This window comes from Oncorhynchus mykiss, chromosome 7 (assembly GCF_013265735.2).
Source record: "Oncorhynchus mykiss isolate Arlee chromosome 7, USDA_OmykA_1.1, whole genome shotgun sequence".
NCBI classification, from domain to species: domain Eukaryota; kingdom Metazoa; phylum Chordata; class Actinopteri; order Salmoniformes; family Salmonidae; genus Oncorhynchus; species Oncorhynchus mykiss.
The window spans coordinates 60,942,548-61,053,472 of record NC_048571.1 but is presented as its reverse complement, the minus strand read 5'-3'; the positions used below and the strand labels follow the sequence as shown (position 1 = coordinate 61,053,472).

Genomic DNA, 110,925 nt, shown 5'->3' with positions numbered 1-110,925 from the left:
CACTCTTAGGTAACTGTGTGTAACGGTTTTCTTCTGTGGACGAAGGATCGGACCAAAGCGCAGCGTGGTTAGAGTTCAACATGTTTAATAAAGACCATAAACGTGAACACTACAAAATACCAAAACAACAAATGTGAAAAACCGAAACAGTCCTATCTGGTGCATAGACACAAAGACGGAAGAAAACCACCCACAAAACCCAACACAAAACAGGCTACCTAAATATGGTTCCCAATCAGAGACAATGATTAACACCTGCCTCTGATTGAGAACCATATCAGGCCAAACATAGAAATGGGAAAACTAGACACACAACATAGAATGCCCACTCAGCTCACGTCCTGACCAACACTAAAACAAAGAAAACCCAAAAGAACTATGGTCAGAACGTGACAAAGCCTGAACCTATAGGGGAGGGTCTGGGTGGGCATCTGTCTGTGGTGGTGGCTCTGGCGCAGGACGTGGACCTCACTCCACCATAGTCTTTGTCCGCTTTAGTCTCCTCCTAGGAACGGCAGCCCTCACCGCCGACCTAGGATTAGCAACCCTACTAAAGGGCCCCACTGGACTAAACAAACTCCTCCGGACTGAGGGGCAGCTCAGGACCGAGGGGCAGCTCAGGACCGAGGGGCAGCTCAGGACCGAGGGGCAGCTCAGGACCGAGGGGCAGCTCAGGACCGAGAAGCAGCTCAGGACCGAGGGGTAGCTCAGAACCGAGAGGTAGCTCAGGCTGGTTGACAGCTCTGGCGGCTTCTGGCTGACTGACGGCTCTGGCGGCTCCTGGCTAAATGGCTACTCTGGCGGATCCTGGCTGACTGGCGGCTCTGGCGGATCCTGGCGGACTGGCGGCTCTGGAGGATCCTGGCGGACTGGCGGCTCTGGAGGATCCTGGCGGACCTGGAGGATCCTGGCGGACTGGCGGCTCCGGACAGGCGGGAGACTCTGGCGGCTCCGGACAGGCGGGAGACTCTGGCGGCTCCGGACAGGCGGGAGACTCTGGCGGCTCCGGACAGGCGGGAGACTCTGGCGGCTCCGGACAGGCGGGAGACTCTGGCGGCTCCGGACAGGCGGGAGACTCTGGCGGCTCCGGACAGGCGGGAGACTCTGGCGGCTCCGGACAGGCGGGAGACTCTGGCGGCTCCGGACAGGCGGGAGACTCTGGCGGCTCCGGACAGGCGGGAGACTCTGGCGGCAGAAGACGGAGAGACAGCCTGGTGCGGGGGGCTGCCACCGGAGGGCTGGTGCGTGGAGGTGGCACTGGATAGACTGGACCGTGCAGGCGGACTAAAGCTCTTGAGCACCGAGCCTGCCCAACCTTACCTGGTTGAATGCTCCCCGTAGCCCGACCAGTGCGGCGAGGTGGAATAGGCCGCACTGGGCTGTGCTGGCGAACCGGGGACACCATGCGTAAGGCTGGTGCCATGTACGCCGGCCCAAGGAGACGCACTGGAGACCAGATGCGTAGAGCCGGCTTCATGGCACCTGGCTCGATGCCCACTCTAGCCCAGCCGATACGAGGAGCTGGAATGTACCGCACCAGGCTATGCACCCGCACTGGGGACACCGTGCGCTCCACAGCATAACACGGTGCCTGCCCGGTCTCTCTTGCTTTCCGGTAAGCACAGGAAGTTGGCGCAGGTCTCCTACCTGGCTTCGCCACACTCCCTGTGTGCCCCCCCCCAAAACATTTTTGGGGCTGCCTCTCGTGCTTCCTACCGCGCCGCCGTGCTGATTCCATTCGCCGGTATCCCTCCTCACACTGCTCCAGAGAATCCCAGGTGGGCTCCAGCACTCTCCCTGGGTCGACCGCCCACCTGTCTATCTCTTCCCAAGTAGTGACACAGTCCAGATCTTGCTCCCATGTCCAGAAATCCTGACATTGCTGCTGCTGCCCATTACCAGGCCGCTTGGTATTTTTGTGGTGGGTGGTTCTCTAACGGTTTTCTTCTGTGGACGAAGGATCGGACCAAAGCGCAGCGTGGTTAGAGTTCAACATGTTTAATAAAGACCATAAACGTGAACACTACAAAATACCAAAACAACAAATGTGAAAACCCGAAACAGTCCTATCTGGTGCATAGACACAAAGACAGAAGACAAAACCCAACACAAAACAGGCTACCTAAATATGGTTCCCAATCAGAGACAATGATTAACACCTGCCTCTGATTGAGAACCATATGAGGCCAAACATAGAAATGGGAAAACTAGACACACAACATAGAATGCCCACTCAGCTCACGTCCTGACCAACACTAAACAAAGAAAACACAGAAGAACTATGGTCAGAACGTGACACTCTGCCCTTTCCAGTAACTTAATTGCAGTTGGCGACAGGAAGTTCCTGGTTTTTTTTCAATAAGTTACTGTCAGCTTGCTGTAACTAATTATTGTAAAATTCACAGTAACTTACTGTGGCTGATCTCTGTCACACACTGACTGATGGTGTGACAGAAAGGTCAGTTTGCTGTCAACCAAGAGGTTGAAGCCAAGTCTGGCAAAGAATGCTTAGTAGTTGTCAACTAATATTAAGCTATCTTGTAGGTTAGGTTAGATTAGTCTATAATTTTGATGTACAGCCTAAAGGATTTTTTTGGCATGTAGGCTATTGTAATACATGTTTGTTACTGTCAAATAGCTTTGGTTCCTTTCAGATGACACAAAGACAGTTTAATTTTAAACTTCACTTTTTGTTTCTACAGATTTGGATGGCAGGAAAACCATTCAATAAAAGTATAAGAGAGCTCTGTTGTAAAGCAATGAGCCATCATCAGACAGTGATAGATACAGTGCATTCACACCCCTTGACTTTTTCCAAATTTTGTTGCTACAGCCTGAATTTAAAAATGATTGCATTTAGATTTTATTGTCATTGGCCTACACACAATAAAAATGAAAATCTGAAATGCCTTGCCTGGAAGGGCAGCTATTGGTAGATGGGTAAAAAAAGAAAGCAGACTGAATATCCCTTTGAGCATGGTGAAGTTATTAATTACACTTTGGATGGTGTATCAATACACTAACTCGGTTGCCAGAGAGGAAGGAAACCGCTCAGGGATTTCACCATGAGGCCAATGGTGATTTTAAAACAGTTTACAGAGTTTAATGGCTGTGATTAGGAGAAAACTGAGCATGGATCAACAACAGTGTGGTTACTCCACTATATTAACCTAATTCACAGAGTGAAAAGAAGGAAGCCTGTACAGAATAAAAAATATTCCCAAACGTGCATCCTGTTCGCAAAAAGGCATTAAAGTAATACTGCAACAAATGTGGCAAATAAATTAACTTTTTGTCCTGAATACAAAGTGTTATGTTTGGGGCAAATCCAATACAACACATTGTTGAGTACCACTCTCCATAATTTCAAGCATAGTGGAGGCTGCATGTTATGGGTATGCTTGTAATCGTTAAGGACTGGGAAGTGTTTCAGGTTAAAATAAATAAATGGAATGGAGCTAAGCACAGGCAAAATCCTAGAGGAAACTCTGGTTCAGTCTACTTTACACCAGACACTGGGCGATTAAGTAACCTTTCAGCAGGACAATGACCTAAAACACAAGGCCAAATCTACACTGGATTTGCTTACCAAGAAGACAGTGAATGTTCCTGAGTGGCCGAGTTACAGTTATGGCAAGACCAGAAAATGTTTGTCTAGCAATGATCAACCACCAATTTGACAGAATTTGAACAATTTTGTAAAGAATAATGGGCAAATGTTGAGCCATCCTTAGAGACTTAGAAACATACACAGAAATACTCAGAAGTATTGACTCAGGACTGTGAATACTTACAGTGGGGCAAAAAAGTATTTAGTCAGCCACCAATTGTGCAAGTTCTCCCACTTAAAAAGATGAGAGAGGCCTGTAATTACAAAGTACACTTCAACTGTGACAGACAAAATGAGGAAAAAAATCCAGAAAATCACATTGTAGGATTTTTTTATGAATTTATTTGCAAATTATGGTGGAAAATAAGTATTTGGTCACAAACAAAAGTTTATCTCAATACTTTGTTATATACCCTTTGTTGGCAATGACAGAGGTCAACCGTTTTCTGTCAGTCTTCACGAGGTTTTCACACACTGTTGCTGGTATTTTGGCCGAATTCCTCCATGCAGATCTCCTCTAGAGCAGTGATGTTTTGGGGCTGTTGCTGGGCAACACAGACTTTCAACTCCCTTCAAAGATTTTCTATGCTGTTGAGATCTGGAGACTGGCTAGGCCACTCCAGGACCTTGAAATGCTTCTTACGAAGCCACTCCTTTGTTGCCCGGGCGGTGTGTTTGGGATCATTGTCATGCTGAAAGACCCAGCCACGTTTAATCTTCAATGCCCTTGCTGATGGAAAGAGGGTTTCACTCAAAATCTCACGATACATGGCCCCATTCATTCTTTCCTTTACACGCATCAGTCGTCCTGGTCCCTTTGCAGAAAAACAGCCCCAAAGCATGATGTTTCCACCCCCATGCTTCACAGTAGGTATGGTCTTCTTTGGATGCAACTCTGCATTCTTTGTCCTCCAAACACAACGAGTTGAGTTTTTACCAAAAAGTTATATTTTGGTTTCATCTGACCATATGACATTTTCCCAATCTTCTTCTGGATCATCCAAATCCTCTCTAGCAAACTTCAGACGGGCCTGGACATATACTGGCTTAAGCAGGGAGACACATCTGGCACTGCAGGATGTGAGTCCCTGGCGGCGTAGTGTGTTACTGATGGTAGGCTTTGTTACTTTGGTCCCAGCTCTCTGCAGGTCATTCACTAGGTCTCCCCGTGTGGTTCTGGGATTTTTGCTCACTGTTCTTGTGATCATTTTGACCCCACGGGGTGAGATCTTGCGTGGAGCCCCAGATCGAGGGAGATTATCAGTGGTCTTGTATGTCTTCCATTTCCTAATAATTGCTCCCACAGTTGATTTCTTCAAACCAAGCTGCTTACCTATTTCAGATTCAGTCTTCCCAGCCTGGTGCAGGTCTACAATTTTGTTTCTGGTGTCCTTTGACAGCTCTTTGGTCTTGGCCATAGTGGAGTTTGGAGTGTGACTGTTTGAGGTTGTGGACAGGTGTCTTTTATACTGATAACAAGTTCAAACAGGTGCCATTAATACAGGTAACGAGTGGAAGACAGAGGAGCCTCTTAAATAAGAAGTTACATGTCTGTGAGAGCCAGAAATCTTGCTTGTTTGTAGGTGACCAAATACTTTTTTCCACCATAATTTGCAAATAAATTCATTAAAAATCCTACAATGTGATTTTCTGGATTTTTTCCCCTCATTTTGTCTGTCATAGTTGAAGTGTACCTATGATGAAAATTACAGTGGGAGAACTTTAGGAGGCTGACTAAATACTTTTTTGCCTCACTGTATGTAAATGATATATTTCTGTACTTCATTTAAAATAAATTTGCCAACATGTTTTCAATTTGTCCTTACTTTATTGTGTGTAGATGGGCGAGAAATAAAATGGATGTAATCCATTTTGAATTCAGGCTGTAACACAACTAAATGTGGAATAAGTCAAGGGGTATGAATACATTCTGAAGGCACTGTAAATCTGCACAAGATATGTGTTTCCCTTATTCTGTCCAACTCTAATGCGTTCATTTCTATACTCCAGAAATGTTCAATACTGAAATGAAATTAACTTTGAAAAGGGGCCTTGGGGATTAATGAGTGTACGCTGCTGTGTTTAAGCTGACATGAAATGTCTGCTGACAACAAGCCAGCACAGGCATTTTGCCACCTCTGCTGAAGAGAGCTGATGAACTGTCATCTTTTGTCACTTCTAGGTTAGACTACTACAATGCTCTACTTTCCGGCTACCCAGTTAAAGCACTAAATAACCTTCAGTTAGTGCTAAACGCGACTGCTAGAATCTTGACTAGAACCCAAAAAATGTATCATATTACTCCAGTGCTAGCCTCTACACTGGCTTCCTGTTAAGGCAAGGACTGATTTCAAGGTTTTACTGCTAACCTACAAAGCATTACATGGGCTTGCTCCTACCTATCTTTCCGATTTGGTCTTTCCGTGCATACCTACACGTGCTCTACGGTCACAAGACGCAGGCCTCCTAACTGTCCCTAGAATTTCTAAGCAAACAGCTGGAGGCAGGGCTTTCTCCTATTGAGCTCAATTTTTTTGGAATGGTCTGCCTATCCATGTGAGAGACGCAGACTCGGTCTCAACCTTTAAGTCTTTATTGAAGACTCATCTCTTCAGTAGGTCCCATGATTGAGTGTAGTCTGGCCCAGGAGTATGAAGGTGAATGGAAAAGCATTGGAACAACGAACCGCCCTTGCTGTCTCTGCCTGACCGGTTCCCTCCTCTCCACTGGGATTCTCTGTCTCTAACCCTATTACAGGGGCTGTGTCACTGGCTTACTGGTGCTCTTCCATGCCGTCCCTAGGAGGGGTGCGTCACTTGAGTGGGTTGAGTCACTGATGTGATCTTCCTGTCCGGGTTGGCGCCACCCCTTGGGTTGTGCCATGGCGGAGATCTTTGTGGGCTATACTCGGCCTTGTCTCAGGATGGTAAGTTGGTGGTTGAAGATATCCCTCTAGTGGTGTGGGGGCTGTGCTTTGGCAAAGTGAGTGGGGTTATATCCTGCCTGTTTGGCCCTGTCCGGGGGTATCGTCGGATGGGGCCAGTGTCTCCCGACCCCTCCTGTCTCAACCTCCTAGGATCAGTCTGTTATATCTGCAGTATTTCTCCTGTCTTATCCGGTGTCCTGTGTGAATTTAAGAATGCCCTCTCTAATTCTCTCTCTCTCTCTTTCTTTCTCTCTCTCGGAGGACCTGAGCACTAGGACCATGCCTGATGACTCCTTGTTGTCCCCAGTCCACCTGGCCGTGCTACTGCTCCAGTTTCAACTGTTCTGCCTGCGGTTATGGAACCCTGACCTATTCACCGGACGTGCTACCTGTCCCAGACCTGCTGTTTTCAACTCTCTAGAGACAGCAGGAGCAGTAGAGATACTCTGAATGATCGGCTATGAAAAGCCAACTGACATTTACTCCTGAGGTGCTGACCTGCTGCACCCCCTAGAACCACTGTGATTATTATTATTTGACCTTGCTGGTCATCTATGAACATTTGAACATCTTGGCCATGTTCTGTTATAATCTCCACCCGGCACAGTCAGAAGAGGACTGGCCACCCCTCAGAGCCTGGTTCCTCTCTAGGTTTCTTCCTAGGTTCTGGCCTTTCTAAGGAGTTTTTCCTAGCCACCGTGCTTCTACACCTGCATTGCTTGCTGTTTGGGGTTTTAGGCTGGGTTTCTGTACAGCACTTTGTGACAACAGCTGATATGAGAAGGGCTTTATATATATTTTGATTTGATTTGATATTCCTTTTGTCAAAGATCTCAGTGTGCAGAAATATGTTTCACTCACTTTCAGATACAGTACCTGCCATATCAGTTAGCTAAGAGGAAATGGAGTCACCTGACCAGTAGGCATACACCAGTGTAGAATATAGCATCTAATTGATATGATCTTAATAGCTGACATTCAATTCAATGTCTTAAGGTTTTGAGTTCCGATTCACTGATTAAGGTCAATAATGCATCCTGAGCCAATTCATTTTTTTTTTATCAGTATCGTGTGCACAGCCAAGACCACAAGGGGAGACTCAAGAGCCATAAGTGGGTTGCTTATGCATACTCTGAATAAGAGCTTTGACAGTAAAGGAAATTATTCTTTCTCTACTTGCTTTTTATAAATGGTAAACAGTGAGAGCAATGTTGACAGGTCTCTTAACATGATGAGTTAGTCTTTAACAAGCTGAAAAGTATACTGAACAAAAATACTGTATGAACGCAACATGCAACAATTTCTAAGATTTTACGGAGTTACAGTTCATGTAAGGAAATCAGTCAATTGAAATACATTCATTAGGGCCTAATCTATGGATTTCACATGACTGGGAATATAGATATACATCTGTTGGTTACAGATACCTTTAAAAAACAAGGTTGGGGCATGGATCAGATAACCAGTCAGTATCTGGTGTGACCACCATTTGCCTCATGCAGCGTGACACATCTCCTTCGCATAGAGTTGATCAGGCTGTTGATTGTGGCCTGAGGAATGTTGTTCCACTCCACTTCAATGGCTGTGCAAAGTTGCTAGATATTGGCGGGAACTGGAACACGCTGTCATACACATTGATCCAGTGCATCCCAAACATGGTGACATGTCTGGTGAGTATGCAGGTTATGGAAGAACTTGGACATTTTCAGCTTCCAGGAATTTTGAACAGATCCTTGCAACATGGGGCTGTGCATTATCATGTTGAAACATCAGTTAATGGTGGCAGATGAATGGCAAAGAATCTCTGTGCATTCAAATCGCCATCGATAAAATGCAATTGTGTTCGTTGTTCATAGTTTATGCCTGCTGTCATGATCGTCGTATTGAGGAGACCGGCATGACAGGCGGCTCTGGCAGCTCCTGGTTGGCTGACGGCTCTGGCGGCTCCTGGCTGGCTGACGGCTCTGGCGGCTCCTGGCTAGGCTGACGGCTCTGGCGGCTCCTGGCTAGGCTGACGGCTCTGGCGGCTCCTGGCTAGGCTGACGGCTCTGGCGGGTCCTGGCTAGGCTGACGGCTCTGGCGGGTCCTGGCTAGGCTGACGGCTCTGGCGGGTCCTGGCTAGGCTGACGGATCTGGCGGGTCCTGGCTGACTGACGGCTCTGGCGGGTCCTGGCTGACTGACTGCTCAGGACAGACTGGCGGCTCCGAATGGCTCAGGACAGACTGGCGTCTCTGGCGGATCCGGACTGGAGGGAGACTCCGGCGGATCCGGACTGGAGGGAGACTCCGGCGGATCCGGACTGGAGGGAGACTCCGGCGGATCCGGACTGGAGGGAGACTCCGGCGGATCCGGACTGGAGGGAGACTCCGGCGGATCCGGACTGGAGGGAGACTCCGGCGGATCCGGACTGGAGGGAGACTCCGGCGGATCCGGACTGGAGGGAGACTCCGGCGGACCAGGACTGGAGGGAGACTCCGGCGGATCTGGACTGGTAGGTTCCGGACCGCGACCCGTCGTGGTAGGTTCCGGACTGCGACCCGTCGTAGGAGGTTCCGGTCTGTAGACTGTTGCTGGACGCTCTGGACTGGGTACTGTTGCCGGACGCTCTGGACTGGGTACTGTTGCCAGACGCTCTGGACTGGGTACTGTAGCCGGACGCTCTGGACTGGGTACTGTAGCCGGACGCTCTGGACTGGGTACTGTAGCAGGACGCTCTGGACTGGGTACTGTAGCAGGACGCTCTGGACTGGGTACTGTAGCAGGACGCTCTGGATTGGGTACTGTCGCCAAACGCTCTGGACTGGCGAGGCGCACTGTAGGCCTGGTGCATGGTGCCGGCACTGGTGATACTGGGCCGAGGACACACACCTCAGGGCGAGTGCGGGGAGGAGGAACAGGTTGTACTGAACTGCTGAGGCGCACTATAGACCTGGTGCGTGGTGTCGGCACTGGTGGTACCGGGCTGGGGTCACGCACCTCCGGGAGAGTGCGAGGAGCAGGAACAGGAAGTACTGGACACTGGAGGTGCACTGGTGGCCTGGTGCGTGGTGCCGGCACTGTTGGTACCGGGCTGGAGACACGCACCTCAGGGTGAGTGCGGGGAGGAGGAACAGGGCATACAAGGCTCTGGAGACGCACAGGAAGCCTGGTGCGTGGTGTTGGCACTGGTGGTAATGGGCCGAGGACACGCACCTCAGGGCGAGTGCGGTAGAAGGAACAGGGCGTACTGGACTGCCAAGGCGCACTATAGACCTGGTACGTGGTGCCGGCACTGGTGGTACTGGGCCGAGAACACGCACCTCAGGATGAGTGCGAGAAGCAGGAACAGGACACACCGGGTTGGGAAGGTGTACTGGAGACTTGGTGTGTATAGCCGGCATCAAATCTTCCGGAACTTTAACACAAGTTTCAGGATGAGTACGAGGAACTGACACAGGTGGCATCGGACAGCTAACACGCTCCTCAGGGCGAATGCCGTGCATACTACGCCAAACCAACAGCTCTCTCTCTTCACTCTCCTCCAATTTCGTCAACAACTCCTCGAATGTCTCATAATCTCCCCTCCGTTCACTCTCCTCCAATCTGTCCAATAACTCCTCGACAATCTCCGACTCAACCCTCAACTTCGCCGACTGCTCCAAGTGGCCCCCCCCCCCCAAGACATTTTTGGGGCTGCCTCTCGGGCTTCCAGCCGCGCTGCCATGCTGCCTCCTCATACCGGCGCCTCTCTGCTTTCGCTGCCTCCAACTCTGCCTTGGGGCGGCGATATTCCCCTGGTTGTGCCCAGGGTCCTCCCCCGTCCAGAATTTCCTCCCAAGTCCATGAGTCCTGCGATCGCTGCTGCTGCCTTTTACCACGCTGCTTGGTCCTTTTATGGTGTCACATTCGTCGAATGGAGGAGACCAAGGCACAACGTGATATGAATACATGTTCTATATTTAATGAAAAAGAACACTAAAGCAAACTTACAAAACAACAAACGAACGTGACGCTATATATATATAAACAGTGCAGACACAGGCAACTTGACATAGACAATAACCCACAAAATACCCAAAGAAGATGGATGCCTAAATAGGGTTCCCAATTAGAGGCAACGATGAACAGCTGCCTCTAATTGAGAACCAATCCAGGCAACCACAGACATACATAAACACCTAGATGGTAAACAACCCCATAAACCTACAAAAAACCCTAGACAGTACAAAACACATACATCACCCATGTCACACCCTGACCTAACCAAAATATGTAAAGAAAACAAAGAATACTCAGGTCAGGGCGTGACACATGCCCATGCCATAACCTCACAGTCACCATGGGGCACTCTGTTCATAAGGTTGACATAAGCAAACCGCTCGCCCACATGACGCCACACACGTGGTCTGCGGTTGTGAGGACGGTTGGACATACTGCCAAATTCTCTAAAAAGACATTGGCTTATGGTTGAGAAATAAACATTAAATTGTCTGGCAACAGCTCTGGTGGACATTCCTGCAGTCAGCATGCCAATTGCACGGTCCCTCAAAGCTTGAGACATCTGTGGCATTGTGTTGTGGCACAAAACTGCACATTTTAGAATGGTCTTTTATTGTCCCCAGCACAAGGTTCACCTGTGTCATGATCATGCTGCTTAATCAACTTCTTGATATGCCACACCTGTCAAGTGGATGGATTATCTTGGCAAAGGAGAAATGCTCACTAACAGGGATGTAAAGAAATGTGTGCACTAAAGTTGAGAGAAATAAGATTGTTGTGCGTATGGAACATTTCTGGGATCTTTTATTTCAGCTCATGAAACATGGGACCAACACCTTACTTGTTACATTTATATTTTATTTTAGTTTAAATACTCCACTGAAAAGACTTGTTAGGTAGACCTAACAATGTGTGTCTAAAGAGTCCATAAAATGTTTTTTTTTGTCATAAAGCCTTGAATCATTAGTTTAATTTGATTTCCCCTACAATAATGTATTATGTTTTCAAGACTAACTCAATCGATTTGTCCTTGTAGAAACTTTCACCCTAATGAAATTGGCCTTATACTATCCATTGACATGAGCAAAATGTAATTGGCAATAACGAATAGGCTGTGATAAATTAAATGAGATGAATGAGTAAATTAGGTATTGTATTAATCATGTTTTAAATGTATCACTGACGACAATTTCATGAAACACTACATTTCCCATGAAGCAAAGTAGGTGGGTGATTCGCACTGGGTCGTCACTAGTTAATACAGCCATAAAGTAATAAACCCCGCCTATTTCTACAATGTTTCTTCTTAAAATCTGATTTTAAACCTAACCCTAATTTTAACAGTAACCTTAATCACACTGCTAATTGTATGCCTATCCCTACATTTAAATTAAGACAAAAATCACATTTTTAGCATATACTTTGTGGCTGTGTTATCTATAGTGGAAACCCTGGCACTTTGCTGACTTGGGAGGTGACTGAACTGTCTTCGGTTTGTTGGGCAGAGAGGAACTTCACAGCTGCTACGGGTGTGGTTTTTAACGTGATAAATCTTAACGAAGAGAACAGTGCATAACATCACTCACACACTGAACGACTAAATTATAACTCAGAGGAAGAGGAGCAACATAGCTCAGCGTCACAGTGGTTTATTGAATTTTGGTTCATTGCAAATTGGCATCGGAAATCGATCTGCTCCGCGGTCTTCACAGCTGGAATACTTTTGCTGAGGTTCCGTGACCCTTTTTCTTGGTCTAAAACGTGAACTTAACTGATTTTATTGACGCGCCCTCAAAATAAATTGTTGTTACACAAAGTTTGTGTCCTCGTAATGACAAACAAATTACATTTTTTCTGTCGGCTTGGATAGAATGTTAAAAAATAGGCCTTAAACTTGGTTTACAAACGAGGAAACATCTGGAATAGAAAAGTGAATTCGGACTAAATTTAATCAATCATTTGGATGCTGGTTTGTGGGTGAGTCAAACTTATTTTCCAGTCGTATTTCTCAAAGAGGAAGTTGCATTTCTCAACCACACAACACTGGACTGGGAACTATTTAAAAAACATAAACACTCAGAAATAGAGCCCTAAATAGGCTACATCATTTTTGTGTGATATCGTTCCGATAAACAGCAGTCCTGAAGCGTGCACTTGGAACCATGGGGTGTACAGTGAGTCAGGAAGATAAAGCCGCGGCCGAGAGGTCCAAAATGATTGACAAAAACCTTCGAGAAGATGGAGAGAAGGCGGCGAGAGAAGTGAAACTGCTCCTTTTGGGTATGTACCACCAAACATTATATTCCTTGTCTAAATCGAAATCCATTCAATTAAGATTCGCAATCTAATTTGTTGCAATGTTGCGAGACATAGAGGAAATGATTCATGGTAAAAGCTTTGAGGTAGAGTGTGTGTGTGTGACGAGGAGTAGGCTAGGTAAACTCACTAATCTCCCTCATTAGCCATTTTGATGTAGTTACTTGCCCGAGATTTTTTTCCCATTTCAGTGGAGGTTCTCTAGCCTCCAGTGCACAACTGGAACAGATGAATCAGAACCAGTAAACATAAATCTGAGCCTGCGCTGCTGCTTCTGTTATAAATCAGAGGATTGCCTCTCGCCGCGGGAATTGTCTTAATTCTCCAAGTATTCAAAACAGAAAACTTGCTGTCAACGCACAATAGGCTACTTAGGCTATGTCAATGTTTAATTACACTAAAGTAGCAGGCTATACAATCTAGCCTATCATAAAATGCCTTCAAAAAAAAGTGTTTGCTGATTGATTCCCATAATGTAGCCTAAAGGTGTAATCAATCACTAGCCTACAACTAACAACTGGATCGTTCCATGTAATTTCAGCAAGCCATGACACCACCAACTCAGATTGTTCTGAAATCGTTTCTGTAGTTAGAAACAGATAAAATAAGCATTCTGGCAACATTATTTTGATGAAATATAATCTGATCTCTGAGAAATAAAATAAGCATTCTGGCAACATTATTTTGATGAAATGTAATCTGATCTCTGAGAAATTACGCTAATTGCTTGCACCCAAATTGGCCATTGTAATTTATAAAATGTATATAATATTCAGTAATTATAGTACCTTAAACCTTTTCTAACAATGAGTAAGAAATTAGGAATATATATCTATGGACATCCCACGCCAACAACGAGTATATAGTATCAATTATCTGTCTGACAACCCTCACGAAAAAAGATTGCATTATAACTGCAGTATGATGCAAATGTTGTGTCCAAAATAACTTTTTTTTTACTGCAGTAATTTTGCAGAATAACTGCAGTTCAAATGTAGTATGCAGCAGATATTTTGCAATTATTGCGTCCAAAATTCCACTGTCGACTGCAGGTACTGCACTTTTGGTTTGTTTGTAGGGAAGTAGAATGGGGCTGCGGCTCTGTGTATTTTTATTCATCCAATATAATGTATTCTCAGTGAATTTGTTAGTTTCTTTCCGTCTTGTTCAGAGAAATGATTAATTGAAGTTGTTAGGTACATCTTGTTATTACCAGGTTCTGACCACTAGGTGGTGCTTTTCCTGCTATTATGGTGATTCATAGGGATAGTTAACCAAAATTACAAAAATGCCATATTTCTTTTCTTACCCTGTAAGTATTTTATGGAGCAGGTATGATGGCAACCAATGCTTTGGTTTTGTTTACCTGGCCACAGTTTCAAATGCAATTTCTTTGTTGCAATTGTGGCACTAGTCATTTGTACCTATTTGAAGCCTTTTTGTGCTTCATATCCAAATAATCTATAAGTAAGATAATTGAGCTACACAATACATTTGTAGATACTTTAGGATGATTTGGACATGAAGAGTAAAAATTATAATATAGGTACCATTGAATTCCATTGGATTTGTGCCACAAATGCTAAAAACAATATACCCGTTCTTGGGGTGGTATTTTTGGGGATTTCACATGTATAACTCGTTGTTAGAAAAAAAAAAACGTTTGGTCCAAATCGGATGTTAGGTACTATGTTTATATGGGGTGGCAGGGTAGCCTAGTGGTTAGAGTGTTGGACTAGTAACCAGAAGGTTGCAAGTTCAAATCCCTTAGCTGACAAGGTACAAATCTTCAGGGGACTGCCCCTGAACAGCAGTTAACCCACTGTTCCTAGGCCGTCATTGAAAATAAGAATTAGTTCTTGGGCCTAGTTAAATAAAGGTTTCATCCAATAAATTAAAATGAAGAAAAATTGTGCAATCAATTAGCTTAATTTCTCAGATCAAATTATATTAAACAAAATGATGTTGCTAATCTGAGATGGTGGGTGTTGAAATACTCTTTCTCGTGCTTTTTGAAGTGGAACGACCCCATGAGGTCTGGCCTCCCCTCAACATTTTAAACTAATGAAGAGAATATTCTAAATTGCTTTCATAGCTCTCCGGCTGTGCCTATTAATGACGAAGCCATTACATCCATAATGAGGTTTTCAGACCTCTCCAAGCAATGGCAGATCATTCACCTTATGTTGTCTATGTTGGTCCTATTAATTAATGATTAATGGTAAGCAATAGACTCTGGCTTACAGTATTGCAGTCTGTAAAGTGCTCACTAAGTCAGAGAATTGAACCATTTATAAGTCACTTTAGTTTAGGCAAGATGTTGTAATGTTGTCTGTACCATTGTTCTGTTCAAGTTGCCTCTCTAACTCATAACACCACCACTTGTTGCAATCAATGTGAGCCGCATGGTCTTAAAGTTGTGTGTCAAAGCTTCTTGACAGTGACTTTGGTGGTTGTAGGTCAGGTGCTTCGGGAATTACAGAGTGAAATAAAGCTGTGGCCACCTTGGGGCACTGTAATAAAATATTTCATTAACGATAAGTGAGTGGGTGTGTTTGCTGGGTGTGTTTGCTGTTGAAAGGACTTGAACTCCTTTATCCCCTTCTTAGAGGACTTTCCTGAGCGTGACAGAGTAGGGACTGTCGTGGAAGACAGTCATTTGGATCCTCTTTTGAGTCAACTTTTGAATGACTCTGCTCTGAGAGGTTTTTGACAGAGGTCATATCATAGCCACCCTCACAACCCCCCATGCTCAACAGTGAAGTATTGCTTGCTGTGTACTTTGCTCCCTTTCTCTGTATTGCTTTGACAGAAACACAGGGCTCCTGTTGGGAATGTTTTGAATAAGCTGGAGCCCAAACAGCCGACCAAATCATGTGTTTGAGCCAAAACAAAATACTCTGTTAACGTGTTGGCGGATAGTGGCATGAGCCCCAGAAGATAAGCGTATAACTCAAAATGCTTCCTGGGAACTGAACACTGAAGTAAAAGGGCATCCTGGGATGTTATTTAGCAGTAAACTAGAAACAAGAGGTGGTCCCACTGTATTCTTCTTCAACTCCCATTTTCAACCAATCATAAAATCACATACTCTTTTTTTTTTTAAATTATTTTTTAAATATATTTTTTAAGAAAGCCATCTGACCAATGAGAATACATGACAATATGAAAAAATTAACATACATGCTATATTACAACACTCCCCTGTTCAGGTCATTGACATAGATATTATCATCCACATACACTTCAATAACGGTGCACACGTGCTTTAGCATAAATGCTATCTGGAATATCAACATGTCCACGCAGACTTAAGAAACTTCTGCTTTCCCGTACCCTGATTAACTATTTCGCTCTTGAACCCATCCCATTACCCGTCAATTCTCTGAACAGGAAATTAACAGACAACCCTCTACAATCAATGAGGAAATATCAGGTAATAATTGACCAAAAGGACATCGCTAACCCCACATTATACCATTAATAAATCTACACTACCGTTCAAAAGTTTGGGGTCACTTAGAAATGTCCTTGTTTTTGAAAGAAAAGCAAAAAAAAAGTCCATTAAAATAACATCAAATTGATCAGAAATACAGTGTAGACATTGTTAATGTTGTAAATGACTATTGTAGCTGGAAACGGCACATTTTTAATGGAATATCTACATAGGCGTACAGAAGGCCAGCATCACGGAGTCTTCTCTTCACTGTTGGTGTTGAGACGGGTACTATTTAATGAAGCTGCTAGTTGAGGACTTGTGTGGTGTCTGTTTCTCAAACTAGACACTTTGATGCACTTGTCCTCTTGCTCAGTTGTGCACCGGTGCCTCCCACTCCTCTTTCTATTCTGGTTAGCGCCAGTTTGCGCTGTTCTGTGAAGGGATTAGTACACAGCGTTGTGAGGTCTTCAGTTTCTTGGCAATTTCTCGCATGGAATAGCCTTCATTTCTCAGAACAAGAATAGACTGACGAGTTTCAGAAGAAAGGTATTTTGTTTCTTGCCATTTTGAGCCTGTAATCGAACCCACTAATGCTGATGCTCCAGATACTCAACTATTCTAAAGGTTTTATTGTTTCTTTAAATCAGCACAACAGTTTTCAGTTGTGCTAACATAATTGCAAAGGGGTTTTCTTATGATCAGTTAGCCTTTTAAAATGATAAACTTGGATTAGCTAACACAACATGCCATTGGAACACAGGTGGTTGCTGATAATGGGCCTCTGTACGCCTATGTAGATATTCCATAAAAAATCTGCCATTTCCAGCTACAATAGTCATATACATTAAACATTAACAATGTCTACACTGTATTTCTGATCAATTTGATGTTAATGGTCAAAAAATTTGCTTTTCTTTCGAAAACAACGACATTTCTAAGTGACCCCAAACTTTTGAACGGTAGTGTATGTGCTTATCATAAACATTAACTGTTTGCAATGTCTTATTATTGATATAAGACATGTCTTTAGATCATAGGACCATCATCACAGATGGGATCCCGCCCTCTGTGAATTCATAGATTTCAACAAATGTTTATAAATGACATATAATCTACATATGAACCTTAATCAGTCCATTGATGGTCGGTGGATGTGTGGCTAACTGCCACAGGGCATGGGCAACAGTGCTGTTGTATAAGACATGGCTGTGTGTGCCTGGATGATAATGACTGCCCTGATTATGACTGAGTGGGCTGCTGTTTGTACACTATTCCCAGCACTGACTGTAGCCCCAACACACGTGCAGACCCACAGACAGACACACACGTGCAGACCCACAGACACGTGCAGACCCACAGACAGACACACACGTGCAGACCCACAGACACGTGCAGACCCACAGACAGACACACACGTGCAGACCCACAGACACGTGCAGACCCACAGACAGACACACACGTGCAGACCCACAGACAGACACACACGTGCAGACCCACAGACAGACACACACGTGCAGACCCACAGACAGACACACACGTGCAGACCCACAGACACACACGTGCAGACCCACAGACAGACACACACGTGCACACCCACAGACAGACACACACGTGCACACCCACAGACAGACACACACGTGCACACCCACAGACAGACACACACGTGCAGACCCACAGACAGACACACGTGCAGACCCACAGACAGACACACGTGCAGACCCACAGACATGTGCAGACCCACAGACAGACACACACGTGCAGACCCCCAGACAGACACACACGTGCAGACCCACAGACAGACACACCCGCACACCTACAGACACACACGCAGACCTACAGACACACATGCAGACTGACCTACAGACACGCAGTTACGCACGCAGTTACGCACGCAGTCTCGCACGCACGCACACAGTCTCGCACGCACGCACACAGTCTCGCGGTCTCGCACGCACGCACGCACGCACGCAGTCTCGCACGCACGCAGTCTCGCACGCACACAGTCTCGTGGTCTTGCACGCACGCAGTCTCGCACACACGCAGTCTTGCACGCACGCAGTGACGCACGCACACAGTCTCGTGGTCTTGCACGCATGCAGTCTCGCACGCACGCAGTGACGCACGCACACAGTCTCGTGGTCTTGTATGCACGCAGTCTTGCACGCACGCAGTCTCGCACGCAGTCTCGCAGTCTCGCACGCACACAGTCTCGCACGCACACAGTCTCGTGGTCTTGCACGCACGCAGTCTTGCACGCATGCAGTCTCACACGCACGAAGTCTCGCAGTCTCGCACGCACGCAGTCTCGCACGCACACAGTCTCGTGGTCTTGCACGCACGCAGTCTTGCACGCACGCAGTCTCACACGCACGCAGTCTCGCACGCACACAGTCTCGCGGTCTCGCACACACGCAGTCTCGCAGTCTCACATGCACGCGGTCACGCACGCACACAGTATCGCGGTCTCGCACACTCGCAGTCGCACACACGCAGTCTCACACACACGCAGTCGCACGCACGCAGTCTCACACACACGCAGTCGCACGCACGCAGTCTCACACACACGCAGTCGTACGCACGCAGTGGTATATCATCTATTCAACTGTAGTATATGATATTCAATTTTCTAGCTCTGAGTCTGTATTTTTATCCAATGTAAAAATCTGTTGCACCGTGTGAGATTAGAGAGGTGAATATTTAGCAGATTTGAGATTGAATCACTTCAGGGGGATCATGGTCAAGGGCCCTGTCAATTGTATCATTAAACACACTACCTGTGTTCTTTGGATGAAAGCTTTTAACGAAGCAATGTTTACAATGTTTTAAAAAAATACTTGAATAAATGTTAATTTAAAAATCCATTCTAGCTGTAGAGGAAGAATGCTATATCTGACCTAATCCCAAATATGAGGTACTGGATCTGATCGAATAGAGTTCTAGGCTGGGGTTCGATCCAATTTTACTTTGTGGACAATGCAGCATTTAAAGATAATTTCTGATTGAGCTGACATATGCAACGTTTACCATGAATGCGATCTCTGTGTACGCGGGAACATTGCCTTTTTGAAAGGTGCATTGCTGACAAAGCGTGATCAGATTGAATCCCGGTCCTAAAGTATGTAAGGTTGCATTGTCTTTATTCAAGAGATATTGCTGGAGGAGTCTGCAGGATAAAGTGTGTCGGATCTTGACAGGTTACAATCACACATTCCCTCCTCGGCTTGGACTTGTAAATTAAAGGCAGTGTGCAGTTGGCCTGTCAGTGAGGAATATGTGTGGCATCCTCTGAAGTGCAACATCTCGTCTCCCTCCAAGAAGCCCTTTAGTTCCCAAATCTGCTTCCGTGGTAACTTGCAGAACAGCTGAGATAAGCCTGTTTGCTTGAAGACGCCAGGGAGAAACCTCTTCCGCCTGTCTGTCCGTGATATGTCTTCTGAACTACCCTCCCCCCGTCTATCCCATCCCTTCCCGTCCCCTAAAGCAAACTTTTTGAGATTAGGAGAGCTGTGGGGCTGGAGATGAAGGATGAAGCCAGCTGCTATTTTTGGATCTATGGCAGATAGAACAAAATTATGGATCTCTTTTCTCCTAGAACTGGGCATAAGGGCTGTGGAGGAAGCAGGGATCGCTAACCGGACACTACTACGTTACTAAAGAACCTCAGCTGTGACATGGGTGTTCGCATGCATGATTTAATGCAACAGAGGAGTTTATGCCTCTTCAAGGCTCCAGTGTTCATTAACAGGAAGCACACATTTAATGACTTCCCTTCAGATTTTGGACTTTGATCGACGTTCAATCTCCTCCCTCCAGCAACATGAGCCTCTGTGAATTCTGTCATTCTCTCTCTGTTTATTTTTCTTGTACTTCGATCTTTCTAACCTCACATTTTCAGTTCAACTGGGATGGACATTTCCCTTGACAGATTCTTCCTCTCCCTTAAATTGTGTGTGAGAGCGGCAGCTTGGTCTTCGTGAACATCTGTACAATTCACTGGCTTGACTGTAGACACAAATACGGTTCTCTCTCTCTCTCTCTCTTATTTATTTATTTATATATATATATATATAACACACATTGCTTATAGGCATGCTTAGCCATGAATTTATGTAAAAACACAGACACATGGTTGCATGCCCACACAATATGGGCAGGGCATAGTAAGTGATGTTATGTCATGTGTATTTAATGCTCAAGAATGTTTAAAAAGTGTGTGTTTGTGTACGTCAGAGAAAGATGCAGGTCTGAAGTTGTGTACTGTGTACATCCACGTTCCTCCCCAGCTGTCTGCTTTAACAGGGATGATCTGATAAATGAAACAGGGCAGAAACAAAGGATGGCTTCTTTACAGGAAATGACAAAAGTTGTTTTATTGGACTATGGACGAGGAATGCAGATCACGTTCTCGAGGCAGAAACCTTGTCTATTTAGAGTTGGGAATAAAACTGATATGGCAGCCCTGTTATTTTTTTCCATTGGTAATGAAAGGATTGTTACTTTTATGACATGATAGACGTTAACATGGCAGCTAATAGTAACAATGTAAGGTTGCTATACTGTATTGCCTCTGCAATGACACTACATGACTCAGTGCTCATTAGTTATAGTAAACCAAAAGGACTGAAACTAACTTGACCGGGCTTTTGTGCTTCTAGGCCAAATGTATCAGGCCTTCTGTTCTGTGTGCGAGTACTGTGGTGATGGGACTCAATTTAAAACCTGGACCCGTACAAATCAGCTGGGCTGGACAATCTGGACCCTCTATTCCTGAAACTATCCGCCGCCATTGTCGCAACCCCTATTACCAGCCTGTTCAACCTCTCTTTCATATCGTCTGAGATCCCCAAGGATTGGAAAGCTGCCGCAGTCATCCCCCTCTTCAAAGGGGGCGACACCCTGGACCCAAACTGTTACAGACCTATATCCATCCTGCCCTGCCTATCTAAGGTCTTCGAAAGCCAAGTCAACAAACAGGTCACTGACCATCTTGAATCCCACCGTACCTTCTCCGCTGTGCAATCTGGTTTCCGAGCCGGTCACGGGTGTACCTCAGCCACGCTCAAGGTACTAAACGATATCATAACCGCCATCGATAAAAGACAGTACTGTGCAGCCGTCTTCATAGACCTTGCCAAGGCTTTCGACTCTGTCAATCACCGTATTCTTATCGGCAGACTCAGTAGCCTCGGTTTTTCGGATGACTGCCTTGCCTGGTTCACCAATTACTTTGCAGACAGAGTTCAGTGTGTCAAATCGGAGGGCATGCTGTCCGGTCCTCTGGCAGTCTCTATGGGGGTGCCACAGGGTTCAATTCTCGGGCCGACTCTTTTCTCTGTATATATCAATGATGTTTCTCATGCTGCGGGCGATTCCCTGATCCACCTCTACGCAGACGACACCATTCTATATACTTCCGGCCCGTCCTTGGACACTGTGCTATCTAACCTCCAAACGAGCTTCAATGCCATACAGCACTCCTTCCGTGGCCTCCAACTGCTCTTAAACGCTAGTAAAACCAAATGCATGCTTTTCAACCGTTCGCTGCCTGCACCCGCACGCCTGACCAGCATCACCACCCTGGATGGTTCCGACCTTGAATATGTGGACATCTATAAGTACCTAGGTGTCTGGCTAGACTCTAAACTCTCCTTCCAGACCCATATCAAACATCTCCAATCGAAAATCAAATCAAGAGTCGGCTTTCTATTCCGCAACAAAGCCTCCTTCACTCACGCCGCCAAACTTACCCTAGTAAAACTGACTATCCTACCGATCCTCGACTTCGGCGACGTCATCTACAAAATTGCTTCCAACACTCTACTCAGCAAACTGGATGCAGTTTATCACAGTGCCATCCGTTTTGTCACTAAAGCACCTTATACCACCCACCACTGCGACTTGTATGCTCTAGTCGGCTGGCCCTCGCTACATATTCGTCGCCAGACCCACTGGCTCCAGGTCATCTACAAGTCCATGCTAGGTAAAGCTCCGCCTTATCTCAGTTCACTGGTTACGATGGCAACACCCATCCGTAGCACGCGCTCCAGCAGGTGTATCTCACTGATCATCCCTAAAGCCAACACCTCATTTGGCCGCCTTTCGTTCCAGTTCTCTGCTGCCTGTGACTGGAACGAATTGCAAAAATCGCTGAAGTTGGAGACTTTTATCTCCCTCACCAACTTCAAACATCTGCTATCTGAGCAGCTAACCGATCGCTGCAGCTGTACATAGTCTATTGGTAAATAGCCCACCCATTTTCACCTACCTCATCCCCATACTGTTTTTATTTATTTATTTTTATTTTTCTGCTCTTTTGCACACCAATATCTCTACCTGTACATAACCATCTGATCATTTATCACTCCAGTGTTAATCTGCATAATTGTAATTATTTGCCTACCTCATGCCTTTTGCACACAATGTATATATTGACTCCCCTTTTTTTTCTACTGTGTTATTGACTTGTTAATTGTTTACTCCATGTGTAACTCTGTGTTGTCTGTTCACACTGCTATGCCTTATCTTGGCCAGGTCGCAGTTGCAAATGAGAACTTGTTCTCAACTAGCCTACCTGGTTAAATAAAGGTGAAATAAAAAAAAAAAAAAAAAAAAAAAAAAAGGATGCAGCGCTGATCATCCATGTTTTAGAGATGTGCGTATGCACCGGTGCTGAGCTTTTTTTACAGACCACCGTTGCGGCTCAAGAAGGGGGGGACATCTGATGTAAGCTTGCTTCAAGCAGCAATTACTTCTCTCTTCCTCCCCAGCCCTGACTCTCCTGCCCACAGACAGGGAAAAAAACACATGACAAGTCAGCATTCATTCTCTCTTCCTATTTTCATCCAGCCTTTCACAATCCAGCCTTTCACATCTCTGGGTTTCTGAGGCTTTCTGATTGGGAAAGAAAACATGATAGTAGGCTAACGTTACATACATACCATTTCTATTTTATATTTATAGCTTTGCCTATTCGATCTGGTTACTAACATAGGCCTATGCTATTGCACCAAATTCTTGCCTCAAAACATCCAATCTGTGCTTCAGAACCAAAAAGGTGTGCGTCTTGACTTTAGACCAATGATGGGTTACCGGCATTGTCATGCAAAGGCCGGTGCGAATATCCCAATTAGTGACCAAAAAGCACTTGTTTCATTTTATCCAGTTTAGTAATCTGCAACGGACACATCTGTGCCAGAACAATAGGCTACCAGGCGATTTCATTGATACTTTTTCATATTTCAGATACGCCTAGTTTGGGTGGCTACTGGCTATTTCAAAAGATCGATATAACATCACACTGTGGCAGGTAGCCTAGCTGTTAGAGAGGTGAGCCATCAACTGGAGGGTTGTGTGTTTGAATCCCGGGTCTGATGTGAAAAACTCTGGTGTGAACTGAGCTGGCAACCGAAGGGTTGCTGATATCAAATCCTAGATGCCATTGTGCCCTTGAGCAAGGCACTTAACCCCTCACAACAGAACCTCCACTGGGTGCCCAATGTGGCACCTCTCCAAAAAAACAATGTTTATGTATGTGTGTCTTTGAAGGGTTTAGGTTAAAAGCAGAAGACAGATTTCAGTTGGCCCTCGTGTACAATTGACGAATAAAATGATCTTAATCTGATCTCTTAATCTCCTGCTTGCTCTGGACTCCAGAGATGTAGCATGATATCCCTAGTTGATATTGGCTGTTAACATGGATGGCTTCCTGCTAAAATGCAGGTGTAAAACACAGTTTATTTCTGTATCTTGCATTTTGAAAATGCATCACTATTTACGTCTGTAAAGACAGGCTACAGTTGTGTGTGCTTCCATTTGCTTGAGTAGGGGGTCACAAGCTTTGAACAATTCCTTTTTGGGGAGTTTTAAAAGTTTGAGAACCACTAAGTAATTGATTTCTAACGAAGCCTAATGATCCAGTTGGGGCTTTGAAATGGACTTATTATTAAATGCACTAACCCTGAGCAGTTGACCTGCAGCACTGTCTGACCTCACCAACCCATCAGGTAAACCTCTGTGCTGTAAACAATGTGGATTCATGGGCTCTCAATGGGCTCTTAAGAGGCCAGGGCATCTACGTTGAACAAAAATATACATGCAACATGTAAAGTGTTGGTCTCATGTTTCATGAGCTGAAATAAAAGATCCCAAAACTGTTCCATACACACAAAAAGCTTATTTTCAAAAATTGTGCACAAATTTGTTTACACCCCTGTTTTTGAACAATTTATTCTTTGGCATGATAATCCATCCACCTGACAGGTGTGGCATATCAAGAAGCTGATTAAACAGCATGATCATTACACAGGTGCACCTTATGCTGGGGACTATAAATGGCCACAGATGTCTCAAGTTATGAGGGAGCATGCAATTGGCAAGCTGACTGCAGGAATGTCCACCAAAGCTGTTGCCAGAGAACGTTGTTTTAGAGAATTTGGCCGTACGTCCAACCATCCTCACAACCGCAGACCATGTGTAACCACGCCAGCCCAGGACCTCCACATCTGGCTTCTTCACCTGCGGGATCGCCCTTTTGTGGGGAAAAAACTCATTCGGACTGGCTGGGCCTGGCTCCCCAGTGGGTGGGCCTGATAGTTTGGTGTTTTTCTAGATTGCAAGAACTGATATTTATAGAATGCAGAACGGTGTAAAACTAGCCTACATCTTGGAATTCCAGATCACTGATCAAAGTAATCTAAGGACAACCCTAGACAACCTAGAGGAGATCCCTCAAGCCTAATACCAGAAATAGTTGCCACTTTCCATGCCTCAGCAGGCATTGATTTCTGCCCTCAAACTGATTTACAGCTTGAGCTGACATTTGCATGTGGCTTATTTCCCTATCTATGACCAAGTCCGTGCACTCCCTTATCTATCGCTGTGAAAACACTACACCAGCCAAGTACCAAAGTTTGACGCACATACCTCTCCTTCTCTGGGAGTGCTTTCCCCCCCCCCAAGAATGTGACATTAATTGTTGTGGCCGTTTGTTTGTGTTCTTCCTCTTAGAGAATAAAGGAGAAAGCCGACTGCTAGAGGATAAGATGTTTGCTGAGCAATTTCCTCCTGTAGGATGTAGGATAAACGGATGTCATTATTTCTCTAAATGTTTTGATTGAGTCTCTTCTACAGACCTACTCCCAGGAAATACTATTGATCACAGTGAGGGGCTGTATTGACCTGCCTGCTGGTGGTGAGAGTTAGCATCAACTGGAGCAAGGCCCAGGCAAAAATCTGAGAAACGACATTGGTGTGATCTTTTGAGCAGAGTGGTAGTGACTCAGAGGCATGGCTGCCATCCTCATTTTGACCATAAACCTGCAGACTATTGTGTATGTATTATACAGAGCCTTCAGAAAGTGTTCAGAATCCTTGACTTTTTCCACATTATGTTATGTTACTTCCTTATTCTGAAATGTATTTCCTCATCGGCAGGTTTTTAGATTTTTAAGCAAATGTATTAAAAATAACAAACATGCCGTCTTTACATAAGTAGTCAGACTCTTTGCTATGAGACTTGAAATTGAGCTCAGGTGCATCCTGTTTTCATTGATCATCCTTGAGATGTTTCTACAACTTGATTGGAGTCCACCTGTGGTAAATTCAATTGATTGGACATGATTTGGAAAGGCACACACCTGTCTATGTAAGGTCCCACAATTGACAGTGCATGTCAGATTTAAACAAACATGTATGCAGCTTTGAAGATCCCCAAGAACACAGTGGTGTTTGGAACCAACAAGACTTTTCCTAGACCTGGCTGCCCGGCCAAACTGAGCAATCCGGGGAGAAGGGCCTTGGTCAGGGAGATGACCAAGAACCCGATGGTCACTCTGACAGAGCTCCAGTGTTCCTCTGTAGAGATGGTTGCCCTTCTGGAAGGTTCTCCCATCTCTGCAGCACTCCACCAGTCAGGCCTTTATGGTAGAGTGGCCAGACAGAAGCCACTCCTCAGTAAAAGGCCCATGACAGCCCGCTTGGAGTTTGCCAAAAGGCACCGAAAGACTGAAGCATGCCGGTGGCAGCATCATGTTGTGGGGATGTTTTTTTTCAGCAGCGGGGACTCGGAGACTAGTCAGGATAGAGGAAAAGATGAACGGAGCAGTACAGAGATCCTTGATGAAAGCCTGCTCCAGAGCGCTCAGGACCTCACTGGGCCGAAGGTTCTCCTTCCAACAGGACAATGACCCTAAGCACACAGCCAAGACAACGCAGGAGTGGCTTTGGGACAAGTCTCTGAATGTCCTTGAGTGGCCCAGCCAGAGCCTGGACTTGATCCCGATCTAACATCTCTGAAGAGACCTGAAAATAGCTGTGCAGCGATGCTCCCCATCCACCCTGACAGAGCTTGAGAGGATCTGCTGAGAAGAATGGGAGAAACTCCCCAAATACAGGTGTGCCAAGCTTGTAGCGTCATACCCAAGAAGGCTCAATGCTGTAATCGCTGCCAGGAGGAGCTTCAACAAAGTACTGAGTGTAGGGTCTGAATACTTATGTAGATGTCTAAAAAACGTTTTTTGCTTTGTCATTGTGTGTAGATTGATGGGAGAAAAAACTTTATCAATTTTAGAATAAGGCTGTAACATAAAATGTGGAAAAAGTCAAGGGGTCTGAATACTTTCTGAAGGCACTGAACCTGTTAGAGCCCTTCATAAACCAGGTTAGTCCCCCTCATTACAGTTGGTAGCAGAGTTCTGTGGGCTGGAGCGTAATTACAGGACACTGATTACACAGATGGAACAGTATTTCTCTGGAAGGAGTCGGTCAGACTGTTTGTCGACATCAACAAAAGTCCCTCAGTATGTCTGCTGCTCTCAGCGACTCAACCATGACTGCGAGCACCAGCAGAGATGGCAATAAAGATCTAGTAAAATCAGTCTAATCTAATGTTACATTATTACTGTTCACAGCCAGGCGCTGAAATTATAATGCTTTAGGGGAAGACCTGTTCACCATCAAGTAAGCTCCAGAAGGGATACAGTGCAAGCTGTAAGAATAAAGCCTGGTCCTGCAGACACTAGGTCTCAGTGTGGGTCCACTAGGATCTCGCAGGCAGCACCATCCACCCTGCTCCCTCTAAGAGCACTGATAACAGGATGGATACATTACAGCTGAATCCCCTACTCTCTTCTCCTCCTTCACCCTCAACTTCTCCTTCCCTCTCTCTGCCTCAACATACACCAAATCCTCACTGGTCTCCCTGGCTGCTTCATAAGAACACCAGAATAACATCCTCACTATTTCAGTTATGAGAATAGGCCACTGGGACAATGTGGGCTTGCTGTTTAGCCGCTATGCAAAGACGTGAGAAAGCAGCAGCAGGATCTGTACTAAACACACGCTCTGGTCACACTGGTATGTGAGGTGGTGTGAGAGGAAGGAACAAGCAGAGACAGATCACAGGGCAATGCCCTTTATCTCTGATACTGTGTGTGTGTGAGGGCACACAGACAAGCCTGGACAGGAACTGTTGAGTAATTACACATCTTGAATCTTCTCTTTGTGTCAGACTGGGTTCAAACGCCTTCCGTAAAGTGTTTCTGTATTGGTCTGTATTTATTTGTATTAATATTTTGACTGCTCGCTCTGGGGTTATTATTATTGCTTGGATAACCTTATTTACTATGATGTATTAAGTTATTTTTCATTCTTTATGCGCTGAACACTGGAAGAATTATCACTGTGAATTATTGTAATGTTTGTTTGTTTGTCAGTTAATCCCGTAAAGGGTGGGTTGCTAACTGGCAATTTGACACGGAAATGCAATTAATTCATGCGTGCATTTGTGTGAGAGAGTGGTTATGTGTCCACTTACCACTGCAGAGATATGTATTCGACATTTATGTATTCCTATTGGTTGGATGAATTTACTTGGTCATGCTTACAGAGAGGGGGAGCTTGTGAATGTCAATTCTTCCCATGTAATGTGATGTTTTCTATTGTCAGAAAATAAACTAGCAATCAACTGGGACCGCTGGTTGGCATTCTTCTATATTACACAACACAAGAGAGAGTAAAGATCACATCTGTTACAAGAGCAAGAAGAAGAGATTTTGCTTGGCCCATAGGCAACACTCTACTAAAACTCTGCTTTACTCCACTGTTCTGTGTTCTGCTATTGGCCCTAGGACGAAATAAGCATTTGTCTGTTCCAGATATATCCCTGGCTGCCCTGCCTGCCACCATAAACTAGCATAACTCTTTCAATCTGTCGACCTCTCTGAAATCAAAACAGATTTGCCAATAGCTGCAAACCACCATTGAATCCCAAGTCCAAAACCTCTTTAGCATCACAGCAAACGTTTCCTCATCAGATTGTTTACATTCTCTCGCTCTCTCTGCATGCGTGTCCATGCCATTAAACACACGTAGAAACCCCATAAGCTCCCTCCACTTCCTCCCCTCATTGGATTAATATAATCACAGTTTGATTTCCTGCATGGAGATATGATGTAGGATGTTTAATGTGGTCCTGGGTTCCCCTCAGGTCACACTGCCCTCTGTGTGCTCCTCCATGCCTGTAGAAGTACATTTCGGAATCAGCCCACATATGTTCTGCCAATTGTCACGCTGATAAGAACACTGTCTTCAGAAGACCATTGGTACAGGATGGGAGTGAATGGGATAGGATAATGCCATTAGGCAGACGCTTTTATCCAAAGCGATTTACAGTCACAGGATTTACAGTGCATACATTTCACGTATGGGTGGCCATGGGAATCAAACCCACAATCCTAGCGTTGCAAGCGCCATGCTCTACCAACTGAGAAATAGAGGAGAGGATGGAAAAGGAGAGGAGGAAAGGGAATTAGAGGAGTGGTCAGTACTCCTGTGTATAGCTCCTGGGCCTGGGGTGTGAGCTGCACTGTTTTATCAGCAGGGTGGCTTTGCCAAACTGCTGCCATTGTTCACAGCTCTGGCCTAATCTGATCTCCTCTAGTGTTGTCTTTTCCCCCTCCAACACAATCATTCTGAAACTCCTTTAAATGTGTGTGTGTTCTGTGTCAGAGAGAGCTTGAGGGAGGGGAGGTTAATTTCATGGTTGTAGAGTAAGATGTGCACATATGGAGAGGAAAAGAAGCCCCAAACCATCCTTATGCATGAGCACATCTTTTCACTACGTTCTTTTTCTGTTCGCCTTGACTCACATGGAAGCTATTTTAAACTCTTAATTAAGGTTGTTGAAATATCTTCCTAGGCCAGATGCCGATAAGAGAGCACTCTGCTTTATTACCTGAATATTAATCTCAAGTAGTAAGCTTCCTCTACATTTCCCCCCCTTCATTTGGATTATGTTATTTTTTATCAGCCTTGCATACCACCTTCAAGGCTTTTCACTCTCTCTCTGTTCCACATGAGATTTAAAGGCTATAGCTCAAAGCAGAGTATTTTGTGGAGCCGGTGGAGTGATGTCATTTCCTGTCCCAACCCCCCCTCCGCCATGTCTGACTTCCTCTTTTGGCTGGCTGCAGTAACGAGAAGTAGATGCTTATCCTTTGTTCCGCTGGCTCAGGAAACCAGCACACCCATCCTGTGTCTGTTGGCTGAGCCATGCAGAGCTACAGGCTGGCTCTGACTGACAGACACAACTACAATTAAAAGGAGAAAGAGTGTTTTAAGTGCCATTCGCTTTTTAGCACTCACATAAAACACCCAATGACTATCCAGTCTATCCAGTCTGAAACAGCTGTCTGGCTTCTCTTCCTTAGTGTCTGTTTTAGTCGTTTTTATTCTCCCATCTTTGGAGTAGACTCACATTTGACATGTCAACCCCAAACATCTCTTCCTCTTTGTCAGCGTTGTCACTGCCCGTCTGCCTCGTTTCCAGTGTTGATATGTGTGTGTATTACTTCAGGTCAATGGCTGGACCACAGCTGGATAAACTTCCTAGATGTGCTTTGCTAAACTATTGACCCTGAGGTCACACAGAACTCTCCTGTCCCCTGGTCTTTTGCACTAATTGTTTTTCATTGCCTCCATGCGCTTGATCATGATTCATGAACTATGTCATGTATAGCCAGGGCTGTGGGCAGTACTGTATGTATAGGGTTCTCCAGTCATTTTGTGTATAGAACCTAACATGAAGTTGACTCCTATTTGACAAGTGAGAAGTCTACTAACAAATCCTCTTTTGCCCTTAATTGAGACCTTAGTCTTTAGTTAGTTCCTTTAATGAGAACTCCCCCCAGGCTATTGATGATTTAGGAAAGAATGTGGGGACCCTAAGAGTTTTTGTCCTTGGGTTTGCTCTTTTGTTTTCCACCCCATAAAAGCAGCTCTTAAAACGGTGGGGAGCCTGTAGGGAGCATTGTGGGAGGGCCCCATGCTGGGCCTGCTCCCCCATTTGGCCCAGCCCAGAGTGTGTGTAGTGTGTGTTTGGGAGGGTCAGATGGCAGTCTGACAGTGACTGATCCAGAGAGTCAAAACTCCTCCACACATTGCATAGTCAGTATTGGCCTGAGTTCTGGACATCTGGAGATGCAACAGAAAAGTCTCTCTGAGTCTGAAGCATGTGATGCCTAGTGTAACACAGACACTTTTGTTGGATGATGTTGAGTTGGTTAGAGAGACATTTTTAAGGAGAAGCAGTGCTGATAATTGTGTGTTATTACCTGAGTTTTGGTGGTGAAGAGAGAGGTAGAAAAGGCTTAATCTGTGTCTGAATAGCAGCGTTATCTACACGGATTATGTGTCGTCCTAGGAAGGCTTCAATTAGACGAGCTGGCAGGCAGGGGGCTACAGGTACTCTGCCAACCCAGCTGTGTGTGTGCCTGTCCCCCGCTAGCGCCACCCAGAGGTGTGTAAGGGCCACCCAGAGGTGTGTAAGGGCCACACAGACAAACCCCTTTTCTGTGTGCTCTGGTTTATCGGTAATGTCTCCTCTTTGATCTCAGCCTCAAATGGACACACACAGAAACATTCCAACCCAGACTGTGCCCCTGTCCTATAGGGCCCAGGTTGAAACCTAACCCACTTCTTCTCGTTTGCCATGGATAGGAGGTGAAGGGGTCAGAACTGCGATGGGAAATCCACTGGAGATTGACTCTGACTCTGAGCACAGATCACTACTAGTACTCACTCCCTCCAAGACAGTTGAGAGCTACTGAAATGTGATCCACTACATGTCATGAAAACTATGCGTCATCCTTTAAAGTAGCTGAGCTCTTTGAATCTGGACTTTGCACTTGCTTTTCTTCTTTAATCTAGATGTTGGCGTTTCAGGACCAACCATGAAATGTCTTTCTCTCACTTACTCGTTATACTGCAGGAGTTGACTAACATCGTTGAGTAACATCTTGCAAGCCTCCCCCTTTTTCCTCCAAACATAACGATGGATATTATGGCCAAACAGTTCTATTTTTGTTTCATCAGACAAGAGGACATTTCTCCAAAAAGTACAATCTTTGTCCCCATGTGCAGTTGCAAACCGTAGTCTGGCTTTTTTATGGCAGTTTTGGAGCAGTGGCTTCTTCCTTGCTGAGCGGCCTTTCAGGTTATGTCGATATAGGACTCGTTTTACTGTGGATATAGATACTTTTGTACCTGTTTCCTCCAGCATCTTCACAAGGTCCCTAGCTGTTCTGGGATTATTTTGCACTTTTTGCACCAAAGTACGTTCATCTCTAGGACACAGAACGCATCTCTTTCCTGAGCGGTATGACGGCTGCGTGGTCCCATGGTGTTTATACTTATACTGCGTACTATTGTTTGTACAGATGAACGTGGTACCTTCAGGCATTTGGAAATTGCTCCCAAGGATGAACTAGACTTGTGGAGGTCTCACATTTTTTTCTGAGGTCTTGGCTGATTCCTTTTGATTTTCCCATTATCTCGACCAAAGAGGCACTGAGTTTGAAGGTAGGCCTTGAAATACAGCCACAGGTACACCTCCAATTTACTCAAATGATGTCAATTTGCCTATCAGAAGCTTCTAAAGCAGTGACCTAATTTTATGGAATTTTCCAAGCTGTTTAAAGGCACAGTCAACTTAGTGTATGTAAACTTCTGTCCCACTGGAATTGTGATGCAGCGAATTATAAGTGGCAGCATCATGTTGTGGGGGTGCTTTGCTGCAGGAGGGACTGGTGCACTAAACAAAATAGATGGCATCATGAGGGGGGAAAATTATGTGATATATTGAAGCAACATTCCAAGACATCAGTCAGGAAGTTAAAGCTTGGTCGCAAATGGGTCTTCCAAATGGACAATGACCCCAAGCATACTTCCAAAGTCGTGGCAAAATGGCTTAAGGACAATAAAGTCACGGTATTGGAGTGGCCATTACAAAGCCCTGACCTCAATCCTATAGAACATTTGTGGGCAGAACTGAAAAACTGTGTGCGAGCAAGGAGGCCTACACACCTGACTCAGTTACACCAGCTCTGTCAGGGATAATGGGCCAAAATTCCCCCAACTTATTGTGGGAAGCTTGTGGAAGGCTACCCGAGATGTTTGACCCAAGTTAAACAATTTAAAGCAAATGCTATCAAATACTAATTGAGTGTATGTAAACTTCTGGCCCACTGGGAATGTGATGAATGAAATAAAATCAGTATTTTTTTTCTCTCTTCTGTTATTCTGACATTTCACATTCTTAAAATAAAGTGGTGATCGTAACTGACCTAAAACAGTAAATTATTACTAGGATTACAATGTCAGAAATTGTGAATAAATGAGTTTAAATGTATTTGGCTAATGTATATGTAAACTTTCGACTTCAACTGTATATTTCCATGTTAATATGTTATGCAATGCATTTCCTCCCTTGTTTTTTATGGTAGCTATCTCTGGTAGGCCTACATTATTATCAAACAGCCACAGTCGCCTACTTGGCCATTGTTGAAAGTTGTGAAAATCTGTGCAACTTTCAGCGTGCATTTACTGTGAACACACCACTTTAAGTTACAGATTTTTTCACAACTTTAAACATTTTTTGAGGGAATATTGGTAACAACTCAGTATTGAGCCATGCCAGGCAGGCCGTGTGTGTGTGTGTGTATGTGTGTTTACACAGGCAGCTCAAATCTGATATTTTTTCCACTAATTGTTTTCTACACATCAGATCTTTTTCAGAGCTGATCTGATTGGTCAATTAGTGAAAAAAATATCAGAATTGGGCTTTTAAGTGCCATCATACTCATTCACCACTCTCCTCTCTGCTCGCTTATTCTAACCCAGCCAGCATATACATCATCGTCCCCCAGGCTTCTCCAGACTAGTTACCCCCATTGAGCAGACTTTAAAGTATGACGTCTCTCTCTACACACAGCTCTGTCTCTACTTGTTCTAAGGAGATGTTACTAAACGACGGGTCATCACTTGGAACTAACATTTTTAGACAGGTCAACATTCACAAGGCCGCAGGGCCAGACGGATTACCAGGACGTCTACCGCGAGCATGCGCTGACCAACTAGCAAGTGTCTTCACTGACATTTTCAACCTCTCCCTGTCCGAGTCTGTAATAACAACATGTTTTAAGCAGACCACCATAATGCCTGTGCCCAAGAACACTAAGGTAACCTGCCTAAATGACTACCGACCCATAGCACTCACGTCTGTAGCCATGAAATGCTTTGAAAAGCTGGACATGGCTCACATCAACACCATCATCCCAGAAACCCTAGACTCACTCCAATTTGCATACCGCCCCAACAGATCCACAGATGATGCCGTCTCTATTGCACTCCACATTGCCCTTTCCCACCTGGACAAAAGGAACACCTATGTGAGAATGCTGTCATTGACTACAGCTCAGCGTTCACACCATAGTTCCCTCCTAGCTCAGGACCCCTTGGACTGAACACCTCCCTCTGTAACTGGGATGCCCCCAGGTGGTGGGGGTAGACAACAACACATCCACCACCCTGACCCTCAACACAGGGGCCCCTCAGGGGCATGCTTAGTCTGCTCCTGTACTCACTGTTCACCCACAACTGCGTGGCCGCGTACGACTCCAACACCATCATTAATGACGACATGATGTTGGTAGGTCTGATTACTGATGACGATGAGACACTCTATAAGGAGGAGGTCAGTGACCTGGCAGTGTAGTGCCAGAACAACCTCTCCCTCAATGTCAGCAAGACGAAGGAGCTGATGGAGGACTCCAGAAAACGGAGAGCCAAGCACACCCCCATCCCCACTATAGTTGAGAGTGTTGATTTCCTCTTTGTCCACATCACTAAGGAATGAACGTGGTCCACACACACCAACACTGTCGTGAAAAAGGCACAGCAACGCCTCTTCCAGTACATCACTGGGGCCGAGCCGTAGGACTGCTAAATAGCTGCCCCGACTATCTGCATTTACCATTTTTGCACTAAATCTTTTGACTCACCACATACGCTGCTGCTACTGTTTATTATCTATCCCGTTGCCTAGTCACTTTACCGCTACCAATATGTACATATCTACCTCAATTACATTGTTTCACAGCACATTGACTCTGTACTGGTACCCTGTGTATATAGCTAAGTTATCGTTACTCATTGTCTATACTGAACCAAAATATAAACGGAACATGTAAAGTGTTGGTTTCATGAGCTGAAATAAAAAGTCCCAGAAATGTTCCTTATTCACAAAACCTTTTTTTCTCATATTTTGTGCACAAATTTGTTTACATCCCTGTTAGTGAGAATTTCTCATTTGCCAAGGTAATCCATCCGACCTGACAGATGTGGCATATCAAGAAGCTCATTAAACATCATGATTATTGCACAGATGCACTTTGTGCTGGGGACAATAAAAGGTCACTCTAAAATGTACAGTTTTGTCACACAACACAATGCCACAGATGTCTCCAGTTTTGTGAGCGTGCAGTTGGCATTCTGTTGCAAGATAACTAAATGTTAATTTCTTTACCATAAGGCGCCTCGCCTCCAGCGTTGTTTTAGAGAATTTGACAGTACGTCCAACCGGCCTCACAACCGCAGACCAAATGTAACCACACCAGTCCAGGACCTCCACATCCGGTTTCTTCAGCTGTGGAATTGTCTGAGACCAGCCACCTGGAACACTGAGGAGTATTTCTGTCTGTAATAAAGCCCTTTAGTTGGGAAAAAGTCATTCTGATTGGCTGTACCCTCCCAGGCCCACCCATGGCTGCACCCCTGCCCAGTCAGTCATGTGTAATCCATAGATTAGAGACTAATTTGTTTTATTTTTAATTGCTTGATTTCCTTATATGAACTGTATTGGCCCTCAAACCATCACGGTCACCTAATAATCCCCAGTCAAATCATTTAGATTTTGGCGTTTATATTTTTGTTCAGTATATTTATTCATTTTTCTCTCTGCATTGTTGGGAGGGCCTGTAAGTAAGCATTTCACTATTAGTCTGCACCTGTTGTTTACGATGCATGTGACCAAATAAAATTAGATTTGATGATTTGATCAGTTCTCTGTGACAAGTAGTATGGAGCTGTGGCTCAGGCTATTGTTTCTTCATCCTATATAATGTACTGTATTCTCAGAGATAAAAAAAAATGTATTTACTTTTTTCTGTTCAGAGAACTGATTCATTGAAGTTGATGGGCCAGCAGCATACCACCCTGCATACCACTGTTGGCCTGCTTCTGAAGCTAAGCAGGGTTGGTCCTGGTCATTTCCTGGATGGGAGACCAGATGCTGCTGGAAGTGGTGTTGGAGGGCCAGTAGGAAGCACTCTTTCCTCTGGTCTAAAAAAATATCCCAATGCCCCAGGGCAGTGATTGGGGACACTGCCCTGTGTAGGGTGCCGTCTTTCGGATGGAAGTTAAACGGGTGTCCTGACTTTCTGAGGTGGTTAAAGATCCCATGGCACTTATCGTAAGAGTAGGGGTGTTAACCCCGGTGTCCTGGCTAAATTCCCAATCTGGCCCTCAAACCATCACGGTCACCTAATAATCCCCTCATTAATCTCCCTCCTCTCCCCTTTAACTATTCCCCAGGTCGTTGCTGAAAATGAAAACGCGTTCTCAGTCAACTTACCTGGTAAAATAACAGATGAAAAATTGGTTTTTGTCCTGTACTACATTCTGATTTTACCAGGTTCTGACCACTAGATGGTGCTGTTCCTGCTGTTAGGTGATCATTTAAAAAAAAAATCCCCCCCAATTGTTAAAGGGATAGTTACACAAATTACACAATTATATATTAGTTTTCTTACCCTGTAAGCAGTCTATGGCCCAGGTATTACAGAAACCCATGCTTTGGTTTTGTTTACCTGGCCACTGTTTCAAATACCAACTTGTTTGCATTTGTCACAAATCCAATACAAGTCAATGGAACCTATATTAGCATTTTTCACACATTATGTCCAATTCATACTAAAGAAACAAAAATGTATTGTTTAACTCAATGATGTTACTTATAGATAATTTGCTAATATAGGTACCATTGTCTTGCATTGGATTTGTGCCACAAATGCAAAAAAGTTAGCATTTTGAAACAGTGGCCAAGTAAAAAAATATAAAATAAGCATGGGTTTCTGATACTTGGTCCATAGACTGCTTACAGGGTAAGAAAACCAATATGTAATTTGGGAGGACAATCCCTTTAACAAAAATCACCTAATAACAGGAACAGCACAATCTAGTGGACATAAACCCAACAACTTCAATGCCAAATGTATTTGAACAGGGGGGAAAAACATCACCAAATTCACTGAGAATACGCCAGTAGGAAGCACTAGGATGAAGAAACAATACTCCAAGCCACAGTTTCATACTACTTGTCAGACATAGAGAAGTTATACTATGTAGTTGTTGTTGGGGTGGGGTGTGGGGTGTGGGGGTTCTGTGGATGGCTTTTGACCATTTCTTTAGATTCCTCATGTCTTACTCATTGTTAGAAAAAGGTTTGGTCCAAATATTATAATTATTGAATATTATATGAACCCTATACATTTATAATGGACAATTTGAGTGCAAGCAATTAACTTAATTTCTCAGATATCAAATTATATTTCCCCCCCAAAAAATATATTCTGAATACTTATGTTTCTAACTACAGAAACAATTTCAGAACAATCTGGTGGCTGTCATGGCTTGTTGAAATTAAATTGAACGACTCTGTGGTCACATCTTTGGCCTCCTTTCCTTCCAGTTCTCTGCTGCCAGTGACTGGAACGAATCGCAAAAATCGCTGAAGCTGGAGACTTATATTTCCCTCACTAACTTTAAACATCAGCTATCTGAGCAGCTAACCGATCGCTGCAGCTGTACATAGTCCATCTGTAAATTGCCCACCCAATCTACCTACCTCATCCCCATATTGTTTTTATTTACTTTTCTGCTCTTTTGCACACAGTATCTCTACTTGCACATTATCAGCTGCTCATTTATCACTCCAGTGTTAATCTGCTAAATTGTAATTACTTCGCTACTATGGCCTATTTATTGCCATACCTCCTCACACCATTTACACACACTGTATATAGACTTTTTTCCCCTATTGTGTTATTGACTGTACGCTTGTTTATTCCATGTGTAACTCTGTGTCGTTTGTGTCGCACTGCTTTGCTTTATCTTGGCCAGGTCGCAGTTGTAAATGAAAACTTGTTCTCAACTAGCCTACCTGGTTAAATAAAGGTGAATTTAAAAAAAAAAAAAATAATTAACCTGCACCAACCTTGGCTCACATTGAGACAAGGGAGAGAGGCAGCTTTTGCGAATGGAAGAGAGAGAAAGGAGGGGAGAGGAGGGATAAAGGGGGCAAGTGTTGGAGTGGGGTAGGGTGCAGCTGAGCTTCTGGGTCAGGCAGGCACACAGCACCGTGGGCTTTATTGTGATTTGTAATCATGTGGTTTTACTGTTTGCTGCTCTCCCACACTGGGGCTATTTTTAGCAGGGGGATACTGGGAAACCCAAAGAAGGGGGGAACTGAGAGAAAGATAAAGGAAGAGTGAGGAGGGAGTTGGCTTTAACTCTCCCAGGCAGCTTCACCCTTAGAGAGAACGGAGAACACTACAGACACTTTTTCTGAATTCCAAATGGATCTCTAGCCTGTTGTGTAGAGGCCGGTGTATCCCAACTACCTTATCAGGGGGCAAGGTGGAACTATGTATTGATATGTTGCTGATATTACCTATCCAACCTCTTTCATGAAGTACCTAGGGTTAGTGGGTAAGGTTAGGGGTACATTTGGAATTCAGCATCTGAGTGTGTGAGTGAAGGGACATGGGGTACCAAGGTTTAGTTTAGAAGACAGAATAGAGTTGTCACCCACTGGTTGTGATGAAGTCAGATATGAATTATGTTGGCATTCAGTTTAAATTGGTTCTCCTGTCCATAAGCACAGACACGTGCTGTATGACTTGTATGTTTTATTGAATGTGTGTACTGTAGAGCCGGATGGCCCCACTGAGTACTATAGATCTCCTGCTATGCTTGGTAAATCTGCTGCATTCTCCCCATCGGGACTGTAGGACTATGGCGCTGACACCTGATATCAACACAAATCATTAGCCAGCTTAACGACCACATTGCTTACTGTTTGTGTGTTTTGTTACAGGCTTAGTTTTTTTTCTCTCCAAATATAGGATATATTTGTTGTCTTAAAGGGGGAAGGGGTTACAGGCTTTGTTTTTTTCTCTCCAAATATAGGATATATTTGTTGTCTTAAAGGGGGAAGGGGTTACAGGTTTTGTTTTTTTCATTTATTTTTTGAGGTTGGACTTTAGCACGTACAGCTCGTTAGCATGTAGAGCGCACCGACTGGTGTCACCTTGTTAGTCAGTATGTGTTACACCTGTGATGGTCCAGGTGGCACAGTGCTCCAGTTGTCTGGAGCGATGTGGAGGGTAACACCTTGAGTTGGCTTTCCCTATTTTGATTTCTAGAACAACAATCCTTTATTTGGATTTCCCTGTTTTCTGTTTTGCTCCACCTTTTTTGTTTTGCTTCCTGTCTTTAAGTTTGGTGTTGGTTTTTCTTTTGTTTACTTCTTCTTGGGCAAATTTAGTGGGCGCTCATGGTGGGTGTCTTTCGGGTTCCAGTTGTTGTTGCTAGTGAACTTTCAGAGGACACCCCCATGAGTGTCTTTCAGAACCCCTCTTAATACCCCCCACCTGTTTTGGTTGTTGGTCAGTGACTGTTAGTTCCCTCTACTGTTTGAGTAACATTTTTGGTGTTCTTGGAATGTTTTCTGTTTATTTATTTGCATATCTACATGTATGTGTCTGAATAGATTTGTATTCATTTGCATGCATTTGTGTGTGGGTGCATGTGTGTGAGGCAGGACAGTGAACTGAGTGGGTCAGGTCTTGTGCTGTCTGTGAGTGTTTGTTTGACTGATGGAAGTGCACTGGCCAAAGGCTCTGGTTTCCCGGGCCCATGCTGACTGAGAAATGGCTCTTTCATTCTGTACTTCCTTAGGAGACCCACACAGGCATCGCCTTACCACCCTGCGAGAGAGCGACTGAGGGGTTGAGAGAGAGCAAGAAAGATGGGGAGGGAAAGAGGGGCCAAATCAATGTTCCCCAACTGCAAATAAACAGGAAATAGAGAGGGTGGAGGAAAGACTGGAGGGGAGTGGAGGAGGGGCCATATGGCTTGCGGAATGCTGGTTTCTTGTGGTGTGGTCTGTCTTTTTGTTGGTCTGTCTGTCAGTGCTGCCAGCTGTCTTGAGGCAAGTGGACAGCTGGTCTCCATGGACTTTTCCAAAGTACTGTCTCTGGCTTCAAGTCCACTCATGCCAGTCTAATTGTGGTCCGCTGGGCTTCATAGCCAAAATGTCCTCTATGTTCTGGATAGCTGCTCCATTTGTTCTGCTCTGGACTGGCTCTGTGGTCTGAAGTCCCACTGACCTCCATCATATATTCAACTGCAGTATTGTATCAGTATGTGAGGCAGTGTTGTATCCTACAACAAAGCCATTCATTCAGCTAGTGAGTGCGTCAAAGGTAAACTGATAATCTGATGTGAATAGCCTCCATGTAAACGTCTGGATTCGGGGCGGCAGGGCAAGTTCAAATCCCTGAGCTGACAAGGTACAAATCTGTCGTTCTGCCCCTGAACAGGCAGTTAACCCACTGTTCCTAGGCCGTCATTGAAAATAAGAATTTGTTCTTAACTGACTTGCCTAGTTAAATAAAGGTAAAATAAAATAAAGCGAAGTCCAGACAGATGCAGTAGTATACATTGAGTAGTGTAGTCTGTCTGCCAACCCCTGGCAGTTGTAGATGTTTGATTTCCTGTTTTTCTTCAGTTCTGTGGTTGTAGTGCCTATCGTACCAGTTTTTCTTCAGTTCTGTGGTTGTAGTGCCTATCGTACCTGTTTTTCTTCAGTTCTGTGGTTGTAGTGCCTATCGTACCTGTTTTGAACTTTTCAGACAGTGATTGAAGTGCGTGTGTTTTCTCTGTTCTACTAAACTTTCCAACGTAATGCTGTTGCGTGAGACCTTCTGCTAAACGCACACACAGACACACATATGTGCACTACTTCACAGCCGGTGATGTGGTTTATTTCTTTAGAGTAGATGATAGTACATTTTCTGAAGTGTTGATGTGCGGTTATCATTGATTCTATGTGATGGAGACACATGGACACACACACAGCCGTGCAGTGTCAGACTCTGACCCCACCAGAACAGAACCCTGCGTTAGGCCAGACACACAGGATGACACATGAACTGCTCTTTGCACTGGAGGTTGATTTAAAGACTGAGAAATGTACCATTGAGACAATTGAGTTAAAGCTATACTAGAGTTAGGGAGTGCCTCTCCCTCCCTCTCGTCTCCACCTCCCCAATCATCATCTCCTCCCTTCCTCGTCTCCCCCAGCTTCTAAATACAGGCCGCCTCCTCCCAACAGACGGAGTGTTTTGTTAACATTGTCACCATGCAATTACAGCCCTGTGCATGCAGTTCCACCAAGGCAATGTCTAACTCTGATGTTTTTCTCTGTCTGCCTCAGAATTTCAGAAGATGAGATGAGCCACGTGTCTCGGTGGTTTAGCAGCCAAGGCTAGGTGGTTGGGAATTGGATGCCCCGCAGGCAAGGGAAGCAAGGGGCTAGAGTCCTGTTTTAACTACCAAGGCTAGGGGGCTGTGGTGTTGGGCTGGATCCTACCTCTATAAGTAGACCAGAGAGAAGGCTACAGTATATAGTGTTCACAACTGTTAATGATACAGGAGTGAAAGTAGAAAGATCTAATGTAGATTGCAGAGAAATTGAGGGAACTAGGAGAGAACGTGAGAGAGAGGAAAAAAAGACGAAGCGAGACAAGTATGACAGTGGTGTCTGACTGAGCCGTGGAGCAGGAAGAGCAGGGCTGAGCCGAGAGAGAGAGAGAGAGAGTGCCAAAGCAAAGTGAAGTAGATCATGTAAATATGTTTCCCAAGCCAATAAAACCCTTTGAATTGAATTGTAAGTTATCCCTTGACACCCTGCTGACACTTGACTTAAACACTGACTGAACCCAAAGAAAGGGGAGGGAAATGAGCACACGGAGAGACTGAAGCCATTCATATTAAACAATATTACTTCAAATGTTTGTTCACCTTAAAGTGGTTTGACACATTCCCTTTGATTGTACGTACTGCTGAGTTGACTTGATTCTGACGGGGAGCCACAATGATGCAACAGGATGGCATCCCACTGAGACCCAGGGTCTATTAGGAGTGATATTAATCAATAGGCTGAGCCTGGATGATGCCAGGTCTACACCACACATCTAGGGGTGGCAGTGGCACACTGATTTCATTTGGCAACACAAATACAATTAATGTATTCATTCCAGTGTGCTCACTTTAGGCCTACCGCATTAACATTTCACCACCTTTTGACAGAAATGACACTGTCAGTAGGGATCTAACTTGACATTAGTTTGTTGGCGGATCAAGCTGTCTGTGACCTTCTGAATGAAAGGAGAGGAGGAGGGAGAAAGGAGGAGGAAGGAAGGAGGAGAGCAGAGATTACTCCGATGCTTGGGACTCAGATGCTTACTTGACATTAAATGAGAGGGACAGACACACACACACACCAGACCAGAACAAGTGTGTGTCTGAGTCTGACAGAGAGATTATGTGCTGAGAACTGGAGTACGTTTTTGGAATATGTGTGCCTTGGCTCAATAGCTTCATACACTGATTTGTGTTTTACATGAGGTTTGTCAATCGAAACGGTGATCTCAACGTTGCCTTAGCATGTGTCATTTACGAAGGTGGGAGTGACAGATATAAGATAAGTTTGACTTCTTTTTTCCCATTTTTCCCAGGACAATTACATTCTGTTGCGAGAGATCTGGAGTATAGATACTTACTGTATTTTAGACGTACATTCCCTTATTTATTTTGGTGAACATACTTCTCTACTCCCTTTCTGAGAGCTGAATATTTTCTAAACTAATATGGGGTAAAACCTTTTAAGAGCTCTCCATGGATGCTGTGAGGGGTTGCGGTTGTATCATAATGTAAGAGAAGGATATATATTGCACGTGAAATCTCATTCTATCTGACCTGTCTGTTGTGTCGGTGTTTAAGCACTGCCCAATTTAAAGTCCCACCGAGGGACTGCTACTGCAGTGTACTCTGCTTCCTGTTGACTATGCCAGAAAAGGGAGGGGACGGTTGGAGAGTGTGTGTGTCTTAAAACTCCATATCACTCAGAACGACACAAGCTTGTCTTATAATTTCTTCTCCAATTCATCGGTCTCACACAAGCCTATTGTAAGCCAGCTCATTTATTAGAATGTCATATTATTTATTTTTATATTTCACCTTTATTTAAACAGGTAGGCCAGTTGAGACCAAGTTCTCATTTACAACTGCGACCTGGCCAAGATAAAGCAAAGCAGTGCGACAAAAACAACAGCACAGGGTTACACATGGGATAAACAAACATACTTTTTCTACAGGCTGGTCTGTCTTCCTCTTGAAGAGACACAACACCAACTTTAGAGGATGTAGAACTACATAGACAAGAGCCTCTATGACAAACTCTCAACTGACGTACAATTAAGCCTCTCGGATAAGTTTGTTTGGGGCCACTGAGGTGTTTTTCTGAAAAATAAAGTGGGCTGAGTGAGTGTTCTGTAGCAGAGCTGGCAGAACGTGTTGACTTCTTGAGTGTTGTAACTGTGTGTATAACAGTATCTTCATGTAAAACCAGAGACAATTGAGATGAGTACTTCACTTGTCTTTGTTCACTTTCCTATCTTCTCTCTCTTTAAGACTACTGTACAGTTCACTTACTCCTTTGTCCTACACAGTAGCAGGCCTATGGAACCTCTGGGCTGTGCAGCTCATTAGGAACACTGATGAACAGTATTGATAAGGCTGTCAGTTAAGGACAACAAAGACGTCTCTTATCACAGCTTTTCTCTTACATGTTCCCCTCCATGTGTCCAGAATGCTCATAGTACAGGTTGTCAAGGAAGAATACATCTGCTTTGTCCGCCCATCTGTTCTTCAATATTAGAGTGCTAGCTGACAGTGCCTGTGTGCAGTCTCCTGTTCAGTGGGGTGTTATTCTGGAGGTGTGGAAAGGCTTTGGCACCAATGGGTTTCACTCCATGTGGTTGCCATGGCATTTATCGCTGTGACTGATTTGTGTTTTGAAAGCAAACAGGTCTGTTTTGGCCCTCACCAGCTGAAGGGTAAGAAGGTGACAGTGGGACAGTTGTTTCATGAAGATGTCTGTCTGTCTGTCTGTCAAATCAAATTGTATTTGTCACATGCTTGGTAACCAACAGGTGTAGACTAACAGTGAATTGTTACTTACGACTCTTCCCAACAATGCAGAGAGAAAAATATACAAATAATAGAAAGATAATAACACAGGAATAAATAGGCAATGAGTAATGATACTGAGTCGATATGCAGGGGTCTGAGGTAATTGAGGTAGATATGTACATATATAGGTAAGGGGTAAAGTGACTAGGAGGAAGCGACACTACAGTAGACTTGATTACCAACGATGACGAAACGGCCTACAGGGAGGAGGTGAGGGCCCTCGGAGTGTGGTGTCAGGAAAATAACCTCACACTCAACGTCAACAAAACAAAGGAGATGATCGTGGACTAAGGCTCTCCAGAGGGTAGTGAGGTCTGCACAACGCATCACCGGGGGCAAACTACCTGCCCTCCAGGACACCTACACCACCCAATGTCACAGGAAGGCCATAAAGATCATCAAGGACAACAACCATCCGAGCCACTGCCTGTTCACTCCGCTCTCATCCAGAAGGCGAGGTCAGTACAGGTGCATCAAAGCAGGGACCGAGAGACTGATAGAAGCTGTTTATCTCAAGGCCATCAGACTGTTAAACAGCCACCACTAACATTGAGTGGCTGCTGCCAACATACTGACTCAACTCCAGCCACTTTATTATTGGAAAAATTCATGTAAAAAATGTATCACTAGCCACTTTAAACAATTCCACTTGTATATGTTTACATACCCTACATTACTCATCTCATACTCATACTGTACTTTATATCATCTACTGCATCTTGCCTATGCCGTCCTGTACCATCACTCATTCATATATCTTTATGTACATGTTCTTCATCCCTTTACACTTGTGTGTGTGTGTATAAGGTAGTAGTTGTGGAATTGTTAGGTTAGATAGATTACTCGTTGGTTATTACTGCATTGTCGGAACTAGAAGCACAAGCATTTTGCTACACTCGCATTAACATCTGCTAACCATGTGTATGTGACAAATGAATTTGATTTGATTTGAGGTAACAGGGTAGATAATAAGCAGTAGCAGCAGCCTTCAGAAAGTATTCACACCTCTTGACTTTTTCCACATTTTGTTGTGTTACAGCCTGAATTTAAAATGGACTAAATTGAGATGTTTTGTTATTGGCCTACACACAATACCCCATAATGTCAAAGTGGAATTATGTTTTTGAACTTTTAAATTTTTTTTTAATAAAAAATATAAAGCTGAATTGTCTTCAGTCAATTCAACCCCGTTGTCATGACAAGCCTAAATAAGTTCAGGAGTGAACATGTGCTTAACAAATGACATGATAAGTTGCATGGACTCACTCTGTGTGCAATAATAGTATTTAACATGATTTTTGAATAACTACCTCGTCTCTGCACCCCACACATACAATTATCTGTAAAGTCCCTCAGTGGAGCAGTGAATTTTAAAAACAGATTCAACCACAAAGACCAGGGAGGTTTTCCAACGTTTTGCAAAGAAGGCCACCTATTGGTAGATGGGTAAAAAAAAAAACATTGAGTATCCCTTTGAGCATGGTGAAGTTATTAATTACACTTTGAATGGTGTATCAATGCACCCAGTCACTACAAAGATACAGGTGTCCTTCCTAACTCAGTTTGCCGGAGAGGAAGGAAACAGCGCAGGGATTTCACCATGAGGCCAATGGTGACTTTATAACAGTTAGAGTTTAATGGCCGGGATAGGATAACTGAGGATCTATCAACAACATTGTAGTTACTCCACAATACTAAACTAATTGACATAGTGAAAGGAGGAAGCGTGTACAGAACATGCATCCTGTTTGCAACAAGGCACTAAAGTATTTCTGCTAAAAATGTGGCAAAGCGATTCACTTTTTGTCCTGGATACAAAGTGTTATGTTTGGGCAAATCCAATACAGCACATTACTGAGTACCACTCCATATTTTCAAGCATAGTGGTGGTTGCATCAAGTAATGGAAATGCTGGTAGTTGTTAAGGTATTGGGAGTTTTTCAGGTTAAGAAATAAAAGGTATGGCGCTAAGCACAGGCAAAATCCTAGAGGAAACCCTGGTTCAGTCTGCTTTCCACCAGACACTGGGATATGAATTCACAAGTCAGCAGGAGAATAACCTAAAACACAAGGCCAAATCTACACTGGAGTTGCTTACCAAGAAGACAGTGAATGTTCCTGAGTGGCTGAATCTATGACAAGCCCTGAAAAAGGTTGTCTAGCAATGATCAACAACCGATTTGAGAGCTTGAAGATTCCTGAAAAGAAGACTGTTCAAATGTTGCACAATTCAGGTGTGGAAAGCTCTTAGTGAGTTACTCAGACTCACAGCTGTAATCACTGCTAAAGAAACGTTGAAAAAGTATTGATTTAGGGGGTGAGAATATTAACATTTTCAATACATTTGCAAAAATGTCTAAAAGCATGTTTTGACTTTGTCCTTATGGGGTATTGTGTGTAGATGGGTGAGAATGTTTTTTTTTTAACTCATTTTGAATTCCAGCTGTAACACAACAGAATGTGGAGCAGGTCAACGGGTGTGAATGCTTTCTGAAGGCTCTGTATACTCCAGAATTGTATGTTTATTGTGCCGATATTGTCTATTCTATATGATGTCTATGTGGACTGTATTCTGTTTTTTGTATTGTCTATTGCAGGCAGCACCTTTCACTAAGGCAAATTCTGGGTATGTGTAAATAAAGGTTATTCTGATACATCTTACTGTTGTCACAGCTGATAGGCTTTAAACACAACACACACACACCATTTTTTTTGTTTTTGTAGAATGTCGTAGCTTTACTTTTGCCACGTGACATTTCATAGCCATGCCTGTTCCACTTCCTCATAACATTTCAAGATGTACCCTTGTGCTCACACCACAACGTCACACAGCCACTAAAGGTCAGCTGCAGGATGTGTGTAAGAATAGACCATACTATCCTCTCAGCCCTTGGCCTTTGTAGTTAAAGTGTAGAGTCCCCATCTGCTCCTCAGCCCAGAACACATCTGGTATGAGTTGTGTGGAGAGCAGGCAGTAGCTAACAGCTATATAACAGCCTAATGGTCTGGAGCTTCAAAGAGCCCATAGTTTCTTGCACTGAAATCTGATCTGCATTTGGGATATTTTTACACTCCATGTATTCCACCGTAGTCCTAGTGCTCTGGTGTCTTTTGTAGTGAACCACTGTCCTAAACTTTGGTGTGCGTTAGAATTCACCATGGACTGTGTGTGTACTGCCTTGGCTTTTCTACGGAGTCCGTCTCTGTCTCTGACTCTGTCTGAGGCCAGGGCCAGCGTTACAGCTGCAGGTAGAGAGGGATGTCTAAAGTAAGTGGAATGAACAAAAGCAAATCACACAAAGATGCAGCTAGTTAGTGAGGCTTTAGAGGTCCAGGCGGTTCAGGGGCAGTGTGCTCAACACAAAGAGCTCTCTGTCAAAGTGGTGGCACAACCCGCTCTGTATTCCTGTAGAGTACTCACACACGCCGCAGGGCTTACACACACACTTATTCACTCGCTCTCTCACACACACAGACAAGAAATTAAACATTGAGTAACCAGAGACGAGCACGGTGAAAGATATTTGTGTTTCAGTGTTACATATCACTAATATGTGAACAATATTTTTTGATTAACAAATGTTTCATTTTGTCATTATAACAAGGTGAACATCGTTGTGGAAATCTGTTGCAGCTCAAGTCGACTTCAAACCCCACAATGCATTGCTCTCTTTGGGCTGGTTAGCTAGCTAGCAAACTTAGCTACACATAATAATACCATAGTCAATATCAGCACGTGTAGTAAGTAGCTAGCTAGCTGTAAAATTTCCTAAACAGACTCCTAAATTGATAGTGCAGTTTATCACACCGGGTTCAACTTGCAGTTCCTCTCTGCCAAGAGCGAGTGTCGAGTACGTTGAATAATTTGGTACAATGTTTAGATTGAGTACATCTAAGTAAAATATATACTTTGTTATGAAGGGATGAATGTGTTCTCGACATTTATGCACATACCGTCTATTGACTGATTTGGTGATCTGGAGTGCAGGTAATTGTTTTAAAAGTGTTATGAAATGTGTTATTGTGTTATCTCCAGTGACGAGAACCATGTATCTATGACGCGTTCCTACAGGATTTCCTGATTTCACAGACAGACACTTAGAAGTTAAATCACTGATAGAACATAGGCTTTCACCAAATTGACAGGGATTTCATGATTTGTATTTCTGGGGGTGGATTATCTGAATAACCAACACAGCTTCTTATACTTCTTAATTGACACCTCTCCCTCTGTCCATTAGCAACACACTTACCGTCAGGCTACTTTAAGTGTTAATTACTCCTCTTTTAACACTGATAAGTTGTCACTTCCTTTATAGGCAGCTTGTTTCCCTGATCACAGCTGTAATAAAGGCCCCAAACTTAACCTAAACTGAATTACACCCTGGCTTCTGTTAGCCTAATATGCTGCTCTGCTGAGCTAAGCTCCTCTCTAGCCCTGGACTGGCTCTCCCTTCCTCCCTACTGCTGGTGAATCCACCAGTAACTCCTAGTATTGTTGATGCAGGTGGCTAGGCTTTCACACAGCACACATGCTAAAGCTCTGCGTCATCCTGCCCAGCTGGGAAGAGAGAGGACTATACTACTGATCCTGGATCTGCTATAGTTGTATCTCTATCCTGCCCCCTCGGGGCTCCTCTTCGAGCACTTAATCGCTCACTCGCTCGCTCTCTCGCTCACATGGACCGGAGGGAACAGTAACAGGGGCTTATCCATAAACACTAACCTGCTACCGATGTTTGTTTTATTCCACTCTGCTTTATTACTCCAACCACTAAGCATCTGCTGGGCCCAGAGGGCAGGTATACACCAACTAATGACCAGGAAAACACCAGCCAGGAGACTGCCTCAGGAACCACTCACAAAGTTCACAAAACAAACTTTTCTCTGAGGCTGAGAAGATGACTTAAAGGTGCAGTTTTATATCTTGAACCACATCCGTGGGGTGAAATGAAATGGACTTTCTGTCTGCGAGAGGATTGGTTGCCATTGGAATGTGTTGCATCACGGCTGTGTTGTCAGGGGTTTAAGTGCTGTGCAGTTGACCCAGTGAAAATAGGAGTGGGAGTGGAGCATATGGTGTTACTGCTGTTGTTGTGGAGCCAAGTGTGGGCCTGGGCCCAGGAAGGGAAAGGGGATGAGGCAGGCAGAGTGGGGTGGCCTGGCCTGAGGGGACAAAGCGAGGCAAAACAAGGCAGCCCAGCAGTGTGACTGAGCCGTGTGCCCAGTCGGGGCCTCGTAGGTGGAATGGACCTTTTATTCTCAACCCCCAGCCAATGTGACGGAGCAGGCAGGGGAGACAGTCCAACAGTCTGGGACTGCAGTCACACACCCCGCTGCTTGGTCCTGCATTGCTGTCTGCAGTCACGCACAGATCTGATCTTGGAGGGTGTCCATTCGGATACATGTACATGTAAGGGTCAACTTGGGTGGTTGTGCATGCTGAAGAGCTGTGCCATGATCCAGTTGGGTTCTGTGACATTGAAATTGTGAACTCTGAGAAGCTATTTTCTAACACTAATGACATTTTAGTCATATTTACCACCATGACAAGTGTTTTATGCTTCTTTGAACCAAAGTGGTTATGATGTGTGTTTTAAGTCAGGGTCGTGTTCAGAAGGAAACGGCATCATAGAAAGTTCAGATAAGAGCATATTGCTCTGTGTGTAGACAAGCTCTCTCCTTGACATGTCTATCTGCAAAGTTGTGAACATTGCACCCTCCTGAACATGACACATGATGAAGGAGGGATAGAGGGTTTCAAACCCACTCAAACGAAAACTCACTGAAACAGCCCCGGAGGATAGATACTGTAGAGAGAAATATCTAACTCCTCTGTCTTATAACTCATGTGTCAGTTCAATTTGACCTCATGATTTATTGACCAGACTTATGCTATTTCATTCAGTGGCTTTGGCTGGCCCTGCGCAGCTTTCATGATGTTGACACGTCTCAACAATGAATTATTTAATTCAGCAAAATGTGTTAGTGAGCCGCCTCAGTCCTGTGTACTCTGAGGGAGATGTTTGAGCCATTTGAAAATCTTCCCACCCTCTTTTTATTTCCTGTGTGGTTTTTTTTCAACCGACTTCACATGGAGGGTGTTACCACGGCAACACGCAGTAAAAAATCAACTTCCTGTCTGTGGTAGGGCTGTTACGGTGATCGTATTACCGCCACACCAGCCGGTCAAGAGTCATGACTGCAGTCAAATTCCACGTGACCGTTTAGTCACTGTAACTAGGCATCTCCAAGCTCTGATGCTGCTGATGGTCATTAGTAGCCTACCAAATGTGTGAACTGCCTGGTACTCAGCACTCTATTGTCCCTCTAATCACTCTGACATCAGTGCAAATGCATCAAATCAAATCAAACCCTTTATGAGAGCCCATGAGCTCATGTTGCACAACATTTCTATAGGCTATGCAACTGTGTGAGCAAACAGAGTGATGGCCTCTATTAAAAAGAGGAGGATCTTATCAGCAATTTATAAACTATGCCTACTATATTTATTTTTCAACGTTCCTAATATTAAGCACATTGCTTATATTTACAACAGGAGTATAGCCTACCTGGCTGGCATGAAAATGAACCACAGGAAAAGCGTCCTCCATTCGCTATTTAGTTGCATAGATGACATGTATTTTTCCCCCTGCCCCTGTTTCGACACCGGTGCATGATAATGGTCCATTCTAAATGAAAACAAATTTCACACGCATTATTTAGTATATGTAAAGACCAGATTAAAGAATAGTCTGATGGGTGACAATATTAGCCTATCACTTGTGAATGATGCCCAGCTTGTGTGCAGTAAGACAAGAAATAGTCCAAAATGATTCTGAAATAGACTACATTTTCTTCATATCATGTTTCTTTAGACCTGTCTAAAATAAAAATGGATTTATTGTGATGGTGTAGGCTATATTAAATGGATTTGTTAGACTTTTTCAAATGTAGATGTTCCAAAGGTCTGCATCAGTGGTTTGTGGGCTATGTGTGGAAGCCAGGAGATGCTAAATGTGTTTGTTAATTAACGGTCAATTACTGTGAGACCGGCAGTTATTTGCTTGACAATCACCAGCTGACAAAATGACCATGACCACCACTGCCCTACCCTGTGGTTGACTGCTCCCCTTGGGCTCCTCTTGTGATCCTTCTCAGAAGCGTCCTTGTACTCTTCTAACATTGATTTCACACTGTATGGCTCATCAGCATCTCCATCCTCTGTCTAGTGTGTGCTTATGTTATGATTATGCTACATACTTCTGCCTCACCATGAATGTGCACTGTGCCGAATGCATTGGTTAGACTCTCTTGTGTTTTGCTTTTGATGAGTATCAAATGGATAGATTCGCTCTTGTTCATGACCCCAAGGTCAGTACCAGTAAGACAGCTTGACCTTCTTTTCATATAGCTCTATTTAATTTCATGGTGGTAGCCTACAGTTAAATGCCTGCAGAAGATAAATTATCTCTACTTTTCAGAGTATTGTCTTGGGCTACAGCGATGGAGGGGGCTTTTCTGATGTAGTCTTTCTGTTAACAAACAAGCCTTTTTTTTTATACATCACAGGTCCTCTCACTCAGCTTTGTCACCAGGCCACTTCCCACTGTTATTTCTCCAGTATGAGACTTTATGATCTGACCGAGAGCGTTATGTTAAGCACTGCCAGTACACCTTTCCTGTTTCAAAAAGGGCCACAATGTGTGGGCATGCTGAGTGTCTTGTCTAAAAATAGACCATTAGACTTTTTCATTTTCCATGAATTTAATCCTGCCGCCCTGCTTCCCCTCGTCCTGCCAGTTTACAGCAGTGAACACTGGCTACTGCGCTGCTTTAAACCACTCCCAATGTCAGGCACAATGTCACACACTACTTTGACAGAGGTAAAAAATCAACACCTAGCTCTAGCTAGCCGATTTAATCTGAGAAATAACAGGAATAGCGATGATGGAGGAAGAGAGGTCTGATTGAGTGCCCAAAGTGACATCTGTCGGTAAGGCATTGTGGACTATTTTTTTAAATGTAACCTTTATTTAACGAGGCAAGTCAATTAAGAACAAATTCTTATTTACAATGACGGCATACAGTCATTACTAAGGAAGACCTGAAGGGAATCTGCAGGGAATGTTTTAGTCAATGCCCTGCCCCTTACAGCGGTGGGATATTTAATTAACATGTTGATTTGAACTTTCCCTCCACAATGGCCATGAAAAGGTTTATGGATAGCATTGAGTTAGAGATTATGAAGAGTTTTATATGGCGAATGTGAGCGGGTAGAGGTGTGGTCTTTCCTAATAGCTTAACTCCAGTCTTTATATCATACAGACGGGTCCTTAATCTCATCTGACCTCTTTCCTGACAGAGACAACCATGGTGTATGTCTGGTAAACAGATGATATCGCCTCCCACTAAGCTGTCTCTGACTGTCAGCATATACAAACCTACTGTAACACAATTTAGTACCTAACACAATGTCTGCTGTTACACAAAATTCTTAACACATGGTCCGCTCCTGTTATCAAATAAAATAACAGGTTATTGGTCACATACACATATTTAGCAATAGTGCAGCAATTCACAACAATACACACATCTCAAAGTAAAATAATGGAATTAAGAAATATATAAATATTAGGATGAGCAATGTTGGAGTGGCATTGACTAGAATACAGTATATACTTATGAAATGGGTGAAACAGTATGTAAAAATGATTAATGTGACAAGTGTTCCATGTCTATGTACATAGGGCAGCAGTCACTAATATGCAGGGTTGAGTAACCGGGTGGTAGCCGGCTAGTAGGGCAGGCTGTGCACCCCCGGTGATGCGTTGAGCAGACTGCACCACCCTCTGGAGAGCCCTGCGGTTAAGGGCGGTGCAGTTGCCATACCAGGCAGTGATACAGTCTGACAGGATGCTCTCAATGGAGCATCTGTAAAAGTTTGTGAGGGTCTTAGGGGCAAAGCCACATTTCTTCAGCCTCTACACTGTGTGGGTGGACCATTTCAGATTGTGAGTGATGTGTACGCCGAGAGACTTGAAGCTTTTCACCTTCTCAGCTGCCACCTGTCTACCTAAGTGGAGTAAAGGAAGGTGAGCTCTTATTATTGCTGACAGGATTCCCCCAGTCTCAAAGGCATGTCAGTTTTCACTATACGTCAGATTTAGCCTCTTCTGGTAGATGTTGTCCTAACATAAGACAACTTACTGGTTACCACTTTAATGTCAGATCACATTTCTGGAACTACCTTGCATTAAAGTAGCAACAATTTCTGATATGTGTTCAGGTGGGCCTTCAAACTTCAACAGACAAATGACAAAAATCATGAGAAGTGCTTACCAAGAAACTCTCAGAAGGACTAGTTTGAGCTAAAAAGGGAGTTGGAGCACTCAATAAAAGCTCACTTTAATCCATTATACAGGATGCAAACAGGCAACTGACGTTTCAACTCCCAAGCTGACATCTTCCTCAGAGTGTAGTGTCCCATTGAGGCGCAACAATGTAAGAAAATAATAATGATATGTAAATAGGTAAATTCCAAATTATAGCACACAATAATATTTAGAATAAGATAAATAGCGTGTCTGGTTAATCAATAGGCCATGTCAAAATATACATGGGTGATATTAGAAATAGAAACGAGATATAGAAACGAGGACAGTAAAACAGTCAACATTTAGCCCCTTATGATCCGCAGTCTGAGTACTGCCAGAATGCCTATCTTTTGTTTTAGTTTTCTGATATGTGATACCTTTTGGTTTCACTAATCACTGACGTCAGTGGGCCATAATGTTTAATACGCACTTTATACGATATGTCTTTGGACTATTCCGGAGTTTGGCCTCAGAGATCAGGCGCCCTTTCACAATTTATTTTTTTTGTACCTTTTTTATTTAACTAGGAAAGTCAGTTAAGAACAAATTCTTATTTTCAATGACAGCCTAGGAACAGTGGGTTAAACAGCCTGTTCAGGGGCAGAACGACAGATTTGTCGGGGGTTTGAACTTGCAACCTTCCGGTTACTAGTCCAACTTTCTAACCACTAGGCTACCCTGCCGCCTCAAATAAACTACCTTCACAGCATTAGGGACCTGAAGGTCTCATAGAAGTGACTGGGTTTTAATATCACATTTGAATAAGTTCTGTTGAGATGGTGAGGGATGATGTCTTCTCTCAGACCACCTTGGGCGGCTCCTTTTTTCTGATCGGTCTGGAAGGGGACCATTTTCTCCGGTGGTGCCAGGAGAGGTTCTGATCGGTAGGCTGTGAACTCCTTGATGGAGACCACTGGCAGCCTCTGTTGCCTTGTCTGACCTTTGATCAATGATCTTTCAGTTTAGAGTAATTAGTGTGTTTGTGTGTGTGTGAGAGAGAGAGAGGCTCGTGTTGTGCACAATGAATGTTTTGAATAGTTTGAACTCAATATTAGTAAGGGAATACCCCCCTGATTTGGACAAAAACAAATGGCGGTATATTGGCATTGGACAAACCATATACACGATGGCCAATACCACCCAATTTGGCGTTGATTCATGCAAAGTATATTGCAAATGCCATATGGCAATTGCCAATTGTAACACTTCAAAATTCCAATAGGGGGCGTGTGCGTTCCACCGGGGCATTTCATATTGCAAATGTCACCCAAGTCAACATCCAAAAGCCAAATTTTGAAAAATGAAATTTTTAAAAAAAAACTTAAAACCCCTTAAAAAAGTGCTTTCTGGACCTTTTTTTCGAAATTCTTTCGAGTTTTTTGTCAATTACACATGTGTAAGAACTGTATGAGTATACTTTTGTCATCATATATATATATTTTTTAAGTACATGCGCATAAGGCATATGTTTTGTCCATTTGCAATATGATTTCATAGGAAGTCAAAAGTCAAAAGTCAAAAATGTCAAAATTTGGTAAAAAACTTCACACATCCTTAAAAAAGTGCTTTCTGGACCTTTTTTCAAAATTCTTTCGATTTTTGTGTCAATTACACATGTATAAGAACTTTATCAACATACTTTAGTCATACTTTATTATCATATATATATATATATATTTTTACTTGTGCATAAGGCATATGTTTTCTCCATTTGGAATATGATTTCATAGGAAGTCAAAAGTCAAAAGTCAAAAATGTCAAAATTTGGTAAAAAACTTCATACATCCTTAAAGTGCTTTCTTGACCTTTTTTCAAAATTCTTTCGATTTTTGTGTCAATAACACATGTATAAGAACTTTATCAACATACTTTAGTCATGCTTTATTATCATATTTTTTTTACTTGTGCATAAGGCATATGTTTTCTCCATTTGCAATATGATGTCATAGGAAGTCAAAAGTCAAAGTCAAAAGTAACGATTTTCCTCCGTGCAACTGATGATCTAAAATGTGCAACAAAATTTTTTTGATTTTTTTTGTTTATGTTTCCTTACTTTTTCAAAGTCACTGTGCATTTGCAATATGTTTTAATGGGCAGGTACCATCACGAATTTGTCATGCTCAAAATTCAAACTTTACTTTGCTCAAACTATACCTTGGTCAACTTGTATTACATATTTATTTTTGTTTTACTTGTGCATAAGGCACATGTTTTCTCCATTTGCAATATGATGTCATAGGAAGTCAAAAGTCAGTCAAAAGTAAATATTTTCCTCCGTGCACCTGGTGATCTGAAATGTGCACCTGGTGATCTGAAATGTGCACCTGGTGACCTGAAATGTGCACCTGGTGATCTAAAATATGCAACTGGTAACCCAAAAAAAAATTTTTGGGATGTTTTTTTGTTTATGTTTCCTTACTTTTTCAAAGTCACTGTGCATTTGCAATATGTTTTAATGGGCAGGTACCATCACGAATTTGTCATGCTCAAAATTCAAACTTTACTTTGCTCAAACTATACCTTGGTCAACTTGTATTACATATTTCTTTTTGTTTTACTTGTGCATAAGGCATATGTTTTCTCCATTTGCAATATGATGTCATAGGAAGTCAAAAGTCAAAGTCAAAAGTAAATATTTTCCTCCGTGCACCTGGTGATCTGAAATGTGCACCTGGTGACCTGAAATGTGCACCTGGTGATCTAAAATATGCAACTGGTAACCCAAAAAAAAAATTTTGGGATGTTTTTTTGTTTATGTTTCCTTACTTTTTCAAAGTCACTGTGCATTTGCAATATGTTTTAATGGGCAGGTACCATCACGAATTTGTCATGCTCAAAATTCAAACTTTACTTTGCTCAAACTATACCTTGGTCAACTTGTATTACATATTTCTTTTTGTTTTACTTGTGCATAAGGCATATGTTTTCTCCATTTGCAATATGATGTCATAGGAAGTCAAAAGTCAAAGTCAAAAGTAAATATTTTCCTCCGTGCACCTGGTGATCTGAAATGTGCACCTGGTGACCTGAAATGTGCACCTGGTGATCTAAAATATGCAACTGGTAACCCCAAAAAAAAATTTTGGGATGTTTTTTTGTTTATGTTTCCTTACTTTTTCAAAGTCACTGTGCATTTGCAATATGTTTTAATGGGCAGGTACCATCACGAATTTGTCATGCTCAAAATTCAAGCTTGTGATTTAAAATATGCAGCTGGTTACCCAACATTTTTTGGGATGTTTTTTTGTTTATGTTTCCTTACTTTTTCAAAGTCACTGTGCATTTGCAATATGTTTTAATGGGCAGGTACCATCACGAATTTGTTTATCGAATTTGTTTATGTTTCCTTACTTTTTCAAAGTCACTGTGCATTTGCAATATGTTTCAATGGGCAGGTACCATCACGAATTTGTCATGCTCAAAATTCAAACTTTACTTTGCTCAAACTATACCTTGGTCAACTTGTATTACATATTTATTTTTGTTTTACTTGTGCATAAGGCACATGTTTTCTCCATTTGCAATATGATGTCATAGGAAGTCAAAAGTCAGTCAAAAGTAAATATTTTCCTCCGTGCACCTGGTGATCTGAAATGTGCACCTGGTGATCTGAAATGTGCACCTGGTGACCTGAAATGTGCACCTGGTGATCTAAAATATGCAACTGGTAACCCCAAAAAAAATTTTTGGGATGTTTTTTTGTTTATGTTTCCTTACTTTTTCAAAGTCACTGTGCATTTGCAATATGTTTTAATGGGCAGGTACCATCACGAATTTGTCATGCTCAAAATTCAAACTTTACTTTGCTCAAACTATACCTTGGTCAACTTGTATTACATATTTCTTTTTGTTTTACTTGTGCATAAGGCATATGTTTTCTCCATTTGCAATATGATGTCATAGGAAGTCAAAAGTCAAAGTCAAAAGTAAATATTTTCCTCCGTGCACCTGGTGATCTGAAATGTGCACCTGGTGACCTGAAATGTGCACCTGGTGATCTAAAATATGCAACTGGTAACCCAAAAAAAAAATTTTGGGATGTTTTTTTGTTTATGTTTCCTTACTTTTTCAAAGTCACTGTGCATTTGCAATATGTTTTAATGGGCAGGTACCATCACGAATTTGTCATGCTCAAAATTCAAACTTTACTTTGCTCAAACTATACCTTGGTCAACTTGTATTACATATTTCTTTTTGTTTTACTTGTGCATAAGGCATATGTTTTCTCCATTTGCAATATGATGTCATAGGAAGTCAAAAGTCAAAGTCAAAAGTAAATATTTTCCTCCGTGCACCTGGTGATCTGAAATGTGCACCTGGTGACCTGAAATGTGCACCTGGTGATCTAAAATATGCAACTGGTAACCCCCAAAAAAAATTTTGGGATGTTTTTTTGTTTATGTTTCCTTACTTTTTCAAAGTCACTGTGCATTTGCAATATGTTTTAATGGGCAGGTACCATCATGAATTTGTCATGCTCAAAATTCAAGCTTGTGATTTAAAATATGCAGCTGGTTACCCAACATTTTTTGGGATGTTTTTTTGTTTATGTTTCCTTACTTTTTCAAAGTCACTGTGCATTTGCAATATGTTTTAATGGGCAGGTACCATCACGAATTTGTTTATCGAATTTGTTTATGTTTCCTTACTTTTTCAAAGTCACTGTGCATTTGCAATATGTTTCAATGGGCAGGTACCATCACGAATTTGTCATGCTCAAAATTTTTTAGATGTATTTTTTTTTGTTTCTTACTTTTTCAAAGTCACTGTGCATTTGGAATATGTTTTAATGGGCAGGTACCATCACGAATTTGTTTATCGAATTTGTTTATGTTTCCTTACTTTTTCAAAGTCACTGTGCATTTGCAATATGTTTCAATGGGCAGGTACCATCACGAATTTGTCATGCTCAAAATTTTTTAGATGTATTTTTTTTTGTTTCCTTACTTTTTCAAAGTCACTGTGCATTTGGAATATGTTTTAATGTGCAGGTACCATCACGAATTTGTTTATCGAATTTGTTTATGTTTCCTTACTTTTTCAAAGTCACTGTGCATTTGCAATATGTTTCAATGGGCAGGTACCATCACGAATTTGTCATGCTCAAAATTTTTTAGATGTATTTTTTTTTGTTTCTTACTTTTTCAAAGTCACTGTGCATTTGGAATATGTTTTAATGGGCAGGTACCATCACGAATTTGTTTATCGAATTTGTTTATGTTTCCTTACTTTTTCAAAGTCACTGTGCATTTGCAATATGTTTCAATGGGCAGGTACCATCACGAATTTGTCATGCTCAAAAAATTTTAGATGTATTTTTTTTTGTTTCTTACTTTTTCAAAGTCACTGTGCATTTGGAATATGTTTTAATGGGCAGGTACCATCACGAATTTGTTTATCGAATTTGTTTATGTTTCCTTACTTTTTCAAAGTCACTGTGCATTTGCAATATGTTTCAATGGGCAGGTACCATCACGAATTTGTCATGCTCAAAATTTTTTAGATGTATTTTTTTTTGTTTCCTTACTTTTTCAAAGTCACTGTGCATTTGGAATATGTTTCAATGGGCAGGTACCATCACGAATTTGTCATGCTCAAAAAATTGTAGATGTATTTTTTTTTGTTTCTTACTTTTTCAAAGTCACTGTGCATTTGCAATATGTTTTAATGGGCAGGTACCATCACGAATTTGTCATGCTATAAAAATCCTGCAGGAAGGTGAAATTGACTGGCCCGATGAACTCGGGATGGCTTTGCAGTGATTCTGGGTCATCTCAATCGCTCGTTTGGGTTGATTTCAGAATGTCGCTTTTGGTGATGTTTTTTCACTATAGAATCATATTGCAAATGTACAAGAGTCAAGTGGACAAGAGTCCATCAGTCAATTAGATATCATTCTGACCACCAAACTGATACAAACTGACACCAAACCCACTTTTTCCAACTCGTTTAGTAGCCAACTATTACATACTTCAGAGCTGGCCCAAAATTCACAACGCCTTCGGTACAAACCATAAAAAAACCATAAAACACGTAGTTACGTTCTAGCTGCGGGTCCATTTCTTATGTTATGTGTTGGCCTAGCTGAGGCGACCCCGAATCCCAAGTTTCGTCTCGATAGGTCATTTGGTGTCTGAGAAAAACCCTAATTGGTGCTGAAAATCCACTATTTTCCATGACTTGCTACGGGGTCCTTGAATGAGATATCGGACAGAAACGTTGGGGTCTGTCTATATGGGCCGAGACGTTCGCAATGCACCTAGTCTTGCGACTCTGGGACATTTCTAAATGTCGTCATTTTCGTGATGCAAAAATGAATTGAAGTTATTTCAAATGTACGAGGCTGTTTCTCGGTCCGAGAACCTTCTAGAGCCACGTAACTCACCACGCACCATCTACGGGAGGTCTAGAACAGGTTTCTAAAGTTTCGGAACTCTAGGTCCGACGGTTCTTTTTTAGCTCCAACAAAGCTAACTATTGGAGCCACTGTCTGTCTCTACGCACCCCAATACGTCCCTCCATCCAAGTTGTGTTTTAGTGCAATTTTTTTTCCTTTGATTTTTTTGGGGAAAAATGACTGATTTACAGTTCATGGGGGTTGCCTAATCACACATATGAAGTTTTGGACAGATCAGACTTTTTTAACCCTTCGAAACAGCCCCTGAGACACCAATTATGGCACTTCCGGTTGGCACAGGAAGTTATAAATCAACACATATCCTCATTGGGGTATGCTGTTACAGAATCCTGAGTTTTAAGTCCTTACGTTAAGAATTGACTGATCTACACAGGGTTGAATGCACTATGTCTATCAAACTGCATGCAATGTATGGGTGAACACTTTTAGGGGCATTTTAACCACTTCCGGTTGGTCCAGGAAGCTTAGAATCAACACAGGTAGACCTCATAGTGGCCTGATGGACTGGTACCGAAGACAGGTTCATACGGCATTCATAACCCACATAGGCCTCAGGTTGAAATTAGGGGTGCAGGCAATGTATTCCTATGGGGAGAGATGACACTGTAATCTGTGAGATCAAAAAACACTGTTTTACTGTGAAGGGTTAATGCCACACGGTCAAGGTTAGGCTTGTTCAGATCGGGAGGACCTTAGGAACATTCATGTGGTGGAATTTTTCTTCTCACTCTAACGGTTCTCTCACTGTCACCCAAAAGCAAATGACATTGTGGTGCAGGCTTCATTTTGGGCCTACTATTGTAATGGTCGCTGCGCCTAGACCGAGCGAGCTACGGTCAAGCGGGATAGCTCGTTGAACTCAGAACAGTCTGGAGACTATGGTGATGCCATTTTTTGTGTTGATTTCAGAATGCCATTTTGGTGATGGTCCCTCTCCGTTTAAACATATTGCAAATGTACAAAAGTCAACTAGCAAGTCAGTGTCCATCAGTCAATTAGATGTCATTATGACACCAAACCCACTTTTTCCTACTCATTTAGATGCCAACTATCATATATGTCAGAGCAGTCCCATAATTCACAGCGCCTCTAGTTTAAAACATAATAAAAAGGTAAAACACATAGTTACGTTCTAGCTGCGGGTCCAGTTCGGACATTATGTGAAGTCCTATGTGAGGCGACCCCGAATCCCGAGTTTCGGCTCGATAGGTCATTTGGTGTCCGAGAAAAACCCTAATTGGTGCTGAAAATCCACTTATTTCCATGCCTTGCTACGGGGTCCTTGAACGAGCTATCGGACAGAAACGTTGGGGTCCGTCTCTATAGGCCGAGCCGGTTTCAACGCACCTAGCCTTGCGTCTCTGAGACTTTTCTAAACGTCGTCATTTTCGTGATGCAAAAATGAATTGAAGTTATTGCGAATGTACGAGGCTGTTTCTCGGTCCGAGAACCGTCTAGAGCCACGTAACTCGCCACGCACCATGGCCCGGAGGTCTAGAACAGGTTTCTAAAGTTTCGGAACTCTAGGTCCGACCGTTCTTTTTTAGCTCGAACAAAGCTAACTATTGCGGCCACTGTCTGTCTCTACGCACCCCAATACGTCCCTCCATCCAAGTTGTGTTTTAGTGCGATTTTTTTTTTCCTTTGATTTTTTTTGGGAAAAATGACTGATTTACAGTTCATGGGGGTTGCCTAATCACACATATGAAGTTTTGGAAAGATCAGACTTTTTCAACCCTTCGAAACAGCCCCTGAGACACCAATTATGGCACTTCCGGTTGGCACAGGAAGTTATAAATCAACACATATCCTCATTGGGGTATGCTGTTACAGAATCCTGAGTTTTAAGTCCTTACGTTAAGAATTGACTGATCTACACAGGGTTGAATGCACTATGTCTATCAAACTGCATGCAGTGTATGGGTAAACACTTTTAGGGGCATTTTAACCACTTCCGGTTGGTCCAGGAAGCTTAGAATCGACACAGGTAGACCTCATAGTGGCCTGATGGACTGGTACCGAAGACAGGTTCATACGGCATTCATAACCCACATAGGCCTCAGGTTGAAATTAGGGGTGCAGGCAATGTATTCCTATGGGGAGAGATGACACTGTAATCTGTGAGATCAAAAAACACTGTTTTACTGTGAAGGGTTAATGCCACACGGTCAAGGTTAGGCTTGTTCAGATCGGGAGGACCTTAGGAACATTCATGTGGTGGAATTTTTCTTCTCACCCTAACGGTTCTCTCACTGTCACTCAAAAGCAAATGACATTGTGGGGCAGGCTTCATTTTGGGCCTACTATTCTAATGGTCGGTTATTGTGTTATTTCAGAAAATCATAGAAAATCACAGAAATGTCGCAGAGCTCCGCAGCACACTTTAAAAAGATTCGTATGAACACCCTGCAACTGGATCTGTAACCGTTGAAAAAAAAAAACGCCTATTTGTGACCATCACCAATTTGTCATTGTTCCGTTTCTCTTAAATGACGATAGATAAATGGCTGGTTCTTTTTTTATTGACACCGGAGGCTCCTTGGCTTTGACCCGAAGTGGAAAAATAATTTCTCTACTTCCATTTTAAGCCTTTAATCCCAGAAAAATGGCCGTAGCTCAAAAACCGTCGAGGCCTAGACGCCATCCCGTTCGGGGCCAACTGCCCCTTGAGCCAAACCTACGCTCGCCAAGTTTCGGCTTCGAAATATTTTCAGTTTTTGAGATAAGGCCCCGTCGCGATTCGTGATGTTTTGCCAAATTGCCATATGATTCCGTATGCCATCTGGTGGGAGTGTCCGGGACGGCGGAAAAACGGTCCGAAACTTGTTTTTTTTTTTAAACGGAAACCGAAAGTCCGACAAAGTTCATTCGACGACTTCCCGGTAGGTCCGGCCCTACCGCACGTCCCGACGCCGACCGGGAATTTTACAAACGATTTCGGACGTCCGGTAAGGGACCGTACATTTGCAATATGGACTTTCTCACTGATCATACACGAAATGCCGAAATGTTCCCTTAATGTATGGAAGGTGTTCCTAATGTTTATTACAGTCAGTGTATATTAGAGTGGATTATCTGTAGAAGACTTTGAGACTAGAACTTTGCGGGTTTAGTATTCTGACAGGAAGAGGAGTATGATTTAATAGTCAAGACTTATTCTGCATATCTGTGCGTCCAACTGAGAAGTTGATCTAATACTATCCCTCCAGTTCTCTGCCTAGCATATGGCAATGCCATGGCAGCTTTTGCTTCTTCATTATTGTGCTAGTTCCAGAACTGCAGGGTCTTGGGGAGTTCAGTTCAGTGTTCACCATTACTACGCACTCCAACGTCAAGGTATTACACAGTTGATTGACTGATTATCAGATAGCTTATCTGAGCTCTAGAGTAATTTGAACTGGTTACACTGTACTGTAGGACAGGTTATTTGTGTTTTGATGGGAAATGTTGTCATATGAGCCAAGTGTAATCACCATAGATCATTGCCTTTTGAAGAGATATACCCATGATGGTCTCTTGAGAGAGAAAAAGAGAGAGAATGCTAATGGAGGTATATATCAGTTGTACATTTGCAGTGGCCCATCATGCATCAGTAGCCTCCAGTGAACGCATTTCTCCTTTCCTCTCTCTCTCTCTCTCTCTCTCTCTCTCTCTCTCTCTCTCTCTCTCTCCATTTACATTACATTTGAGTCATTTAGAAGATGCTCTTATCCAGAGCATAGTGTATCATCTCCTTCCTCTCTCTCTCTCATGTCAGTTGATGTGCAGTGTTGTTACAGTAGCGTTACCTGTCCACCCCTCCCAGACCAGACAGAAAGAGGAAGCTCAAAGTCAGATCACTCCTGATGCATAGAGGACAGTGGAACATGTTCAACCCTTATTTTCTTCAATGAACTATCGTTAAAAGGCTTCTATAAGCGAGGGAACAATCTCAAGGTATGCACATTTTTTTTTAAAGCCCAGCACTCACAATTGATTAAAGGTTTTTGGGATCTCATGATTGTGAATGTCACAGAAAGCACAGTGGTCTTTTACAAAAGCATGCACGTACGCACTAACACCTTCTTTGTTGTGATTGTGACATGTTGTGCTGGGTTCTTGGGTTCTGTGCCGGAACATGTTGTCCCCACTGTATTTGGTAGTAACACTTTACCCTGAGATGAAAGTTGTCTAATTGCTGTAGCAGGTCTCCAGGGCCTACGTTGGCCTGAAATGCCTGCTCCAGATGTTTATGTTATTACTCCGGCAGGGCCGTTCTCACAAACAAACATTGAGCTAGTCAGCATCCATTATGGATTCATCTTTTCAATCTGTTTCTCTCTAATTAGCGGTGTGGTCTTACATATAGGGTTGATAAATCCCTAAAGTGAAATGCTTACTTACAAGTCCTTAACCAACAGTGCAGTTCAAGAAGAGTTAAGAAAATATTTACCAAATAAACTAAAGTAAAAAATAATCAAAAGTAACACAATAACATAACAATAATGAGTCTACCGGTACCGAGTCAGTGTGCGGGGGTACAGGTTAGAGGTAATTTGTACATGTAGGTAGGGGTGAAGTGACTATGCATAGATAATAAACAGCGAGTAGCAACAGTGCACATAACAAATGGAAGGGGGGCGGGTGGCCAATGTAATAGTCCGGTGGCCATCAGCAGTCTTAGGTAGAAGCTGTTCAGGAGCCTTTTGGTCCTAGACTTGGTGCTCTGGTACCGCTTGCCGTGCAATAGCAGAGAAAACAGTCTATGACTTGGGTGACTGGAGTCTCTGACAATTTTATGGGCTTTCCTCTGACACCGCCTATTATATAGGTCCTGGATTACAGGAAGCTTGGCCCCAGAGAAGTACTGAGCCGTACGCACTACCATCTGTAGCGCCTTATGGTCAGATGCCAAACAGTTGCAGTACCAGGCGGTGATGCAACCGGTCAGGATGCTCTCGATGGTGCAGCTGTAGAACTTTTTGAGGATCTGGGGACCCATGCTGAATCTTTTCAGACTCCTGAGGGGGATAAGGTTTTGTTGTGCCCACTGTCTTGTTATGTTTGGACCACAATAGATCGTTGGTGATGTGGACACTAACAAACTTGAAACTCTTGACCCGCTCGACTACAGCCCCATTGATGTTAATGGGGGCCTGTTCAGCCCGCCTCTTCCTGTAGTCCACGATCAGCTCCTTTGTCTGCTCACATTGAAGGAGAGGATGTTGTCCTGACACCACACTGCCAGTTCTCTGACCTCCACCATATAGGCTGTATCATCATTGTCGGGGTGAGTACAGGAGCGGACTAAGTACACACCCCTGAGGGGCCCCAGTGTTGAGGATCAGCGTGGTAGATGTGTTGTTGCCTACCCTTGCCACCTAGGGACGGCCTGTCAGGAAGTCCAGAATCCAGTTTCAGAGGGAGGTGTTTAGTCCAAGGGTCCTTAGCTTAGTGATGAGCTTCGTGGGCACTATGGTGTTGAACTCTGAGCTGTAGTCAATGAACAGAATTCTCACATAGGTGTTCCTTTTGTCCAGGCAGTGTGGGGTGCGATTGAGATTGCGTCATCTGTGGATCTGTTGGGGCTGTATGCGAATTTGAGTGGGTCTATGGTATCCGGGAGGATGCTGTTGATGTGAGCCATGACCAGCCTTTCGAAGCACTTGTGCTACGGGGCGGTAATAATTTAGGCAGGTTACCTACGCTTCCTTGGGCACAGGGACTATGGTGGTCTGCTTGAAACATGTAGGTAATGGACTCAGTCAGGGAGAGGTTGAAAATGTCAAGGTCAGACACTTGCCAGTTGGTCCACGCATGCTTTCAGTTTTTTTATTTTATTTAACTAGGCAAGTCAGTTAAGAATAAATTCTTATTTTCAATGACAGCCTAGGAACAGTGGGTTAACTGCCTTGTTCAGGGGCAGAAGGCAGATTTGTACCTTGACAGCTCGGGATTCGATCTTGCAACTTTTCGGTTACTAGTCCAACGCTCTAACCACTAGGCTACCTACCACCTCGAGTACACGTCCTGGTAATCCATCTGGTCCCGCGGCTTTGGGAATGTTGACCTGTTTAAAATGTCTTGCTCACATCGGCTACTGAGAGCATTATCACACAGTCTCTCGTGCATGCTTCAGTGATGATTGCCTCGAAGCGAGCATAAAAGACATTTAGCTCATCTGGTAGGCTCGCGTCACTGGGCGGCTCGCGTCTTGGTTTCCCTTTGTAGTCCGTAATAGGTTTCAAGCCCTGCCATATCCTACAAGCGTCAGAGCCGGAGTAGTAGGATTCAATCTTAATCCTGTATTGTCGCTTTGCTTGTTTGATGGTTCGTCTGAGGGCATAGCGGGATTTCTTATAGGTGTCCAGATTAGTGTCCCGCTCCTTGAAAGTGGCAGCTCTAGCCTTTAGCTTGATGCAGATGTTGCCTGTAATCCATGGCTTCTGGTTGGGATATGTACGTACGGTCACTGTGGGGACTACGTCGTCAATGCACTTATTGATGAAGCTACAGCACTGAGATCACTGTAGAAGTTATATCGTACTTAACATTAGACCTGAGGGCACAGGGTAGAGCTGGGCGATATGGACAAAAAGTTGCATTGCGATAAATTGACACAGTTTTCTTTAAATATTAATACATATGTTTTGTCACATACACCGGTATGGTGCAGTGAAATGTGTTGTTTTAACAAGGTCAGACATAGTAGTACGGTGCCCCTGGAGAAAGTTAGGATTAAGTGTCTTGCTCAAGGGCACCTCGACAGATTTGTTTTTCACCTTGTCTGCTCGGTTATTCAAACCAGCGACCTTTTGGTTACTGGCCCAATGCTTTAACCGCTAGGCTACCTGCCGCCCATTAGCGGAAGGGCTCTAGACTGACTTTTTCTAGTACCAAGTAATACATTAAAAAAAGTTAGCTATTTCATGTAACATGTTCATGGATTGCATGATTAATATTTTTATGTACAACATGTCACAATAGGATCCGGAATAATCATCTCTCTTTTTGGCTCTTTAGAGATTAATTTGCCTGCATGCTTTTTTGTGCATATTGGCCTAGGATATATGTTACATAATTTACCACAGAGGAAGTGGGAACTTAAAACACATTATCAATATTGCTAACTCTAAATATGAAACATCTCATTTACATACTCCATTTGACAGTTGAGAAAAAACATGTCTACTCATATAAAGTTGACTCTCCTCTTTGCTAACAATAGTAACAGTAGTTGTTCCAAAAATGGTGTCTTTCCTGCAATTACATTTTGAAATGCTTGCGCTTATCAGAACGCATCTCTCCCTTCACTCTGTGAAAGGGGCGAGCGGGAGTGATCCAGAACCGAAAAAGGGACAGGGCAGATACTTTCATTGCAGGAAGCCAGTTAATGCACATTACTGTTGACCAAATAAAAGTTTTAGAACCCAAAAAATCTGCAGGAACGTTGGGTAGCCTAATCACCAAAGTTACCGACAGAAGAAAAATTGCATTCGAAGGCAATGTCGGCATATGTCATTTTTGGTTTATTATCTCTAGCACAGGGGCAGGATGGTAGATTAGACATGAGACAAGAAATTAGGTCTATGTGTGAGTCAGTCAGCCACTTCAAAACACTCCGTATGAGTAGGTTCCAGAGTTGTTCTTGCTTCTGTTTTCACGTCGTCAGGAAAAACTCTTAACTTTGACACATCAGTATAGAGAGCTTAAAATATGATGCAGACAATGAAAATAAAATGTTTGTTTAACACCGACTAAGTAGTACTATTTTTCCTGAGCCAACAGCAGCCTATATAATGGTGATTATAGAGTAATTACAGTGTTGATGTTTGTACTGTACATTTACAGTAGTGCTAGTTTAGTGTGTAGTAGGCAGGCGGGATGTATCAGGCAGAGAGTGGTGGAGCCAGGATGGGGTAACATTGACGAGCTAACCACCTCAGTCACCGGCTTCATTAGGAAATGCATCTTCGACTTTGTCCCCACAGTGAAGGTTCGCTGCTTCCCCAATCAAAAGCCATGGATTAACACTGAGGTTGGCGCAGACAGGAACAAGTACAAGAAGTCCCGCTATGACCTCCGCAGACTCACCAAATAAGCAAAAGGACAATATTGGAATAAGGTGGAATCATATTACACAGGCTCCACCACCCGCCTCATGTGGCAGGGGCTACAGTCCATTACGGATTACAAAGGAAGACCCATCGGTGATCTGCCCAACGATGGCTCTCTACCAGACCAACTCAATGCATTTTATGGACGCTTTGACAATAACACCATGCCTTGTGGGAGGGCCCCCACCAACCCAGACTGGGTGATCTCGCCCCACGAGGCCGACAAGGAGTCTTTAATCAGGTCAACACTTGCAAGGCCACGGGGCCAGACTATATCCCAGGGTGCATTCTGAGAATGCGCACAGTGGTGCGGACAGCCCTGTATATCACTCGGGGCAAGCTCCCTGCCATCCAGGACCTCTATATCAGGCGGTGTGAATGGAAGACCCGGAAAATCGTTAAACTCCAGCCACCCAAATCATAGACTGTTCTCCCTGCTTCCGCACGGCAAGTGGTACCGGTGCATTAAGTCTGATACCAATAGCTTCTATCCCTAAACCATAAAGCCGCTAAATAGCGAACAAAATCTCTACACAGACCCTTGAGTTGACCCTTATTTTCTCTATGCACAGTCACAGGACCCTACACACTCACACACAGTGACACTCCAACTCACACGCAGACTTACTTAATTTGTTCACGCACACACAACATGCACACATTTATACCCGTTCTACACACACGCACACACTTGCATACAATTGTCATATACGCTGCTGCTACTCTATCATACATCCTGATGCTTAGTCACCTTACCCTCCTCTGTTTTCTGTTCTTCCTCTCTCTTCTGTCTGCCAGGATTAATTAGCTGCTGTCCTGCTCCTCTCAGACATCCATCAGCACCCTCTCTCTTCCCCTCTACCCCCCCTCTCTAAAATCTCCTGTTTCTCCCCAGTCCTTTACCCTCTCTCTCTTTCCCTGCCTTCCCGATGCCCTTGCCCCCTCTACCCACTCTCTCTCCAGTGGATAGGAATGCAGGTGGTTTAGAGAGATGACCTCCTTCACACCCCCCCCCCCCTCAGTCTCCCCTCAGTCTCTCTAATTAGACTAACATGTTGTTTCCTTATTATTTTAACAGGCCAGCAGAGAAAGAGGGTGTACTTGTTTGTGTGTGTACGTGTCTGTGTGTGTCGGGCAGGGGAAGGGCCAGGGTAGCTGTAAGAGAGGAAAGGCTGTTGACAGGGGAACTGAGAAAGATTGCTTTAGGAGAGAACAACTTAAAAACTAACTTTAGAATACTTTGGGCGATGACAAGAAAAAGCCAAATGTTCCAGTTTGATATGTTTATATTCTGTCATTCATGAACAGAGATGATAGACTGGCACCTGCAATTTCAGAAACACATCCGGAAAGACATCCGTTCTCATCTCCTTCTTTTTCTCCTTCTACTTTCACCACCCTCCCACTTCTGTCCACAGGGCCGGTTCCAGGCACAAGTGACATAAGCGGTTGCTTAGGGCCCCCAGCCACTTTCTATCTCTGTGACATTGCTTTTGTCTAATAAACCTGGGTCAATGAAAACCTGACAGTCACTCAATTAGCCATGTCAGATTACAATTTTCAGATTGGTTCATTAGTCTAGCCAGCTATCTAAACTTAATCATGGCTGAATACCGACCGGGCACTCAGGGCACTTGCCCAGGGGCTCTGAGCTCCAGGAGGTCCCCATTTGATTTTGTTTGTCATTCTCTCTATCATTCTCTCACGGCATAAGTCATTACAAAATGTGTAGAATTGCAGAAAACTTGCTTTAAAACGGCAACATTTTCCCATCACCCCATGGCAATATGTGTAGAATTACAGGAAATTAACTTTAAAACTTAAATGTTTCCCTCCACCGTCGAGAAGGGGGCCACTAAAAGCCTAGAGCCGGCCCTGTCTGTCCATCTTGTGGACTTTATGAGATGGGTGATGGGTGGGTGTCGTGTTTTGACTGCTCCAGAGTTGTGAGGGAGGACGATGTCTGTGGGTTGTCTGTGTTTTACTTCCTGTTGATGACCAAACCATACTGTCAGGAGTGTTGCATGTACAGTCACATATACATAATCTTTCTCTCTCTTCTTGCTTACTCTCATTTACACCCATTTCCAGTCCCTCTCCTGTCATCCTTCCCAGCAGCAGTTGTCAGTGTGCTGTCCAAACTTGCTCTCTGCTGGCCCGGGGGGTTGTAGCCATCGGAGGAGAGAGAAGGTCTCCCTCCTTCTGGCCCTCAGATGGGTCACAGCAGCCACGCCCCAGCCCTATGTGTGTGTGTATTGATGCCCTACAGCATAGATTCAACAAAGGATCTCCCTCCCTACTCCAGGCTGCAGGGAGGGAGAAAATGGAGGAAGTGGCACTGAGCCATCCATCCAGGCAGGGAGGGAAGCAGGGAGAGAAAATGTCTCCCTCACAGGTCTGCTGCTGCTGTATGCCTCCGGTGACTTCACAGACCTCCGTCCACTCTGGGCAGGAAGGTACACAGCCTGTGCTAGAGAGAGGAACTTACTAGTTTCTACTGTGGCTTCGATTTGATTAGTCCAATGTATCGATGCGGTTCGATATGACTCAATGCACTAACAATTGTTGCATGAACAAATTCATTTTCCATTCTAAGTGAATATCTGATACTGATGGATTTAGGAGCTGATCTAGATCTGTCTGAGCTGAATTCTCTAAGCTGAATGGCCGTGTGTGTGTGCAATTTCTAATTTTGTCCCCTCACTTTTTATCAGAAATTCTCATCACCCACTGACTAACTTATCATATAACAGATTAAAATATGTTGAGCTCTTCATGTCATTATTATTATTTATTTTTTAATTATCAATGACATGCATAGCCAATTTAATATAACACAGCTTTGGATTTCACTCTGTCTCAAAAGCCTGTTTGGAACTTTACTGGAGAGCTGCTCTCTTCTCTCTTCTTGTTATGAAATTACACCTTTACCCTGTTCATGTAAAAATGACTAAATGCACTGATTTTGTTTAAAGCAGAACTACCTAAAAAGATTTAGTACTGTGAACATGGCAATCGAAAAGCCCCAATCAGCAGATAGATGTGAGTTGTGTCCACTCCGGTAACCTGCCCTACACAGCTCCACTGGTCAAATACAGCTCATTTGATAACAATGACACAGCAAATTATATTGGTTGTCCATCAATTAATAAAGCCTATGATTTAATATTGCAAAGCCATTTTACAAGCAACTGAATGCTGAAGGTGCCGTGCAGATGTAGCCTATGAATATTAGAACAGGGATAGGGGGTAGGCCTACTGTACCTCTCGTTGGCGTAAACAGCTGCATTTCCCGCAGTGTGCACAGTTATCTGACTTGTAGATCAATGTCATATGCAGTTACCGATATAATAGTTTGGTAGGCTGAAGGAGAAGACGCATCAATTCAGCCACAACATATTAGAGGTATTTTCGGAATAAAGCAGAAAAATATAATAGGACACAATAATTAGTGAACCGGCGATTCGTAAAGTTTGAATCGGTTTTCTTACGGATGCATGCTTCATTTGGATCGGATTGGGTTCCCGCGTTAAACGTTTGAACCTGGGCCCGATATTGGTGAATCGTTACATCCTTAGATAACACAGCGCTTGGTAGTAAAATATGACATTCAAATTTCACTCCCCGCAGAGACGCCAGTATTCACCAGTCAGCGCTTTAGAGAGGCACAATAAATGGGTCTCAGATGAGCCTAACAGCATTCAGTCCTCTCTCGCGTGGATATTGAGGTAACACTTCATAACCCTGGGACTTTCTTTCTCTCATCATCCCTCTGATTGATTGGTTCTTTGAATCACAGGGCATTTGAAAGTAGCTATAAAATATCATTGGAGGCGTTCCATGGGTCAACTAGATGCTGCAGGTCAGATATTGTATTCACCAGATCTAATCTCATTACCCATCCTTTAGATGCTGCAGGTTAGATATTGTATTCACCAGATCTAATCTCATTACCCATCCTTTAGATGCTGCAGGTCAGATATTGTATTCACCAGATCTAATCTCATTACCCATCCTTTAGATGCTGCAGGTCAGATATTGTATTCACCAGATCTAATCTCATTACCCATCCTTTAGATGCTGCAGGTCAGATATTGTATTCACCAGATCTAATCTCATTACCCATCCTTTAGATGCTGCAGGTCAGATATTGTATTCACCAGATCTAATCTCATTACCCATCCTTTAGATGCTGCAGGTCAGATATTGTATTCACCAGATCTAATCTCATTACCCATCCTTTAGATGCTGCAGGTCAGATATTGTATTCACCAGATCTAATCTCATTACCCATCCTTTAGATGCTGCAGGTCAGATATTGTATTCACCAGATCTAATCCTTTAGTTTTCACATTAGAGTAATCTCCTTTAGGAGTGCTGGGCTTCTTTACAACCAGAACCTGTACATTCACCCCCAGTTCTGAGACAGAAATGATAGGCCCGAAGGGAACCTTCATCCCATAGTGGATTCAAAGGAAATAGCGAACAAGTGGCTCGTCAATATTCAAGTCTGTTTTCAGGTATTGCCTTACTGTGTGTTTGTAATAACAAAGGTCTGTGTCATATTAAAACATGAAGATTGAATAACTGCCTCCATCCAGCCTTCCTTCCTTGTGGCACTAATTATTTGACCAACAAGAGTAGCTTTTATTAACTATCCAATCCACTGTCCCTGAGCACTGCAGAACTCATCTCTACCGCTACTACAATAACAAGCCAGACATCACCTCAATAACACACTCAGCTCAGCTGGCTAGTCCTGTCAGACAGTATGAAGATTGTTTAAATACTGTAAATGGAAGAACCATCACAGTGTATTTAAAGGGCTGGGTAAAAAGGATCCCATATCACGATCATTTACACAATACCACAGTATGCGCTAAGGATGAGCGACAAGCAGCTCTTTTGTTCAATAAATTGTCAGCTTGAGAAGGTTAGCTCTTGTTTGCAGTAAGGCAACCTAGTAAATATTACTCAGGTAAAGTGGTTACAACAACATTAGGCTTAACATGTTTGAAATCCAACTGTTTATTGTTCACATCCATAGGGATAACAAACACATTACATATCCCAAGCCTAACAGTATTGCTGCATAAAAACTACCAGCTTTTAGTATTTAGTATATTGGATCATTTGACTGAATCCAAAGAAAAGCCTGATCGAATAATTGATCAAATCAGAATTAGAAAATGCCTCTGAACTGAAAGTATTGTGGGTGGGAGGGTTAGTGTTGGACTAGTAACCGAAAGGTTGCAAGTTCAAATCCCCAAGCTGACAAGGTACAAATCTGTCGTTCTGCCCCTGAACAGGCAGTTAACCCACTGTTCCTAGGCCGCCATTGAAAATAAGAATTTGTTCTTAACTGACTTGCCTAGTTAAATAAAGGTAAAAAAAAATAATAATAATTGTCCTCTTAGAAGTTATTCAATCTACAATGGGAAATTGGTTTGATTGCATAAACTTGGATAATGTCAGATGAAAACAGATTATATTACAGTGCTATCACAGTAGTACAGTTGATGCTTAAAAATCCATGGTTTGTTTTGTATTTGTATTTATTCTTTGTTTATACAGGTGATCCCACTGAAAACGTTTCACAAGGGAGAGCTGTAACAAGGAAGACCGAAGCAATCAACAAAAACTGTAGTGCTTCTACTTCCAATGCCATTCAGATTATAATGCTGCTTCATGTTTAGGACCAGTGTCCCTGACATTGATTTGGGGTGGCAGGTAGCCTAGTGGTTAGAGTGTTGGACTAATAACTGAAATGTTGCAAGATCAAATCCCAGAGCTGACAAGGTAAAAGGTAAACATCTGTCGTTTTGCCCCTGAACAAGGCAGTTAACCCACCGTTCCTAGGCCGCCATTGAAAATAAGAATTTGTTCTTAACTGAAGGAAAAATACATTTAAAAAAAAGCCTAGGACTACAAAGCATACTAAATGGAGATTATCTATTGAATTATCTTTTTAGTCCAGGGCTAGGCTTAATCTATGTCTGGGGAAACTGGCCCAAAGTCAACTCATTGCGCTCCCTGTTCCAGACTTGTAAATAACTAATATGTTTTGTCCACCTCTGTGTCGGCCACTAAGTGATGCAGAGTCATTCGGCGAGGCTGCTTTGTTAATCACAGATGAGGACAGTGAGGGGATGTGAGGTGACTGAGGGGATGTGAGGTGGCGGTGGCTGTAAAGGCGTTGGCCTAAATGACAATCAACAGTAGCATGGGCCCCCACACTGCTGCATTTGTATGTCCCTCTCAGTTCCCACAGGACACACAGGCCAGAGCCAACACCAACATCCTGCCATGGGAAGCAAACACACTCAACCAAGGCATCATTTGAATGTTGGAGGATATAAACTCAGCAAAAAAAGAAACGTCCTCTCACTGTCAACTGTGTTTATTTTCAGCAAACTTAACATGTGTAAATATTTGTATGAACATAAGATTCAACAACTGAGACATAAACTAAACATTTTCCACAGACATGTGACTAACAGAAATGTAATAATGTGTCCCTGAACAAAGGGGGTAACAGTCAAAAGTAACAGTCAGTATCTGGTGTGGCATTATGTACGGCAGTGCATCTCCTCCTCATGGACTGCACCAGATTTGCCCGTTCTTGCTGTGAGATGTTACCCCACTCTTCCATCAAGGCACCTGCAAGTTCCCAGACATTTCTGGGGGGAATGGCCCTAGCCCTCGCCCTCACCCTCCGATCCAACAGGTCCCAGACGTGCTCAATGGGATTGAGATCCGGGCTGTTCGCTGGCCATGGCAGAACACTGACATTCCTGTCTTGCAGAAAATCACGCACAGAACGAGCAGTGTGGCTGGTGGCATTGTCATGCTGGAGGGTCATGTCAGGATGAACCTGCAGGAAGGGTACCACATGAGGGAGGAGGATGTCTTCCCTGTAACGCACAGCGTTGAAATTGCCTGCAATGACAACAAGCTCAGTCCGATGATGCTGTGAAACACCGCTCCAGACCATGATGGACCCTCCACCTCCAAATCGATCCCGCTCCAGAGTACAGGCCTCGTTGTAACGCTCATTCCTTCGACGATAAACACGAATCTGACAATCACTCCTGTTGAGACAAAACCGCGACTCATCAGTGAAGAGCACTTTTTGCCAGTCCTGTCTGGTCCAGCGACGGTGGCCCATAGGCGACATTGTTGCCGGTGATGTCTGGTGAGGACCTACCTTACAACAGGCCTACAAGCCCTCAGTCCAGCCTCTCTCAGCCTATTGCGGACAGTCTGAGCACTGATGGGGACTGTGCGTTCCTGGTGTAACTCGGGCAGTTGTTGTTGCCATCCTGTACCTGTCCCGCAGGTGTGATGTTCGGATGTACCGATCCTGTGCAGGTGTTGTTACACGTGGTCTGCCACTGTGAGGACGGTCAGCTGTCTGTCCCGTCTCCCTGTAGCGCTGTCTTAGGCGTCTCACAGTACGGACATTGGAATTCATTGCCCTGACCACATCTGCAGTCCTCATGCCTCCTTGCAGCATGCCTAAGGCACGTTCACGCAGATGAGCAGGAACCCCGGGCATCTTTCTTTTGGTGTTTTTCAGAGTCAGTAGAAAGGCCTATTTTAGTGTCCAAAGTTGTCATAACTGTGACCTTAATTGCCGACCATCTGTAACCGTTCCACAGGTGCATGTTCATTAATTATGGTTCATTGAACAAGCATGGGAAATAGTGTTTAAACCCTTTACAATGAAGATCTGTAAAGTTATTTGTATTTTTACGAATTATCTTTGAAAAACAGGGTCCTGAAAAAGGGAAGTTTATTTTTTTGCTGAGTTTAGGATGGTGATACAGATATGAGAGAAATCAGTTGATGTTAAGCACAACTCTAAATCCTCTTGCCTTGGAATAGTGGGACAAAAAGGGAAGAGCCTTTTTGTTTCCTTTATGCCCATGCCCTGTGTTACATCATCCCTCTGTAAATAAACCCCCGGCCATACTAAACACAACTCTCTGGGTTACATATAAGAGGGCCCAGGTTTTTTTTTTCTCCTGACAACATGACTTGACCAAAAAAAAGGCTTGGAGCTTTTCCTGCCCTATTCATGTAGTAATGTGCTGTTTAGACAGAGTATACTGCTGTGTCACTCTAAACAACAGACAGAGGATGCATGGGACCAGTCACAGTACAAGAGTATTGAGGGAACCTGGCTGCCCTGTGGCAGATGTGGAGGTGTTCAGCTCCAATTGTCACCACCCTCTAATCATGCTGCAGAGCTAGCTACATGCCAACACACCCACCGGCATATAGGCATCATTCGCTGAGCTAGTGAAATGCTAGGCTAACAGACCCACAGGCAAAGCCTAGTATAGGCTTCATTCACAGGCAGTGCCAAGTGAGGGTTCAACCCAGTCCACTACAGAGTTCTGTACAGAACAAATGAATCCCTTATCAGCTCCTCTCCTGCTGACTCAATCACAACCATCTTTCCATCTGAGATGCTCTCTGCTATACCAATGGAATAGCGAGGCAATCTCGCTATTTTAGGAACACTTTCTATGACCCCAAAACATGACCCTCCCCTGAAAGATCTGAGAGATGAACAACTCGATCACATTCTCGCTGCCTCGAAGTGAAAACCTTTTCCCAGGCATATTGTTGGATGCGATAAATAACTATAGTAGTACTTGCAGGTGCAGTATAATGTCGAACAAGTCTCAGAGCTTGAGGAAGGTCACCATCGATACAATACTTTCCCCCACAATCATTTGTCTGTTAGCTCCTGGTAAGTTCACTAGACTGAACAGACAAGCAGGACAGACCGTGTCTCCTTGGTACATTTGGCAATGAAACTACATCACTGCTATTATTCCTCCTTTCATCAAACCTGTGAATTGATTTTAAGTGCTGTTGAGTAATTCACTGCCCTCTATTAACACCCATAGCAATGAACTATTATTAGAAACCTTGTGGATATGGATGTTCTGAAATTAATCCAACGCTGGATGATTTGTAACAGAACAAAACCATCAGCCTGTTGGTAATACCAGCAGTCAGTTAGTCAGTTAATACCAGCAACCTGTTGGCATTACTAGCAACTTGTCAGCAATACCAGCATCCTTTTGGCATTACTGGCAACTTGTCATTAAATTACAACGGGCAACCTATTGGTTATGCCGGCAGCCTGTTGGCAGTAGCGAACCACAGGATGGCAACACAAGTGGCCATATTTTTCTTGACTTTTCTAGCTACAGTTGCTCCTATGATATAGTCCTTACAGTGCCTTGCGAAAGTATTCGGCCCCCTTGAACTTTGCGACCTTTTGCCACATTTCAGGCTTCAAACATAAAGATATAAAACTGTATTTTTTGTGAAGAATCAACAACAAGTGGGACACAATCATGAAGTGGAACGACATTTATTGGATATTTCAAACTTTTTTAACAAATCAAAAACTGAAAAATTGGGCGTGCAAAATTATTCAGCCCCCTTAAGTTAATACTTTGTAGCGCCACCTTTTGCTGCGATTACAGCTGTAAGTCGCTTGGGGTATGTCTCTATCAGTTTTGCACATCGAGAGACTGACATTTTTTCCCATTCCTCCTTGCAAAACAGCTCGAGCTCAGTGAGGTTGGATGGAGAGCATTTGAGAACAGCAGTTTTCAGTTCTTTCCACAGATTCTCGATTGGATTCAGGTCTGGACTTTGACTTGGCCATTCTAACACCTGGATATGTTTATTTTTGAACCATTCCATTGTAGATTTTGCTTTATGTTTTGGATCATTGTCTTGTTGGAAGACAAATCTCCGTCCCATTCTCAGGTCTTTTGCAGACTCCATCAGGTTTTCTTCCAGAATGGTCCTGTATTTGGCTCCATCCATTTTCCCATCAATTTTAACCATCTTCCCTGTCCCTGCTGAAGAAAAGCAGGCCCAAACCATGATGCTGCCACCATGTTTGACAGTGGGGATGGTGTGTTCAGCTGTGTTGCTTTTACGCCAAACATAACGTTTTGCATTGTTGCCAAAAAGTTCAATTTTGGTTTCATCTGACCAGAGCACCTTCTTCCACATGTTTGGTGTGTCTCCCAGGTGGCTTGTGGCAAACTTTAAACGACACTTTTTATGGATATCTTTAAGAAATGGCTTTCTTCTTGCCACTCTTCCATAAAGGCCAGATTTGTGCAATATACGACTGATTGTTGTCCTATGGACAGAGTCTCCCACCTCAGCTGTAGATCTCTGCAGTTCATCCAGAGTGATCATGGGCCTCTTGGCTGCATCTCTGATCAGTCTTCTCCTTGTATGAGCTGAAAGTTTAGAGGGACGGCCAGGTCTTGGTAGATTTGAAGTGGTCTGATGCTCCTTCCATTTCAATATTATCGCTTGCACAATGCTCCTTGGGATGTTTAAAGCTTGGGAAATCTTTTTGTATCCAAATCCGGCTTTAAACTTCTTCACAACAGTATCTCGGACCTGCCTGGTGTGTTCCTTGTTCTTCATGATGCTCTCTGCGCTTTTAACGGACCACTGAGACTATCACAGTGCAGGTGCATTTATACGGAGACTTGATTACACACAGGTGGATTGTATTTATCCTCATTTGTCATTTAGGTCAACATTGGATCATTCAGAGATCCTCACTGAACTTCTGGAGAGAGTTTGTTGCACTGAAAGTAAAGGGGCTGAATAATTTTGCACGCCCAATTTTTCAGTTTTTGATTTGTTAAAAAAGTTTGAAATATCCAATATACGTCGTTCCACTTCATAATTGTGTCCCACCTGTTGTTGATTCTTCACAAAAAAATACAGTTTTATATCTTTATGTTTGAAGCTTGAAATGTGGCAAAAGGTCGCAAAGTTCAAGGGGGCCGAAAACTTTCGCAAGGCACTGTATTTACCAAGACCTGAGGCCTCATCAGCCCTGCTCTTATTACTGTTCATGGCCAATTACTGTTATTCAGCATCATCAGAGCACTAATCAATGAGTCCCATGTAGGCCAATAATAAGGACCGCTAACCAACCACCCAGTGTAAACACTTTAATTAATGAAAGCCTGCTTCCTCCCTCCCTTGGGTCAAATACATAGATTGTTGTTGATTTCTTCCTCCACTTCAGGGATAGGGCTGCGGGTGTCACTAAATTTCATCAGTCGGTGATTGTCAAGCAAATAACTGTCAGTCTCACGGTAATTGACCGTTAATTAACATAAACACATTTAGCATCTCCTTGCCTACAAGACACGAATGCAGACCTTTGGAACATCTACATTTGAAAAAGTCTAATAAATCCATGTAATATAGCCTACACCATCACAATAAATCCATTATTTATTTTAGACAGGTCTAAAGAAGCATGATATGAAGAAAATGTAGTCTATTTCAGAAGAACAGAATAGCATACTCTGAGTTGTCCTTATGTTAGGTCCTGATCTGGATATGCCAAATGGCTGTGGGCTACACTAGATTATTTAGCAGACAAGATTTGCTTAGAATTCTGTGGCATTATTTTATAGTACAAAGAATACAATTGAACATAGCTGAATAAAATAGAAAGGATATTTTCTCCAAATGATTTGAGTGAGTGCGCACATGTAGCTATTATGTGTTGAGAGGTTAACAAAGAAATAGGTATTCCTATATGCTTAATTTATAGATATTAATGTAACTTTAGTTGTTCTACAAATGTTAATACATTGTAAGGTTGTATGATGCGACTCTAATGATTGAAAAAACGTTTTTTAAAAGGCATGAGCTCTGCTTTTTTTTTTGCGCAGGCTGTGCACACTTCATCAGTCTCTCATTCACAATTTGACCAGCACTTTCACACAATCCCCTTTGTGTGGCCGAAATGGACCCTAAAAGAATCCATGCCTTTTGCGGCCAGTGGCCGTTGTGCCCTTCTCCCTGAGTGCGGCACGCTTGGAAGCACCTCTCTCACATGGCTTTCCATCACATGATCGGGTCTTTCTCACAGGCTACAAGTGAAGACAGACACATTATCCAATTCCAAGGTGCATATTGAAGATATTGGAAGAACTGTCCACATTTTACTTTTTATCAGCCAACAAGATGAGTAGGCCTAATTAACAAGAAAAGCACTAGCCTATGTTAATCTACTATCCCCCATAGTAGAAAAGTCAACCTATTATATTCTGTGCAAGAAATAAATATTCCAAACATAGTCTGGGACAGTTGTGGAATGCGATGGATCCCAAATGAATACAACCACTATCATCCCCACAAAAATGTATGAAATGTGGCTGACGCAACAGATCAGAATGTTTAGCTTAAAATGTTGATAAACTATTAGGCTATTTATTCACATTATAAGTGCAGCAATGTGCACTATAGGCTATAAGTGTGAATGTTCCATTAGAGGAAAAACACCATTATCAAAAGTGACCGCAAATGTGATTATGCATGTAGTGCTTTTATTATAAAGGTGCATTTTTATGGTGAAAATGATCTTCCCCAAAATTGAAACTTGTGCTGCTTATGTATACCAGTTAGGCTCTACACCCCTTGTAAAGCGGATTAATGTGCTTAATTTTAAGAAGTTATTTGGCCACTTTAGTTGTGATACAAACCTTATCAAAACATATAGGCCTAATGCCTATGGGCTAGGCTACGTGAGGTGTGCAATTATGATTCGCAAAAGTTGTTGTTTCTTATGCTGGGCATCATTCACAAGACCTATATAAGTGATATGCTAATATTGTCACACATCAGACTATTCTTGATTTAATCTTGTCGTTACATACATACATTACATATACCTTTACATATACATATACCTGTATCGAAACAGGGGCAGTGGAAAAAAATGCATAATCTATGCACTTAAATAGCAAATGGAGGACGCTTTTTCCGTGGTTCATTTTCATGCCTGCCAGGTGGGCTATAATCCTGTTGTAAATATAAGCAATGTGCCTAATATTAGGAAAGTTAAGTAAAAATATAGTAGGCCTAGCTTGTAAAAAGCTGATGGGATCACTCTGGCCATCACTCTGTTTGCTCACGCAGTTGCATATCCTATAGAAATGTTGCGCAACATGAGCTCATGGGCTCTCATGAAGTGTTTGATCAGATTTTTGAAAACATTTGCATTGATGTCAGCGTGATTAGAGGGACAATAGAGTGCTGAGTACTAGGTAGTTAGAAAGTTTGGTAGGCTGCTATTGACCAGCAGCAGCATCAGAGCTTGGAGAAGCCTAATTACCGTGACTAAACGGTCACGTGGAATTTGACTGCCTTCATGACTCGTGACCGCCAGTGTGGCGGTAATACTGTCACCGCACCAGCTCTACTCGGGATCAATGCGTTCTCCCCTTATTTTGCGATTAGTGGTGTAGCTCTGTGGGCTGGGTGCTCATAGGGGACCTGTGTGCTATCAGGTACCTCATGATTTAAACATCTCCTATATACAGACAGCTCAAGTTCTTCTCCTAAGACATGGATATTTGTTTTGAAAAATATACAATATTAGTTTTCCCCCCCAGGACAGATGATTTAAGTGGGTGTGTGAGTATGAGCTTGTTTATTTGTTTCTGTGTGGTGGGGCTGTTTGTATGTCTGGATTGTACCCATGTTCTGTAGAACAGCTCCTAGCTGGACTAATATTTTCAGAATGAAATGTGATTGAAACTGGTGAGCTGCCTCTCCCTGGCTGCTGTGGTAATGTCAGTGTTCCGTGTTGTTTTCTCTCTACACTTCATAGATCTGGCCCTGGGTTTGTACTGCTGCAGCTGGGTCTCATTTATTCCAGTGGGCACCCTGGCGCAGCCCCCCCTGGCATAGCACATCCACCCCTGGCACATTCTCCTCTGTTGGTTGTGCTCCCTGCTTCTGCCTCTGCACCCTCCTCTCCTGCCAGTCCACAGTGGGCTTGATTGATAATGAGGCAATTTCCTGGGTCCTGGTCCTTTTCCCTCACCCCCAACTCTTTTTTTCCCCTCTTTCATGCTTTTTGGAAAAGGGCCTCCCTACTCAGCTTCAGTCAATGGATGTAACCACAACTATCTCCTCCATTGCCTGGTTGCTAGGCAGCGGGCAGTATTTGTTTTGCTCATATCCCTGGAATTTTCTGGCCTCTGTAAGTGGAGCTTGATCCCACTGTTCTCTCCCCCCCCGCATGGGAAACTTATGTTTACATTGCCAGAGCATGTGAAATAGATACAGTGAGGGAAAAAAGTACATTTGCCCACTGACAAAAGAAATGATCAGTCTATAATTTTAATGGCAGGTTTATTTGAACAGTGAGAGAGAATAACAACAAAATAATCCAGAAAACCGCATGTCAAAAATGTTATAAATTGATTTGCATTTTAATGAGGAAATAGGTATTTGACCCCCTCTCAATCAGAAAGATTTCTGGCTCCCAGGTGTCTTTTATACAGGTAACAAACTGAGATTAGGAGCACACTCTTAAAGGGAGTGCTCCTAATCTCAATTTGTTACCTGTATAAAAGACACCTGTCCACAGAAGCAATCAATCAATCAGATTCCAAACTCTCCACCATGGCCAAGACCGAAGAGCTCTCCAAGGATGTCAGGGACAAGATTGTAGACCTACACAAGGCTGGAATGGGCTACAAGACCATTGCCAAGCAGCTTGGTGAGAAGGTGACAACAGCGATTATTCGCAAATGGAAGAGTTGCAATTATCATGAGAACGGTGAGGAATCAGCCCAGAACTACACGGGAGGATCTGTCAATGATCTCAAGGCAGCTGGGACCATAGTCACCAAGAAAACAATTGGTAACACACTCCACCGTGAAGGCCCGCGAGGTCCCCCTGCTCAAGAAAGCACGGCCCATCTGAAGTTTGCCAATGAATATCTGAATGATTCAGAGGACAACTGGGTGAAAGTGTTGTGGTCAGATGAGACCAAAATGGAACTCTTTGGCATCAACTCAACTCGCCGTGTTTGGAGGAGGAGGAATGCTGCCTATGACACCAAGAACACCATCCTCACCGTCAAACATGGAGGTGGAAACATTATGCTAAGGGAGTGTTTTTCTGCTAAGGGGACAGGACAACTTCACCGCATCAAAGGGACGATGGACGGGGCCATGTACCGTCAAATCTTGGATTAGAACCTCCTCCCCTCAGCCAGGGCATTGAAAATGGGTCATGGATGGGTATTCCAGCATGACAATAACCCAAAACACACGGCCAAGGCAACAAAGGAGTGGCTCAAGAAGAAGCACATTAAGTTCCAGGAGTGGCCTAGCTAGTCTCCAGACCTTAATCCCATAGAAAATCTGTGGAGGGAGTTGAAGGTTCGAGTTGCCAAACATCAGCCTCGAAACCTTAATGACTTGGAGAAGATCTGCAAAGAGGAGTGGGACAAAATCCCCCCTGAGATGTGTGCAAACCTGGTGGCCAACTACAAGAAATGTCTGACCTCTGTGATTGCCAACAATTTTGTTGTTGTTATTCTGTCTCTCACTGTTCAAATACACCTACCATTAAAATTATAGACGGATAATTTCTATGTCAGTGGGCAAACGTACAAAATCAGCAGGGGATCAAATACTTTTTTCCCTCACTGTAATAAACAATAAAACATGAACAGTAAACATTATTTTGGAACTTTTGTGAGTGTAAAGACATTTCAAATGGCATATGTCTATACAGAGTTTTAACAATGTGCAAATAGTTAAAGTAAAAAGGGAAAATAAATAAACATAAATATGGGTTGTATTTCCAGTGGTGTTTGTTCTTCACTGGTTGCCCTTTTCTTGTGGCAACAGGTCACACGTCTTGCTGCTGTGATTGCACACTGTGGTATTTCACCCAATAGATATTGGATTTGTTTTTACATTTTTTGGGGTCTGTGTAATCTGAGGGAAATATGTGTCTCTAATATGGTCATACATTTGGCAGGAGGTTAGGAAGTGCAGCTCAGTTTCCACCTCATTTTGAGGCTACAGTATGTGCACATTGTAATGAATACTCAGGGAGAAAAGGGTGTAGATTCACGTGCAGAGCGCGGCAGGTGTTTCTTTCCCCTTCGCAGAAGGCAGGAACCATGGGCACAGACAATGTTCATACACAGGTAGGCAAACAGGCAGGTGAATCAACTAGGACTGAAGGCTATAACTGGTTCTCACAAACGAGCTAGGAAAGGCACAAACAAAGTGAACTGAACTAACAGAATGAACTGAACTAATTAAGGAGCTGATGAGACCAGGTGAGTAACCAACACAGGTGAAATCAATGAACAAAAATGAAAGACAGGGCTACGTTCAAGAACACAAAGAAACAGGGCTACAATCAAGTACACAACAAAACAGAACACAAGGTTGACTAAGAAAATAAATACAGAATTTTAGACACACTGCCCAGTCTTCCTGGTCTGCCTACGGCGGTTTCTTTACCTAATTGGTATGTCAAATTTTATATTCCTTTTGATAGCATAGGAGGCCCTTTTTGCCTTGTCTCGCAGATCGTTCACAGCTTTGTGGAAGTTACCTGATGTTCTGATGTTTAGGGACACCATTATTTCTGTCTTACTGAGATTTACTGTCAGGGCCCAGGTCTGACAGAATCTGTGCAGAAGATCGAGGTGCTACTGTAGGCCCTCCTTGCTTGTGGACAGAAGCATCAGATTATCAACAAACAGTAGACGTTTGACTTCAGCTGACTATCAGCTGAAATAGACAGCAGCCTTCAATATGGTAGACCAATCCGAACTCCTCTCTCGGCATGTCCAGCCCACTCATTATCTCAGCCAATCATGACTAGTGGGAAGGTTGCTATCTTTTTCTGTGCCTTATTAACCAATAAGGTTCGGAATTTAACAATCATATTTGTATTTACAGATGGCATACAAGTTAGTTATTAATGCACATGAAAGTTCACATGTTCGAGAAGGCATTTCTGCCCAAAAAAAGCATTTTGATAAAAAAACATCTCTCCTGTGAAGTCGTGACTTGCGTCTAGTTTCCTGAATTGGGTCACATTTGTCATTGTTGTTCATTTTCTGAGGTTGTCTGCTTGACATTTTTAGGTTTGATAGGGAAGCTGAGAGGTCAAATATACTGTTCAGGTTTTCTACTGCCAAGTTTACAACTTCAGTATTACAGTGGAGGGAATGCTGTCACCTCCGGTTAGGTGTTTGTCCCCCTGCGGTTCAGAAACCCTACACGTGTGTCAGCTCCCCTAGCTCTTGAAAATCTTCATTAGAGCAGTGGATGAATGGACTGTTTATAGTGATACAGTACCTCTCAATCTCACACCATAGGAGGTTTTCCCTGTCAGTATGTGAGGTCAAGCGATGCAGCCCCCCCCCCCCCCCCCCTCCCAAACACACACTCCCAGTCTTACACTCAGCACACAGTGAACAATTGTGCTGCCCTGTAGGGAGAGTTTCCACACTGTGTCTGGAAGGATTCTGGGCTGTGGAAGCACCATATGGGGGATACAGTGTGTGTCTGTGCTACTGTCATCATGCTTTTATTACAGTGGAGGGACGCTCTCAATGGCCCTATATCCACTCACACTTATCCTCCAGTCTGAGTTCCTCTGTCAGGCAGGAAGACTAAACATCCTCCTCATAATAGCTTCCTTCTGCACAGCTTTAATCTGCTCTAATACCAAAGGCTGCTGTGTTGAAAAGAGGCGGTCAGAATCCAGGCTCAGGTTGTTTCCTCTTTGTAGAGTGAAAGTGAATATAGTCGGAATGGGATTAAAGCTGTTTGTTGTGTTAGAGAGAGGGAGTAGTCCCCTATTGGGGCTGTCCCTGGCATTCCATCTGGAGAGGGGGAGGGGGGAGAGAGAACGATGGGTAGAGCAATGATATCTGCAGGCCAGTCTTCAACAACAGCCATAACACAGCTCTGAGAGTCCGTGCTGATAGAAACCCACACTTGAATCTGTTGAATTTGATGCAATTGAATTCTATTACATTTTACCATTCAAAAGACTTGTTCTAGTTGAAAAATCAGATGCCACAAGGCTTGAATAGGTTGATGTGGCTTACAATGTAGCACAAATTACTTTGGTTAAGTGTGTGTGTTTGCACTAGTCTAATGTATTATTTTGTTTATGTGTGTACATTATGTGCTTGCACTGATGCCTGTGTATGACTCAACTGCATGTGTGCATGCAACTATGTGCTGTGAACATCATAGTGGTCTTTTGCATGTTGGCAGGTACATGAAATATTCAAGGTCTTCAGTGCAGCGCTGGCTCGCCTGCGCATGCGTCCGTACATTATTAATGCAGGGGAATGGTTCAGGAGCAGCAGTGTGATAACACACCACCATGTCTGAGAGTGTGTGTGCAGGAACTAGCTACCTCCAGCTTAACCAGTTAGGCAGTTTACATTGTCATCAACTGGCATTCCCTGTAGGCAATTTGGCTGTTTTTCCACATAAGCAAGTAAGGCAACGGGGGCTTTAGCGCAGCTTTAATGTTGCAGATAGATTGTAATTGTTTGCATAATTTCTCATTTATGTTTCTCAAACTTTTTTTCCTCTACACTACCACCCCTACCCAGATTGGAGTAAACTAACAGACGACAATACTTCTACTGCTACTTACAACTATTTTGGCTCACATCTACAGTACCTGTAGTTAAGGAATTGACATATTCATAATTTCCTCTTCAAGTTCTGGATTTTCACCCACTGCGGCCAATACACCATTCATTCTGATCTTAACTACAACCCTCTGATGTCCGCAGATGAACCCATCTTTCCCAGTATAGTGCCATTTTGCTATTTCCTTTTGCAATACATCCCTCCATTTTACTATGATGTGTTATGAGGATCCTGAACCTCCCTATTTGTAACATTTCTGCTGATTTTGCCCTAAAAAGAAATACTTGACCCAAGAGTATAATGATATTTCCCATTGACTGATCGTGGTTTTTAAGATCCCTTAACAATACAGTTTGCAGATCTAAACCCTGATATTGTGACATAAAAAGCAAGCAACTATGGACAGTACCAGAAAATATGTTCTATTGATTCTGTTTCCTAGTGGCAGAGTCTGCACAAGGCTGACTGTTCAATGCCCCATATATTGAGCATTCATTTTATAGAATAGCTTAAATTGGAAAGAACCGATTGATGTGTCAATTGTTGTTTTATGTCAGTTTATAGAGCCTATGCCATGCCAAGTGATCTTGATGGGCTTGGTCTTTTTCACAATGTATTGCATCTTAACGTTACCTTCACATATCAATCAGATGTATATATAAAGCACCTTGTACATCAGCCGATGTCACAAAGTGCTATACAGAAACCCAGCCTAAAACCCCAAACAGCAAGCAATACAGGGGTATTTTAGCAGGAGGGCACACACATTTTTAGAGCACAATCTATCAAACCCACACACACACACTTACTAACCTCGTACTCATATACACTAATCTGGTTTTCAGAGGTCAGTATGGAAGATATCCGTTTATAGGAGATACTTGTGTGTCCAGTCAATAGATCTCCTCTCTTGTTGTCATAAACCTCAGTGTTGTACTGTCATTACAGCTCATAATGTTCTCCGCTTTACTGGACAAACTCCAAAGGTTCTATTTACCATCGTCAACATGGCGGGAGGGAGAGGGACAGCGTGAGAGAAAGAAATGGGGCAAGAGCAAGTGAAGGGCGAAAAATATGTTGTGTGTATTTGTATGTGTGTGTGTGTGGGGGGAGAGAGGCCTAGCTGGGTTCAGTCACATCACGCCTCTGTGTTAACAGGTCTATGAACTCTCTGGGAGTGTGTTTGCAGCTTGGCTCTATGCAACCACTGGACCACAGTCTAGCACTATAGGCAACCTGGTAGCATTCTGTCTCTCTGTCCCCCCCCATTTATTTCTATAGAATATCCTGTAGAAAAATCAACATTGGAATCAGCTTTTTATAAAGTTTCCTTACAGTGGACTGTATAGTGTCTGCCTGTGTACAAAGCCTGTGGCTCTAATCTACTCTAGACAATATGTTATTGTTGAAGGATTGTGAACATGCTCAGACAGAACCATGGGTTATTAGGCTCACATCTCATATGATTTATTCATAATGTATTATTGCTTCAACCCCACCATGCACTTGAGAAAATACAGATATGAATCAATATAGAGTGTACACACACAATGGGCAAGTGCCCAAACATGTGTATACACACACACTTTCCACTGTGTCTCTGAGTCACTTCCCTCTGTGTTCAGTTAGGAATAAAATTACAATTTCAATTCTCGCTCAAGGCTTGGAGCCTCCATTTCTCCTCCTCTTTCTTTATTTCAGCTAATCAACTCAGCCCACATACTGGAGCAGATCAGTGCAGGGTGACTTTCTAACTGTTGGGAGCTGAGAGAGTGGCCTCTTTTTAGAATGGGTAACGGAGCAGAGGAAGTGTCTCTTAGATTGGCCGGTTAGCATGGGGACTATAAGGAGGTTTTAAATGGAGAGAATTCACCCAGTCTGACTGTGTGTCTGCTCTGTGCTCTGTATTCACATCACTGTTGTGATGGAATGTAGAATGTCAGTGGCTTGTGTTATTGGTGGAAGATTATGGTTGCTGTTGGGTAACGTGCGATCTGACACACAGGCACACACTTCATATAAACAGTGAGTGTTGTTGGGTCAGAGTGACCATGACCCTAGTGGTGGACTGCGGGTCATTTAGTGCTGTTTGATTAGTTAACTACTCAGTGCTGCTGTCCTCTAATCCAGACAGCCAACTACTTAACATAACAGTACAGCAGTGGAAAATATCCCAATGAGTTTCTTATGGACCCTGAACATGAAACAAGCAACATGACGTCATCTGAAAGGACAGGCCCATATCCTGTTTGTGAAAGCACTCCAACGTTTTAATTTAACGCTAATGATGATTAAGTGCCTTGTCTCAGCGGCTGTGGAGAGGGAGGGTTACAATACGACGGCTTCCTCTGAAGTTAACACACAGGCCGTGCTGTTGACGCAGGAGTTATTGGGTGTAGGAAACTCTGTGAAACCCTATGAGACAGAGTGAGGCACCCACTGAGTGGAGAGGGGGCCTCCAGGCATAACGATACTACCGTTTATATTATGCACTACTGTAGATTGACATGACTGTAACTGGATAGGGGGCGACTGGAAGGAATATGAAAAGAGACGGATTAACTCAGAGAAAGGAAGGAGAGGGAGAGATACATGTAAGCGTTAAGGCCTGAGGAAGAGGAGGGGATTTATATGTGAGGTGGCCTTGCTTGCTGCCTGTTTACATTTCTCCACTAACGGGAGTGTATTTTTAACCTCTGGCTGTTTTTGTTCTTTGTGCAGGTGCTGGAGAGTCAGGGAAGAGCACTATTGTGAAACAGATGAAGTAAGTAGAGCTCCATGCCTGGCTGGCTGTCTCCGCATTGTTTTGTTTTGCTGCTGTTCCCGTCAAGCATGAGCAATTAACCCAATATCACAACCTGACTCTGATGTCATTGTCAACACAAGCAGACAGGGACAGTACATTCTTAAACTAGTTACCCAGAATCCTCTACATATCCTTTCTCATGCTATAATCTATACAAGGTGTCCCCAATTATATTCCGCCAATTTTATTCTTCAGCGGATGATAGGGGGGCCGGAACATAATTATAAATCATTTTTACACTACAAATTGACCACAAGAAGCCCAAACAGATGTCACATTTGACAAAAACATAATAATTTAAAAACTTGATTACATTGGGATACGATCACGTATGCCTCGTTATCTATGCATGGGAATACTTGGGAATAGATTTTCTAATTTAAAATCACTTTGAGCTGATTTTCTGGTAATTTTACAGTCTTTAATGTCCCCTCGCCGAACAAATCCAATCATTTGGCCTGCGGGCTGCCTATTGCAGAACCCTATCTGCATTGACCCATCTTGCACTAACCTTTTTGACTCATCACATATGCTGCTGCTCCTATTTATTATCCATCTGTTACCTAGTCACTTTTCTCCTACCTATATATGTACATATCTACCTCAATTACCTCATACCCCTGCACATTGACTCTGTACTGGTACCCCATGTATATAGCCAAGTTATTGTTAGTCATTGTGTATTTATTTTTCGTGTTATAATTTTTCTCTCTGCATTGTTGGGAAGGGCCCGTAAGTAAGCATTTCACTGTTAGTCTACACCTGTTGTTTACGAAGCATCTGATTTCAGATAAGATCATTTGTGATTTAAGATAATATTTGATCTATAAAGTGCATAATACTTCCTATACTTACAGTCGTAAGCCTGTTTCTTTCTCAACTGTTACTTAATGGGTTTGAGGTCTCTCCGGGAATGGGCAGCCACACACACACACACACACACACACACACACACACACAAAAAGGTATGGGCCAGAGGAGTTTTTCCTCACCATGATTAATGCATTGACTCCTTCCCTGCTAGCTCATATTCCAAGGAGCTACTCTGACAATAGAGTATACAGTTATCTTAAGTCTACGCTGTACAGGATGCTTCCTACTAGACACGCTGGATCATTTGGAACATATAGAGAAGATACAGGTTAACCTGGTAGCAGATCTGGACCTGTATGTTCTGTAGCACATTACTCTTTTGTCATGTTTTTCATGCCAAACATTTATGCACAAACTGGAAAGCACATCGAATAGGTTAGTTACTGGTTGGTGCCCTGTGCATCTGAATATCCAGCCAAACACACGCCCCTGTGTTGTGTGGCCTCTGGCTGGGTGTACTATAACACCTACTTCACCTGTTCTTGAACCATGCAGTTTTTTGAGGAGCGCTGGGGTAAATCTGTAGGACTTAAGCTGATGGTTATGAGCACCTTGGCTCTGGAGGCAATGTTGTCTCTGTATAACCCCACTGCTCAATCTCACAAATGAAAACACACACACATTTAAACCCTCAATCCCTCTCACAGACATTCTTGAAGACAAACACAGATGTTACTGCCTGGAATAACGAAACACACACACACCTTCCCCCACATACACATCAATGCAAGCACACACAATTAGCCTTTATATATTCACACACACACACTCACACACACACTCTTCAATGGTTGAATTATTCCTCCACATTCTCGTCGTGCCATGCTTTCAATCCCTTTTTCATCCACTCACACAGATCAATTCAACTGACGCTATTAAACCATTTCACACTGGATTAATAACACACACACACCACACACACCCCTGTAATACATGGGCGAAACACTGTCAAAACCATCCCGATGATGAAATCTCTTTCTACGTCACCCATTAGCCAGTAACTTGTTTTGACTTGAAAATGATTGTATTATACTGAACAAAAATATGAACACAACGTGTAAAGTGTTGGTCCAATGTTTCATGAGCTGAAATGAAAGATCCCAGAAATGTTCCATTTGCTCCAATTTTGTGCACACATTGTTTACATCCCTGTTAGTGAGCATTTCTCCTTTGCCAAGATAATCCATCCACCTGACAGGTGTGGCATATCAAGAAGCTGATTGAACAGCATGATCATTACACAGGTGCACCTTGTGTTGGGGACAATAAAAGGCCACTTTTAAAATGTGTTGTTTTGTCACACAATACAATGCCACAGATGTCTCAAGTTTTAAGGGAGTATGCAATTGGCATGCTGACTGCAGGAACGTCCACCAGAGCTGTTGCCAGATCATTTAATGTTCATTTCTCTACCATGTTAATTTCTCCACCTCTAACATCTTTTTAGAGAATCGGCCTTACAACCGCAGACCACGTGTAACCACGCCAGCCCAGGACCTCCACATCCGGCTTCTTCACTTGCGGGATTTTCTGACTGTAATAACGTCCTTTTGTCGGGGAAAAAAAGATTCTCATTGGCTGGGCCTGGCTCCCCAGTGGGTGGGCCTCGCTCAGAAGTGGGTGGGCCTATGCCCTCCCAGGCCCACCGATGGCTGCGCCCCTGCCCAGTCATGTGAAATCCATAAATTAGGGCCTAATTAATTCATTAATTTCAGTTGATTGATTTCCTTATATGAACTTTAAATCAGTAAAATTGTTGCATGTTGCATTTTATATTTTTGTTCAGTATAATTGCCTTTAGTATAAATAAGTTGAGGGCTCCACTAACAAGGAAAAGGCTTCATCATGATTTGCTCTGAATTTCAGAATTTAACTTAGATTTCAGAATTAAAATTGATTCTGCTGTGATTCTTCTTGACTATTTGCAGTCTCATCTGGTCTCATCTAGGAAAATGTCTGTTTCGGCATGAAATCAAATTTTTTTTTTACATTATGGGGAAATTGAACATGACTTTAAACAAATAAGTCTCCCTGGTTCACCTCCAACCTCCCCAGCCAGCGTGGCTCTTTGGTGTGTTGTCTTCACTGAATTGTAATTGAGAATAAACACTTTATGAGCTCATGGGGCGGCAGATAGCCTAGTGGTTAGAGAGTTGGACTAGTAACTGAAAGGTTGCAAGATCAAATCCACGAGCTGACAAGGTAAAAATCTGCTGTTCTTCCCTTGAACAAGGCAGTTAGCGCATTGTTCCTTGGCCACCATTGAAAATAAGATTTTGTTCTTAATTGACTTGCCTAGTTAAATAAAGGTAAAAACATTAAATGAATTCTTTAAGTCCCATTTGGCCTTCATCCTAGCAGGCTCCCTTTCATTCCAATTAGTTTGATTGAGAATGCCTCACCGCAGGCCCCAATCCATGCTCCCAGAGGGAATTGGTGTGACTAGACGGGGTAAAATATTTGTTTCATAGCGTAGGAGCTCCTGTCTTGGCCTGGCCACTTTTTACTATCAACATATTTGTTCCATCTCCCTCCTCCATACTATAGTCTATTTGTTTTAGTTGTAGTGTTCTCTCAGCAGAGACCGGGTCTTCCCCCACAGACCAGTAACATCAGTCTGGAATTAAGTATTCAGTATGCATAGGACAGCCAATGATTAAAGTAGATAGTACTTGTTTCAATTATTAAATACATTGTCCGGAACTTTGGCGACTAGTAAACCTCCAGCTTTCACACATGCATAATATATGAGCAGAATTACTGTTTAACCTCAATTAGCCATGAAATCCCTAGTTTGAAAGCGACTGTTTTCTGGAAGCTGTGATGCACCATTTTCCCTCCTTAGCAATTTGAGTTTCAGCCAATAAGCTTCAACCCCTCGCCATATGAGTGAAACCTAGCAAGAGGCTCATTATGCACTCACAGTAGAGCGAGAGAGCGAGCAATGACATGGTGCAAATATCTGCACATGCACTAGATACCAAAGGTATATGGTTCAACGAGCAGGTGTCATCTCATTCTAAAATCATGGGCGTTAATATGGAGTTTGTCCCCCCTTTGCTGCTATAAGAGCCTCCACTCTTTTGGGAAGGCTTTCCACTAGATGTTGGAACATTGCTGCAGGGACTTGCTTCCATTCAGCCACAAGAGCATTAGTGAGATCAGGCAGTGATGTTGGGCGATTAGGCCTGGCTTGCAGTCGGCATTCCAATTCATCCCAAAGGTGTTCATTGGGGTTGAGGTCAGGGCTCTGTGCAGGCCAGTCAAGTTCTTCCACACCACTCCAGCTGACGCTTGGCTATGGAGATTGCATGACCCACCCCTCTCTCCGTCCTGTTTAAATGACCCTCCGACTCTCTCTCTCCTGTGTCTGTCAGGATCATCCATGAGGATGGCTACTCAGAAGAAGAGTGTAAACAGTACAGAGCTGTGGTCTACAGCAACACCATCCAGTCAATCATGGCCATCATCAAGGCAATGGCTAACCTCAAGATCGACTACGAAGAGGCCGCTCGAGCGGTAAGACACACACACACACACGCGCGTCTGAGTGCATCCACCTGAGCAGCCACTGTTCTCTCTGCATACACCCCACTGCTGCTCTAAAAGCCAACCAGCCCTTGAACCGCTCCCACTCTTCTCACAAAACAGACTTCTCCACTTTATCCCTCTTCTCTAGTCCAGCTCTAATCTGTCTGAAGTGAGATGGGGAAATGATCTATGCTCAAGTATCTCTTCTTCCTGAAGTGCTATGTGACAATAGCCCATAGTTTCAATAGTTTCGACTAGTTTAGCCTCCCAGACTTGTATGAGGCGGAGTGAGTGAGTGCCATACAGTGATGTGCCATGTGTACTCAGTCTTGCTGCCCATGTGTGTCATTAGACTAGGGGACCACTGCAGAGCTAAGCTGCCTGTACTACTTCCCAGTGTTACTTTCCTGTGCAGAGGAGGTATGGAGAGGGAAGAGTGTTCTCCTGCTGGTATGTGTCACAGTTGGTTTATTGGAGGTAACTAGCTCTGCAAGACATATTCCTGCTACAAATCTCTGCAGGTCTGTCGGTGTCTCTCAAAATGATAAAAAAAACAGTCATCAGAACTTCACAGCGGTGAAACTGTACCAGTGTTATATATTATAACCTAACCTGATTGACATAATGAATTCGTAATGATAATGTTGTACACCGTAAGACGGGCTACATTCTCCAACAATGGGCTTTGTGGATTATGCTGCTTTACTAGCTCTAAACAGAGCCATGATTAAAAATCCTACAATGTGATTTTCTGATTTTTTTTTCCTCATTTTGTCTGTCATAGTTGAAGTGTACCTATGAAAATTACAGGCCTCATCTTTTTAAGTGGGAGAACTTGCACAATTGGTGGCTGACTAAATAATTTTTTGCCCCACTGTACATGGTGGTTGATAAAGTGATTTACATTGTATGGGACTAATGCATCTCATTCACTACCAATTGTACATTGCTGTTCGCACCCATGCCTATTGAGATAGGCCTTTTGTTAAGTCATTTAAGTGTTAATAATGGTGGAGTAGGAATGGGCTGTAGGCTTATTCCTGTCTCAGACCAATCTGTACACACACACACGCTTGCTCGTCTAATACCACTCCCAGTGACTGTAGTGCTGAAGGGGGCAGGGCTCTCTCTATAGTCCCCCACTGCAGTATCAGGTGTATTCACTGCTGCAGCGGCCAACTCAGCCATGCTAACTTCCTTTACAAAGCAGCTCCCCAGGGGTGAGACTGTAAGAGGGAGTGCTACTCAAAATGTTCTGGTGTCTTACTCTCTTGGCCTGATAGTTTAATGTATTACATGTTCTGTAGATTGGCTGTTTAAGTATTTGACTTGATGTAACAACAGAGATCTGCGCTAGTTTTCATTTTACACACATAGTGTTGCAAAATTCCGTTCACTTTTTAAAAAATTCCCAGGTTTTCTAGAAATCCGGATTGGGGGATTTCCGCAATGAGGAGGGAATAAGCCGGAAAACCTTAATCCTCCAACCAGGATTACTGGAAAACCAGGGAATGTCATTTTGCCACCTATTCACACCATACTGTTCTCTCTTATTGTGCACACCTTAAGGGCTCTTGAAGGGAGGAGGTGGGCTCAGGTGACATAGTCTTGACACGATACAGGTCATCCTCCTTCAGTCGCCATAAAACTAGTCTGTTTATCACAGACTTTAATTACAACACAATACACTCACTCAAGTACACACTCTATTCCTGTGAGCTACTTTAAAGAGGCCTTGATCACCTGGTGTATTTGTTTTGATTCCTCTTAGAACCGCCTCCATCACTTATTAACCAGTTCATGGGCTGGACTGGGTTAGACTGGGCGTGGACTGGGCAGACACAGGTTAACCAGCTGCATGGAACTTAGGCCAGCATGTCTCCTCTCAGTCAATGCAGCTTTAGGAGTTTGTCCATCTTTTCCCTGGGAAGCATCGATGCATGGAGGGATGGTCAAGAGGGTTTTGTGGGCAGTGCACTAAGGTGATGTGGGAGCTGTGTAATCGGCCCTTCTGATGCTCTGTGTGTTTGTGTGTACATACTTGCGTAAGTCAGCGTGGGACCATGCTAGGGGAAAGCTATACACCACATTCTGTGTGTAAGTCAGGGCTGAGACCTGGCGGAAACCTGCCTGTGTCTACAGGTATAATTACCTCAGTCATTCTGTTCTCATTGACCCTTCCAGAGGGGTGCTGTGCCCTGGGGTGCTCCCCTGTGGCTACTCTGAATGATGAGTCACCTGTATGGTTGGCCCGAACACACACAGACACACACGAGCACACACAGAGCTCTGAGAAAGAGTGAGGACAGTCTCTCCAGTGGATAGGTATGAATACTGTGTTTAATGGTTCTTCTGTTTGTAGTGCAGACTGTCTAATTGTGTCCTCCAGTCTAATTGACCTTGTGAGACCTGATCTATTACTGTCTGCTTTACCATGGCCAAGTTTATTAATGTTGATTAGTTAAGGTCTCTTGTCTGTTCCACTTGGTCTGACTCATTCCTAACCCTGTGTGTGTCTGTGTCGCCTCCAGGATGATGCCCGCCAGCTGTTTGCCCTCTCAGGGGCTGCTGAGGAGCAGGGCATCCTGCCAGACGACCTGTCCAACGCCATGCAGAGGCTGTGGGGCGACGGAGGGGTGCAGGGTTGCTTTACGCGCGCCCGCGAGTACCAGCTCAACGACTCGGCTGCCTAGTGAGTAACGACCAACACCACTCTGCCCACTTGGCTACGTACCTCTGCCAGGCTCATAGTCTACTTTGTCATGGTCCTACTCTTTTCCATTTTACCATATAGTACCTGTAAGGCTGTTTTTTTTAGGAAGAAATAGGTATTAGGTAAACAAAAGATAGGTAAAGAACTTTTAAAAATGTTTTTTTTTAAAAGATAAATGACAGTTAAAATAACAGTAGCGATATTTTCAGGTGGTACCGGTACAGAGTCAATGTGCGGGGGGCACCGGTTAGTCGTGCTAATTGAGGGATTACAGATAAAGTCGGAAGTTTACATACACCTTAGCCAAATACATTTAAACTCAGTTTTTCACAATTCCTGACATTTAATCCAAAAAAAAATTCCCTGTCAGTTAGGATCACCACTTTATTTTAAGAATGTGAAATGTCAGAATGATAGTAGAGATAATGATTTATTTCAGCTTTTATTTCTTTCATCACATTCCCAGTGGGTCAGAACTTTACATACGCTCAATTAGTATTTGGTAGCTTTGCCTTTAAATTGTTTAACTTGGGTCAGACGTTTCGGTAGCCTTCCACAAGCTTCCCACAATAAGTTGGGTGAATTTTGGCCCATTCCTCCTGACTGAGCTGGTGTAACTGAGTCAGGTTTGTAGGCTTCCTTGCTCACACACGCTTTTTCAGTTCTGCCTACACATTTTCTATGGGATTGAGGTCAGGGCTATGTGATGGCCACTCCAATACATTGACTTTGTTGTCCAGCCTTTCAAAGGACTTCATGGCTACAGACGTGAGTGCTACGGGTCTGTAGTCATTTAGGAAGGTTACCTTAGTGCTCTTGGGCACAGGGACTAGTGTGGTCTGCTTGAAGCATGTTGGTATTACAGACTCAATCAGGGACATGTTGAACATTTCAATGAAGACACCTGCCAGTTGGTCAGCACATGCCCGGAGCACATGTCCTGGTAATCCGTCTGGCCCAGCGGCCTTGTGAATGTTGACTTGTTTAAAGGTCTTACTCATGTTGGCTACTGAGAGCTTGATCACACAGTCGTCCGGAACAGCTGATGCTCTCATGCATGTTTCAGTGTTACTTGCCTGGACGCAAGCATAGAAGTGATTTAGCTCGTCTGGTAGGATCATGTCACTGGGCAGCTCGCGGCTGTGCTTCCCTTTGTAGTCTGTAATAGTTTGCAGGCACTGCTACATCCGACAAGCATCGGAGCCAGTGTAGTACAATTCAATCTTAGTCCTGTATTGGCGCTTTGCCTGTTTGATGGTTCGTCAGAGGGCATAGCAGGATTTCTTATAAGCTTCTGGGTTAGAGTCCTGCACCTTGAAAGCAGCAGCTCTACCCTTTAGCTCAGTGCAAATGTTGCCTGTAATCCTTGGCTTCTGGTTGGGGTATGTACGTACGGTCACTGTGGGGGCAACATCCTCGATACACTTATTGATAAAGGCAGTGACTGATGTGGTGTGCTCCTCAATGCCATAGTACCATTAGCTCAGCCACTCTCCATGTCCCCCTCCTAGATCACAAAACTTAATGGGTTCTGTTAAAGTAGGCTGGGCTGTGATTTTACTGGATTTACCTTCTGAATCTGGGGCAAAGCAATCAGGGGGAGTTTTGGGGAAGCAGCAGCATCACACTAGATCAGCAGGCTCTGATTCTAATGGCTTCACACCACAGTGACTCCAAAATTCCCTCCTCCCGTCCCCCCTCGGTCTCCCATCTCTATCTTAAGGGGATTAAGAGATCAAGGCTGCATGCGCTATGTGTTATCACTTTGTTTAGAAACCAATTGGTTTATTAATGGGGGTTAGTCTGACTCTGAACTTCCAGGAATTTTCACAAACCTAATTTCCCCCGAATCAATTTCTGAAGAGAGGACCAGTTCCTGACATAATAGATTGGATCAATCCACTTTGATGATGGGAGTTAAGAAACACCCAACATGTTGTTTACAAACAGATGACTTCTGCTTGTTTAGAGAGCTGTTTTTAATTCACCTGTATAGTCCCCAGCCTGAATATGTTTTCTATGTTGTTGTTTTCCTGTAAGATTTTTTTTATGGCAAAGACAAATTAGAAGTGAAAACACACAAGGAAATGCTATTGTCTAACTGCTGCTAGTGTTCATTTAATAGTTCAATTTGATGTTCTAAAATGTCTTTCCTTTGATTTAGCTTACCAACAATATTTCTGGAGATGGGTCTGAATGTAGTTTTAGTTCTGTTCTGAAACCTCTGTGTAGTTCTCTGTATCCAAAGTCTGACTGCATTGGGACTGCCTGCTCAGCTCCCACGCTAGTAGAGCTGTCCTGTCCTGTCCCGCTGTGTGTGGAAATAGCATGGAAATGCCACCGAATAGCAGCGGGAGCTCTGAAGTCAGGGTGGAGGACAGTGTGGTTTCACAGTGACTGCTCACATATGCAGTCACTCCCTCTTTCCCTCCTCCTTCTCCCTCTCGGCTGGCCATGAGGCAGCCATCAGGAAAATGTAGCCTGAATGAGGGAGTCACTGGGGTATCCAGGGATTGGTGGCAGTTTCTGGTTGCAGCCTTTAGTCCAGGGCTATTAAAATCCTGGCTCGAGGTCTGCAGTACTGCTGCTTTTCTTTTCTACTCTACCTGGCTCTTGATTGACGTCATTGATTGGCCAGAGATCACTCACCTGGTGTCCCAGCTCTGACTCTGTCCCTGAAACCAGCAGTGCTAAGCATCTTTGCGCCCAGATTCAAGGTTCTGTGCTCTGGTTCTCACAGCGACCAGTCAACAGATGCTACAGTGTAAGGCTATGCTATTGTCCCAGGTTAGTCCTTTATAGTGACTCCCATTGTAAGTATTCCTCTATGTAGAACAACAACAGGTCTCATGTCACTTCCATTTAGGTCTAGTCATGCTTCTAATGTCTGACCCCAACACAGCCGGCCTGCATGCCGCAGGCTGTCAGCTCTCTCTGGAGCCTCTCCACAGAGCCGCTCATTAACATTGAGGCCTTTAACTGAGTCAATGTAATGTAGTGCTCCGTCAGTGTAACGTAGTGCTAAGTTGTTGGTCTAATGATGAAAGAAAACACACTAATACGGCAAGGCTCTCTCTCCCCAGTGCTGCTGTAGCGTGGTGTAGGTTAGAGTCCCTTATCACCGGGCCCCATAGGGCCCCTCAATCACTCTATATGGAAATTTTGAGAAAACACAACACATCCCCTGATTCCAGGATTCCTGATACACTCACCATCTATGTGACTGGAAAACCACTTGTGCATGTATCCCCACCTGCAACAGAGGGAGAGTGTTGTACTTGTTCTTAGGCGAGTCCATTAGACACAAGGCCTCTTGGTGAGATTGCATGGTGCCAGGGAAATGGGCTCTAAAATGCACAACAGGATAGTGTGTCACAAAATGATTGCCTGGCATCCACTAAATATTAAACGAGCAGAGGGAGCGATATTGTTCTCTCTCCCCTTTTTGTATTACCAATCTAATCATAACTTTTTAATCCCTCGCTCGCTCACTCGCCCTGCTCTTATTAAAGCTCTGGCTTTCTGGTAAGCGTACTGTGGTGATGACCCCCAAGAGGTTGTGAAGGCGGTGATGAGGATTTACATAATTTCATCAGGCCTCTCCAGAGCACTTTGACTACTGTAGTTAGAGAGACTTCCTGTGTGCTTCAACAATATCAGCCTCCAGACTGTCATCTATCTCAGAGCACAGGGAGAGGCCCGATCCCCTCTCAGCAGGCTAGAATCACTCCTACAGCTCCACTACTGTAACTCACCTCCTCTCTAAAGGCCAAATCCATGAGCAAATGAATCAAAGCATAGAGCTAATAACCACAATAATGTTTAACCATTGCTAGAGGGAGGAGGTACAGGGGAAGAAGGAGGGTTTGTAAATTGTAACTGTAAGCCCACAGGATTCAATTAAGCTCTGGATACTAGAAATCAAAAGCTCATATTAAGGAATGTTTCAATATGTGAATCCCTCACAACAAAGGAGGCCTTTCTCTGTGGGGCGTGGGATTAGAATCCTTCAATCAGAGACGTTGGTTTGTGATGAAGGAAGGAGCGTATGTGGAGAACACTTTTAATATACGCACAGACTTGTTTTAGGCAGGATTATAGCGAACACGAACACTTTGTTTGGTGATGAAACGCTGTGCCACGATATTGATGTACAATCTTCTGTGTAAACCTCAGCTCAGGGCACACTGTTTATAGAACAGTCTCTAGAACTCAACCTCTGCAGGCATAAACACAGAGAGGGAACATGAGAATGTGAGGGTGGTAAATCGTGTCAGTCTGTAGTCCAATGATAGGTGAACATGCCGGTGACTGATGGTACCATACAGTGACGAGGCACACCATCCAGAACATCTTTGTAAGGCAGAAGAATAACTGTGTGATTTAAAATGTTGAGCTATTGATTTGATCCAAATTGTGAAGCCCATATCACCCACTAGTCCCAGCCTCCCATCCCCCGTCTCCACCCAGCCATTCAGATAAAGGGCGTCAGAGGGCCAGGAAGTGGCGTCAGACAGCCAGGAAGTGTCCTCTATATTCAAATAACATAACGGGCCGCTGCTGCGAAATAAATGAACAGACAGCTGTTTCCAAACAAAGATTTATTGCAATGAATTTAAGGCCTTAAAAAACATTGAATTACCTTCTGGCTGACCGGCTGACGCCACATGAGAGGAATCTGACAGTATCTGACCGGGCCCGCTGCCCTGGCTGTCTGCAGCGCTATGACTAGCACAATTGTTTTCTCTCTCAACAGGCGCAATCAGATGGTTTTCCAGGGATCAAATGCCATTGTCATTTGTGTGTGTAAATGTGTTGAGTAAGGCTGTCGGCATCTCCTGGCAGATTGAGTGCTGATGTGTATCGTATCCACCATAGATTGGGCACTTCAGATAGTCAAGCAAATAGAAACTGATGAGTCTCTATCCACTTAGTGGTGAGTTTATATTGATGATGGTTAAATAAACAGATAGCACCAATACCATTAACAACGTGGCCACACCAGTGGTGCAGAGTTGGAGCCCTGAAACCCTGTGACCCGAGGCTTTGTGAGGGTCCACCTGGTTTTTAATCTGACAGTGGTGTGTATCTGTATTCTGACGTGTGTGTGTGTGTTGTCCCTGTCAGCTACCTGAATGATCTAGAGAGGATAGCCAAAGCAGACTACATCCCCACACAGCAGGATGTGTTGCGGACCAGAGTCAAGACCACCGGCATCGTGGAGACACACTTCACCTTCAAAGACCTGCACTTTAAGTGAGTGGACCGCTGACGTACTAGTGTGTGCGTGATTCATTTTGAACCCCCTGCTCGTACCATTGCCCAAACGCAAAATTACCTCTCTGTTTCTTCTTTCCGCTCTGTCTTTCGGAGTGAAGCTAGCAATATTCATTCCTCCAAAGCACCATTTTGTCTGGTTGTTACTTTGAAAAGACAATTTCCAGCTGACTGACCCTGTCTGGTTCTCTCTGTCTCTGTGTGTCTCTGTGTGTCTCTGTCTCTGTGTGTCTCTGTGTGTCTCTGTGTGTCTCTGTCTCTGTGTGTCTCTGTCTCTGTGTGTTTCTGTCTCTGTGTGTCTCTGTCTCTGTGTGTCTCTGTCTCTGTGTGTCTCTGTCTCTGTGTGTCTCTGTCTCTGTGTGTCTCTGTCTCTGTCTCTGTGTGTTTCTGTCTCTGTGTGTCTCTGTGTGTCTCTGTCTCTGTGTGTTTCTGTCTCTGTGTGTTTCTGTCTCTGTGTGTCTCTGTCTCTGTGTGTCTCTGTCTCTGTGTGTCTCTGTCTCTGTGTGTCTCTGTCTCTGTGTGTCTCTGTCTCTGTCTCTGTGTGTCTCTGTGTGTCTCTGTGTGTCTCTGTGTGTCTCTGTCTCTGTATTTCTGTGTGTGCTGTTAGTTTGTGTGTGCATCGGTGTGTATGGTGGGAAGGTTGTGTGTCTCTGTGTGTGCTGTTAGTTTGTGTGTGCATCGGTGTGTATGGTGGGAAGGTTGTGTGTCTCTGTGTGTGCTGTTAGTTTGTGTGTGCATCGGTGTGTATGGTGGGAAGGTTGTGTGTCTCTGTGTGTGCTGTTAGTTTGTGTGTGCATCGGTGTGTATGGTGGGAAGGTTGTGTGTCTCTGTGTGTGCTGTTAGTTTGTGTGTGCATCGGTGTGTATGGTGGGAAGGTTGTGTGTCTCTGTGTGTGCTGTTAGTTTGTGTGTGCATCGGTGTGTATGGTGGGAAGGTTGTGTGTCTCTGTGTGTGCTGTTAGTTTGTGTGTGCATCGGTGTGTATGGTGGGAAGGTTGTGTGTCTCTGTGTGTGCTGTTAGTTTGTGTGTGCATCGGTGTGTATGGTGGGAAGGTTGTGTGAGAGTGTTGATGGACTGGTTGACGTGTTCACTGGCAGTGGCTTCAGAAATTCATGTTCATTTGAATGTGGGACTTGGATCCATGCCTCCATTACTCCTTATCCTTAATAACAGAACTATTTCTCAGTCGTCTATCCATGTCTTAATTATAAAATACTGAGGAAATTCCTGTTTAAATCTCAATAGCCCCACCACCTTTACACATCAAATGGAATAGAGGCTTCCAAATGGAGTCAGGATACACTATTTTCAAAGCACTGGAAATCAAAACGTGTGCGTGCACAAGGCTGTCTGTCTGTCTGTCTGTCTGTCTGTCTGTCTGTCTGTCTGTCTGTCTGTCTGTCTGTCTGTCTGTCTGTCGAGACAGACAGTGTTTGGGTGTGTTTTTACACAAACACAAATAACAGAACGTTCCACTGCCTGCCCTGCAGCAGTGTTAGCTAGTGTTTATCTGGTCTGATGGAATCAGGTTACAGTGAGTGATATTAAAGCTGATGAGAGCCCTGTTGAGGTGAGTACTACTCATTACAGCCCTGAACATTACAGCCCTGTGGTAATGAGCTGTACTTACTCAGCCTGCCAACACATAGCATAGTAGCACTCCATTACATAGGAACTTCACACAAATATCAGCTGAATTTCTAGCAGGGCTGACGGTAGAACAACTAAACCGACAGTCTGTTTGCTATTTGACAAACATCAGACTTCCATGCCACGGTCTCAGTATTTATTATTATTCTCCATGTTTTGAAATGCCTTGGTGGTGGTGATTAGTAAATATCTCAGATGGGTTCCACAACCCAGACTGGAATTGGGAAGTGGGCATCCTCTCATCTCGCCCACGTGCCCGGTCGGTGGGTTGATCGATGTCCTCGTGAAAAGTAATGCAGGGCTCAATCGTGTCAACAAACAAACATTACTAGATCGCCTCTCTCAGCGCCTCAGACCCATCCGTCTGCAGCCTGCCTGCCTCATAACCACGGCAATGTCACTGTACCAATATACCAACAAAATGCCAGGGTCTGTGCAGCGAAGGGTCTTGCCCAATGGAGACAGAGAGAGACAAAAAGAGAGACCGAGAGAAAGAGAGACACAGATGGGGGGAGAGAGAGAGCGGTAGAGACAGAGGAGGCAGACTGACTGCAGTGCACATGGAGAGAGAAGGTCCCCAGAGGAAGGCTAGCTGATCAGACTACAGAGATACCCTCAGGCCTCCCCTCTCCTCCAGGCCCAGCCTGAGTTAATGGAGAGTGGGAGATCCTCCAGGAATGTCAAATCATCATGGTGCTTACATGTCTTTGGTGTAATTCTAGATCCCAATACGGAGGTCATGAATGGCTCTGCAGAAAACATCCCCTCCTGTGTTTCCAGATCCAAATAGACCAAATAGGTTTAAGCAACATTGGGGAGGCTCGCGTAAAAAAAATGAGGGGGAGCCAGCGCCATATTGTTTACATCTATCCACTTATTCCAAATCTGCACACATCAAAGGAGTGACAGGGCTAGACTAGAGGTTGATCTGGGGGTTGGGGGTGGGCATACAGCACCACTAGTAAACGGCAGTAAAAGGGTGACCCTAACTGTCTCCTTGTGTTCCTGCAGGATGTTTGACGTGGGTGGCCAGCGTTCTGAGAGGAAGAAGTGGATCCACTGCTTTGAGGGAGTCACAGCCATCATCTTCTGTGTGGCCATGAGTGCCTACGATCTGGTGCTGGCTGAGGATGAGGAGATGGTGAGGAGGCTGAACACTGTTGTCCTTTAAGTGCCACTAACTAGATCTCTCTTATCACTTTAAATGATATTTTATTTCTGAAGGAAATTGCTTCACATTCATTTTGATTTGTCTGGATCAACTGGAATTAAATAATGTTTTGTTTTCATTCCCTCCCTCCCTTGCTCTCTCTCTCTTTCCATCTCTCCATAGAACCGGATGCACGAGAGCATGAAGCTATTTGACTCCATCTGCAACAACAAGTGGTTCACAGAGACCTCCATCATCCTGTTCCTCAACAAGAAGGACTTGTTTGAGAAGAAGATCACCCACAGTCCCCTGACCATCTGCTTCCCAGAGTACTCTGGTAAGACCGTAACACAACTCTGCATCCCCTGAATGTTCCAAATTCTCTTGTAGTTGGCAGTGTTTGTATGTTGACATTCTCATGTTAGACTAGGAGGTATAGTTTTTACCAGTAGAAGAAATCTAGTGGCAAGATGTATACACTACAATACCAAACGTATGTGGACACCTGCTCATCAAACATCTCATTCCAAAAATAATGGACATTAATATGGAGTTGGTCCCCCTTTGCCTCAATAATAGTCTCTACTCATCTGGGAAGGCTTTCCACTAGATGTTGGAACATTGCTGCGGGGACTTCCATTCAGGCACAAGAGCATTAGTCAGGTCGGGCAATGATGTTGGGTGATTAGCCCAGGCTCGCAGTCGGCGTTCCAATTCATCCCAAAGGTGTTCGGTGGAGTATTGATCAGGCTTCTGTGCAGGCCAGTCAAGTTCTTCCACACCGATCTCGACAAACCAGTTCTGTATGGACCTCACTTTGTGCACGGCGGCATTGTCATGATGAAACAGGAAAGGGCCTTCTCCAAACTGTTGCCAGAAGGTTAGAAGCACAGAATCGTCTACCATGTCATTTTATGTTTTAGTGTTAAGCTTTCCCTCCACTGGAACTAAGGGGCCTAGACCGAACCATGAAAAACAGCCCCAGACCATTATTCCTCCTCCACCAAACTTTACAGTGGGCATTATGCATTTGGGTAGCGTTCTCCTGACATCCGCCAAACCCGATTTGTCCGTGTGCGGCTGCTCGGCCATGGAAACCCATTTCATCAAGTTGCTTCTAGAGCTGGTTGGAACTTGGTAGTGAGTGTTGCAACCGAGGACAGATTATTTTTATGCGCTATGTGCTTCAGCACCCACCGGTCCCATTCTGGGAGTTTGTGTGGCCTACCACTTCGCGGCTGAGCCGTTGTTGCTCCTAGACGTTTTCACTTCACAATAACAGCACTTGGGGGAGCTCTAGCCGGGGCAGCTCTAGCAGGGCAGAAATTGTATGAACTGACTTGTTGGAAAGGTGGCATCCTTTGACGGTGCCACGTTGAAAGTCACTGAGCTCTTCAGTAAGGCCATTCTACTACCAATATCTGTCTATGGAGATTGCATGGCTGTGTACTCGATTTTATACACCTATCAGCAACTGGTGAGACTGAAATAGCCGAATCCACTCATTTGAAGTAGTGTCCATACTTTTGTATATATAGTGTAGCTTGACAAACCCCATGAATCCCATCGGTAGAGCAGGTCCACTTCTCCACCTGACACTAGTTTTCTCCTTGCATGACTCGTGCAGACTCAGTAGAACAACCTATCTAATTCTATGGGCACAACACTCCTGTCTTAACCTCCTCTCCTATACCCAGGTCCCAACAAATTTGAAGAGGCACAGGCCTACATCCAGACCAAGTTTGAGGACCTGAACAAGAAGAAGGACACCAAGGAGATCTACAGCCACTTCACCCAAGCCACCGACACCAAGAACGTTCAGTTTGTCTTCGATGCCGTCACCGACGTCATCATCAAGAACAACCTGAAGGACTGTGGTCTCTTTTAGAGCGAAGCCTGAGGAAGAGTCAAGGTGAGCTGCTACACATAGAATAGAGCACACACATTTTACAAACACATGCTCATGGACTACACACTCACACACACGCATGCACACACGGATATATATGTGTTCGTAAATGTACAGAAACCACCACTTAATGTTCTTTGAATGCAACTTAAAGGTGAATCTTGTATACATTAACCTCTCCCTTTCTCAGTCTTTCCTCAGATTACTTGAACAGCTCTGATGACCAGAAGGAAGGATGGGGAAGACAGACTGCACTGGCCAACCACGATTTCTGCTTTTATCTGCTTTTTTTAAAGACACCTAAGAGACTGAGAACTCGGAGAGCCTTGCAGAATTTCAACGATTGCTGATCCAGTTGCTCATAATTGTTAACTCTTTCGGCTAAGACCTTGAATCAAACATTTATTGTCTTTTTTTGTTTTGTTTTTCTTTGTTTATTTTCAATTATTCGAGGAGAAAATTGAAAAGTTTTTATTAAATGCTTTCATGTTACTTTACAAAATCTAATGTGCAAATTCCATTAAACTTTTAATCACATAAGGCATATTTTTTTTAAAGAAGCACAGGCATGAATAGAGAATATGAATCGAAAAAGGAGTGCTTTTTAAAATAATGTTTACATATGTTCCTCATTCATAGCCGAACCGCATATTGTTCATGCATGACACAAGATATATTAGCTCTGTAATCTGCACAGAATATTTTAACATTCCTTTTAGAAAATAAAAAAAAATATATATAGAAAAGTAAAAACAAAAAAAATCTTCACAACCAGGGGAAAGAATAGCAAAAATTCTAACTGATATTTAAAGTATGTACTTAACATTGTAATTTTTTTATAGTACCATTTACATGTCTTTTGCAGTATGTTTGTGCCTACACTTCAGTTTACAACTGATTCTTAGATATACTTTTATCAGTACTGTTTGACCGACTGTATGCACACATTTTTCTTCCATTTTCGTCAAACCATCTTAAGGATAAATAGTTCATAAGGAAAGACATAATCTAATTGAGAGATAGGTTAGGGTTTTTGGTCAATTTTCAAAATGCTTTAAAAGTCCTTATGATTATTTAATTTAAATAAAAATAGCACCTGACACACTTGCTTGTGTTTTCCTACACATTGTTTAATTCATTTTCACATACTAATGGACAAGTTGTTCATATAACACTACAAATATAGTTTTATTCCACCAAACCAGATCATTAAAGGCATGTTAGAACTATTGGTGTAATACAACCAAAATAAATCCTTATCCCACAATGGAGAAAAAAGCAGCCGAAAGAAAGAGAGACAAAACAACTTTTGTTGTTATTGATGAGCAGAGCTACATGAGTACACACAGTAATCTCTTGTGGAGTGGTCTACAGAAACATAACGGAGAATCTGTCGGGACTGAACGTGATGCATAGGATAATGAGCAGCAATAGTTCCGGTGTTTGGGTTTTCCGTCACTGGTTATTTGGACAAATCATGATTTTGCAGGTGTTAGCATATTTCGGGAGGGGGGGGGGGGGAATTTGGCCCGTAATTTATAAAGAGAGAGGGTGGAGCTCATTGTTCCGCACCTCGTTCTAGCAATTCTTGATCCCTTCTCTTAACATGTATGGCCCAGAACTTAATCGAGCAACTGACCAATTACGCAAGGAATAGTCCTTTAGGAGTAGCCTCCAACACAGGATGTCAGCATGATTATGTATTCAATACAGTATTATCTTTTCAAATATTACAAACTTCACATTGACCTGTAATTTAAATCAAAATTACGCTAAAATGCCTGACTGCAAACATATGAATCCTCTTCAGGCAGGACCAGATGGTGTAAACAGCAGATAGATGACTGCAGGTTGTTGATGGTGGACGTCCCCTACAGCCAACGCTGTTATCCTGTGGTAGAGTTGAACAGTTAACAGCAGCCTGAAACTAACCAAAAACATGTTTTAGATTTACTTCACATTTAGGCCTGAAAACATTGGATTAATTAATATATTTTCATTAATTCTAGAAGATTATTTGTTTAATATGAATATTAAAGCACAGCTTTTTCCTGGATCTTGTGCCTTCCCATCAAATCTCTAAGAGAACAGAATTGACAGGTTAAATCTCTATCAAGCCTGTGCCTTATGCTGAGACTGTACTGTAACCCATTATAGAGTTTTCCAAAGCAATGAACCATCAGCTTGTCTTGTATGCTGACTTTAGACAGACCGAGGGTGCCATCTAGTGAGGCCTAGGAGAAACACTTTCAAAAGTAAGCCCATGCTGTTCCACATCCTTAGTAGGATCAGAGAGGAAGAGGCGAAGTGAGAGGATTTACTCTGCCCAAAATCTCTCCGTGTGAGAAACCCTTTTTTGTATGGCGGTCTATGTGAGAATGTCGAATCAATTGAGGCTTATTTGATCGAATAGAAGTTTTGTAATGTTTAGTCTGTTACAAATGTACTGATATAAGTGGATGCATGTGGCATTCTGGCAACTTTGAGAAAAACTACTTAGTTGTGCCTGTTGTTCACACGCGTATCTGCCCTCTTATTGGCTAGAATGGTCTCACCTGATCTCACTTGCCTTCAATCATTGAGGACATTTCCATTGTTAGAGCGGTCACTTGGCTATCTTGTCAATATAATAGATAATCTTTGGTTGGATGCAATTGGAAACCATTGACCCAAACTTACCTGGTCATTCTCTATGGCTCCATTTTGACTCCCTTCTGTGCTCAGTTTGTTCATATCTTCCATGCTCAGATAACATAATACACAGTAAGGTGTGAGTTAGTGGTAAACGTTGCTTTTTAACAAGTATGTCTTATAATTCACAACTTGGTTCTCTAATGGCACTTACGTCTGTCTCCTTTGATGGACATTCAGGCACAACTTTTGGTCCCTAACCATAGGTATTAACATAATATACTTATTATGGACTGTTACAATACCCAAACCCCTGCCGAAAACCTTGATGCTTCCATGGGAGAGCAGATCTTGTGAACTCTACATTGAGGAGGGACAGCAGAGAGATGATAGTCTCTTATGGGTCTCCTATTTTAAAAGGTTTTCCTTCACATACAGCTCTGTGTTACAGTAGTGTGTACCATGTCTCCACAGGGCTGATCTTACTGTAGCAGTAGGAACACTGTTGGTCCAGGGGACTACATAGATGTAGGCCACAGCCTCCGTGTGATGCTGCCATCTGACACAGAGAGTGTGATCTCAAACATGGAGTGGTCATAGAACCCATCCACCACATAGGAGAACACATTCCTGGAGAACAGACTCATCCCAGTCATCAGAAAACGGTCCACTGCAGCATCTGTGATGAATGCGATCATACATGCTCAGATATGCAGAACATGCAAACAAATAATATACTAAGATTAACAAAAAATCTTAAACTGATTTAGCCTGAGAGTGTGCTGGGGAATGTTGGTGTAAACAGTAAACTCCGTACACAGGGGCATCATGCAACCCAAAAATATGAGTGGGCACAAAGTATGTGAGTGGCTGGAGGGTGGTCTGGACGGGGAGAAATTTTCCATTTTTCAAACACATGAAACAGATTTCCTGCAATCTAGAGACATGACCATTGTGCTTAATTTTTTTCTCTTTTTTTCTGCATATTTAAGCACACCTCTTGAGATGTCTATCCACCTGACTGTTTTTTGTTTTTAAAGAAACAAATAATTATTCTTTGCAACTCTACTATAATCTGGGTAAAAGTTTGAAAGGAATGTGAACCTTATTCAATGTATTTAGCTATTGCTTGCTTTTAGCCAAATAACCCTTATGTTTCTTATGTATATTGTTGATAGATTACATTAGGTCATGTCTATGTCCAGGAGTTTTCCACATTATGTGATCATGACTTTAACCACTACAACTTGGGTCCATAGTTTTTTCCTGATTAGGTTACATGGTCTGAAGAAACTTGGATGAAGTCATGTGTGGATTGCAGGGCCTAAAAGCCTGACTCAGGGGGAGGCAGCGTAGAGAGGACACGGGTCTATAATGTTAGAGTAATGGTGGTCATTAGGACAAGACAAGCATCGTACAGTCTGACCTCCTTCACTACAGATGAATGACCACCCAGAGCCTGTATGGTCTACTTCATACAGTCTGACCTCCTTCACCACAGATGAATGACCACCCAGAGTCTGTATGGTCTACTTCATACAGTCTGACCTCCTTCACCACAGATGAATGACCACCCAGAGTCTGTATGGTCTACTTCATACAGTCTGATCTCCTATGACTATTAGTGTGTATTGTTGTGCTTTTAAAATATGTTGTGTCTTGATAAATCAAGTGAATCTTCCTGCCAGGTGAACAACACTCTAGACTACGCCAATAACTTCCAGTATGAGGCCACCATCTTGGCTACAGACACAGGCACCCCTCCTCTCGCATGTTCCCTGGGTGTGTCTTATACACAGTACTCCATCATCTGTGTGGAAGGTTACATCAAGGTCATATGATGGCAGTGATGTAACCCAGTCCTTTCATCTGTATCCAGCCCAGGTGCTGGTGACTGTGACCCCACTCAATAAGTTTGACCCAGGGTTTCTGACTGTGTTCCAGTGTCTCAGAGGGCACCAGGCCTGGTATGGCAGTGGGGATGG

The 110,925-nt window shown here is 43.5% G+C and overlaps 1 protein-coding gene across 4 annotated transcripts; it reads left to right on the top strand.

The window, feature by feature from the left end:
• Window positions 1-11,853: 11,853 nt before the first annotated feature.
• LOC110528154 (guanine nucleotide-binding protein G(i) subunit alpha-2) lies at window positions 11,854-107,409 on the top strand. Of its 4 annotated transcripts, none has more exons than XM_036983700.1 (10): window positions 11,899-12,044; window positions 12,652-12,795; window positions 89,122-89,164; window positions 93,457-93,598; window positions 96,142-96,302; window positions 101,451-101,579; window positions 104,262-104,391; window positions 104,584-104,737; window positions 106,098-106,312; window positions 106,500-106,845. In XM_036983700.1, exons 2-9 carry the CDS (start codon window positions 12,678-12,680, stop codon window positions 106,286-106,288), a joined length of 1,068 nt encoding a protein of 355 aa, XP_036839595.1. In that variant the 5' UTR covers window positions 11,899-12,044; window positions 12,652-12,677; the 3' UTR covers window positions 106,289-106,312; window positions 106,500-106,845. The 4 variants fall into 4 exon arrangements, with proteins under 4 accessions (XP_021465655.1, XP_036839595.1, XP_021465656.1 ...); XM_021609981.2 differs by having other exon boundaries at window positions 11,922-12,492; XM_021609980.2 differs by having other exon boundaries at window positions 11,854-12,795; window positions 106,500-107,409.
• The last annotated feature ends 3,516 nt before the right edge of the window (window positions 107,410-110,925 follow it).

Excerpts from the sequence above, each read along its gene's own strand:
- LOC110528154 (XM_021609980.2), top strand. The coding sequence starts at position 12,678 with ATGGGGTGTACAGTGAGTCAGGAAGATAAAGCCGCGGCCGAGAGGTCC. Across the intron at positions 101,580-104,261 it reads TTCAAAGACCTGCACTTTAA|GATGTTTGACGTGGGTGGCC; the intron begins GTGAGTGGACCG and ends GTGTTCCTGCAG. Across the intron at positions 104,738-106,097 it reads CTGCTTCCCAGAGTACTCTG|GTCCCAACAAATTTGAAGAG; the intron begins GTAAGACCGTAA and ends TCCTATACCCAG.